Source organism: Myxocyprinus asiaticus, chromosome 28 (assembly GCF_019703515.2).
Source record: "Myxocyprinus asiaticus isolate MX2 ecotype Aquarium Trade chromosome 28, UBuf_Myxa_2, whole genome shotgun sequence".
In the NCBI taxonomy this organism is placed as follows: domain Eukaryota; kingdom Metazoa; phylum Chordata; class Actinopteri; order Cypriniformes; family Catostomidae; genus Myxocyprinus; species Myxocyprinus asiaticus.
Window position 1 is genome coordinate 11,832,944 of NC_059371.1, and position 144,179 is coordinate 11,977,122.

A 144,179-nucleotide genomic window follows, 5' to 3' on the forward strand; every position below is an offset into this window, starting at 1 on the left:
AAGATAAGAAATAAATAGAGATTGTAATATTTAAACAGAAAATATAATATATAATGATCTAGAGTTATATTTATTGCCTTACAGGGGACAAGATGGAGAAAAACATCCTGCAAACCAGGGAAGAAACCTGGAAGGAAAGCAAGAAGACGGCGGAGAATGAAAATGATGGAACTGCTAATAAACTGCTGGCAGAGGTTGCTGAGTGTGTCCACTTATTAAATTACAGCATACATAAGTCTCTGTTCAGTTCAACCCATTATTTAAAACTGTGTGCACATGATTTTTCTCTCATCACTATTTATTCACTTTCACTTTTGAATGAAAAAACACGAAGTGTTTTTTTAGTACTCCATCAGTGAAATGGTACATTGAGGTTGTAGACACCTTGTGGTTATACATTTCTAATTCTGGCTGTATATCTGTTCTTTGATAGCACTGTATATGATTTAAACATAGCCGGTTTGAAAACTGTTCATTACATAATATACACACATAATCTAGATGAATATGGACACTTACATCTGGTGCTATTGAGCCAAAAGTACAATAGTAATGTATAGAAGCTAAAATATTCCAAGAATATGTTCAGTGATGTATGTCCTTATGGTTATAACACTACTACTTGCACACTCATAGTATACAATTACACAAGATAAGCTGTTTCAATAAATGGATGGTTGCACTTTGTCGCTTTTCAGTTGATTAATCTTTTAAAGCATTTGTTGGGTAGGAGAAGGGGAAATCAGAAACTCATTATGGAAATCAGTTACTGTCCCTTTAAAATGTATTTTCTGCTTTCTTTGCTGATCATTTATGTCTGTCTTGTTTTTGTTGATTTCTTCTGTAAGTACACTTTTTCTGTAAGTTAGATTTAGTTTTGTTTACCTTTTTGTAGTATAGGTAGTCTACTTTATTGTTTATCACATCACATTGTATTGTAGTCCAATTTTTGTATGAATTAGATTTTTTTATTAAAAATAAATACAATCTTAAACAGGCTGGTGTTTCATGCCTTGTTTTTATTTTATTCTTTTATTTTATTATTAAATAAAATATTTTAAATCAAAGCACAATACTAAATCTAGTCTCATGTGTCATGCATTCTATTCTATTCTATTCTATTTTACCCACACCTTTTGTGGAGGTAATTTACTTTCTCCCAATCGCTTTACAACTCTTGTGACTTTTATTTTGAAATAAACAGCGCGTTCAACCTGCACGTCAGCATTCGCTCACACGCATGCGCAGTGCGCGCGCTTCCTCTTGTCACTATTTGTAGTATCCTGCATATCAATGTAGCTCGTTATTATTGTATTATTTGTATCTGCTCACATCTCGTTACTTCATGCTTACTTTCCTGTTCTCCGCCGTTTTTTGCGCCACATACCTGTCTCCGATCATCAGTCATGTTAAAGGCAGAGACTTCACTGAGCAGGAAATGTCTCATTACAGGTGAGATTTATTTACACTACATTAAATATCGACATGTAATAACTGTTTAAGATGGTCATGATGTAGTTTGTACCATGTCACGAATAAGGGACTGGATCTATTCCCTCTGTGTTAAAGAAGAGCTATTTACTGTCAGTCTATCAGCTTTGCCATATGGTCCTTATATAAATACACAACAGTCAGCAGGATATTCATTGTCTACTACACTACTGACTTAAAGGACAAGTTTGCTTGTCACTTGTATAAGTGTAATACTTTGTAACTAGTGGCTTATATAGACTGCTCTGGAGAACATTGAAAGTTAGCCCTTGTTAAACAGTTTAACATTTGTTGTTTGTTTGTGTTTGTCTCAACAGGGACAGAATAAAGTCCATGTTTTATCATGCCTACAACAGCTACTTGGAAAATGCCTATCCTTATGATGAGTTGAGACCACTGACATGTGATGGACAGGATACATGGGGCAGGTACGAACTTTTAATAGAAATAATTTCCTTACACCACTCATCCCTGTTTCTTACATATAATGGCTTTTTGGCCCAGAACTTAATATACAATTGGAAAGGTCAGCAAAGTTTATTTTCTCAAGAGTATCTATCCAAAAACTTCTCTCATCTCTTTCTTTCAGTGTAATTGACCAGAAGTCTGTTTGTGATTGTGATTGAGTTTGAGCATCTGTAGGTGAATCTCACGAAACCAATCAAGAACATTTCCGGATTTATTTCTCCCCAAAAATAATAATAAAAAAGAAACATGAAACTACATTTGGCCTAATACTGTTGAAAATAAAGACTATTGTGCATTGTGACATTATTTTCATAACAATTAGGTATATATATATATATATATATATATATATAAGTTGTAGTAGATATACAGTACATTATGGTAGTATTTGTTGTACTGCCCTTATTTTACTTACATTAATAACTTTTAATACTGTAGGACTTTTAGTACTTTAATACATATAAGTATTGATATTTATATGTACACCATTTTAGTAATGATAATTAACAACAATTGAAATTAGAAAAAAAACCTTGGAAAAGGGAATTTTGGGTAAAATAATAATAATAATAATTCCTTACATTTATATGGCGCTTTTCTAGGCACTTAAAGCGCTTTACATAGTAGCGGGAAAATCTCCTCAACCACCACCAAAATGTATTTAAAGCAAAAAAGAGAATGTTAAAAAAGAATATAATGGGAAAAGGGAAAGTAAGAGGTCTGGACGCATTAAGGTAATGAAAATTGGGGTGTAAAATGTGCTTAAGTGTCCTGAAAATAATGTCACAATGCAAAAAATCTTAAAGCAATAGTTCACCTACATGCGATCCCAGATGTGTAAGGCTTTTTTTCTTCAGCAGAACATAAATTAAGATTTTTAGAAAAATATTTCAGCTCTGTTGGTCCATACAATGCAAGTGAATGGTGAAAAGAACTTTGAAGCTCCAAAAAGCACATAAAGGCAGCATAAAAGCAATCCATATGGCTCCAGTGGTTAAATCCGTGTCTTCAGAAGAAACATAATAGGTGTATGTGAGAAAAATATCAATTTTTAAGTACTTTTTTACTAAAAAATCTCCTCCTTTGACCAGCCCCAACCAAAAAACAAAAGAAGAAGAATGTGAAAGTGAAAGTGGAGATTGATAGTTAAAAGGACTTAAATATTGATCTGTTTCTCACCCACACCTATTATATCACTTCTGAAGACATTGATTTAACCACTGGAGTCATATGGAGCTTCAAATTGCTTTTTGGAGCTTCAAATTTCTTTTCACCCTTCACTTGCATTGTATGGACCTACGGAGATGAAATATTTTCTAAAAATCATCATTTGCTTTCTGCAGAAGAAAAAAAGTCATACACATTTGGATGGCGTGAGGGTGAAGAAATTATGAGAGAATTTTCATTTTTAAGTGAACTATCCCTTTAAATTGTCATAATAATAAAAACGTCCTTTATGTCCTAAAATGTCTTAATGATCATAAAACAGGCCCTGAGGTAATATAATATGTATAAATGTTATTTATATTTTATTTCTGGGTGAAATGTTTTCATGAGATTCACCTTATGAGCATACAGTGTTAATTTCTCCTATCGAAGCAATGATCATGATATTGAATGTTTAGAAGTCTTATATTATCAGTGTGTAACCTTTCTATTTCTCTCTCTTTTCTTCAGTTTCTCCCTCACACTCATTGATGCTTTGGACACATTGTTGGTAAGACATTTAATTAAATAAAATTCTTCAGTGACATTTTGTGGATTTCCTGGAGTTCACAGGCAGGTGTTTTCTGTACCTTTCTCCTTCCTGTTCACAGATTTTAGGAAACCACACAGAGTTTCAACGTGTGGCCACTCTGCTTCAGGACACGATTGACTTTGACACTGATGTGAACGCGTCTGTGTTCGAGACAAACATACGAGGTAACACCTTGAGAGTGTGTAGCCTTTTTGGCATGGAAGATTTCAACTCATTAAACCTGCAGTACTGGTTTCTTGTTTGTTTCAAAATAAAAGTCATAGGCATTGTGGTGTCATTGTGTTTGACATTAAAGCAATGCTATCCTGAGTTTCACTCTAGTGTATGTTTTTTTTTTTTCTGGTCATTTGATCAAATGTGCTTCCCTGCAGTGGTTGGGGGGCTTCTGTCGGCCCATCTGCTTTCCAAGCGTGCTGGGATGGAGGTGGAGGAGGGCTGGCCCTGCTCTGGACCCCTCCTGCGCATGGCAGAGGATGCTGCCCGCAAACTGCTGCCTGGTGAGTGAGTTGATAACTATGTCAAAACCATATTATTAAGTAACAGTGCAATTATATTGCTATCTGAAGCGTGTTGTTATACCACTTAAGCTAAGCCAAACGTTTTGTTTACAACAGTGAGCGAATATAATGTTTTTGTTTTGTTTATGTGTATTATATTGTTACACAATTTTCTGTGTAATTTGATTTGGGATATACAGTATTTATCGTAATCTGGCGTGCCTTATAGTGTATATAGGAGAGATAGCATGTGAATTGGTATTCTGCCATACTTCTTTTCTCTCTTGAATTAATATTTAGCCATTCCACCTGATAGGCTAATCATGCTGTCAATCTAATATGTTTTCAGCATTCCAGACACCCACAGGGATGCCATATGGCACGGTAAACCTACTGAGGGGCGTTAATCCCACTGAGACGCCAGTCACCTGCACTGCAGGAGTGGGCACCTTCATCCTGGAGTTCTCCACCCTCAGCCGACTCACTGGGGACCCTGTATTTGAGGATGTGGCTCGCAAAGCTCTCAGGGCATTATGGAGAACACGCTCGGATATTGGCCTGGTAAAATCTTTTTTTTTTAATCTGTGGGTCAAGGAGTTTGCAGCACACTTTACATTTACACACTTTAAGTAGCACATATCATAAATTCTTTGGTTTTAACTCCAACCTTTACTGAAAATCTATCTGTCTGTCTGTATCTATCTATCTATCTATCTATTTGTCTGTCTGTCCGCTATCTGTCTGTCTTTCTGTCTATCCATCTTTCTATCTGTCTGTCTGTATATCTATCTGTCTATGTACATATATATCCGTCTGTCTGTCTTTCCGTCTATCCGTCTGTCTATTAGTCTGTCTTTCCGTCTATCCGTCTGTCTATTAGTCTGTCTTTCCGTCTATCCGTCTGTCTATTAGTCTGTCTTTCCATCTATCCGTCTGTCTGTCTGTCTTTCCGTCTATCCGTCTGTCTATTAGTCTGTCTTTCCATCTATCTGTCTGTCTGTCTTTCTGTCTATCCATCTGTCTGTCTGTCTTTCCGTCTATCCGTCTGTCTATTAGTCTGTCTTTCCATCTATCTGTCTGTCTGTCTGTCTTTCTGTCTATCCATCTGTCTGTCTGTCTTTCTGTGTGTCTATTAGTCTGTCTTTCCGTCTGTCTATTAGTCTGTCTTTCCGTCTGTCTGTCTTTCTGTCTATCCGTCTGTCTGTTAGTCTGTCTTTCTGTGTGTCTATTAGTCTGTCTTTCCATCTGTCTATTAGTCTGTCTTTCCGTCTGTCTGTCTTTCCGTCTATCCGTCTGTCTATTAGTCTGTCTTTCCATCTGTCTGTCTGTCTTTCCGTCTGTCTGTCTTTCCGTCTATCCGTCTGTCTATTAGTCTGTCTTTCCATCTGTCTGTCTGTATATCTGTCTGTCTGTCTTTCTGTCTATCCATCTGTCTGTCTGTCTTTCCGTCTATCCATCTGTCTATTAGTCTGTCTTTCCGTCTATTAATCTGTCTTTCCGTCTGTCTATTAGTCTGTCTTTCCATCTGTCTGTCTTTCTGTCTATCCATCTGTCTGTCTGTCTTTCCGTCTATCCGTCTGTCTATTAGTCTGTCTTTCCGTCTGTCTATTAGTCTGTCTTTCCATCTGTCTGTCTTTCTGTCTATCTATCTGTCTGTCTGTCTTTCCGTCTGTCTATTAGTCTGTCTTTCCGTCTATCGGCCTGTTTGTGTGTCTTTCTGTCTATCCGTCTGTCTGTCTTTCCGTTGATCCTTCTGTCTGTCTGTCTTTTTGTCTGTCTGTTAGTACAATATGTTTCAGTACTACTCTCTGTCTAAAACATACTGTATATATGTTGTATAATCTACAATTAGTTGTACTGAATCCATCCAGAAAGGTCTCTTGTCAGATGTTTATGCTTCGACCCCAACCCTCTAACAAAATATACATTCAAGTTTTAGCTGGTGCTTTCTTACCAAAGTGTTAATTTGTTTAAATGCAATTAATAAGACACGCTGATTATAAAAAAAAAAAAAAATAAATAAAAAAAAAAGTACAATCCAAATGATTACATATAATACAAATGCTCTTGTTTAGAACCAGTTAGCTGGAAAGTCATGGAAAACAGATCAATATTATCTGAATCCTTCCATTCTTTGCCTGGATTATGTATTCCACAAACAGAGCCATAAAGCTTACGAAGCTCCAGATCTGATTTAAATGAACACTGTTTGCATTTTGCTAGTTAACATAACTCTAGCTTTTTGCTAGCTAGTTAACACTGGATCACTGGGTCACTCTTTTGTGACCTGTACCGTCTTTTCAGGTGGGCAACCATATAGATGTCATCACCTCTAAGTGGGTGGCTCAGGACGCAGGGATCGGGGCTGGAGTGGACTCATACTTCGAGTACCTTGTGAAGGGAGCCATCATGCTGCAAGACGAGGAACTGCTAAATATGTTTCACGGTAAAAATGTAGTTGTTATTATACTGTAGCATCCCACTAACTGTGGCTATGTTAGACAAACATTGTATGCAACTGATGCTTGGCTATTTATTTTGATGAAAATAGCAAATTCGAACACCAGTGGCTAATATTGTTCATGGTTACTGACTGCGTTTTGTCCACTAATTGCTGTTTACCTTTTCTTGCTTACATGAAAACATTATCAACTTTCAAATGTGTGTTGCAGAATATGATAAGTCCATAAAGAACTACACTAAGTTTGATGATTGGTATCTGTGGGTGCAGATGCATAAGGGAACAGTTTCAATGCCTGTGTTTCAGTCGTTGGAGGCATTCTGGCCTGGATTGCAGGTGAGATAGCAGACACTCTACCATACATAACACCACAAGGTCTCATTTTTGTATGGTAATAGAAAACATACCTACGTCTGTGTTTGTCTGGTTTTACATGGTGTCATCCATATTTGCACTTGAGAGGAGAATTCCTATGGCATCTTGAAGTAATGTGCTGTATATGTTGTTTTGTATTCTTTTTTAATGTCAGAGCTTGATAGGTGATATTTCCAGTGCAACAAAGACCTTCCATAACTACTACACTGTGTGGCGTCAGTTTGGAGGTCTCCCAGAATTCTACAGCATTCCTCAAGGGTACACGGTGGACAAGCGAGAGGGCTACCCTCTACGCCCAGGTATCAATAATATACCTGGCATGAATTTGCTACCGGATACACAGTAAAACAAATAAACAAAAATGAAGATACAAAAAAAATCCATAATTCCTATAACATTCTATTTAATACTACTCAAACACATGACTCCCATTGACGTTCATTAGGAAAACAGCAAACATTTGTCAGATGAAAATGGTGGACAGCAACAGTTGCTAAGATAGGATTGGTCTGTATCACTTAAGGTGGGGTTTAGCAAAGGGTCAGTCAAGCGCAACAGTGTCTGGTTCCGGATATAAAAATTCCATTAATTTTCTCCATAAGTGAACTGATCTTTAACGATAAATTACAAACCTTTAATGACAAACCAGATGTAAGCTCCAAGGTTATTAATCGATGGAATATATTTCTGATAAAGCCATCAATCCGTTTTATTTAAACTTTATTTAAAAAGTAAAGTTTAACAGCGGATTTTCTTGGTGATCCTGAAGAGAAACGCTCCACCAGTCAGAGAGCTGTGGCAAACAATCCATGGCAAAAACACTTAAGCGGCCACCCACTTTCATGAAGCACTGTGAATGATGCAACCAGTCTTCCTATTCTCAAACTGCTTGTATTTTTGTATATATCTCAACATTTTAAATATATTTAAAACATATTGTTTATGTAAGGGATATAAAAATGGACATAAAATATTGATTTGTGTTGAAATTTTGTAATAAGAAATAAATAGCTGAACAGCGGAAATCCACTTCGGGTTTGCGTCAAGAGTTCTGTTGGTGTTTACTTTGTAATTAATGAACATCTGACTGCTCATTATGAATCTTATTACAAGACTACTTGCCAAATAAATCAATAGTTGCACATGAAACACTGATTTGAGTTCTTTTATTAGCTTGCTTGTAGAGATTGCACAGTGATCCAAGGAGCAGGAAAGAAGGCGCAGATACCCGGATGAGCGGTCTGATATGTAGTTGTGCGGTTGTTACTTACAGATATCAGACCGCTAGATGGCGCCATTGACCAATAAGAATCGAGTATTCCAGAGAGCCATGTAATGACTGAAGTTAACATATGCAACTTTTGATTTAAAAAAAATGTGTTAGTATATGTTGAAATTAACATGCTTTTCATTGTTAGTTCATGTTAATGTCATTAACTAATGTTAATGACTACAACTTTTTGTAAAGTTTTACCAAAGTATTTGAAAATCTGACAAAAAGCTATACATACAAGACTGTGTACATAATGTCTTTAATGGGGGGAATGAACTACAATCCCATGAAGCATTGCAAATTATGTAATTGACTATAAGTATTTAATGCACTATGAACTAACATGAACTAACAATGAACAATTTTATTTTCATTAATTAACATTAACAAAGAATAATAAAGGATGTTTAAAAAAATAATTTAGTTCATGATGACTAATGCATTTACTAATTTTAGCAAAGACTGTACAACCTTATTGTAACTGTTGCCAATTCATTTTGCTTCAAATCAAAGTTTGTAATGTTGTAATTTACTTTGGAGCTGGTTCGTTTGGTTTATGACTTAGAATGGTTTTATGAAGAACTTTATGACATCCATATGGAAAACAATGTATCAGAAAAATACTTCCGTAACCAAGACAGCTGAAAAAGTGAGCAGGCACTGATGCACTCTATTGTCTCTAATGGAAGAATTTAGGAATATAGTATTGAAAAGCTTTGTGTCCTCGTTTACATAAATGAAATTGAATTAATCACTATGTGTGTGTTTGTTATTTTTACAGAGTTGATAGAGAGTGCCATGTATCTGTACAAGGCCACGGGTGATCCAACATTCATGCAGCTTGGCCGGGATGCCGTTGAGTCAATAGACAAAATCAGCCGTGTGAACTGTGGTTTTGCCACTGTGAGTATTCCAGAGTGTCTCGACTTTTCACAGTTTGTTAGGTTTTAAATTATGAAACAATAGATGTACTGTTCAAAATTAAGATTATTTGGACTCTTTCAGGTTGTCAGACATTAGAACATGTCCATAGTTAATGTGAAAAGCTACACTTGTGATTACTGTGCCAGGACACCTGTGTGAACTTAACAGGAACTGACTTCATACATCCACTTAAAATCACTTTGAGACCAGTTAGTTGAACATAACTGTAAAAGTGGGTCAGAAACGCAACGTTAATCTCAGATCATTTGTTTGTACATTTCTGAGTGTGGCTTAAGTGTCCAAATGCTGTCTGGGTCCACTATATTTGAACTTGAAAATGAATGAATAATGAATATCTTTTTGCTTCGGACAAAGGTGAAGGACGTAAGGGACCACAAATTGGACAACCGTATGGAGTCCTTCTTCCTGGCTGAGACCATTAAATACCTCTACCTCCTCTTTGATCCTGAGAACTTCCTTCATAACACTGGCACAGAGTTTGAGCTCGGTGGTGTGCAGGGAGACTGCATACTAAGTGCGGGGGGATACATCTTTAACACGGAGGCCCACCCGCTGGACCCCGCGGCGCTCCACTGCTGTAGCCGAGACCAAGCCGAACGCAGGGAACTCCAGGACATACTCAGTTTCTCAGAACCACTCAGGCCTCCCATGGACCAGTCAGATGAGATGGCAGGGGACAGGGACCCAAGCAATGGTGGCTCCCGAGAGAGCATAGCACTAAAGCCAGGAGAGAGAAGGAAACCTGTGCTCTCCTGTCCCACTCAGCCTTTCAGTGCCAAATTGGCTGTTATGGGTCAAGTGTTTTCGGACAACTCATGAACAGACTTTATTCTCAACAATGTGGAATGATGTTGATTATGTTTGTAATTTAACTTTGGAGAGATTAAATGTTTTTCTAAATATGTGTGGATTTTTTTCCACCACCTTTTATTAAAAAAAAGTTTTAGAAGACAAAGTTGCATTTAATACTGTCATTTTAATAATTACACTTTCAGAAAGTTTTCATCAAAACATTTCAGTTTTGGATTAAAAGAATCACTAAAATATAGCTGCAAGCAGCAATTATAGGGTCCAGCAAGACAGTGGCAGACATGGGCAGGGTATGGTCAAAGTGACACTTTCAATACAACATAGCGTTTGTAAGAAATTGCATTTTATGTAAGAATTCTATGGAAAAACTGGTATGATTGTACTTTGTATGACCTAAGAAACCTAAAGAGTGATGATTCAAAAGTTATGAGCAAAAAAACTATTTTTGACAATTGCCAAGTTTCATTCCAATGTGCCAAAATATTATGAAGATATAGTCTCACATCCAGCTTGATGTCTTAATTCATTACTGTTTTAAATGCAAAATTTTGGTAAATCAAAAGTCTACTAACCCGAGTAACTTTTTATCGGCACAGTGTCAAGATTATTTGAGAGAAATTGAAGTGTTTAGAAATAAAAAGAAAAATGAATATAATGTTTATAGACCACAGACCTCAAAAGTTTGAAGTAAAAACATGCACAAAAGAGCAGGGGAGGGAAGATTTTTGTTTTAGGCCTCGTGAATTCAGGCAACATCCCTGCCTAATTAATTGTGAAAGTTGTGCCAAATATTTTACAAATATTGTACATATCCTCTTACTCATTCAATCATACAATAAGGGAATAAAGGAAGTAAATTATCCGCTTAATAGGCCACACAAGACCAAACACTGCTGCTTAACTGAGATTTGAATGCTAATGCTACTGTTTCATGCTAATCAGTTCAATAGAATTCTGGCATTCAGTCTTAAAAGAGTAGTTAATCTTCACGTGCGAAAGAAAACCAGAGAGCAAAGGTTTTTTATGAACATGCACACGTTGAGTATTGCCCATTTTTGCTAACCGATTTGCTAGCATAAACTGAGAATGGCACAACTGTAGCTCTTTACAAAGCCTCTATTCTTGTGTATGTGATTAGCTGCTTATACTTAATTTGAGGCCAATAAATTGATCTGGGAGATTAGCAATTTCAGATAGCACACATTATCTTAGCAGCCCTACAACTTCAGGTAAAGGCTATTTCCACTGAATTATTTTATTGTTTGACTGTTAGCGTGTTAGCATAGCATGTTACGTTTGTGACTCCTTAATTCGTGTTAGCATGGAAACATTCTGGAACAAAACATCCCTCTCACATGATGAGGTACCATGAATGAACTCCAGACAAACTGGTTCTTGTGAAAACAGTGGGCAGTAAATAGTACAGTTCTGCATTTGAAAATGAAAGGAATTTTTCAATGGGTTATTGCTAATGATCTAATCAAGTCATTACAGATTTGGATGGCCAAATACAGGTAAAATAATTCAGCTTTCTCTTAACTGTCCAAAGATTTTGATGCACATATTTGCAGTTGTTAACCCTGGATTATCTTGTTTCACATAGGCAGGGTTTTGCACTGCATGCTCTGGGGCAGGGTTTCATTTCCCAGGGTGAAAGTGATGCCAACTCCCCTTCAGTTGTACAAGTATGAAACATTGCTTAACCCAGGGTTAAGCGCAGTGTGAAAAGCCATATAGATTTCATTCAAATTACAATTATTTCAATATACATGTATGACTAATGCATTGAGTGCAGTCACTGACCAACCCAGCAGAAGAACAGCAGAGAATCATGCACAAGAGAGATGATCTAGCTATGTCAGGTCAGCTAAATAACAAATCATTACAAATGTAGGTAAGTTGAGCTAAAAAAAAAAATTGTTTTGAGACACACAAAACCACAAATCATTACAAAAGCACTTCCTTAAACAAAAAGCTCTTGAACTTCTCTAGGGTTTCCTGCTAAAGAATTTACTTCTAGATTCTGAATTCTGTGAAAAATTACAACACATATAATTCTTTGTTCAATTAAATTCAGTGCAATTACAGTCAATATGCTTGATCAAAGTAGCTTGAGCTGCTTCTTAAACTCAAGGGTTTTCCACAAGGAGATCTTTATCTCAAACTCTGTCTCATGCTGATCATCTCCATCACACTCTTGCCCCATGCTGGTTTTGCTGTTAAAACTGTGTGGCCATGTAGGAGCCGCTGCAATCACAGGAACACCAGATAACTTTCCCGTACATTTTAGAATGCCCTTCCGCTTACTCTCATTAATTATCCCTATTCTTTCCACGTCTTCAACAGTCATTGCTTTGCCGTTTCCAAACTTCTCTGAGAAAGATGTATACTTAACCTGATTAAAGAGTTTCTTCAGAATGGTCTTCTTGGCAGTTTCATGGGCTGGGTATGGGATTGAAGAGGTGACAGAGGAACAGAGTTGTTGGTAGAAGAAGGGTTGTTCTGGGTGAATGTTCTTTCCTTGTGATCCTTTCTGGACTTGGTGAAGACCCACGGTTGAGTGTCAATTACCCCTGAAAGAGAGCTGAGGCAAATTGCAGTGTCGGGAGGGTTGGGACCATTGGATTTTCCATCACACATGGTTGTTGGACAGTTTCGGTTTAACCACCAGTGGTTTGCTATGTCTTCCACAGTTGCTCTGTTCTCTACTCTCACAGTAAGCATCCATCTGATCAGTGAACTTGCCACTGTAACAAGAAATTAATTCAAAGAATCAAGAAATATGGTAAATAATCACTCACAACATGACTTCTGTGGGCAGATGAATATTGTTGTATGTATATAGTTATACGACACTTAGTTCTGGTTGTCCAATTTGATTGGCCAACCAAGAATGCTGATATTTAGTACAGCTCTGGGAAGCTTCATTGTTTGTATCACTCTGCTAGTGTGTTTGCTGCATTCCGAATAATGCTGTGGATTTGAGTTTTTGATTCATTTTGATCTTGTTCAGTGAACATTTCTGCAGAAAGATCCATCTTTACACCAGTAGATGGCGACAAATGAGTGTCTTTTATGTTACGAGTGAGTCACTGAATAATTAACTCAACTGATTTGTAAGAAAACACAAGTCATTCACAACTGAAACAATGGAAGTGAATGAGAATGATTGGTTTCCTAAAAATATTAATTCAAAACACTGATTAATTCACAAACAAAACACATTAGAGTATGAGAGCAGTGCAGAGACTGGAGTTGTGCTTAATGCTTTGGCTTGTTTTGGAACTATTTTCACTGGCAGAAAGGAAATGTACAAACTAACAGGCCAATTTTTTTGCCTGAAACGTAAGTTTTTTTCATGTAATTTACTTATGTGTTAAAGTGTTGTATAAAAGCAATATAACTCGCAGTTGTGCTGTTGGGCTGAATATCAGCACGGATGTAATTTCCTGCAGCAAGTGGCATGAGGCCCCTGATATTCAGAACAACAGCACCCTTGCTCATGTGATATTGCTTAATTGTATCTCACCTGATTGGATATCTGGTGTCTTATATCGTCCTTGGCGGATCTGCTCTTTAAGGATGGTGTAACTTGTGCCATCAAAAGGCATTGAGCCATAAACCAAAGCATAAAGCAGCACGCCAAGGGACCAGCAATCCACCTAGAAAAAAAGAGCATATGTCATACAAAAGCAATGTTTATAATGTGTTTACTGTACTTTGTTGTCAAATACCACAGAATAATTATGAGTCATCCATCAGATTGTACCACACTGTTGTGATACAATTGCTTACCGAGCAGCACATGGCCAACTAAAAGAGTAAACGTAAAGCACTATTTTCACCCACAGGAATTACCTTGGTAACGAATGCCTCAAAGGAAGAGCAAATAGCACCTGCCAAACAGCGTGGCTATTTGCACTCAAATAGTCCAGTGGAAACACTGAAATTAAAGACAAACTACACCCCCAAGTGTTGCTTTAATGGCGTAGTGTGTAAAGACGCTGTGAATGTTTTTCTCATCCGGACAACCCGGGTTCAAAATCTCTTTTAATATTTCATTTAATGAACATAAAGGTTGATTTCCTCACAGTGGTTTGGTCATGGTGAAGGTCGGGGTGTTTAGAGAAAGGTTTGATCCAGGTAAAATTAACCATAGTTTTACTATAGTAATATTGTAGTAACCATGTTTTTTTTTTGGCAGAAGCCATAGTTTTAATGCAATTAACTATGGTGTTACTACAATAATATGGTGTTAATATAGTAACCATAAAACTGACTGTTGATAGCTCACACCTCTGGTCCTTGGTATGGAAGTCCATTAATTATCTCTGGTGATGCATAAAGAGGGCTCCCACAGAACGTGTCCAGAAAATGGTCTCTCGTGTAGTGGTTGGACAATCCAAAATCAGCTAACTATGACAAATAGAACATTTATGGTTTATTCTGTATTAACATTGGGTGGCCTAATTCCATTTATTTAATCGAATCTATTTCTGATGTTCAGAGGGTGGACAAAAATAGCAGAAAATCGAATGAAAAAGGAGTTCAACTTTTAAGTAAATACATCACAATTATAAATGCAGCTGCAGTGATTGATCATATTAGATTGATTACTAATTTGCAATGTATTGTAGGCCTATGTATAATATAGGTAAATGATCAAGTTCCAAAGAGGCCAGATATTCTGAGGCATTGCAGAGTCACAAAAATATTAGACGGAATTATGGGAACCTTGTCAAATATTGATAGCATTCATTAAAAAAATTCATAAATTGGCAACCTGCAATTGTTACCTTAAGGAGCTATTTGTACTTGATCTACAGCTTTCAATTGAACTTAACCTTATGTAGTCAGGTTGATTCAGACATATATAAAATATTTGACTTGAATCAAACCAGTTAATTTAGATGTTACCACATGATGCAAGTTTTTTAGGTTACATTTTTTTCACTGTCTGCCAAGCATGAACAAACTGCATGAAAACTGGTTACCTTGACACTTTAATGTGAAAGTAATGCCTCAAAAAACACAAGAATTGACTAAGCACCTCTGTTACCCACAAAAACTGTACATTTATTAACAGAGATAATCTGGTTCTAAAAACATAAAACCTGGACCCCAAGCAATGGATAATAGTCATCTTTCACCATATCTCCTACATTTGCTTTATGCTTGCAGAAAGACAAAGGAGGCTTTCGACCCTGTCTGTTAGCAACTATGGAGCAAGGTGGGGTACAGGCAGCCATTTTGCTTGAGTCACCTAATCTGATGATTGCTCCATAAGGTCTTGTAACAACAAATGAATGAGGCTGTTCTATGTGCAAAATAATGCTAACATTGTTCCCTTATAAGGTTCCCATATTCCAGGTTGATAATGCCCCTATACACAAAGCTAAACAATTTGAAGAGTGATTTCATAAACACCACGATGAAGTCAGATGCCTTGAATGGTCAGCAGATTTTCTGCTGGGGAAGTTCTGGACAGGGTTAAAAGTAGATTTACACTGCTTTAAAAAAAAATAAAAAATTATCCTGGGAAGAAATTAGTGTGACACTACACAGAGTACAGGCCATGTTTGACAGATTTCCAAAAGCAAGCTGTCCTGATAAGTGATCCCTATGGTTAAAGTGATCTAATTGAGTCTTTTATTAAATGTTAATTATTTCCGTTATTTTGTCCACCTTCTGTACTTATGAATTTAAAAAATAATCTGGTATGTTGTGGTAAATTTGAATTGTTGCTGTTCATTTAAAAGTAAACCATCAGCCTCTGAGAATACAATGTGTAAAAAAGCATGAAAACAATATCAAATGCTTCAGTATATTAAACACAAATGTACTGATTTTTACCTTCACATTTAAGTCTTTATCCAGAAGAATGTTCTCTAGTTTGATGTCCCTATGAACTACACCATTCTGAGGAAAGAGGAGAGATTTCTTTATTTTTAGTTAAAATTTTGAGTTTGGGCAACAGTTTTTGTTAACACTTTACAATAGGTATGTATCCATCCAAGTTGCGAATTTAATTTATACATATTGCAAAAACAGTGAGTGAATAAACTGCGTTTCCATCCCATGTGTTAAAAAGAACAAAATCGTCACTTCCGGGGAAATTGTAGCCACTGTGACTCTTATTAATAAAATACTTGCGATTTAGAACATGCAGACAAAACACGCTAAAGAACTTGTCTCATGTCTGGGAGCGACAGTACTTCACACGGTTCTGGGAGTGCTATGTGTGTGCGTTCCTCCATCCCAATGACTCTACCCTGCAGATATTTTTCAAGTGTCAGTAAACCTGCTCTTCGGCACAGATCAAGTTTGTGTTCGGTTTATTTGCTCTGTAAACTCTGTGCAGGCTTTGGATTTTCTAGACACTATTATTTCGGTTTGACCACAGCAACATTTCAGATGCGATGACAGGCCCACTGGTTAGTCCAGTAATGAAGGAGTTATTCTTTTTTGATGTGCATCTTGTATTCCTATTAAATTAAATAGGTATTTATTCGGTAAATGTGTTTCCCTCATAGTTTATGCGCATTTGTTCTTATCGAATAAAAAATGTATCCACCTCAAGTGGTTTATGCTCATTTTGGAGATTTTATTTGCATCTTGGTGTTTCCATCCAGCAGTTTTTATGCGGTTTATAAGTTGTATAGTTTGCAGCATGATCACACAGGAAATCGACATGCTGCTCTGAAATTTCACGTTCCCTGAAATCGACCCCATTGTCCTGAATTACTGACAAGTGCATCCCCCTATCAGACGTTTTTGCATCAATTCAAACGTATTCAGCTTTCCCTATGGCGCTACTGATAGATGTTGAGTGACCAATCTCTGAGATGTGGGTTCTGGTTCCACGGAAACCAGTAAGTAATGGCGTTCCTCCTGAAAGAAATAATCCCGTTGACATAAACAATGGTGAGTGTGATGCAGAGGTTGCATTTTCGCTCTAAAATGACATTTTTACTGCACTGACGGTTAGGTGTAGGGTTTGGGTTTGGGATAAGGAGCACACTGTAAATAATGTTTTGTCAGGTAAACAAACAAAATGTGCTTCATGCGGTAACATCTAAATTAAATGTTTTTTTGTTTCCTTCATTTCAAAAATGTTATTTAATGTGACTAAATCAACCTGAAAATTTTGATTACACCAACAAAAGTACATTTTATGGGTTGAATCAAGTTAGTGCCGGCCCTACCTAATAAGCGACATAAGTAGCTGCATAGGGCTTATCAGTGCAGGCGATCCGAGTTTGAGACCATCTTTTGCCAATTTCACTCTTCTCCACATATCCATCCCATGTTAGCGAATACAGACAGTGGTTGTGCACCATCGGAGTGAGAGTCGTTTATTTTAAATAAAAATTAACAAAAAAGGTGTAAATAACATTTCTAAGGGGAGTGTGTTATGTGTGTTATAACTGAAAGTAAACACGATGTCCCCGCAGTGATCAGGGGACTCACTAAAGGTTGGGCAGTGCAGAGAAGGGTTTTGTTTAGGTGGGGAAAGGGGTGGTCAGCTGCATGTGCCTTTTCTGGTCCCGCGGATACCACTATAATACACTGCTGTGCAAATCGTATCTGCCACAATTTACACCAGGGTGCAAATGGCATGTGTCACTATATTTACAAAAACTGTAAATAGCGTCTACCTTACCTTAATGCAAATTCAATTCTTTCTTATTTATTTACAAAGTCTTGGAATTTCATTAAAGATATTTAATAATTGTGCACGATAAGAGTGTTTGGTTAGTTTGACAAATTATATTCTTTCATTTTTGTACTTCTGAAGCAGTTATACCTGCATATTCTTATAAACTACAGTTGATGTTTTAGCATTTTTAAGCTTTGCACTTTTTCTCCCCAATTTAGAATCCCCAATTCCCACTACTTAGTAGGTCCTCGTGGTGGCGCGGTTACTCACCTCAATCCTGGTGGCGGAGGACAAGTCTCAGTTGCCTCCGCTTCTGAGGAAGTCAATCCGCGCATCTTTTCATGTGACTCGCTGTGCATGACACCGCGGAGACTCACAGCATGTGGAGGCTCATGCTACTCTCCGTGATCCACGCACAACTTACCTAAGCTTTACACTTTTGAATAAGTTGACTTGTTATTTGCACAGTTTACACTTACTTAGTTATTGATGTTGGGTGTGTTTGGTTAAGTGTACCTGTGGTAGAGGGGCTTCATTTTGAAAAACTGCTTAGAGCCCCCAAAATGCTAGGCTAGTCCCTGCCATGAACTAACAATTGCTGGTTGCCACTTTTTTCAGTGTAGTGTTAAAAAATGTGCATTCCTGTTGAATGTTGTACATCATTAACTAAAAACACAACTCGCTTTTAGTGCCACCCCATGGACATTTTACCTTATTTCCAGCATCGGCCACTGGGGGTAGTGATTTGAATTTCGGTAAGCATGGACCGATTTCAGCAGCAGAACTACTGTCACCGAATTCACAGTGAGATCAGTCTGATACTTTAACATTAGTTAATATTAGGTAGGTCTATTACTTTAATGAACAATGCTTCTTTAACAGCATTTATTAACCATGATTAATGTGAATTTATAAATATCCAATTGTTTATTATATGTTAATGTTAGTTCACAATGAGAAACTGTAGAAATTGACATTGACAAAGAATAATTAATGCTGTAAAAGTATTGTTCATTGTTAGCTCATGTTAACTACTGTGCTCATTGTCTTAGCTGCTGTCGACATTGCTGAATACAATGAAAAACACAGGCCATTTTTTTGTGTTGAGGGTATATGTGAGGGACAGTAAAATGGAAATAATGTATTCACAATAACATATTTATAAACTGGCAAAGATCTCCACATACACTGAGAATCTAATGTCCTGTTTAAACCCACTCAGTGGGGCCCATCAATGGTTTTGATCATTCAAGTCATGTTACTAGAGTTAATTTGGCTACATTTTAAAACCTACCTAAAAGTACCTCAATACATTTATTATCATGTAAAGAAGAGTTTACTTTCATGTAATGCAAGTCAATTTAATGAAAAATTAATAACCCATTAAAAAGACTTAAGAATTAAGTTTACACTATTTGAATGCTGTCCATTCAAATATTGGACAACTTGTGATCATGTACTGTATTTCAGTCATACACAGAATAAAGTACATGGGATTTTAGGAATCAGTGGTATCTGTGTTTGTGAGTGTGTGTGTTGTTTACTTTATGACAGTAGTGTACAGCAGAGGTGATCTGTCTGAAGAAATGTCTGGCCTCCTCCTCTGATAGTTTCTGTTTCTCCTGAATGTATTCATATAGTTCTCCTCCACTCGCATATTCCATCACCATCACAATCCTCTCTCTGCTCTCAAACACTGCAGAAACACACAAACAGAATCAGACCTTTCATTAATACAGTACTTATGTGGTTAAGAGGAATGATACAAATAGCAAACACAACGACAGAGCACTTTAATCTCTCTGGATTTGGCTTGTGGCATTAAAGGTGCACTCAGTCATTTTTTTCATTATTAAAAAGTTTTACTCCTAAAGAAATGGTGTATTTTTGAAACATATCTATAAAATCATGAGCAATCAGATGAGATGAAGATTCCAGTCATATCAGTGACCATATAAAAGCTGTTTTATTGTACATGAAAGGGGTCCCCTCATGGAGGCTGCTATGTTAAAATCACATGACCAGCTGAATACTATTTGCTTAATCTCAGTGACTGCCTTGTTATTGGACACTATCACTCATGGATTAAATGAATCATGGCTGACTGTGAATAGTACATTTTTTCAATGACATCGGTAAATGAAAACTGTTGTGTTTGAATTATGCTGCATCCACACCACTAGGTGTCACTGTAAGTCCAAGATTACATAAATTACAATTACTGAGTGTACCTTTAAGGTGTGCTTATGTGTGTGAGTGGGTGTACAATATAAACACACACATCTATGATATGAGACCATTTGTTTTTACCCTCATATAGATGGATGATATTTGGGTGCAAAAGAGAGGCAGTGATTTCAATTTCTCTCTGGATATGAGCTCGATCCAGATCGTCCCTTAATATGTCCTTTCTAATGGATTTAATAGCCACCTGAAAAAGACAAACAAACAGACATTTTATTAACAAACACATGTTGTATAATACACACCTGTGCTTTCAGCATTAAAACACCAACTGTTCTAGAAGGAGGAGATTTTGGGGCAAAGTTGAATTCTCAAATGAATTCCATGAATTCTGTAAGTATATTACAGAAGTTATCTTTTATCCAGAAATGTCATACCTGGAAATTACAGTATGTCCAAGTATATAGTTATACTCCCAGTATATTGTTAAATACTCCAAAATCTGATTCAAATTCTAATTTACACCTGGAAATAAACAGAAAGTTGTAGTTTTTTTATTATTATTATTTACTGTAATGGCCTGTGACATAATTCAGACTACAAATCCAATCTTTTATCCATGTTTTTCTGACCTAAATAACTTTCCCAGCAGTGAAATTGTCTGTGTAAATGTGCCTGGCATTTTTCCCTTCCCTAAGTCATTTCTTAGCTAATCTCAGAGGTATTGTTCCACTTGTGGAACATGCTGAGGTCTGTAAGTGTTTCACAGCCCACAGTGAGTTTTGGCCCAGCTAACACAAAGCTCCATTGTAATCCAATAGATTCTTACATGTCCAAAATTCCTTTAAAATATTTAAGTGAAATCATGCTGTGGCTTAATCGCTGCACGATTTGAGGTATCATTCATGTCTGCAGCACATATAGTACGAAAAACCCTAAACCTAATTATGAGCAATAACAATAGTGATGCATGCTTTAGCAAACACCACTAATAAACTCTAAGGAAATTCTTCACATCCTGCTCTCTGTATGGTGATACTGCCAGTGCCATCTGGGAAGTTGCCAAGCAACTCTGACCCCAATCTGGAGAGATGTCTTACTCCCCTGTCACACATGCACACAAGCGCCTGACTCTCTCAGAATGCTTGTAGTGTTCATCTGCAGGAATGCCAGATATCCTCAGGCTCATGGAATCCGGAATACTTCACCTCTGAGTCCAGATGAGTGACAGAGAATGAGAGAGGGTCAGCTGCTGCTCTAATATTATTGGACGGAGATTAATGTGATATGTTTTAGACTGTGAAAGAGGAACGGACAGCAGGATGGGGAAATATCGCTTTTGTTTTTGTTACATGACAGATTGTAGGATGAATGAGAAGCTAAGTATTTAATTAAGTTTGCTAACGTGCAGACAAGACACACACACTCCACACACAAAGAGCACCTATTGGACAGCCCCAAAAAATGCACCAAGAGTAATTAACTGAAGTGAATCACTAGCTAAAGACGTGTTGAATGATTGACATAGAGATGTCAAAAACACTAAATACACTGTCAGAGCTGAGGTCAGAGAGGAATGCTGATAAACTAATATATATATATATATATATATATATATATATATATATATATATATATATATATATATATATGATATATGGCAATATATGCAAAACACATATGTGAAATGTTCTTATATGGTTTTCACTGATATAAAAAGTCACATATACTTACATACTGTATATGCAACATGTATTTCAAAATGCAATGAAAATTAGTTTTCATAGCCTACATGTAACATATTTTCCCAAATACTAGTGGAATTTGAATATGTACATATATTCTCAAATATATGAACTATAATTTTCTATATATGGCCATGTATCAGGTATGGGAATAATAGGTTTTTCCTATTTGTTAACTTATTGGGCTAACATAGCAGATTATTATCATTGTTCAGATTCATGTTTTGAATGCATTTATGTGCACACACATTTTCACAGAAATAGCCCTTGAAAAATGGTTAAGGTTACTAAAATAGATATTTACAGTATATGATCAATTTTTGATCAAAGAAATGGGCAAATGAACTGATTCAGTCAACTGCATTCACAACAAAAACTTATTTCTAAAACATAATTAACGAAACATCTTTGCAAAATCTGTGAGGTTCTTGTCAATGACGATAATGTTATTGATATGCACTTGAGTTTCAAGACAGTCACTCACCGTCTTTCCACACTCTCTCTCCACCGCGCGCTTGACTTTTCCGTACGTGCCCTTGCCCAGCGTCTCAAGCACTTCAAAGCGGCGTTTAAGATTGTGTTTATGCTGATGTTTCTTCACTCCGGTTGAAGTTTGGACCTTTACTCTCTCTTCCTGTGTGATCGCAAGAGGGGAGAGGCGGCGGAGCGTGCTGTGCGGTAGATTCTCGCGCACTGAAGCATTTGCGCTCGCGCTGCGCTCAGTGACCTGCTGTCGCTCCATGTCGCAATTCTCATTCACAGCAGCTCACCTGTAAAGTATAAGGACATGTTTAAGTCAAAGGGAACGCCATCTGCTCACTGTTTTGATGCAACTGCAATTACTATATATATATATATATATTTACTTTTGGGTTGTTGAGGTATAGGTGGTAATGCTGAATGTCACAAGCATCCTTTGCCTCGTGGGTGGGTCTCCTTCCTCCTGAGACCGGCCGACATCGCTCACGGGATGCGATGTTTTCATTATAAACATATGGTGAAGCGGGTGGGAGGGGTGAAATCATGCTGTCAATCACCAGCTGTAAAGCGCATTGGTGCCAAACTCTGACATAAAAAATAAATAAATAAATAAATAAAATTATGCCAGTTGCTTAATTTAGGGTATAGCCTTCTTCAGGGTCCGCTAAAGTCACACTTAAAAATGCTTATATGCTGTCTTATATCAAACCAAACATGTAAGAAAAATAGTAGCCTGCAATACATCATTGCTTGCTTATTAGTCTTGTCTGCATTACTTTTCAACTCAAATCTTGATTTTGTAAGATGTCATTTATGTTCAAATACATTCAAAAATTAACTAAACTTGTTCAGTATTACTTGGTCAAGTTTTTTTTTTTTTTTTTTTTTTGTCTATTTACCTTTTTATTTTATTTTTTATTAAAATGTTGAACTGAATCTATGAAGTACATGATTGTTATAAGAATGGCCTAACCAGAACTCAAGCTCCTCCAAGATGATGTGAGGCTATACTGATTTATTGCATCTAAAGAAACGGTCAAATGCACTGTACTCCGTTGGATTTTAATAAAAAAAATTAAATTAAATTTAAAAAAAATAAAAATAAAATAAAATAAAAAAATCCGTTCCAGAGGAAGTTTTCTAAAGAGGAATTTGTCAAAGAAATGTAAGCTTATTAACCAACTCTTTTGATTAGAATCCATGATCCCTAAAATATTTTCGGTTATGAGGAAGGACAAGGTTTTTTTTACATTGCTCTCCTATAGCTGCAGTTTCTGAAAAAACTTTATCATCTCCAGCATGCATTCAGTTTCTCTGAATGGGCATAATGACATTATAAATGTGTTAGTAAACTGCTCCAAACATATTCTGACATGTTACACTGAACTCAGATAATCTTTCCATATATACTGTTTCTGTGTGCTCATTTCACCTGTGATTTACTGAACAGTGTTGAAATGTATAAACACTTGAATTGTCTGTTAAAATCTGATGAACACAAATTTGAAAACACTCCACCATGCGGAGACCCAGAGCAGTATAAGTTTGAAAAGCAGCACATAAGGGAGTAGAGAGGTTCTTAAACAAAAGGTATATATTTACATCCATCGCATCTTTAAATATTTGGGTAGGCCTATCATTTCAGGAAATCTTTCGAAAATTCATTCACAATGGACAGAACACCACAATTCAAATGTGAGTTTTTTTTTTGTTTGTTTGTTTTTGTTTTTTGTTTTTTGCATTTATCCAGAAGTTCTCACTAAATCATATAGTCAGCAAAAGCTCATTAAACTCATATTAATCTTTATACATTAAATATTTTCCCAAACCTGTCTAATGATCATAAAGTTTATAACAGGCTATTATCTGTCTGTGTAGTTATTGGTGTTCCAGAGGGGCAGTAAAAAGGAAACTGTGAAACAATTAAACATGTGAATCTGAAATTTGTTGTATATCTTGTCTGTTTTGGTACACAATGACCTAAATTACCTAGAACCGGGTTTTTTCCAAACTGGGGTCTGGGGACCCCCAAGCGGGCACAAGTGGGTGTTAGGGGGTCCACAAAACATTCCTGAGAAAAGTGAAAAAAAAAAAAATGAAATTGATATTATTACTGTTTCATTCTGATTTCTAAAGACTGGTCAGAGATTAATTGTGATAATTATATCCTATTAACAGCCTTTAACAGAAGGAAATTAAAACAAAAATATAATTTTGTGAAATTTAAATAAAATTGAAAAAGATTTAATTCATGCTTTATACATGTATAAGATGGGCTGTTGAGGTGGGCTTCTGAAAACTTGAACCCCCTAACCTTGAACCCATACCTGCACATGAATAAGGCAGGTATGGGTGTCTCTTAGCACGCTGGAGAAAAGTTCTGTGTGGAGAGGATCATCCTGGATGAAGTAAGATTGGGGGAATTAACGCAACGGCAGAATGAGATGAAAGTGCCCTCCTTGAAGGAGAAGATCCGTGACTCTATGAGTTAAGATGCAAAAACACATGCAAGAATACACATGGTGGCGTTATGTCTAAGGAAAATGAACAATCAAACTTTGATGACATTTCTGGTAGATCTGCATTTAACTTGCAACTCAGTTACTTGCACTGAAAATAAATTGTTGCATTGCATTGTTTTCTAATTATTAATGCATAAAACTCTTTTCAGTCAATATATATTTTTAAGTGTATGCATTTTATGAGCAGTGCATGCTATGCACAAGCAATTGTAATATGAAAATGAAAAGTGCTTAAAACAATGCAGGAAATCTGGATAATAAACCATCACATACATAATTTCTACCTTTGTTGAATAAGTGGGACAAATGTATCTTACCTGTGCATAAGTGTGTGTGGGGAAGGATTTGTCTTTTATGAAAACAATGTTTTACGTACTGATAATAATTCTATTAAAAAAAAAATCCCAAATCATAAAAAACATAAATATTAATAATAATAACATTTATAGTATATGTCTAACACAATATGTACAATATATATAATCAATATGTATAATAATATTTCTTTTCTTTTTTTTGACTTACGTCATTTAGTATGTGAGCTTGCATAACCACAAAGAAAGCAAGCTGAAAATAACAGTTTACACATTTTGTTGCATGAAAACCCGAGAACATGAGAACACTCTAATTTCATTACCATGACCTGGCTGCCATGCATTTCTTCCATGAGCTTCATAGAGACAGATAACCGAAGTAGCTGGAGTATCTCATTGGTTGAAATGGAGTATCTCTTCGCTGTTCTATTCTCGTGGATATTGTTGCAAAACATTGTCCAATAATCCCAGGGATGCTTTAAAAATGACTTCTTTTCCTTTTGTCTGTGATTATTTTCTGTAAATACAGTACATATTTTCATGTGTGTGTGTTAGTGTAAGTTTCATATTACATTTTGAGTGACAAATTTAGTTATTCTTAAAATTTTGGACACAATAAGAACACAATGAGAATGCTGTATATCAGAACCCTTAGTACAAACATGTTGAAAGAACAGGATTGGAATGAGTTTAGTCTTATGTTTTTCTCTCATGCAACAAAGTGAAGTTTATTTTTCAAAACAAGATAATCATTGAATGCAACAACACTGACTTCATACGTCAGGTTAGAACGTTTTTTTGGTTGGCCCAGTCTTGATTTCTGTCGACTAAAAGGAATAGTTCAACCAAAAATGATAATTCTCTCATGATTTACTCACCCTCATTCCATCCCAGATGTGTATGACTTTCTTTCTTCTGCAGAACACAAACAAAGATTTTTAGAAGAATATTTCAGCTCTGTAGGTCCATACAATGCAAGTGAATGATGACCAAAACTTTGTAGCTCCAAAAATCACATAAAGGAAACAGAAGTAATCCATATGACTCCAGTGTTTAAATCCATATCTTCAGAAGTGATATGATAGGTGTGGGTGTGAAACAGATCAATATTTAAGTCCTTTTTTACTCTAAATCTCCATTTTAACTTTTACTTTCAGATGTAAAAGTGAAAGTGGAGATTTAGAGAAAAAAAGGACTTACATTTTGATCTGTTTCCTAACATTAGTTAATGCACTATGAACTAACATGAACTAACAATGAACAAGTGTGTTTTATCATTAATAAAGATTAATAATTGCTGTAAAAAACATATTGTTAATTGTTTGTTCATGATACCTAATGCATTAACTAATGTTAACGAATGGAAACTTATTGTAAAGTGTTACCAATGATTTTTTTTTCTGTCATGTTGGATCCTTTTTTCCTGCTGTTGGAACAATTAACTCAACACGGAGTCCCAAAGGTCAAGTGATTAATGACCTCCTGCTGGCAGACGCTAATGTGCACTGTCTCTCATTGGCCGGCGATTATGATAATGAAGCTCAAACTTAAAATATCACTTGAAAAATCGGCTAGTGTGGTGCCAACTTTAGGCTATCATATTCAAATTAGAAATTTGAATTTTCTATCAATTTAAGATAAAAAAATGCACATTCGAATGCTAAAACTTTTAATGGGTTTCACGAACGGTGATTTCAGACCAATCACATTCTTAAGCTATAAAAGGCTAAATGCAGGGCAACAAATAGTTTAACAGAATGCAGGTGTCTTGAGACACGTTTTTAAAGGTTGAAGTTCTTTTTAACTTGACATGGCTTCAAAAACACAGCGCTCCTGCATGAGACAATAACCTATGTAGAAATACAGAGAAAAACAAATGGTAAACTGGATGGTTGCAAAAGTATTTGGTGTGAACAGCCCCTTAGGTGGAGGTCTTTGGCCATTGCATCTTGCTCTTATCAGCGTTTCTCAGATTAAGCAATGGGTTTTAAAATCCATCAAAGTTCGATTTGGAAATGTGTGTCTCGAGATCGAGTTATGTTCCATTCTGTTGTGCTCCGTCTGTTTAAATAGCCCCTGGGCTCATAGTCTGAGTTGCTTCACAGCTGAGTTCAGATGAATGCCACTGCTATCTGGCAATATTGCTACAGTAAAAACAACTGTAATTAATAAAAAACACTGTGGTATCGCTGTTATTATCAAGCTGGAGTCTGGGGTAGTATACTGCAGCACTAGTACAACACTATTTTAACATACAACTGTCTATTTAATAGACAAAGCTCTAATTGAATTTTTACTAATAAAACAATCACATTAAAGATTTGTTTTATTGCAGAGCTCTGTAATTATAATTCTTACTAGTAAAACTGTAGATTGTAGATCTCTTTAATTCAAGTTTTTACTTGTAAAAATGCAATTGCAGAGCTCTATAATTCAATTGTAGATCTCAGCAACTGCTATCTTACTAATATAAAATGCAAAAAGAGAGCTCTGTAACTGGAATTTTTACTAGAAGAAAATATATTGTAGAGGTCTCAATATTTATATTTCCAATACAAATGCAATTACCACGAGTAATTCTATGAGCATTAAAAGCTAAAACGGCTTGCCATATTATGTGTCTTAAATGAGTAATTTTGTGCATATTTTGTATAAATTTTTTCCTGTTGGTGACTTTCCATTGTGGTCAATATTAATCAGGTTTGTAGTTTGATTTGTAAGCAGTATGTTGTTTTTTGTGTGTGATTGTCATCAGGCTGTGCTGTCTACAATAGTGTTTGTTAATCTAAAGGGAATGTTCATTCAGTGTTAGTATATTCCTGCTCTATGGAAGAGCAACAAAGTGGAATCCAAACTAAAATGTATGTGTAGTGTATTACACTGACCTGACTTTCTTTCTTTCTCTCTATCTCTTTCGGCCTATATACTAGCTGGTGTGGCTGGTGACATTTCTCTGCAGGGGCATAGATTCCAGGGGGGATGGCGGGAGGTAACCCCCCAATAATCAAAACAAGCAAGTACAACCCTCCAGTATTTATACCATGATCAATGGAAACATGGGTAATAAGGGGGCAAAAAATGAAAACATTTTCTCACAAGTTAGCTAAAAATAAAAAAGCCCCCTTTTTAAATGCAAATAAATAACAAAATTGTAGGGATAGAGTTAGGCTTTGAGGGTTAGCTTGTAGTCATTATAAGCTTGTGTGTGTGTGTGTGTGTGCTTGTCTGTATGCTGTGGTTGGTAATTGGATTGAAACTCTCTCTGGTCACTCTCAGAATACTCTAAAATGTATGTATATGTGTACATATACATACATTTTGGAATATTAATTATCATGCATTTTACTGTATTAATTTTAAATAAAAAATCTAATAGTTCCTAATAGTAGACAACTTTTTTATCATGTGAAATATGAATTATTGTTCTTTTTTTGGGGGGGATTAAATGTGACCTGGATATTGCTTGACAGGCTTCATGAAATCCACCCAATTACTGTAATGATTTCTGATTGTAGAGTCAACATGATCACATATGAAATGCAAAACTGTACCCTCCATTCTGCCGAATTACTGACAAGTGACATCCCGCATCAGACATTTTTGCTTTAATTCAGATGTGTTCACATTTCCTTCTGGCACTACTGATAGTGTGTTGCGTGAGAAATCTCTGAGACATGGGTTCTGGCCCCATGGGATCTAGGAAGTGATCACGTTCATGTAAACAACTTTGAGCGAGGTTCAGAGATTTCATTTTTGCTCTGTGATTACTTTTTACTTCACTGACGGTTAGGTTTAGAGTTTGGGTCTGGGTAAGTGAGTAAAGTTAATAAAATATGCATTTCTGTCAACATTTACAACAAAAAATACAACTTGCTTTTCGCGCCACCCTGTGGACAGTTCACCTCAACAACAATTCCAGCTTCAGCCACTGAGGGCAGTGGTTTGAATTTCGGGAAGCACACACTGATTTCAGCAGCAGAATTTTCAACCTGCTGTCCCCAAATTCACATTGTGATAGAATGGTACATTTTAGTTCATAGAAATATTTTGTAATGTTTCCTCTAAGCAGAAAAGTCTCTAGTGTCTCTGGCTGGACATATAGAAGTTATGTTTTTTTGGGGGGGGTTTTGGGGGGGGGGTTTGCAGACAAGCTGAATTTTTGTTGTGTTTTCTCACCTTGCTTCTAGATATTTAGAGATTTCGTAGAAGTGGATGTCACCGTTTACATCGCTGGATGTCAAGGTGGGTCAAATTTGAAAAACATGCCCCTAATTTTAAAACACAAACGTTCACTTGCTCAGTCAGATACTTGAAAAATACTAAATAGTGCAATTATCAGATTGTATGATCAGAAAAATTATGCTTGTAGTGATTGTGTGATGTGTGTGTCTGCAGTGTGTGTAGTGCAGCAGTTGGAGCGAGGGGGCTTCTTCTCAGAGTCCGTCACCAAAGGTTGACTTTTCCCATCTATCCATGATGCCGTGCTGCACTGCCTGTCACAGTCTGGAAGAGAACTACCTAGCTCTAAGTTTGCACAGGAAATGCCTTGCGTTACGAGGTTGTGACCAGCAGATGTCAGCCTGTCCTCCATGGCTTTGCTGTCTCTCTTTACTCAATTCACAATGGAGGACCCTGTGTTTCCATGACGACCTATGCTACTGTTGGCCTGTGAAGATACAAGTCATTTGATATTATCAGATCCTACAGAAAACATCTACAGACATTTTAGAAACTGTTGTGACAAGAGAGAACTCAGCTGTGCAAAACAGATTGCTTTTGATTTGTATCTTAAACGACTTGGTTAATGCATACCCAAATTATTCAAATGAATTACTAATAATAGTAACAAAAAGGGCTGTTTTAAAACTTGAATCGAATGATTATATATATATATATATATATATATAAACTTGTGTATATTCCATACATTTTAGTTATATTATACATATCTCTGTGTGTGTTTGTATTATAAAACTTGTATTGCATGTTTCATATTACATTTTGTGTGATACATCTGTGCTTTCCTAAGGCTTTTGATACAACAGGAACAAAGTGAAATCACTTTAGCCTGACATTGTTCACTCATGCAGCAAAGTTAAGCTGGTTTTACTGTTAAACTGTTTCTTTTTCTAAACCAGTAAATGCAACAACACTGACCTTACACAGAAGGTTAGAAGGTTTTCTTGGCGACTTTGGTAAACCCTTGAAACACATCTACAGCAAAGCACTAATCCCATTTTAGACCTCATGAAATTCCAGCACAAAGACCTCACACATTTCAGAGACCTGAATTAAGTTTAACACAGTGAGGGAAGGCAGCCTGGCCAAAATGAATGTTGCTCCATTTCTTTGCACTACCAAAACAAATCAAATCACAGATTGTGTTTCAAAACCTAGTGATCTGTCTACCTAGACAATATTTTGGACATCATATAGAGGCACTAAGAGTCAGCTCAGCTATCACAGACAATCAAAGTTGACTTGTTATGTATGCGCATTTTGTGAGGTATTATGATGCTTTGTGTCACCAACAACCATTAGATTAGATTCATCTTTACTGTCATTGTGCAGAGTACGAGTACATGAAACTAACTAGAAGTGCAAATAGCAATATATTATTAAATATTATTATGGTGAAAGCACAAATATAAAGAAGTACAGATTGTCAGAGAAAGTCAGTGCAATGACAAATAATATAAATAGAGATGATGCATTGTACAATGGATGTGGAAATGGCAGGTGACCATTTGTCACGACCTCGGTCTGACAGCCCTCTCCTTCTTGTTATCTGTTAATGTGTTGATTTCTGTTTTGAGTTTAAGCACATGGCTCTGTTGTGTTTTTTGTCTGCCATGCTCTTCTGATGCAGCCCACTTGTTTCCTCTTGCCACGCCTCCTTGTTTGGTCCTTGTCATGTTGATTGTCTGCACCTGTCCCTCATGTGTCTTCATCTATATATTGTGCCTTCCTCTTGTGTTTGTTGAAATGTTTTGTCAGTACCTGTTCCTTGTTGTTCCTTGTTGTTCCTTGTTGTTCCTTGTTGTTCCTGATTCGGTCGGTTGCTCTCACCCGTCTGTCCGTCTGTTATTGTTTTTATTCTGGTTTATGTTTAAGTTGTTTTCTCTCCTTTGTTTGAGTTTTGTGTTTGTCTGTTTGTTTTCTGTTTAATAAGATATATTTATTTTCACTCATTCCTGCGTTTGGGTCCTCCTTTCTGCTAGCACTCCTGACAAAACGATTTGACCACTAATGGACCAAGCAGGAATGAGTTTTTTTTTTTCGGATTCTCCGGTTCGCCAAAGACCTGCCAAAACTGAAAAGCTCTTTGGTCTCTGTCAGGGGAACCCGTCAGTGAGGGAGTGTTCGTTGGCATTTCTAGCATTGGCCTTGGGTTTGGGCTTCAACCAGGAATGCCTGACTGATCTCTTTGTGGCAGGCCTGGTTGAGCACATCAAGTCTTGTATTCCTGTTGGGGGTGAAGAGGGGAGTCATACCAAGACCATAAAATTGTCTTTAAAGTGGGATTATTTTATCTCAGCCTGTGTCTCGGAAGGCTCTCTTTCTTCATCCCAGCTCCAGGACAGCGATGCCCCCTCATCGACGGTGGGTGCTGCAGCCCCTCTTCCCACCACTTGGTGGTGGAGAAGGAAGAGACTGAGCTCCACACCCGAGTCCGTGGCTGCCCGCCAGGAGGTGGCGGCCATTCCAACTGCAGTGCTTCCAATCGTCTGGAGGAGAAGGAAGCCAAGTAAGGCACCTGAGCCCCAGTCGCTGCCAGCGCTCCGGACCATGGAGGCCGTTCCCCAGTCGCTGCCAGCGCTCCGGGCCACGGAGGCCGTTCCCCAGTCACTGCCAGCGCTCCGGGCCACGGAGGCCGTTCCCCAGTCGCTGCCAGCGCTCCGGGCCACGGAGGTCATTCCCCAGTCGCTGCCAGCGCTCCGGACCACGGGGGCCGTTCCCCAGTCGCTGCCAGCGCTCCCGGCCACGGCGGTCGCCGCACAGCCTGTCCAGTTCCCCGTGGTCATCGAGCCTGTCCAGTCCCCAGTGACCGTCAACAATCCTGTCCAGCCCCCGGTGACCTTCGAGCTTGTTCAGTCCCCTGTGAACATCGACTATCCTGTCCAGTCCCTAGCAGCCATCTACCAGCCCTTTGCTCAGTCCAGTGTCTAACACCCATCAGACACCAGCTACCAGTCTGTCACGACCTTGGTCAGACAGCCCTCTCCTTGTTATCTGTTAATGTGTTGATTTGTGTTTGAGCGCATGGCTCTTTTTATCTGCCATGCGCTCTTCTGACCAAGCCCGCTTGTTTTCTCTTGCCACGCCGCCTCGTTTAGTCCTTGATTGTCTGCACCTGTCTCTCGTGTGTCTTCATCTGTATTGTGCCTTCCTCTTGTGTTTGTCAAATTGTTTTGTCTGTTCTTGTTCCTGTTCCTTATTTTTATTCTGGTTTATGTTTAGGTTGTTTTTTCTCCCCTGTGAGTTTTGTGTTTGCCTGTTTGATTTCTGTTGTTTAATAAATATATTTATTTTCACTCATCCCTGTGTTTGGGTCCTCTTTCCTGCTAGCACTCCTGACACCATTACAGTGCAAATGACATAAATGTATTCAATAAAGAGTGCATAGAAAATACAGTCAGGATGGATATAGTAAATATAACAGTAGGGTATAATAAATGGCACATTACCATTGCTGTGAAAAAGACATGCGTAAAGAGACAGTTGCATTTCATTCAAATATAACAGGAAATATGGCATGAATATGTTAAATCAGTCTCATTTGTTGTCTTTGCAGGAAATATTGATTTTCTCTGTTAGATAATTGCCCATATACTGTATCATAGCTAATAGATCTGTATTATTGTGCTGTATATTTATAAGCATTCATCTTTCTTGTACTGTATGTGGTTGTGTTGGCCTACCTATGTGTAATATTTGTGGCAAATTGTGTGCACATTCACAGCATTACAGCATGAGGAATTTAACATGGTTAACTGTTTAACATGCTCTGTGGTGTTAACAGTCACATGTTGTGCTTCAGTAGGCTTGTAGAAGAGTCCCATTACACTTCTCTGAGACAGTTCAATCACAAAAATGTTACATCAGTTACATTGATGCAATGACCGATTGTTAAACTATTACCCCCAATTTTTTTATTTGTAATTACATACGTCTTGCAAAGACACTACAACATTCTGAGAGAACATGTGACATCACATTGAGCAAATAAATAAAAAGAATGAAGGTGGTGAAGCGGCAGCTGTGCAAGAAGGAGGGGGGAGTAGAGATGATGACCCTGAAGAGGCTTCAGTGATAACAACACACTGATTTGTTACAACACATGCTGAGACATTGTTATCAGGTCCTTCAGTTTTAGTAAACTGTATCATGCTCAATAAGACAAATACAGAAACACATTCTGAACACACTATTCCAAAGTTCATGTTTTTAACATTTCAAAATAATTTAAAGGGATAGTTCACCTAAAAATAAAAATTCTCACATTATTTACTCACCCTCATATCACCCCAGATGTGTATGACTTTCTTTCATTTGCTGAACTCTGTTTCAGCTCTGTTGGTCCATACAATGCCAGTGAATGTGGCCAGAACTTTGAATCTCCAAAAAGTAGGCTATATAAAGGCAGCGTGAAAGTAATCAATACAACTCCAGTGGTTAAATCCGTATCTTTAGAAGCGATATAATAGGTGTGGGTGAGAAACAGATCATGTCCTTATTTACTATAAAACTCCACTTTCACCAGCCCTCCTATGCGCATTCACGAGAGGACCAAGTTGTTCTTCTGCTTTTGCCGATTCACATTCTTCTTACATATCACCACCTACTGGGAAGGGAGGAGAAAAAAAGGAGGTAGAAAGCAAAGGAAACAAATAAATAAATCATATTTGCACAACAGTCCAGTAGGTGTCGATATGCACGAAGAATGAGAATCGGCATAAAACAGACGAAGAACTTGCATAGGAACGTCCATAGGAGGGCTGCTTGAAAGTAGATTTTTTTTGTAAAAAAAAAAAAAACTTAAATATTTATTTATTTCTCACCCACAGCAATCATATCACTACAGAAGACATGGATTTAATCACTGGAGTCGTATGGATTACTTTTATGCTGCTTTTATGTGGTTTTTGGAGCTTCAAAGTTCTCATCACCATTTGCTTGCATTGTATGGACCTACAGAGCTGAAATATTCTTTTAAATATTTTAATTTGTGTTTTGCAGAAGACAGAAGGTCACACATCTGGGATGGCATGAGGGTGAGTATATTATGAGAGAATTTTCATTTTTGAGTGAAGTATACCTTTCATGCTAATCATAATTGTGTAAATGTAGGTGAGTCTATAATACCTGCTCAATTAATGCAGATTGGCCTAACACTGCGAATCGATCTGAAGAAAATGTTTATAAATGGGTTTAGTTATTTTTTGTAAAATGTCTAGTTTAAGTGTCTTTGAAAGCACATATGAGAGAATAAAAGACAGAATGTTAAGTTACCACCTTGCTTCTAGATGTTTTGAAATTTTGCAGAGGTCGATGACACCCAAAAGATTTCTGGATGTCAGGTGGGTTAAATTTGAGACTTACAGTACAACTGATATAATCAACAGAACAGTCACATTATTTAATAGACTCAGCTATGTTTAGTGTGTAATGCAAAATAACCTTTAAAATAAAAACATTCATTTTATTTTAAATGTTTGTTGTTCATCAGATTATCAGCCAATGTGCATGTTCCTATTAATCACTTTTTTTATATTTCTATATTTTGTATTGGGGAGGGAGCTTAAATATTTTAGATATTAGAAAATGTGCATGCATAATATCATTTTTATTAATTGGTCCAATCTCTGCTCCACAACACTGTTGTAAAATCCAGTGCTTATGCTGTGCACAACAAACACAAACACATAATACTGAACAACATCGGCACACTTGGTGCATGAGTATCGTGTGCGCCTTAGGCCATCTTCGGAAATATAATTACATTGAAAGAGAGCTGGGACAAAATCAGCATTATTACTTCATGATAGCTGATATGCACAGGCTCTGGTGGGTCAGACAGATTGAGGTTAAGTGCTTTAGTGGTATTACACTGTGTATAGCATACAGGCTATAGTGCTCTGGGGTGTAGTATGGATTTGAGTTAAATGATTCTCTTGCACGTAATAGAGTTATTTTCTCTGTTAGGAACACAATTCTGCTCTGTGTGTGATTTTTCACTTTAAAGGAAAAGTTCACCCAAAAGAAAATAATTTCTGTCATCATTTACATGTCGTTCCAAATGTCTATGCCTTTCTTTCTTATGCGGAACACAAAAATATATATTTTTTAATGCAAATTCTGGTCTGTCTTTTCAGTACTATAGCAGTTCATAGGTACACACTTTAAAGTTTAAAAACAGGACCCATGAAAGTAGTCCATGTGTCTCATGCGTCATATTCCAAGTCTTCTGAACTTATAAAATGTTGGTTTTGGTGAGAAACAACCTGAAATTAAAGTAAGTTTTCAGTAATTTAATTTTTTAGCTTCGTTCATGCACATGTGAACATCAAAACTTTGGGGTTGTGTCTCACAAAAACCTATTGTATGAGAATGAGTAAATGGTGAAAGAATTTTCATTTCTGGGTAAACTATCCCTTTAAAGTGCAGGGCAGTGCTGTTTGAAAAGGCAGAGTTCATGCTCTGTTTCACATTGGACAGTGATCTGTTTGCAGGGGTATTAAATGACACTTTCATATAACAGTGTGCTTTTATTCTCTTCTGGCTTTGATAGAAGTCTGGCTTCATTCTCCTGTGGGAGGAACTCCAGGTGATGTCGCCCCCAGATGGGTGTGGTCAAATGCTGCCAACGCTGAACAGAAAGAAACAGATAGTCACTAATACTGTATGTTAATACAAGCACACTCACACACACACTATACCGAACAACAGAGCCGAAGTTCATACTAGTGGTGGGGAGAAACAAGAAACAGCATTGTCACTAACTATATTTTGTAGTAGCATGATGGCAGCTCAGCTATTTTTTTTTTTTTTTTTACAACAAACAGTGACACAAAGCTACATCACAGTTTTTGTTTGTCACACTTGATGCAATAATCAAGCATGCTGTCCTAGAATAAGTTTTGGACAGTAAAAATTGGATCATTTAGACAGTTCATTTCAATGCATTACAGTGGTCCCATTAGTTCTCAATTTCATGCCTTCTTTTTTGAACCAAAATAAATATTTGGTTAAACACTGTTATTCAGTTTGATATTAATTAGGGTGCTTTATTATGTATTTAGTATAAATGTATCTGTAAGCATGATGCTGTCACCCTAACTGAGATGCTCTTTGTTTCTGTGCCAGATAAGTATGGCACTTGAAATAAAGTAGTTAAATAGCTTTAGTGAAGTTAAACTACTTTAAATTACGAGTGGCTTGTACTGTAGCTTGGCAAGCACTTTCAAAACAGCTTCAACCAATACTGATTCACACAGCCATGTAGTGAAAACTCCTTCTCAGAGACACAGTTGCAATCATACCTCAATGAGAGAGCCTTTGCAGTGCAGCAGTTTGTAGAGGACGGTGAGAGGAATGCAAAGCATGGATGAGAGAGCAAGAAACCAGCCCAGCACCTCACCCCACCACGGGTACACATATACACCATTATACACTAAGCGCTTGTAGTTGATCACATGAAACAAGAAAACACCCTGTGAGAAAACACAAATCCCAAGTCAATACATTAACTCGTAAAACTGAAACACCTCACTAGCAAAAAAAGTGCCAAAAGTATCATGGTACTGCCATGGATTTTAGTTGTTTTGCACTATGGAAAGTATCTTAGAATACCATAGATACCATGGAACATGATTTTAGTCATCATTGAGTATCATGGCATACATCAAAGTACCATAGTAGAAGATCTGATACCATCACTGTTACATGGTATTGCCACAGTACTTTTATGTAAATGCGTTTAAAGGAATATTCCGTTCGTCATTTTCCCAGTAATTTTTGGGTTTTAAGGTTTATGGTGTTACGTCGTCATGGCAATGAGTTGTAAAATTGGATACAACTGTACACAGAAAAGGTTAGTAATCACACTAAAGTCATGTTAACACACTTATTGTTTACATTTTGTGGCTATTTTGTTGAAACAGTGAATATTTTAACGTTTACGGATTGGCCCCATTCACTTCCATGTAAGTGCCTCACTGGAACCCAGATTTTTGCTTTTGCTTTTTTAAGAAAAGGAGGGACAAGTCAAAAAAAAAAAAATCTGTGGTAATCACAGCCTGGTCTCATGAACATCGCCTGACCATGGCAAAATATTTGCTAAAGGAAATGATGTGCCTTATTACACATTTGGCTGCAGTTTCCCAGTGAAATGTCCAGTAGGGGGGCGGCAAAAGCGAGTGAAATGGTGGACGTAATCAGACAAGGATTTAAAGGTGAATATTAGATCGCGTTTTAATGAGTAAAATGTACGTTTTAGCAAAATTCAAATGAAAGGTAGACACAAAACAGACATCCTTACCCTAAACCAACACCCAAACGTAAATTGATATTGTCTAAAAACAAAATGACACTCTCGTCTCACGTCAGCTTGTGTGCTTGACTGGTCTCCAACTTCCCTCCCGCGTACTTCAGAGTCCAAAGTCCTATGCTTTATGAGGTGAGCTACCGTGAAAGCTAATCACATTGGTATAATTGTGTAAATGTAGGTGAGTCTATAATACAAGCATTAAAATTTACCGTTTTTCAAATGATGCGTTACAGTAAAAGTGTTTCGATATCATAACATAGCGGTGTGTATGTAATAGTGTGAAAAAAAGTGTTATAGAGTCCTAATCAGCCGTTGCACTCGTGATTTGTGTGAAAGTGAATAAAACACACAGTTTTTGTAGCGCCTCTGTTGTTCATTTCGCCAGGAAACTTCGACGAAACACAGAATTCAGCACGTAAAAGTCAGTTTGCAAAAATGAGGTTATAGTAACGTTCATTCTATGAGACTAGATTGGGTAATCAACATTATGCCAAAAATGCCTGAGCTTAACTCTTATTGAATGCTGAATATTCCTTTAATAGATTATCTCATGAACAACTCACCAAACACACTACTGGTGTGATGTAAGACCAGCACCACTTCATATAAGGCAGTGGACGATAGCCAATCATACAGGCCACATCATCCATGAAACGATCAGCACCTGAAAGAAAGAAAGTGAGAGAATAAGAGTGAGGAGTTGTTGAGAAAACAGAAAGTCTTTATCTGTGTGAATGCATGCTTACAGTGATTTACCCAAGAACATGTTCTTTGATCAACATTCTTGTCGGTCCTGGAGTAACATTGTTATTAAGCAAGCGGATCTGATGCATATTGTACACAAAACTTCAATGCACTTTCTCGATTTAGTTAGCTCTAATCTAATAGGCTGGCTTTATGCTACCTCAGAGAGTAAGGGCACATAGGTTTTTTTAAAACGTCCACCTGAAAACAAAGTCGTGTTTACAAGGTACTGAGTTGATACAAGTAGAGGTCTGCATTCCCATGGAACTCCCACAGGACCCGCGGTGAGTTGAAGGCAGGAGCGGACAGTACTTCCATGAGATGTGGATGGGAGCAGGTGGTCAGAAAATAGCCTAAAAAATCCGACATGAATCTAATTTTTATTTGATCAATTAATGAATGCAAAAAACAAATAAACAAAAAAACGTAATATTTTACATAAAATAAATGTGCACACAGCACATATGATATTTGTGCAGATCATAATCATTAGAAACGGTACAGAAACTGATTTGATGATGTTCAAGATTGTGAACGCTGACACACATCTGTATGTAGAATGAAACACTGTCAGATATATGCATAGGCAGGTTCAGTGACACTTCACATAATCTGGGACATTCTATAATGCTTAATGCAAAAACACTTAACGTGGCTCAAAGTACTAAAACAGTGATATTTGAATACCAAATTCAGTATGCACCTTATTGATGATGCATACGATATACAGGCAGGCAGATGAGCCCAGAATCTGAACGCAATGCGCAAAGTTGCACTTTAAGCATTTTCCCAGCGTAGAAAACTGTTATAAAGAAAACGCTTATCGTGGCTTAATGTACTGAGATTTCGTTCAGATTCTGGGCTTGTGGGTTTTGGGTTGTGCATATAAGCTGACATCATTTCTGTAACAGCTTTGATATTTTTTTTTTGGGAGTCTGTAGTTTTGGCTGCACCCAGCAGCTAAACAATTTGCATAAATACATTTGAGTGAATAAGATGCAATAAAATGTGCTCACCTAAAAGTTGCTCGTTCATGTTTTGGAGAAGAGTGTAATTGAACTATGCCCAGACCAGCTTTAACACACTTGCTCCGGAACTGGACCACGAATCGCTTGACGAACACTAGGCTATTGCACATGCTGCACAGTGTTGTTAAACTCACCGCTGAGTTTTAAGAGTTCGGATATTTGGAAGGTCAGATAAAAGTGATTGGCGAGTCTCATCAAATCGCTGACTTACATTAAATAAAGACATTACATCGTACCTGGAGTCTCTGAGAAGTGGTGGTATGCAAAAAAAAAAAAAAACTGCCGGTACTCTGTAGACTAAATTAGAGAAGTGCAGGAACTGCGTACCGGTGAATACCCACCCACTTCAAGCACTGGTGGAAAACAAATGCAGGGTTGCGGGAATGGGAACGGTCAGGAAGAAAATCACTGTGGGCAATGAGCAGGTGAACATGGAGTAAAATTCAGCGGGAGTGTTCGGGTGCGGGATATAAACACCAGTTCCATGCAGACCTCTAGATAAAAGCTTTTGGGTCAAACACTTTTAAGGATGAAATCAGGGGCACAGCAACCATTATAACTCGGGGGCCATGTCACCCTCACTTTTAGAAATAACTAAATTCTACACCATTAAATTGAACCTTTTCATTCCTACATGGTTGCTACATTTTAGTTCTAATTATCAAAGTTCTATCATAAAAAATTCTAATGTTTCTTAAAAGGTCAGTTGATATGCTTTTCTTTTAATTTATATCACATATTCTTAAAAACATAAAACATATTCTAAAAAATAACCACATATTCTTATCAAATATTCTCAACAATTCTTTAAAACTATCATATTGTGAAGAGAGGCTGAAGAGATTTAGAATGTGTCCCCTCCAGTTTGCAGATCGTTTCTACGCCCCTGTATGACATTATCACTAGATTTGCCAAAGTTTGCCTGAAGTTTTGCTTGAGGCAGTTCGAAGCAAGTAAACTACATATCCATGAGCAAAACTTTCCACAGTAATTTTTTACTCATGCTAATCTATTATTGTGATATAATATATATCAGATAACCCGGCTCCTAAACTGCACGTAGGAACAATATGGACTGTGATAGATCGCTTTACATGACAGTCAGACGTCTCTTTCTGTCTAAGTGGGCAAAAAAAATACTTTTTGCCAGTTAGTTTAAGGTCTGACTACACGAGACTAGGGTTGGGTCACCACCACTTTAAGGCCAAAGAAATATCTGAGTCCTGAACCAAAACCAGTTGAGAAACACTGGGTTTTGAATATGTTTAGGACTACATTTGCTTGACAGGAATGTTGATCCAGGAACACATCCTACTTGGCATAATGACAGTCCCTGTGTATGCATGACTACAAATTTTTACCATACACCCAGGCCACTACCACACACTCCCAGAAGGCTTGCCAAAGGAGAGTAATCCCACTGGCCGAGTAATAATCAAACAACTGAAAAACATACATCCCTCCCTACAGAGAGAGGAAGAGGGAGAGAGAGTTATCCAAAAATATCCAATGAGACAGAGACAACCAGGAAACAGAATATGATGAGATGAACTGTATTAAACCATATGATTTAACTGATATCTCTTTAGCATGTACAGTTCTCTTCTAGCATACCTCTGTTACCATGGAAAGATCAACAGTGAAACAGGTGAAACAGCATATTGCAACAACAACTTCACGACGCAGAGAGCCAAGGAATGATTTTGGGGGCAGCATGTCCATGATTCCTGTGATAAAGCCTTCAACACCCACAAACTGAGAGAGAGAGAGGCAGAGAGACATCAGAAAAACAAATCTTCTCCCAGTCTTTCTTTTCCTTCCTACATGAACATAATGCATGTTCTAAGTAATATCCCAAAAGCAACTTATTGTGCTTAAAAAGAAGCAAATATGCTAACCAAGACATTGGTGGGGGACACATGCTTATCACTGTCAGGCTTCTTGTTATCAAAGAACTACATTAACTCAGAGGCTCTGTTGTAGATGTGATCCAGATAAGATTTGAGTTTGAAAGATTAAATAACTCTTATAGAACATTGTGTATAAAATTTTAATATACTGTCAAAAAAATGTAACAGTTTAGCCACTGTCTTTTTGAAAGTTGTAGTGAAATTTTTAAAACTAGATGGGTGGGGCCTCACCTGACTGTCCAATCCCAGCACCAGAAGCATTAAGAAGAAAAGTTCCGCCCACAGCGGGGCTAACGGCATTAGTGACACTGCTTTTGGATAGGCAATAAATGCTAAACCAGGACCTGAGAGAGGACAAGAGACAACACAACTAAATATACTTTTCTGTCAACCTGGTCTCATAGAATCATGTAACTTTACCTACATTTTTGCAAAATGATTGTTACGTGGGTCAGATTATGTACTGCGGCAGTTTCATGGTGCAATGAACACAGGAAGCACTAAAACAATGATGCTTTTTTCCCCTTTCACACAAATCACGAGTAAAAGGGCAGATTATCAATTCATAATCTATTTTTTGAAATCTGAACACTTTTACTATAGTGCATTACTTGTAAGTTGATACATTTGTAATGTTTGCGTTACATAACCAACTACAGGTGCATCTTAATAAATTAGAATGTCGTGGAAAAGTTCATTTATTTCAGTAATTAAACTCAAATTGTGAAACTTGTGTATTAAATAAATTCAATGCACACAGACTGAAGTAGTGAAGTCTTTGGTTCTTTTAATTGTGATGATTTTGGCTCACATTTAACAAAAACCCACCAATTCACTATTTCAAAAAATTAGAATATGGTGACATGCCAATCAGCTATCAACTCAAAACACCTGCAAAGCTTTCCTGAGCCTTCAAAATGGTCTCTCAGTTTGGTTCACTAGGCTACACAATCATGGGGAAGACTGCTGATCTGACAGTTGTCCAGAAGACAATCATTGACACCCTTCACAAGGAGGGTAAGCCACAAACATTCATTGCCAAAGAAGCTGGCTGTTCACAGAGTGCTGTATCCAAGCATGTTAACAGGAAGTTGAGTGGAAGGAAAAAGTGTGGAAGAAAAAGATGCACAACCAACCAAGAGAACCGCAGCCTTATGAGGACTGTCAAGCAAAATCGATTCAAGAATTTGGGTGAACTTCACAAGGAATGGACTGAGGCTGGGGTCAAGGCATCAAGAGCCACCACACACAGACATGTCAAGGAATTTGGCTACAGTTGTCGTATTCCTCTTGTTAAGCCACTCCTGAACCACAGACAACGTCAGAGGCGTCTTACCTGGGCTAAGGAGAAGAAGAACTGGACTGTTGCCCAGTGGTCCAAAGTCCTCTTTTCAGATGAGAGCAAGTTTTGTATTTCATTTGGAAACCAAGGTCCTAGAGTCTGGAGGAAGGGTGGAGAAGCTCATAGCCCAAGTTGCTTGAAGTCCAGTGTTAAGTTTCCACAGTCTGTGATGATTTGGGGTGCAATGTCATCTGCTGGTGTTGGTCCATTGTGTTTTTTGAAAACCAAAGTCACTGCACCCGTTTACCAAGACATTTTGGAGCACTTCATGCTTCCTTCTGCTGACCAGCTTTTTAAAGATGCTGATTTCATTTTCCAGCAGGATTTGGCACCTGCCCACACTGCCAAAAGCACCAAAAGTTGGTTAAATGACACCAATGGTGTTGGTGTGCTTGACTGGCCAGCAAACTCACCAGACCTGAACCCCATAGAGAATCTATGGGGTATTGTCAAGAGGAAAATGAGAAACGAGAGACCAAAAAATGCAGATGAGCTGAAGTCCACTGTCAAAGAAACCTGGGCTTCCATACCACCTCGGCAGTGCCACAAACTGATCATCTCCATGCCACGCCGAATTGAGGCAGTAATTAAAGCAAAAGGAGCCCCTACCAAGTATTGAGTACATATACAGTAAATGAACATACTTTCCAGAAGGCCAACAATTCACTAAAAATGTTTTTTTTTTATTGGACTTATGATGTATTCTAATTTGTTGAGATAGTGAATTGGTGGGTTTTTGTTAAATGTGAGCCAAAATCATCACAATTAAAAGAACCAAAGACTTAAACTACTTCAGTCTGTGTGCATTGAATTTATTTAATACACGAGTTTCACAATTTGAGTTGAATTACTGAAATAAATGAACTTTTCCACGACATTCTAATTTATTGAGATGCACCTGTACATTCATGAGCTTGTTCAAATACAATCACATTGCAAATTGCAGTAGCTCAACAGATGGTGCACTTGCGATGCAAAGGACCGAGTCCTGAGGAGCACACAAGTCGGCATGTAAGCCAAAAGTGTCATAAAAGCACCACAAATGATGTGGTTGCTTCAACAATTGCATTTTTCATTTCATATTTGCTTTTTATGACACTATCGGTAATTTTTAAGTACACGGTTAAGTGTAGGGAGGTGTAGGGGTTTTTTACTTACACTATAAAAACCTCATTTGTTTGGGAGAACATTTAACTCACTTTTAGCAACAAACAGTGGACATTTCACCTTGGAACAGTCATGATATGTGTGATAAACAACATAATATGTAGGAGAGATGTAGTATAGTGAGAGATAAAAAATATATATATTTTTTTTTACAAAAAAGCACATCAGATGATAATAGTACTTAATAGATACCATACTGAATGGCTATTCATGTACCATGATATTTACATGGTCATCCAAGGTACTTTAAAATATTTCATTGGACTATAATACTCTACTATAATATCATGGTAATAACATGGCATTGCCATATACTATGTTCAAAAAACCATGGTAGTACGTTTTAGTGCTATTGTGCTACTATATTAGTGCAATTTAGGAGAATATGAAGGAGCAGAGAGCGTGTTGAGGAGAAAAAAGGTGTCTCACCACTTTCTGCCACATTATTGATGTCAACACCCTGTTCAGCCGCCATGAAACCCAGAACTGAGAAAACAACAAACCCTGCAAAAAAGCTTGTGCCGCTGTTTATAAGAGCCAGAATAAATGCATCCCTGCAGTGAGAGAGAGAGAAATCATTGTGGGATTAGTGTGTAAGAAAACACTCAATGCACAGGGTTTAACTGGATGGGTACTGAACTCATTCAACCCCTATCTCTGATGTGAGCACATGCATGCAAACATACACGCACTAACGTACCACAGGGATGCAGCAGGGTTATAAAGCTATAGAGAGAAGAAAAAAACACTAAAACATTTTTTGGCAAGAAGGCCATTGTTTCAGTACTGTATTTATATATAGTCAGAGGCACAATAAACTATACTTTATACAAAACTATTCTACATATACAGTAGGGTCCAAAAGTCTAAGACCACATTTAAAATCTAGGATTCTAAATATGAAAATTGAAACCTGGAAATAAACAAAGGTTTTCGGGATTTTAAGTTGAATTTTAAATGTATAATGAATAAGAAATGTTTAAAATTCTGCCCTATTTTTAAGTCCCTTATTAAATAAGAAAATGTGTCACATTCTACATACTGTATGTAGAACATAACGTCTTTGTGTAGAAGGTAATATTTCCTTGCTTCCATTAAAGCACACAAGATGCTCTTCTTTTTACATTCTCAAATCATGCTGAATAACATATATCATCAGGTTTTGCACAAACTTGGAAATCTTCTCTAATTCACAAATTTGAAATTGTGTGGGTGACATTCTACTTACTGGTAACAGTTGTTATTGAAGCGGTTGTAGCTCCCAAGGGCCGTCAAGGCCCCCAGACCAATAGCGTAAGAAAAGAAGATCTGTGTGGCAGCGTCGATCCAAACCTGCCATCATCGTTGCCATGACAACAATAATCATATAATCATGTCACACGTCTCTGTTATTGCTTTCGACACATAAATAAAAACTGAACACACATAGACACACTCTGACCTGTGCCTCTGAGAGTTTGCTCCAGTCTGGTTTCAGATAGTAAATAATGCCGTTTTTAGCTCCAGGCAATGAGACACCATGAACAAACAAGACCACCAGGACCAGGTATGGGAACAGAGCTGTGAAATATACAACCTAGACACACAGACACCTTACATTACACATTATCTCTCACACTGTACCTAAATTACTTATTATTCCTAAAAAGAGTAATCCTGTTTGAAATACCTCAGATCTATCATTCAGATGTGTCAATATCTGCAATAAAACATTTGATTGTTCTTATAGTCTTTTAACCTACATCATAGTACTAATCTTTTTTTCTCTAAGATTTTAGCAAAATAAATGTTTTCCTTTAAAGCTAAAGTGTGTAATTTCACTAAATGGAATGCAAAAATAATTATCTGTTTTCAAACAGGTTTCCATGACAAACAGATAGCCCCACCCCAAACTCAGCCCATTGGTTAAGCTGATGTTGCTGTATGTGGCTGGTCGATATACTTAAACAGAGCCACAGTGTTACACTTTTCAGGGAAATTATCCTTCTAATTGCATACTTATAGCTGTCTCATTGTAGATAACGGGGTAATTCATCAAAAATGATGCACTTTAGCTTTAAACAAGAGAAACACACACTTACAACAACACTTACACACTCACACACACACACACACACACACACACACACATACACACACATACACACACAGAGAGAGAGCTAATAATCATCTTACGGGCAGCTTTGGCCCTTGATCTATTTTCTAATTTTCATAACACTCTGGGACAACAAACCAACATTCAAAATGGTTCTGCATATGTGGGAGAGTGTACAATACATAAGAGTAAGGAAGGGTGGGATGTGATGTTACTTTAATCCTAAAAAGACTGATGTTACAGGTAATTATAATGGTGGATTTTATGGGATAAACACAAACACACACATATTCATACCTTGCCAGCGGACTTAACACCCTTCCAGATGCAGAAGTAGACGATCACCCACGTAGCAAGAAGGCACAAGACCATGTGACCACTGATGTCACCCAGTTCATCCAAACCACTAGACAGACGTAGCACTTTACGCCTTATAAGGAAAGTTTCACCATAGCATGATTATAAAAGGGGTCAGGACATACCTTTTTAATTATTTTAATATGTTCTTTGAGGTTCATTTATAATATTCATAAAGTTTTTTGAACAAAAAACAGTCATATATTTGTAAAACATGATCATTTTCCACCTGCATTCTGACCCTCTCTCAGAAATGCTTGGTTTTGTAGCTGCTTCTCCTTTAAGGCTTGACAGTAAATGCCCACTGTTATGATTGGCTCTCTGCTATGGCCGCTTGGATTCAACAAATGCTCTTTTTGCAGTGATAAGGAAGTTTTGAGGTCTGAAACTTACAGTATGCTTTTATAGTACAATTAAAAGATCAAGGAAAATGTAATTCCTTATTTCATGGCCCCTTTAGTGTTGTTAAAGGGACAAATTCTCTCATCATTTACTCACCTTCATGCCATCCAAGATGTGTATGACTTTCTTTCTTCACCAGAACACAAAAAAAGATTTTTAGAAAAATATCTCAGCTCTGTAGGTCCATACAATGCAAGTGAATTGTGATCAGACCTTTGTAGCTCCAAAATTTACATAAAGGAAACATAGAAGTAATTCATATTACTCCAACGTTCAAATCCATATCTTCAGAAGCGATATAATAGGTGTGGGTGAGAAGCAGATCAATATTTAAGTCCTTTTTTTTATTATAGATCTCAACTTTAACCTTCACTTTCAGATGTGAAAGTGAAACAAAAACAGGCACCACAGGTGATGTTCAGATGTAAAAGTGAAAGTGAAGATTTAGAGTAAAAAAAGGATAAAAAAAATGTTATCTGTTTCTCATCCACACATATATTGCTTCTGAAGATGTGGATTTAACCACTGGAGTCTTATGGACTACTTCTATGTTTCCTTTATGTGATTTTTGGAGCTACAAAGTCTGATCCCCATTCAATTGCATTGTATGGGCCTACAGAGCTGAAATATTCTTCTAAAAATCTTAATTTGTGTTCAGCAGAAGAAAGAAAGTCATACACATCTGGGATGGCATGAGGGTGAGTAAATGATGAGAGAATTCTCATTTTTTGGGTGAACTATCCCTTTAAAAGGACTTGTTTAAGAAAGATACAGCAATGTTAAATGTCATAGTTTCTTAAAAAGATAATCCCATTCTACCATATCAAATGCCTTTTCGGCGTCAAGTGAGATGGCAGCTACCGGAGTCTGATCATTCGCAACTGACCACATGATACTGATGAAACGCCTAATATTATCAGAAGAGCTACGGCCCCAAATAAACCCCGCCTGATCTATATGTATAAGAGATGTCAAAATCTTTACTTAATCGGTTAGCCAGAAACATAATTTTTTTTATCCCCTTTCTCCCCAATTTGGAATGCCCAATTCCCACTACTTAGTAGGTCCTTGTGGTGGCGCGGTTACTCACCTCATTCTGGGTGGCCGAGGACAAGTCTCAGTTGCCTCCGTTTCTGAGACAGTCAATCCGCGCATTTTTTCACGTGGCTCGCTGTGCATGACACTGCGGAGACTCACAGCATGTGGAGGCTCATGCTATTATCAATGCACAACTTACCACATGCCCCATTGAGAGCGAGAACCACTAATCGCGACCATGAGGAGATTACCCCATGTGACTCTACCCTCCCAAGCAACCGGGCCAATTTGGTTGCTTAGGAGACCTGGCTGGAGTCACTCAGCATGCCCTGGATTCGAACTCGTGACTCCAGGGGTGGTAGTCAGCGTCAATACTCATTGAGATACCCAGGCCCCACTGCGAAGAAGATCTTAAATGAAGATCAGACCACATTCATCCAGAAATCATCCTATATAGCATAATTAGATTTAAAGACACTTACTCCCAGAATTCCATGACAGATGACTGCAAACCAAAGGGCTCCAGGCAGCTGGCATTCAGAAAGGAGACGTTTAGAAGGGAAGTGGACAGAGAATGATTGAAGCACACCCGGCTGAAGTTGGTGGTACAGTTGACCGTGTTCCATTCATGCCCACAAGTGGCCCAAGGTAGAGGGGAAGTGAAAGAGTGAACTAGAAAGTACAGGCCCCAGACCAGAACCATGATGTAGTACGTGTTGCAGAAGAACACGATCACCATTGATGCCAGGCCAAGCCCTGGATGAAAGAAAAATGATGAAGAATTATGATGAGACACAAAGGCCAGAGAGCCTCATATTGGACAGTATTAAAAGCCAGACAGATCAAAGCTATGTGCCATTAATAATTTAACATAACTGCTGTCAGGACAAGGGATTTGTTTGTTTTATCTGTGGCTGTTAGAGAGGGTTAAGCTATGTTAGGACAAATCTGGATGTTAGTAATACTCCACCTTTAAAAAGAGGGGCAATGTTCCATGTTGCGACCCCACCTTGTTTCATGAACTGACCCAGTGCAATCTCAAGGAAAAAAACTGGAACACCCCCGAAAAACACCATTAGAACATAGGGGATCAGAAACACACCTGAAAGACACAAATGCGGAATGATAAAACATACAATACGTAACAGGAAACTACTCTCTCTTCTACTTTCACTGATACACATTCACATGTAGGCAAACATATACATTACATTGTCTTCCCCATTGTGGCTACTTCTTTGTAATCTCTAAAAAGTAATTTTGTTTATGTTTTGCTGGCAGATACAACAGTAGTCTTAAAATTTTATACTGACACTTGCTGGCGTGGAGATAGTATCACATAAAGCAAAATTGTTAGGTTACCAGATGCCATTGTATTTGCAGATGTATTTGTTTCCCATGGCTATTTAATTGCTCAACTAAAAGTGTCCAATAATAGGGGGTTACCGAGATAAAGTCACTCCAAACTCTATATGATTTTCTTTCTTATGTGGAACACAAAGAAAGCAACTGACGTGCAGCCGACGTGAGGAAAAAACTACCTAGGATTAACCCATGCAAGGCTGCGGGTCCTGACAACATACCTGGCCATGTACTGAGAGATTGTGCTGAACAGCTGACTGATGTCCTAACAGACATCTTTAACACCTCACTGATCCAGGCAGTCGTCCCCACGTGTCTCAAGTCCACCACCATCATACCGGTTCCGAAGAAGTCATCTGTGACCTGCCTAAATGACTACCGCCCCATTGCACTGACACCAATCATGATGAAGTGCTTTGAGAGGTTAGTCATGCATGACATTAGGTCCAGTCTCCCTAACACTCTCGACCCATTCCAGTTTGCAAACCATCCAAACCGCTCTACGGATGATGCAATATTCTCCTCCTTCCACCTGGCCCTGAATCACCTAGAACACAAAGACTCATATGTAAGAATGCTGTTTATTGACTTCAGCTCGTCATTCAATACAATAATCCCACAACAGCTCATCAATAAGCTGAACTTGCTGGGCCTCAACACCTCCCTCTGTAATTGGATCCTGGATTTTTTAACAAAAAGACCTCAGTCAGTCTGGGTCGGCCGCAACACCTTCAGCACTACCACACTGAGCACAGGTGTCCCCCAAGACTGTGTGCTCAGTCCACTGCTCTTCACACTGTTGACACATGACTGCACTGCCAAGTTCAGCTCAAATCACATCATCAAGTTTGTGGATGACACAACTGTGGTAGGCCTTATCAGCAACAATGATGAAACACTCAACAGAGAGGAAGTGGCACAACTATTTGAATGGTGTGGTGCTAACAACCTGTCCCTCCATGTGGGGAAGACAAAGGAGGTTGTGATGGACTTCAGGAGAAACTCTGTTGACCACCTCCCACTGCGACCATGAAGAGAGTCAGCAGCACTAAATTCCTGGGGGTGCACATCACACAGGATCTCACCTGGACCACTAACACAATATCAGTATCCAAGAGGGCCCAGCAGCTCCTCCACTTCCTGCGCCGGCTGAAAAGAACGAGTCTCCCTCCACCCATCCTCACCACATTCTACAGGGGCACCACTGAGAGTGTGTTGACCAACTGCATCACTGTCTGGTACGGGAACTGCAGCACCGCAGACCACAAAACACTACAGCAAACAGTAAATACAGCCGAAAAGATCATCAGTGTCCCTCTCCCCTCTATCATGGACATTTTCCTTGCACGGTGCTCTAGCAAAGCCACCAGTATTGTGAAGGACACCACCCATCCCTCCCACAGTCTCTTCCAGCTCCTACCATCAGGAAGACGGTACCGGAGCATCCGAGCCCACTCTACCAGACTGCACAATAGCTTCTTCCCCCAGGCAGTGAGAGCCCTAAACACCAATCGCCCCTTGCCCCTCTGACCCCCCTGCCACCTCCTGAATCAGAAACATCTCAACACCCATCCCCCTCACCTAAATAGACACGTAACCTCTTGCTGCTATTCTACAAGGTCTGTTCCTTTAAGAACTGTTTACAATTCTTATTTGCAATACTGTGAGGGTGTTCTCTTCTCTCTCTCTCAGTTTTATACACACTGGTCACTTTAACATCTTCGCTGCTACCCAGGCTCACCAGGGAAACACTTATGTTTACACCTATATACATTTCCTGTGTATACTAAGTATTAACGTCCTCATGCCCTTAATGTCCTCTACTGTTTGCCCTGAATGTTTTCTTTGCACTGTTTTCTGTACTGTTGCACTATGTGTGTTAATTGTCTGTAAAGTATATGTTGAAAGTATATGTAAAGTTTATGTATAGTATATAAGCTAGATAGGTCTATGTGTAATGTCTATATATGTAGCACCGTGTTCCTGCGAGGCACGACATTTCATTCCCTTGTATGTCTCTACATATAGAGGAATGACAATAAAGCTCACTTGAATTGACTTGAAAAGGAGAAGATTTGCAGAATCTGAGAGCTGCTCTTTTTCATACATACTCCAAAAATGACAAAACAATCACCATTAAAGTATCATAAAAATTGACATTTAAGTCTTTTTTTCCCCTCAACGCACTGTTTTTTTTCCAACAAGATTTGAATTAACAACTTTTACGGTAATTGTATGGTGATTTTTGTCATTTTTTGGAGCTTAACAGATTTACCCCATTCATTTTTATTGCATGAAAAGAGACCCCATTTACACCCGGTATTAAGATGTGTTTCGGGTGATCCAATCACAAGTGGTCAGTGCTAAATACAGGTCTAAGAGGGTTCCAAAATGTTTTGTGATTAGATCTGTAAAACCACATATGGAGGTAGTCAAAAACACGTGACCACATCGCGTTTGAGGTATGAAATACAATCCTTCCTGAATGCATCCCAGACAACGGTGAAGCCCCACCCCACACCTGTCAATTAACTGCTGTGCTAAAAACAAGTTTCAACTTTGCTGGTTATGTGCGGCTTTAAAATGAAATAACCGTCCGATCAGAACATTTTAAAAAGCTGATATCAGCATGCAGTGACAGAGGAAAAACACACACATTTGAAGCTCAGGTTAATACAGGAAATCCAATAAAATAATGGCCTATTCTCCTTGAAATGTTGTGTTTGTGCTTAAATTGAATTTCAGCTACATCTGGGAGAAACAGCATGCCGTTTTGTTTTTGCACTTTTTTGTCTTTAATGACTTTTCATTATGGTTTATTATCATGCAGTGACACACTGACATAGTGAGTGATGTATGTAGTCATGAAATCAGACACCCTCACCTTGAAATCACATCTTAACACCAGGAAACAGGGTCTAAGATTCCGCTAAACTTTTAATTTTTTGTTCCACAGAAAATGAAAGTCATACAGGTTTTCAACAACATGACAGTGAGTAAATTATGACATATTTATTTATTTATTTATTTTTTGGGTGAACTATTCCTTTAAATACTTTGATCCTGACATGCAAATAAATAAATCTCATAAAATTGAAGGCTATTTTTTGTGTATGTCCCACCACAAAAGCACTATTCAGGTTCAAGAGAGTGCAAATAAATGAGTGGGACAGATCAGGCCTCCCTTATCATGTTATTCACAGACAGATAAAAACCCCAATGGTTTAGTGTCATCCAGACACAACCGACATTGTTCTGGAGACTTACTGACCTGCATCATCAGGCAAGAAAAACAGAAAGTGGAGGAGAAGCACACAAAAAAGGAGATAACTTTAAGTAGCGTACATCACCTCCTACATGCATCAGAAGAGCTGTGCACATGATTAATACAATAGAGGGATAGGATGAAGAATACAGAGAACAAAGAACAGAATGTCACTTCTTCAACCTTTGATAAACTCAGACCATGAACATTGGCCAGCCATTGTCCTACCTCTTTCTTTCTGCCTGTCTGGCCCACGCTTATTTTTTCAGCACTCTGACCTTGTAACTTAACTTTATCGGCAGATACTTTATTCCATACAAGATGTTTTGGTCTTTTAGTTTAGGAGTGCGTATGATAGAACAATGCTTCCAAATCTTTTTGTCTTATTAATCCCCCAAAATGCCATCAGAAAGTATCCTTTCATCAAGACCAGACCAGAAATTGTTTCCTTATAACTCATTATACTGTATACTATAATTGTGTTTTATATTAAATAATATTATATAAAATGGCCATTATTACAATGGTTGATTTTTAAACAACGAAAATTATCCATACTGGGGGTGAGAAAAGACTCACAAAGTAGCTTCCTCTCAAACTAAAGTGATTGAGAAATACAGAACTGTATTTAGTCTGATATTGTTTTTTCTTGGCTCAGTAAAAATGGGACGAAAACAGGAAAGAGCATTGTATTGCTGTGGAGAAGTGTGAATGAGACGAATAAAGAAGAGTTTCATTCAAACAAAATTAAAAGACCTACACATAATTTGTTTTCTTACCCTAAAAAGTAACTGAATGTGTTTAGCCATAAATTACAAATATCACAAGATTAATTGTTTAGAATCCTTTTAACCTTTAAATACATTAGGTCATAACTTATGTTTTATAGGTCTACCAAAGGAAAAATTCAATCTTTCCCAGTAGCTGGTAGCATCATGCTGTGGGGGTGTTTTTCAGCGGCAGGGACTCGGGGACTGGTCAGGTTTGAAGGAAAGCTGAACGCAGCAAAATACAGAGATATCCTTAATGAAAACCTGGTCCAGAGCAATCTGGACCTCAGACAGGGCTGAAGGTTCACCTTCCAACAGGACAATGACCCTAAGCACCCAGTACTCCCTGGTACTTGTTTAAATAGCCCCTGGGTACACATACCCCTGGTTTAGATAATCAGTTATTGCCACTAATTAACCAATAATGGAGTATAGAGAGGATTTGGTGACACTTTACAATAAGGTTCTATTTTCAAACATTAGTTAACTACATTTGTTAACATGAACTAACAATCAACAAAACTTTCACAGTATTTATTAATCTTGGTTGATGTTAATTTGAACACTAAAACATTGTTAAAATCAAAAGTTGTATTTTTTTTTCATTAGATAATGCATTTTGAACTAACATGAACTAACAATGAACAACTGTATTTTTATAAACTAACATTAATAAAGATTCATAAATGTTGTAAAACATACAGTATATTGTTTATTGTTGATTCATTATACCTAATGCATTAACTAATGTTAACGAATGGAACCTTATTGTACAGTGTTACCAAGGATTTGTGTGGATATATATGAATCTATATGGATAGATATGATTGAGAGTGTGTTTCTGTATACTGTATACCTCACCTCCTCCATTCTTATAACAGAGGTAAGGAAATCTCCAGACATTTCCAAGGCCAACAGCAAATCCCACACAGGACATGATAAAATCCATCTGTCTGCTCCATGTCTGTCTATCTGAATGGCCCAGTTCTGCAGTATGGTCGCCTGCATCCACCAGACCTGTGCAAACACTCAGCTCACCCACGTCTGTGTCTGACACCAGAGGTTGGGCGACTTCTGCTTTCTCCCGAGATTCATCCTGACATGTGCCTCCATCATCTGAGACAGAGATAGGAAATTTTATTACAGATCTGAAGTGTAAATTTCAGTAATTTTATCTCTTATGATGATAAACTTTTCAGATCTGACACTATACACTGCTACACTATTCCCCTGTTCAGTCTGTTTTCATTTCAGACTGCAGACAGAGACCACACTGAAAAATCTGTGTGTGTGTGTGTGTATATGTATATATATATATATATATATACAGTGCATTCATTAAGTATCCAGACCCGTTCATTTTTTTCACATTTTGTTATGTTGCAGCTTTATGCTAAAATGCTTTAAATTATTTTATTTTTTTCACATCAATCTACACTCCATACCCCATAATGACAAAGCAAAAACCAGATTTTTATTAACTTTGCAAATGTATAAAAAGAAAAAACTTAAACACATTGACATAAGTATTCAGACCCTTTGCTATGGCACTTGAAATTTAGCTCAGGTGCATCCAATTTCTCTGATTCGTCTTTGAGATGTTTCTACACTTTGATTGGAGTACACCTGTGGCAAATTAAATTGATTTGACATGATTTGGAAAGGCACTCACCTGTCTATATAAGGTCTCACAGCTGAAAATGCATATCAGAGCAAAAACCAAGCCATGAGTTCAAAGGAACTGCCTGCAGATCTCAGAGACAGGATTGTGTCGAGGCACAGATCTGGGAAGGCTACAAACAAATTTCGGCTGCATTGAAGGTTCCCAACAGCACTGTGGCCTCCACAATTCTTAAATGGAAGAAGTTTGGAACAACCTGGACTCTTCCTAAAGCTGACCACCCAGCCAAATATGGGGAGAAGGGCTTTGGTAAGAGAGGTGACCAAGAACTCGATGGTCACTCTAGTTGAGTTCCAGAGATCATGTGTGGAGATGGGAGAAACTTGCAGAAGGACAACCATCACTGCAACACTCCACCGATCTGGGCTTTATGGCAGATTGGCCAGAAGGAAGCCTCTCCTCAGTGCAAGACACATGAAAGCAACTAAAGGACTCTCAGACTGTGAGAAATAAGATTCTCTGGTCTGATGAAACGAAGATTGAACTGTTTGGCCTCAATTCAAAGCGTCATGTCTGGAGGAAACCAGGCACCGCTCATCACCTGCGCAATACCATCCCAACGGTGAAGCATGGCGGTGGTAGCATCATGCTGTGGGGGTGTTTTTCAGCGGCAGGGACTCGGGGACTGGTCAGGGTTGAAGGAAAGCTGAACGCAGCAAAATACAGAGATATCCTTAATGAAAACCTGGGCCAGAGCACTCTGGACCTCAGACAGGGCTGAAGGTTCACCTTCCAAAAGGACAATGACCCTAAGCACACAACCAAGACAACGCAAGAGTGGCTTGAACCCAATCGAACATCTCTTGAGAGACATGAAAATGACTGTCAACTGACGGTCCCTATAAACCTGACAGAGCTTGAGAGGATCTTCCAAGAAGAACAGCATAAAATCCCCAAATCCAGGTGTGCAAAGCTTGTTGCATCATACCCAAAAAGACTTGGGGTATGGAGTGTAGAATGATGTGAGAAAAACAATAATTTAAAGCATTTTAGCATAAGGTTTTGTGTGTGTGTATGTATATATAGTATATATACAGTATATAAAGTATATATATATATATATATATATATATATATATATATATATATATATATATATATATATACACACACACACACTAAATTCTTCTACAAATCAAACAAATGTAAGCACATTTGTTACACACACACACAGACTCAACTGAATGGAAATCCACAGGTTTGATTGATTGTTGTGTTCCTATGACATCAGTGGCACTCTTTATTCTTTATGCATGTCACAGATGCAGTTGGATCCAGATTGGAGCGGATTGAAGGAGAGTTTATGTGAGAGTGTGTGTAAGAAGGAGAGAGAAGGACAGTGACTTGGAACAGGTAAATAGATGAAGATGCGGTTTGGTACCCTAATACGACCAGATCTAGATCAGACTCCTGAACTTATGGGGTTTTCATGCAGAAATTAACTATTCAAATTTATTTTAATATCAACGTATAAGTTAATTACATGCCAACGTCTGTAAAGATGCATTCACATGTCATTATTCTTATCATTTAAATATGTAAACAAACACACAGACATATAAATCAAGTCATTCTTACTGGGGAGATGCTCTTCTGCTGACATGCCGCGCGCCCGTGAATTCACAAACAACGTTTATTGGTGTGTTTTTTTTTTTTGTTTGTTTTTTTTGTTTTGTTTTTTTGTTGTTGTTGTTTGTTTGTTTGTTTTTTCTCGTGTTGTTCAGTATTTTTCCGTGTGGTTGCTCTCTGTTTAATTATATAAAACTGATCTTCAGCAAAAGGTCGACTGGGTTGAGCTCCGAATTATAATGACTGAAGTGCGCCGCAAACAGCCGGAGAAATAAAAGCGTCTCAAAAGCAGTCGACAAAGCACTTAAAGGTAAGCCTGAAGAATCGCATGGATGTAGGCTAAACGAAAATGATAGTAAGTCTTAAGAAATCCGCCAGATTGGAAGAGAAATCTATGAGAAGAGCAGGTGGAATGTTGCGCCTTACTCGATGGATGTTAAAGCGTCAAAAACGTCAAAGCGTCAGCGCGAGATTGCAGCGCCCCAGTTATCGCGCTCGACGCGGCTCTCTGATTGGCTGAAGAATGTGCGCTCATCTGTGATTGGTTTACGAATGAGCGTTCTTTTGTCACAATGCAACACGACGACAGACGCGGAGATACTGCTGTACAGCGCAATTGACACGACTCGCTTAGAAACAATGCGATACATTATTCACATATTAACATGTCTTGATTAAATGAGGGTGTTTAACTCGGGGTTTGGACTTTGTAAATTGCATTGGTCAGCTGTTAGTCTGATAGCAATATATAGCAATGCATTAAGAGTGAACTTTACAGCAAACAGGATCACTTCAGATTGAGGACAGTATATAGGCTGATTAGGTTACAGCGTGAAAGACGAAGAATAAATGTGTTTTTAATGTGGATTTGTGATGTGTGTCTACAGGGATAGAAGGGTAGTTAAAAATGGAAATATGGTAGAGGATGAGAAAGTGTTTTGCCCTGGCCAGGAAGGCAGAAAAAGAAACGATATATATACAACATATAATAAAAACAAGCATAGTTAAACACTTGTTGTAAACCCTCAGTAGGGACCCAAAACTTCCATAGACTTTGTATTAAGCCTCAAGATCCAGGGGGTATTATAGGATGTTTTGCAATAAGAACAGAAAGGGCTTATTTTCAGCCGCAGCAGCACAAGAGAAACATGTAGAATAACTACAGTCAGTCGGTTTAAACCACCTTTTCTCATTTTTCTTCTCTCTGGCAAAGTTAAAATTAGCACTCATACAACAGACAGTTTCATTAATGATGTCAAATTATGCAAAAGTTTTTGCATCCGTACAAATTCATGAGTTTCAAAATGTGCACCATAATCACTCCAACTGCTAAAACCTGTCAAGAAAACATGCAGGTCCTATTTTACTCCAAAATCAAAAGAAACAAATAAGAAATTATATTTTGCATACATAAAATTAAGCTGATTTTTAGGGCCATTAAGATTTTTTTACATTGTGACAATTTTCATGACAGTTACACACATTTTACCCCCCGATTCTCACTGCAATGTGAAAAAAGATATATTATTTACATTGTATAGTACTTGTACATCATAGTAGTACTCCAAAAATGCTTGACAGTCCACAATATTTATTTTCTTAAATTTATATATATATATAAAATTGGGGTTAAATAGGACCAGGAAATGTTCTTGAAAGATTTCGTGAGAATCAACCCAAAAGTATCATCTTACTGTTTTTTTATTTTTTTTTTATTATTTATTTATTTATTTATTTATTTATTTATTTTGTTTGTTTGTTTTTTTCTGTGAAATCCATCCATGAACATTTGGCAACATGTTGAAACTATATGCAACTATGAAATATAAGTGACTTGCCCTTTCATCTGCAGTTATAATAAGAGCTTTTATGACATATAGACATATGCACAGATATAAATCAAGAAGTTTTTGTTATATAAATTACATCATTAATTGCATCAAAGCATACTGCAAAACTCTTAAAGAGACAGTTCACCCCAAAAGGAAAATGTTCTCACCATTTATTCTCATGCCATGCCAAACATGCAGGGTGGGGAGGGTTACTTTTTAAATGTATTCCACTACAGATTACAGAATGCATGCTATAAAAGTTAATTTGTAGCGTATTCCGTTAGATTACTCAAGGTCAGTAACGTATTCTAAATACTTTGGATTACTTCTTCAACACTGGTAGATTTTTCACTTGTTTTGACTATAAAAACTCTGTCAGTACAGTAAGACAAAATACACATGTTAAAAATACATTCTCTGAAAAACCTAAATATCTTATGCAGTGTTGTTTCTAAAACAAGATGAATCAAATTGATCTTATTTTAAGGATTTTTAGATATTTTTTACAGGAAAACAATACAAAAAATATTATCAAGAATATGATTTTTGCCCTAATATCAAAGGTCTTCCTAGAAAAAAAAGAAATTATGATCTAACGTGAATATTCTTGATAAATAATATGATCGTGTCTGGTAACATGTGCATGTAAAATGGCTAGAAATAGCATTTTAGCTTAGCGTAAAGCTGACAATTTACACAAGGTTTATTTCTATTTCTTGTGCTCCAAACTTACTTCAAACTTACTTCTCTGTCTGCTCGTATGAATGTAACACATCATAAGAAAGTGTTTCACCGCTGTTCAAAAGCACTTTGGATTGCATCATTTATATGTATAAATGTTTTCCATCTGAAAGGACTAAATATTAAATGAAACTAATGACAATAAAATGCAAAGTTATCTCATCAGTAATCAAAATACTTTTTGAATGTAACTGTATTCTAATTACCAATGATTTAAACTGTAACTGTAGTGGAATACAGTTACTTATATTTTGTATTTTAAATATGTAATCCCATTACATGTATTCCGTTACTCCCCAACCCCGCAAACGTGTATGACATTCTTTCTTCTGCTGAACACAAATGAAGATTTTAGAAGTCCATACAATATAAGTGAATGATGGACAGAACTTTGAAGCTCCAAAAAGGACATAAACACAGCATAAAAGTAATCCATACGACTCCAGTGGTTTAATACATGTCTTCTGAAGTGATATAATAGGTGTGGGTGAGAAACAGAACAATATTTAAGTCCTTTTTTACTATAAATCTCCAGTTTCACATTCTTCTTCTTTTGTTTTTGGCGATTCGCATTCTTCATGCATATCCCCACCTACTGTGCAGGGAGGACAATTTATAGTACAAAAGGACTTAAACAATAATCTGTTTGTCACACACACCTATCATATCGCTTATGAAGACATGAATTTAACCACTGGAGTCATATGGATTATGTTTATGCTGACTTTATTTGCTTTTTGGAGCTTCAAAGTTCTGGTCACCATTCACTTGCATTGTATGGACCAACAGAGCTGAGATATTCTTCTGAAAATCTTTGTTTGTGTTCTGTAGAAGAAAGAAAGTCATACACATCTGGGATGGCATGAGGGTGAGTAAATGATGAATTTTCATTTTTGGGTGAACTGTCCCTTAAGTCAAGCAAGCAACAACAGTAATTCTTGTTTCAGTTCAAGCTATATATTCGTTGAAGGCCTTTGAACACAGGCTAAAGTTTCTTTGTCAGTAACAATCTAGTATGTTACAACTAACTAACTAGCCATTTAATAATGGCTGCAAAGGAATTAATGCAACATATGGCAATAGACCTCTGATGCTAGTATGCATTTCAACTAGTGTAGCGCCCTCTTGTGCAGAATACGTGCACATGTAGATAGATGAAATCTCTCACTGTACGTGAATATTGAGGTTTAACTATTGCACAAAGTTACTGAACACACAGTATGTACACTGTTCTATAGGAATGAATTTATTTCTCAGTATGAATAATTTAACTTACATATTTGACAATTTCTTTGTTTGAAATAGTGAATTAAAATGGAAAAAGACAATCTGTGCATTACCAATCCTGAGATAAATAGACACATATTATGTGACTATATATATATATACACATGTACCACATATTTGATGTATATTAATAAATAATTCAATAAACAACATGACGAATAAATAATGACTTTCAATAAATATGTCACACTGAATAAATAAGCTCCTTCATAAATTGTAAATAACTTGATAAACTTGTGTGGCACCAGCAAATAAAATAATTGAATGTTTAGCTGTTATTGAAAGAGCAGTTTCCCTGTTCAAGTCATAAATAATACGTGATATGTTATATGAGCTGGGGGGTGACCTCTATGTAAAGGTAGAGCTCGTGGAAGTGACCCAGCTTTGGCTTTTGAACTGGTCTAAATAATGTTTGACGTGAGGATTTGCCTAATGAAACTGATTCTAGATGAGCATACATGCTTCACTTTTAACTTGAGGCCTGGTTCAGAGGTCTTGGTGAAGGTCCCCATGCTCTGGTCTTTTGCTTTGCTCCTCTGGATGCCATGAGACCAGACGCTGGTAATGTTCCTTTCGTTGCTGGTCGGGGTCGATGTTCACCCACACACTTCCTGTCCATTTGAACCCTGAGTGACCAAGTAGTCTCCGTGGAGAGAGAATTCATCCAGCTCCCCAACCCAACCTCATGGAAATAAACAGAGGACTATGTGTAATTAGTTTATTTATATAAAATATATGAAATGAATATATATTAATTATGTGGAATTAATTAATATTTAATATACTAATTACTAATTAATTTGTATTCATTGCATGACCACTAACATATCAAGTCTAGAACAAAGGTATACACATTTTTACTGTTAAAAGGATATTCCATCTTCAAAACAAGTTAAAGGTGCTATAAGCGATTTTTTTCATGGAAAAGTATGCAAAAACATGTCCTACACCCTTAAAGATATTAATGAAATAAGTGTCCTGAGATATCTCACCGGTCTCTGTGACAGCTTTAGACTTTGTAATCAGCAAACAAAAATGTGTCTGCGAACCATGGACATTGACGCTTTTCATCTGTCAATCATTTTGCTTGTGCTCATTTGAAGCAGCTCATTGATGCTATGATTCATAATCTTTGTCAGTTGAGGGTGCTATTGTTCCACTGTTGAATTTGACAGCCACAGGCGCAAACAGTGCTGCTCTTTTGCTTGGCTTTGGTCTCAAAATGATTTTTGGAGGGTGGATTTTAGAATGAGGGGGTGTGGCTAATTCAACAGCTCAGTCACATGTAAGCTTCAGAATGCTAAAATTGCTTACAGCACCTTTAAGCTCAACTGATAGCATTTGTTGAAAATTTTGGAGTTGAAAACCACCGTTGCCATCTGAGAGGTGGTTGTACAACAGAAGAGCAGTGCCAGCTGCAGGTTTGACCTTCAGCTTGCCTTTATCACAGTACTGCTGAGAGAGATCACCTAAGACCTGAAACACACACACACACACACACACACACACACACACACACACACACACACACACACACATACACACAAGCTTATAATGACTACAAGCTAAACCTCAAAGCCTAACTCTATCCCTACAATTTTCATGAAAAGCTGCAAAACTCTGACAATGTCAAGTGCTCATGAAAGCCATCACAATTAAAGACTTCCTACATGTTACTGCCTGGTTGCTATGGAAATAGAGCTCACCTCCATCTGTTGCCATAGAAACAAGACATGGCTCACCTCCTCCTCATACGTCCTGTTGTCAGCCACAGGGAAGCTGGTCTCTCCACCTCCATCCCCTGAGTTCAGATATAACAACACCGTCAAATACCTGAAGAACCACAGCCACAATGAGAAAACAATAACTTTTTTTAAATTTCTTAGATTTACCATAACATAATTGTCAAACACAGATCTCTGGTTTGGGGTCCATTGTTACTATCACTTAAACACAAAAATGTACCTGCATGCAACCTGTTTGGAGGCGGAGTTATTTGTTGCCAAGTGTGTATGGGCGCAGCTGCTGTTTGGGTTGGTTGGGCTGCTGTCGTGGTGGGCATGGCTGTACCCGCCCTGCTCATAACGGACCACCTCCATTGGCTCGCTGAGATCAACCAATGAGGATGGCAGTCTTGTTAAACGGGTTACTCTGGAAAATAAAATAAACGGACCACTGACCACTAATGCAAGGCATTCTGGAAGGTTTAAAAACAGATATGTGAAGCTCTTGTTTTGTTTAAGCACTTATATTAAAGGAATATTCTGGGTTCAACACAAGTTAAGATCAATCAACAGCATTTGTGGCATAATGTTGATTACCAAAAACATTCATTTCAACTCGTCCCTCCTTTTCTTTAAAAACAAAAATCGAGGTTACAATTTTTGGAGGGTTTAAAGGCAGAAATGTGAAGTTAACGATTTTATAAAAGCACTTACATTAATTCTTCTTTTAAAACTCATGTATTATTTGAGCTGTAAAGTTGTTTAAATAGTCATTTTTACAGTCATTTTAGGGTTTGTTGATATTAAATCATTATGGCAACAAAATTGTAAAACTGGCTATAACTTTACACATAAAAAGTTAGTAAGTGATTTTATCACAATAAAATCATGTTTGCACGCATATTATTTGAAAAAGTATTTTAATGTTCAAAAATTGGCCCCATTCACTTCCATTGTAAGTGCCTCAATATCACCTCAATTTTTGCGTTTTTTTAAAGAAATGGAGGGATTAGTCAAAATGCTGTCGATTGAGCTTAACTTGTATTGAACATGGAATACTCCTTTAATTCTTCCGTACAAAACTGTTATATGAGCTGTAAAGTTGTTCAAGGCAAATCAACCTCTAGTTATACGTTACCAGCATAATTTCTGTGGATGAATTTTCCTCTATGTAAACAGTCCCTTTCTGGTCACATTGCATGTATCATGCAATAGTTAGAGTTTACTGGCTTTAAATGGATGTTTCTCACTAAAAGGGTCTATTTTGCAGGGGGGAAAACATGGTGTAATTTAGGACCTTTTATAGGGTGTTCACCCAAAAATGAAAATTCTCTCATCATTTACTCACCCTCATGCCATCCCAGATGTGTATGACTTTCATTCTTCTGCAGAACACAAATGAAGATTTTTTGAAAATATTTCCCGCTCTGTAGGTCCTCATAATGGAAGTGAGTGTCAAAATTTTCAAGCTCCAAAATCCACATAAAGGCAGCATAAACGTAATCCATATGACTCCAGTGGTTAAATCCATGTGTTCAGACACGATATGATATGTGTGGGTGAGAAACAGATCAATATTTAAGCAATTTTTATCATAAATTCTCCTCCTTGCACAGTAGGGGGCAATATGCATTAAGACTGTGAATAATCAAAAACAGAAGAAGAAGAATGTGAAAATGAAACTGAAGTGGAGAGTGACTGAGCAGGGAAGATAATTCATAGTAAAAAAAATGACTTAAATATTGATCTGTTTCTCACCCACACCTATCATATAGTTTCAGAAGACATGTATTAAACCACTGGAGTCGTATGGATTACTTTTATGCTGCCTTTATGTGGATTTTGGATATTCAACATTTTGGTCACCATTCACATGCATTGTAAGGACCAACAGAGCTGAAATATTCTTCTAAAAATCTTTGTGTTCAGCAGAAGAAAGTCATACACATCTTAGATGGCATGAGGGTGAGTAAATGATGAGAGAATTTTCATTTTTGGGTGAACTATTACTTTAAGATTTTTTGCATCGTGACATTATTTTCAGGACACTTAAGCACAATTTACACCCCAATTTTCATTACCTTAACGCGTCCAGACCTTTTACTTTCCCTTTTCCCATTATTTTCTTTTTTAACGTTCTCTTTTTTGCTTTTTAAGATTTGGTACAAAGCATAATTTGTAAAGGTACATAATATATATCAATTACACACCTTTTCCAATTTGTAATTAACAATATTTGTCTTTTTAATATGTTAAACAAATAAAGATAGATATTACAAAATAAATTACATCATAAAGAAAAATGTATAATAATAAATAAAAAAGCAATTTTCAGTGATGATTCTCATTACTGTAACACAATAATTTTTACTGTATTACAGTTATTAAGATGCTGCTGTACAATTATTTTTTATTTTTTTAATGAAAAAAAAAGGCAATATCAAGGGAGTACTACTATGATGTATAAATACTTAACAATTTAAATGATAGAATTCAACCATCTTTTTATGCCTTGCAGTAATAAAATTTGGGGGTGGGGCAAGGCTAAACAGTGTGTCAAGTACAGTGTGTACTTTGGTATGCATGCTTATTGTTAATGCATTACAAATTTTTGATAGAGCTTTATTTGAATTGAACCCAGACCATTCTTTTAAGTATCTAAGTAGCAGACACTATTATCCAAACTGACCTTTAGTAGACCTATTACAGTGAAAGCCCTCCAGGAACTACCTGGGGTTAGGTGCACAATAGTGATGGTTCATGGTTCACTCTGGGTAGGTACCAGTCCTGAGCTTTAACCACTACACCACCCATCAGAATGCATTGCCTGTTCTTGATGCTCTTGAGCAGGTGGTGTGTGCCCTCTCCAAAGTAAAGCCATATATGTGTGCTCCTCTGTCTGACCCTGGCATGGCCATCCACACCTTGCCCTTCTCTGTCAAATTGCAAAACTCCACCACTGACACGCTTGAACTCCTGCAGAGACAAAATTCCTACAAACACACACCAGACAAGAAGGAATGTCAAATCAGCAATGACCTTGTCTACACCTGGTATTTAATATGTCTAAAATGAATCTTGTGATCTGGTTTTGTGAACACATACATCACTATATGCCAGTGTGTTACAGCATGTTGTTCAAGTTTACATCACAGCTGAGCACCATGATTTGCTACCATCAGTGGCAAGGGACATTCTCATTCCAGAGAACTTTTTATTGGACAAAAATATAAATACGATCATAAATACAACATGCCGCATCACTATTTTCTGCCATGAGACAGATTGTATATTTTTAATATATATATCTGCTAATAGATACACTTTCATATTGCAGATGGCCTCAAAGCTATAAGACATGGACTAAAAGCCACAAAACTCCAATTCTGATTTCATGGGTGCCTTAATATTAATAGAATATTAATATTAACTGATGATGGCAGCATTACAATGAACAAGGCCAGAAAAACAATAGAATTTCTCTCTTTTTTCTCCATTATTCACAGGTCAGTGAGTCTTCACTCTTTCCCCTCTGGAATCAAACCACAGCGGGATGCTATTCCGACGACAGGGCCAGGGCACTGGAAGAGGGGGAGCTACCTCTGTTTGGTGGATGTGTGTGTTAATGTGTGTATTGGTGTGCCTGAGGTTCCAGGATAACTCTCATATTAATGAGAATTTAATGAGTGACGATAGGATCCATCCGGAGGCTTCTAAAACATTGCATGTTGTGACATTGTATCAGATGCAAATGCACATCACTTACCAGAAGGGTTGGTAAGCCCCGTGTGGATTTTCCATAAACTGTATGAGCTCAGCCAAGATCCATCAGTTGAGTGAGAAAGACTCAAAATCTGTGGCAGAACACAAACGCTTTTAACTCTGGAAATGTTCATTTTATTGTTCTTTTTTTACTCTCTCTCTCGTCCAGTTCTCTCCAAACTCATTCTCTCCATTTTCAACATGTCTAATTAAACAATTTGGCACACAAGTAATTATTTTGAGATACTATGTCATTATTTTCAGTTAGTATCTCATTATTTTGAGATACTGTCACTATTTTAAGATACCATGTCTTTATTTTCAGTTAGTATCTTATGTTTTGTGTATGTCATTCTTTTGAGTTAGTAAATCATTATTTTCTGGTATCTAATTCTTTTGAGTTAGATATTATCTTATTTTCTAAAATGGCATCTCAAAATAATTAAATAGCATCACAAAAGAATGAGTCTCTCGAAATAATGACTTGTGAGCTAGATTTTTTATTTATTGTACGTGGCAGAAACAGGCTTAAATATCCATACCCTTCAAAGCAATCCTGTAATTTTTTACTCACCCTCATGTTGTTCCACCAATAAAAAATGTATTCTTCCATGGAACATACAGTTGAAGTCAGAAGTTTACATACACCATAGCCAAATACATTTAAACTCAGTTTTTCACAATTCCTGAAATTTAATCATAGAAAACCTTCCGTCTTAGGTCAGTTAAGATCACTACTTTATTTTTAAAATGTGAAATGTCAGGGGGCCTGGGTAGTTCAGCGAGTATTGACACTGACTACCACACCTGGAGTCGCGAGTTCGAATCCAGGGCATGCTGAGTGACTCCAGCCAGGTCTCCTAAGCAACCAAAATGGCCCAGTTGCTAGGGTGGGTAGAGTCACATGGGGTAACCTCCTCGTGGTCACTATAATGTGGTTCTCGCTCTCAGTGGGACGCGTGAATAGCGTGAAGCCTCTACACATGCTATGTTTCCGCGGTAACGCGCTCAACAAGCCACGTGATAAGATGCGTGGATTGACGGTCTCAGATGCAGAGGCAATCGAGATTCGTCCTCCACCACCCGGATTGAGGTGAGTCACTACGCCACCACGAGGATTTAGAGTCCATTGGGAATTCCAAATTGGGGAGAAAAGAGGAGAAAATCCACAAAAAAAAAAAGTGAAGTGTCAGAATAATAGTAGAGAGAATGATTAATTTCAGCTTTTCTTTCTTTCATCACATTCTCAGTGGGTCAGAAGTTTACACACACTTTAAATTGGGTCAAACATTTTGGCTAGCCTTCCACAAGCTTCTCACAATAAGTTGCTGGAATTTTGGCCCATTCCTCCAGACAGAACAGGTGTAGTCAGGTTTGTAGGCCTCCTTGCTCACACACATTTTTTATCAGATTGAGGTCAGGGCTTTGTGATGGCCACTCCAATACCTTGACTTTGTTGTCCTTCAGCCATTTGCCACAGCTTTGGAGGTATGCTTGGGGTCATTGTCCATTTGGAAGACCCATTTGCAACAGAGCTTTAACTTCATGGCTGATGTCTTGAGATGTTGCTTCAATATATCCACATAATTTTCCTTCCTCATGATGCAATCTATTTTGTAAAGTGCACCAGTCCCTCCTGCAGCAAAGCACCCCACAACATGATGCTGCCACCCCCATGCTTCACGGTTGGGATGGTGTTCTTTGGCTTGCAAGCCTCACCCTTTTTCCTCCAAACATAACGATGGTCATTATGGCCACACAGTTCAATTTTTGTTTCATCAGACCAGAAGACATTTCTCCAAAAAGTAAGATCTTTGTCCCCATGTGCTCTTGCAAACTGTAGTCTGGCTATTTTAAGGCGGTTTTGGAGCAGTGGCTTCTGGTGTTTATACTTGCGTACTATTGTTTGTACAGATGAATGTGGTACCTTTGGGCATTTGGAAATTGCTCCCAAGGATGAACCAGACTTGTGGAGGTCCACAATTTGTTTTCTGAGGTCTTGGCTGATTTCTTTAGATTTTCCCATAATGTCAAGCAAAGAGTCACTGAGTTTGAAGGTAGGTCTTAAAATTCATCCACAGGTACACCTCCAATTGACTCCAATTAGCCTATCAGAAGCTAATTGGCTAATTGCCTGAAGACTTGACATCATTTTCTGGAATTTTACAAGCTGTTTAAAGGCACAGTTAACTTAGTGTATGTAAACTTTTGACCCACTGGAATTGTGATATAGTCAATTAAAAGTGAAACAATCTGTCTGTAAACAATTGTTGGAAAAATTACTCGTGTCATGCACAAAGTAGATGTCCTAAACGACTTGCCAAAATGATAGATTGCTAATATGAAATCTGTGGAGTGGTTAAAAAATTTGTTTTAATGACTTCAACCTAAGTGTATGTAAACTTCTGACTTCAGCTATAAAATGAGAACTTCTGAAGCTGCTTGTTTTCACACTTACAAAAAAGTACCATTGTATTACCATGCTTTTTGGACATGGTGCACTGTTAATGTCATATTTTTTTACATGTACCATGGTAGTCCCATGGTTTTGTGGACGTGTGCCATGGTAGTACCATGCTATTCTTTGAAGTACCATGTAAATACCATGGTCTATTAATAAGGTAATCATTCAACACCATGGTACAATATATATCAAAGTACCCTGGTGCTACATTCTGACTACATCGATTCACTATACCATAGTATTACCACAGTACTTTTCGGTAAGGGCATACATCAAAACAGCATTAACACAATAGTAAATTGCGAAGTCAAAAAAGAAAAAAGCATTATAAAAGTAGTCCATACGACTTGTCTGCTGTGTGATATGTACACTATACTCAAAATCTTCTTAAGTCAAATGATAGCTTTGTGTAGGGAACAAAGTCAAATGACAGCTTTGCATGGAGAACAAACCGAAATCTAAGTTATGATACACACTGCAAATCTTGCCCTCCGCCGTACCTCGCAAAACAGCCTGGGCATTCAGCTAAACATCTCCTTTTGTGTTCCATGAAATAAAGAAAGTCATACAGGTTTGGAACACATAAGAGTGAGTAAATGATGACAGAATTTTAATTTTTGGAAACAAACTTTAAGTATTAACATTATAAGAGCAATAAGGGAATAATGAATGGATCTCAAATCTCTGTGGATCTGACCTCCTCCCTCTGCAATAGACCATCCTGGTTGAGATCAAGCAGACTGAAGAGCTCGTCTTGAGTTAGTTGCTCCTCTTGGCTCTCAGGGGCCATGAGGAGAGAGCTGTAGGTCAACCCCTTGAGCTGGGCTAGCTGCATTACCACACTGCTCTCCTCCACACTCAGGAATCCTGGGATCTCTAAACCACACATGAAGATGCAAATGTCAACCTGCATACTGTGTTGAGCATAGTTTACTCATACTAGTAGACTATCATTTTACAAATAAAATCAGGTGTACTTAATAACACACAACAAACTACTACAGATTTTTAAAGGGATATTTCACCCAAAGATGAAAATTCTCTCATACTCACCCTCATGCCATCCCAGATGTGTGACTTACTTTCTTCTGCAGAGCAAAAATGAAGATTTTTAGAAGAATATTTCAGCTCCGTAAGTCCGTACAACGCAAGAAAATGGTGGTGAGAACTTTGAAGCTCCAAAAAGCACATAAAGGCAGCATTAAAAAAATCCATACAACTCCAGTGGTTTAATCCATATCTTTTGAAGAAATAGGTGTGGGTGAGAAACAGATCAATATTTAACTTTCTTTCTATAAATCTCCACATTTGACCAGCCCTGACCAGGTAGCGATATGCATGAAGAATATGTGTCGCCAAAAAACAAAAGAGAAAGAATGTAGAAGTGAAAGTGGAGATTTATAGTAAAAAAAAAAAAAAAAAAAAAAAACTTAAATATTGATCTTTTCTCACCCACACCTATCATATCACTTCAGAAGAATGGATTAAACCACTGGAGTCATATGGATTCATTTTATGCTGCCTTTAAGTCCTTTTTGGAGCTTCAAAGTTCTGTCCATCATTCACTTGCAGAGGACCTGCAGATCTGAAATATTCTTCTAAAAATCTTCCTTCGTGTTCTGCATTAGAAAGACAGTCATACACATTTGGGATGACCTGATGGTGAGTAAATTAATTTTAATTTTTGGGTGAACTATTCCTTTAACAGGGCATTGTTATTCGGTGTCTGGGTGGTTGCTTACAGGCCAAAGTCAAAAGTGCTCCATACATATGGCTCGGGTTACTCCTTCAATGTAAGTCCATTTGATTTTTTTTCAATCCTTTTATTGTCTAGCAGCAGAAAATTGCAAGTCTGATTGCTCTGTAGAGTGAAAGCACACTTCTCCTCAACAAGCCACACGATTTGAGGTATCATTCATATGTGTAGCACGAAAGGTGCGTGACGAGTTACATGCCAAAGTTTGATATTTAGGGTTAGGTGTTTGTTCCAATCCCTAACCCTCTGTATGAGCAAGAAATAATAATAATTTTAAACTTTATTATTATTAACAATAAAATGTAAAATAAGGTATACCCCACCACCAATAAACCCTTCTATGCATACTGGTATTGAGATCTGCTTAACAGTTCTGGTGTATCAAGAGAATATCCCAGCACAGCACACTTGTTAAGAGGGTCTTAAAAGCCCACAGGATTTTACAGGATTTCTGTTTGATCTATTGTAGTAGTAAGTGTCTGTGTGAGTTAAACCAAGAGGCAGACATAGAGACCGTCAACGAGTGAGAGGACATTATGAGATTAGACTGAGATTAAAGGATCACAGTCACACTATGCAGGGCTAATCAACAGTCCTGTCCACTGCCAGAGTTTGCTGCAAATGGGTGTTAATGTAATCAATTCTTGTTTGGTGAGAACCATAATTCTCAGGTCAATGTGAAGATGGGGTGAAGTGAGAAGTTGGGAGTAAATATACAGTAGGCTATGGGAATTGTGTAGTGACCAAAAAAGTAAAAAACTTATATTATATTTTAGCTTATATTGTAGCTTCTTCGAAGTATTCAGCCTTTGTCTAGATTACATCTCTGCACACTCTGGGCATTTTCAAAACCAACTTCATGAGGCGCCACCTTGGAATCTTTTAAAAGCAATACCGAGACGTATGGTATTGCCTGGCCCATTGAGAGTGTTTATGAGACTGTGCCATTAATGTGTTCCAGTGGGGGCCATTGTCTCTCTTGGATGGGTGAGAGTGCTGATATGACTTGAATTGCTTTATACAGGTTTCAGCACTATCTATCACTATCATTGTTCTGCGCCATTCAAATGCAGATGACACAAAAATATATACACACGCACTTTATAAAAGGTCTTCCGCATGGTTTGTCTTGCCGTTCTGGGAGTGATGTAGTCTCTCAAACTTAATAGATTGGACGTGGGGAAGAAGGGGTCCTGGGAATGAAGTGGAGAGGAAGTGAGGGCCATTTTTGGTGTAGACATTGTTTAGGCAGCAGGGGGAGAAAAACTCCTCAGCGTCACACATGCACAGACACTGCTCCAACGCACTCACACTTATCCACTTCCTTTCACACACCTCTGTCACTGCCAAACCAACCTAGGGGTTTTCACTTTACACTCTTACACTCATGTAAAGTGGTCTATCTAGAACACCTCTTCTGGCTTTGTGTCTAATCAGCTGTATTTTTATAATCAAACTATCCAAAAGATTCAGGAAAAAAGAACAAAAAGGAAGTGTCTGATGAAGTTGAGCTCACGCATACACACACACTCTCTAACCAATCCTATCTCAAGTCCTGCAAAGACCCGCCCTCACTCTGATAGGCCTCAGGCATTGCAGTATAAATACACCTATTAACTGACCTACTCTGACACTACCTTAGACTGACTCACCCATACTCAGCAACCATTCTGGACTATGAATCTGACAGTACCCGCTCTACTGCTGCTCCTGCTCGGCCCTGGCATGGGTGCTATGCCCGGCAGACATTGGGAGCACCAGGGCTCCTCTCGTTGTGTGCCCATCCCAACCAACATGGCCCTGTGCCAGGGTCTGGGCTACAACAGCATGCGGATGCCCAACTTGCTCGAACATGAATCTCCAGCTGAAGCAGTCCAGCAAAGCACCAGCTGGCTGCCACTCCTCGCCCGAGAGTGTCACCCACATGCCCGCATCTTTCTCTGCTCGCTCTTTGCTCCTGTGTGCCTTGAGAGGTAAGCGACCCATCTAATTGACTCAATTTCTCTGTGGTTGGATTGTAAGAACAATGACCATCAACAATTGGTAACGGTACACATACCATCCATGGAAAACTAGCGATGCACTGATGTATCAGCCAAACATTGGTATCGACCGATAAAAGTGATTATCTGCACTTTTGTTTAAATCAGCGATGATCAAGACTGATTATTTCCTGTCAAATGGGGGCGAAAAACATGTTGGATAATAAGCCTACAACTTGTGCTTTGTGTGAAAGAAAATATCTCTTGTGTGGAATTAGTTTGAAGTGTACGACAATGCAGAGTTGTAGGTTTTGAACTGCTAGAGTTTCATGAGGTGGAACAACTGTTAAAACTTTAACACAACTTGATTACTCACTTTAAAGCTCGACACAGCAAGCAATATGTGTTTGTTAAAGTGAAAGTGGAGGCTGCTTCAGCTAAAAAGTGACAAGCTTTATTAAGTTAAGAAATCTTTCCAATTTAATATGAGCCTGACAAGAGGCTATTAAGAATTCAGTTAATGTGAGTTAATAATGTTCTTTTTGTTTCAGTGTTTTGTTTATAACTGAGACCACTTACTCTGAAACATGGAGGACATGTAGAGACATAAAAAAAGTTATTATTTACATTTATTTGGAAGTTTTGTAATTAATTATCAGTGATTTGAAACAAGGTAGCATGAAAAAAGCAGAACCAAACTATCGGTATCGGTATTGACAGATGTTGTTCTAAACAAGTGGATATCGGTTTCGGCACATACATTTTTCAGTGCATCCCTATTGAAATCGGGCTTGTAGTCAATATTTTTTTTTAACGTTTGTTAAAAATTGTTAAATGGATGCACATATGGTGTGAATAAGTGCAAATGTTCAAAGGAAGTGAAAATTGTCCACAATTAAATTTGTGCCATAGAAGAATTGACAGAAAGATGATCAACATGGCACTTGAATAAAAACTAGAAGGATGAATGTGTCGATTCTAGTCAATTACATCCATTTCTATTTGAGCAAGTCAGTTAGATGGAGCTACGTCATCCAAATTATTGATGGACCTCTTCTGTAAAAGTGACTTTGGAGTGAAATTTGTATAATAGTAAAGGTAAAATGTATAATTTTTGCACCACTAGCATCACTAAACTGAATTTTCAAACAAGTTTCCCGAACACTTCACTCGTCTGTCATTGGTCGAAAACAGTTATTTCCCCCACCCCAAACTCACAGCACTGGCTCAGCCAATGGTGCTATGTCAAGCTGCACGATCACAGGAAGTATTTTAACACTGAAAATTACACACCTCAATCATTTTGTAACTTGAACTAGTGTCTGTGCTCAAAATCTTTGCAATGGCACTCTGACAAACTGAAGGAGAATGCTAAAAAGTCTGAGGTCCCCCAGTTAGTTATTGATAAAGACCTCAAAAACAAGCCGCCTGCACTTTTTATTATGGAAAATTAGTGAATGTATCTTTCATCATCCCTTTGCAACTGGCTTCCCCCATTTTTTCAGGATCATTTCACCATGTAGGAGTTTGTGTGTGTCTGTACGGGACAGCTGCGCCCCCATCATGAGCTGCTATGGTTACCCCTGGCCCAGAATCCTCCAATGCGACCAGTTTCCAAAGGATCATCTGATGTGCATTTCCTCAGTTGTGCATATGCAAAATGGCACAAGCAATGAAGGCAGGGGTGAGCAAATTTCTTTCTTTTTTTTCTCAACATATGCAATACAGTTTTCTTCAGATCACTTTAGACATACACAATGCTGGATTTCAAGGTTATTTTCTCTGTCCGACTGACGTTTTGGTTTGTTTTAGTGGTGCCACGTGCTAGCTGCAAAGATTGTGAGCTTGAGGAAGCTACTTCATCCAAAGAACTGCTGGAACTCTTTTGTAAAAGTGACTTTGGTAAGAATGGCTGGTTTCCCCTTGGTAACATCAGTTGGAATCTGTTTAATCCTAAAGACGAAGACTTTAAAAACTGACATATCTATTTTAGTATTACAGTAATCCTGATTTCATCACTGATCAATCTCTTGCTTCTAAAAATGGTCTAACTGTTTCTATTTATTGTCTTTTTCTCTCTACTAGTGGTTAAAGTGCGCCTATCCAAATTGAACTCCAGCAGCTCCATCCTGACCTTGTTCTCCCTGGGTTCTCGGTTTGAAGTTCTAAAGCACGGTCCGCTGCTGGGAGGGGAAATGAGAAGTCGCCTGACACTCTGGCTAGAGCGAGATGTCACCTGTGTGGGCAACCTGACCCGCCACCATCCCCATGGGGGCACCTTCCTGTTGACAGGCACTGTGACAGGCAAGAGACTGCTAGTCACCAAAGCTTTTAGCTGGGGAAAACGCCAGCGCCACCTCAACCAGGCTGCACGCAAGTGGAAAAGCCACCGGTGTAGAGGATAGAGTTTCACATGGGAAGAAATGTGTGCATGGGGGGAGGCGTTAAAAAAGTATGTGAGAGTGTTCATAACTTTGTAAATAATAGATAATCCATGATCTATATTTTTAAAGCTTAAGATATTAAATGTTTTTTCTTAACTGAGTCCATGTGTCTTTTCCTTGGATATTTCAATATTATTCAGGCATGCACTGTTAATGGGCCAAAACAAAAACAATATTTAAAAAAAATAAATAAAAAAAAATAAATAAAAAAAGACCCAACCAAGAATTTACTTTCCCAAAGCCATTTTACAACAACCCAGTGTTAATACATCATAACAAACCTCTACAACTGCAACAGGAAACTCACCAAACAGCAGTGGTTTTAAGCTGAGGGTGTGCATGTTATGGGTCCTGTCAGGAACAAGAAAAACTTTTGTACATGCCCAACCTGAGCAGAAATGACATAACATGCAATCCAAAGAATGCAAAAATGAGACTTACATACACATAAATAAGGCACAACAGAGTTATTCTTTGCATCCCTTGTTAAAGGTGCACTCAGTATTTGTTTCCTCATTACAAAAAGTTTTGTTCCTAAAGAAATAAATTACATGATGTCAAGACCACTCACATGAGATGAAGACTCCAGTCATATTAGTAACCTTATAAAAGCTGCTTTATTTTACTTGGAGAGGGTCCCCTCATGGGGGCTGCCATGTTATGGCTTAATTTTCGCTTAATTTTAGTTTCACTGTTATGTTTTATTTTCACACATTAATTAAATGAATCATGTCTAATGGTAACAGTAACTGAAAACTATTGTGTTTGAATGATGCGGCATCCATGCCTTAAGTGACAGTTTCAGTCCAAGATGACATATTAATTACAATTCTGAGTACACCTTTAACATATGTGTAAATAATGATTTAAACCAAGGGTTTTCAAACTGGGTTGATAGGGGTTGTGCAGAAAAATTTAGAGAAAATGAAAAGATGTATAACAGTAAACAAAACAAAAAACAAAAAAACAAACAAACAAAAAAAAATCTTCAGAAAATAGATATTTTTTATTTTTTACTGTTCATTTCTCCATATTGCAACATGTATATGTTCATAAATTAGTATAAACATATACATACATATTGTTCATATTATATCAATAATCTTTCTGGGGAATTTTTCATCGCCACTGTTGTACTTAGCTTGGTCAGCGTTTGAAATGCACTGTTTCCTGTAAAATTGCTTTGGAACAACAACAATTGCAGAAAAGAAACACTACAAAAATATTAAAATATAAATATAATATAAATATTTTTTTTAATATCTAATATTGGGTAGAAAACAAACTAATATATATATATATATTTGCTACATGACATTTCAATAATCTGTTTTGGCTTCAGTACAATAAAAAAAAGATAATTATTTAATTTAGTAAACAACATTCTTACATCACAATTTTTCATCAGAGTATAAATGGGTTAGTTTATATAAAAATGTACACAAAAGCTGCCTTTATATTTTAAGAAGGGGTTCCCTTAGGAGGCCTGGGTAGCTCAGCGAGTAATGACGCTGACTACCACCCCTGGAGTCATGAGTTCGGGTGTGGGGTAACCTCCTCGTGGTCACGATTAGTGATTCTTGCTCTCGATGGGGTGCATGGTAATTTGTGTGTGGATCGCAAAGAGTAGCATGAGCCTCCACATGTTGTGAGTCTCCGCAGTGTCATGCACAACGAGCCACGTGATAAGATGCACGGATTGACGGTCTCAGAAGCGGAGGCAACTGAGACTTGTCCTCCGCCACCCAGATTGAGGTGAGTAACTGCGCCACCACGAGGACCTACTAAGTAGTGGGAATTGGGCATTCCAAAATTGGGGAGAAAAGGGGATAAAAAGAAAGGGTTCCCTTGCCAGGAAAAACATCATATTTGGGGGTCCTTGGCATTAAAAAGTTTTAAAACCCAAGATTTAAACAATAGACCGTTGACACCACACCAGCCCAACCAAAAATACAATAATAATAATAATAATTAATTTTTTCCTCCTCTTCCTTTTATTTTTACCTGTAATAAAGCCCTGGGTTTTTTTTAATTCTCCATGCAATATTACTGAATATGCACATATTTTGATTGAAAATAAATATATATGGACATAAAAGTTAGTATTTTGTCTTCATTCTCTCTTTGTCTTGATATATTCAGCTATATCTAGACCAATATATGAATAGACCTGAGACACTAGCGCCACCAAATGGACTTGAAAAAATAGATTTTTGTATTCAGCTTCCTAAATACGCACCCCTGGCCAGGAATAAGCAGCTAGCTAGAGAAGTTTAAACTTTGTTTAAGTGAACTAAAGTGGATAGGCTTTCATGGGGGTTCCTCGCCATAGTAACATACGCTAATCACCTAACCTGCTCTGGGACAGGTAATGTTCCCCATCAAATTTCTCATCCAGATTTTGGACCAATCAGCTGTGAGCAAAGTGACAGTCACTCCCCCAGTATCTCTCACTCCAATTTAAAGTGCACTTCAACGAGACAATTTTAGAAATTTACAAAATAAGCTATTTATGATCATTATTTATTGCAAGAAATGTATTTTTGGCAGCCTTGTATTTGTTTAAAAACTCTTAAAATGTTTCCCAAATCATTTTCCCACACTGGCCATAAAATATGTATGAATAAAAAAACCTAAAATAATTATATAATTTCAAGTAAGATATTGATACAATATCAATAATGATCGAATGACTTTAAAATATAAAAACTTAATCACTTCACAATATACTGTAGATATATCAGAAAATGCCACCCAAACACCTTCTTATTAGGATTTGCTGACAGAGATGCCATGAACATACAGTATTTCACTTGAAGTTCAATAAAAGCACACTAGCACACCAAATATGTCTTTATTGTGTCTTATGCTGCTAGAAAGAAAGAACAAATATGTCTTTATTAGTGTATACCATCTACTCATTTTCCATTCGCTCACATTTTTATTATTCGATAGTGTATTCATGTCTAATAGTATTAAAAGCTATTAAACTTTTACAATTACAAGCCTGAATGTTCTTGTTGTGGATCTGTATAAAGTTACTTTCACATGGATATATTGTCTATGTTAATATTTTCATCACATTCAGATTTGTTTCGTGCTCTAGCAGCAGCAGCAGCAATGTTTCTGTGTAAATGCCTTTAAATTCTTTATCATTTACTAGTGATCCTCTGTGAAGTGAGAATGTATTATAATTATTCATGATTTCATAGTGATTATTCGTGTTGTGCAAATGTGTTTTGATTGATCATTTTTTAACGTCCTCTTGTGCTGTTATAACTGTGTTTAAATTCTTATAATTTTCATAAACATCTTCAGCGGAGAAGTAAATCTCGCTGACTCTCTCGCGAGATGTGACTCACGCTGTCTCGCACGCGATTGGCTGTACGCTTCATTCATGCGAACGCGCACGTAAACTAATCATAAACTCGGGATCAAACTTTGGCTGTGTCTCGTTTCGAAGGCTGCGTGCTAGGTAGGACGCGTCCTTTGAAGGCTGCAGTATACCGAGTGTCCTCCTTTAAACACGCCTCGTTTAAACGAGACGGCCTTCGTAGGACAAACGGAAACGGAACGTAACATGGTTGCTATGACAGCACGCCACTCTTTAACAAGCGCGAGCGCTTTGAGTGAGAAGGGAATAAAGTCCCTCTGGAAGGGAATGTATGAGGTACATTTTAGGAGAGTTATAATGATGTAAAGAGAAAAGAAAATAGATTTTACAGTTGTACTTTTAGTCTAATACTTTATTTTAATTATATATTAATATAATAATACATATTATATGCTCTGCACCCAGCTACTGAGGTACTTCAGCTTGGGACTTCAACTAACCCTAACCCTATTTACGGGCAAATTGGCGTTATTTTATTTTTTTTAGACATTTCCGTTGAAGCAAAGAATTGTGGGTTGTGAGTGCCCACTAAGGATACACCTCATGCATCCTCCAAATTCCCGTGAATGAAGATCACATTCGAAGGCTGCATTCAGAGTGTCCTACTCGTTTTATGAAACGAGACAGCCTCGATGCCGTACGCGGCTGACAAATGCGACTTCCGGAGGACGCAGCCTCCCAAACAAGACACAGCCTTTGATTGAGAAAGTTGGTAAGGAGCTTCTTGATACCACTTAACCCTAATGAAGCCTGATTGGATTTGGTGAGTTTTGTCAAACTAAAACCAATCCTGGAATCCAGAATTTGTTCAGCTTTTTTTGTGATACATGGCCATTGGTCAAACAAAGAGATAGTCCCGCCCCCAACTCACACCATTGGTTGAGTAACGTTGTTGGGTCGGGTCTAAGTAGGTCGCTCAAAAGAGCAACCTACTTAGCACTACAGAAACATAGCTTAGAGTTTTCGAGAAAATTAACTTATGAATGGCTTACTTATAGCTGTCTCTGCATATTATGCTAGGATAGGAGAAAGTATTTTAAAAGAAAAAGTGACGTACAGCTTTAAATTGTGTTCCGAAGTTATTCATCCACCCTGTTACCATCATAACTATCCCTTATTATAAACAATATTAAAATATATTACTGGATGAGCTGGTGGAGGGGGTAAGAGATCCGACTCCTCAAGCCCGATCCCATGCAAACTGTCCTGATACTCACCCATCTCAGATGACTGATAGATCACAGCTCTGCTGTTTATATCACTCATCCTCACATTTCTGTACATTACACCAAATCCGTCCAGGATTGCAGCCAACAGGGTTACCTGGGTTGACAGCTCACTGGTGTCATAGAGGACAGTCACAATGACGATGATATCACACCAGAAAAGGTCTACATGGAGATTCAGATGCAGATATTAGTCATGCATTCAAAAATGTTTTGCTTCAAGCTGGTTCGGGCAATGCCAGCTGTTAACATCTCTACTATAATCCAATGAGCGATTAAATTAGACCAAGCGTACACCTAACAGAGGGATTAAAGTATTTATAAATGTATCACATCCACAAGCATGGGAGGTAAAATAACAACAGTGCTTTTAATCATATGTCATTCACCCTACAGACACCGTGAAGCAAACGGACAACACAGCTGATTGGTCTCTTCAGCGTTACTTTCAAAACAAAAGCATGTTAAAACATTTAATTTTTTTACGTGACTTTTGACTTTTTCTTTTGTTTTACAACTTTATTTTCTCTCTTTTTTATTAATTACCAATATAATTACCAATATTACAAATTAACTACACAATGCAATTTTTGTTAAAATACTGTTGACAAGACTTTTATATAGTTGGCAACCTATGGCACGTGGAGGGGTAATCACTGGCACACCTGTAACGGTGAGAGAGAAGTAGACTATTTTATTTATATAAATTCCGCACATGCATCCCAATCTACATCTTGATGTAATCTTTCCTCATGATCAGGCAGCATGTTTTCATCAGCTGAATGGGAGGCTAAACAAAAAGTTAAAATGTGACAAGACTGCAGTATACCCAACAGACTCGTGCAGTGCGTGCAAGCCATTCACGCATCACGAGCAGGTGTTACACAGGGATGGTGTTAACTGTTGATGTTCGCATGCACGTCAATCATTTTACTTGCCTTTTCAGCAGATTCATTCAATGTGAATTGCTAAGGAGCAAAGAAAAGACGTTTTGCACATTATAAAAAATGTTGATATCATTATTAAACCGAGTTTTTTATCTTCCATGTCTGTTTTAATGAATTTGACAGTTTAAGAGCGATTTTAACCGTTTCACAGGGTAACATCTGGGGCACATTCAATCTCAAAACGGTGTGCACCGTTTTGCTACGGTTTCCGGGTTGAAAGACATGTTTCCTCGAAACGGTGTGCAACGGGCTTTGAGGTACGTTTTCACTCGTTTGGTGGGTGTGTCAGAGGTATTACCCAATCAGCAGCCCGCCATACTAAAAAGGCATTGTGCACAATGGATACAACTAAAGTCCTTTACAAATGTGTCCACAACAATGTGTGTATTCAACAATTGAAGACATAGAAGAAATGTTTGCCTATGTTAATGTTTAATACTAAATTGTGTCAACATATTTATAATGTACAGACTATATTATAAACAGCTACTGTCATCATCCACCAAATTTAGCTAACAGCTATTGATAAAGCTGGCTAGCTAGCTAACACCGACATAGGCTATCGTAAAAATGCAGTCAGTGTATCATGCAAAGAAAAGTGATTACTTCAAACTACAGTCTCGCATAGCCAGACCTATATCCACACTTTGTTTTAGCCCTGTTCCAACACTGGAGAGTCAAATATAATATACAGTCTCAAAGTTTGTAGTAAAACAATCATAACTGTGTAATTTTAATTATGCTACCTCATCTGTCAGCATGATGCCTGTGAATCATGTTCAGTCTCTTTGTACATTACGTCATTGTTTTGGCCGATGCTCATATCCCTATGGAGTGTGTACACGAGCACGAGCAACAGGTAGCTGGCTGCAGTTCACTTAACGGCCACAGGTGTCATTAATAACAAGGGTTTCTGAATCTTACATACTGCACCTTTAAATAAACGTTTTGCTTCATTTTGTCGGGGCGTGGGACATTGGTTTTATACTGATGCGTCAATAATATACTTTCAATTGCTTTTATTTTTTTATAATGAATAATGGCTTGATTAAATAATAGGTTGAGTAACTTTCTCCAACCATTAAATATAACAAACTGAAGGAATTATTATAAATGGGACACTGGTCAAGTGGTAAGTCATACTGGTAAACTGCGATCAAGGTTCAAATCCTGATCAATCAGGACAAATTTGAAGCTTTGCTGCAAAGTATGATGTATTTTAACAGGTCTATTGAAAACAATTTTGTAGATCACATACACAGACACAATTTATTGTTGTTTTAAATAGATTCATCAAAATTGAAACTGAATCTAACAGCCAGTATTTACAGTATACTCTACTGAATTTTCTGAGAATGGTTGAATTACTGAGAAAAAAAAACTTGAACTACATTTTCTAAAGTTTACAGTTTTTTTTTTCATTATTTTTTTTTATTTTTTTTTTTTTATTGTCAAACAATTTTAAGATTTAAAATTTTGAAAATCTTAAGATTTTGCCTAACAAACAAAATCATTATATTTCTGAAGAACTTTCTCCTGCTTTCTCAGAATACCATTTATTCTTACCCATTGGTCAGTTTGATGTTTGTACTTGCTCTCCACCAAAAATATTGCACAGTTCTGAAGGATCATCTTTTGGCAGTGTCATGGGTAGTCAAACATACGACATTGTCATGCACAGGACTTTTGAAATGTAAAAGGTGCTATTATAACAATTTAAATAAAAATGCAGGTATCCACAGGGAATTGAATCCAGTTCTGTATGCATAGTAAGCAAACACTACCCCTAAACCAACAGACTTTCTATGTGAACAGCAACAATTGTTTTATCAACTTTATCAAGCTATTGTTTTTTTTATTTATTTATTTATTTATTTATTTTTTTTATGAATAAAAGTAAGAAAATAGGCCAATTATTGACACATATCAGCCTATGATGCTTTAGTGTTGCAAATAAAATAATTCCACTTGTGATTTACTGCTCTGAAAAGTGTAATGCCAGTTCCCATTCAAACCAATGTCCCACGTTAACATTGGAAGCCAGATGTTACTCTGTGAAACCATTCAAATCGCTCTTAAACTGTGTCAAATTCACTGGAACAGACAGCGATCATACAAAGCGGGTTAAAAATTATACCAAAATTTTATGATGTGTAAAACGCATTTTCTTTGCTCCTTGGCAATTCACATTGAACGAATCTGCTGAAAAGGCAAGTCAAATTATTCACGTGCATGCGCACATCCACAGTTGATCCATAACGCCGGCAGCGCTTAACTTTCGGTTAATCGCGCGAGTAAATGCGCCCGCTTTGCTTCGGTCAGGCTGTGCGAATGTCAGCCTACATTCAGTGTTTCATTTGTTTCATGTTGCTTTCAGAACAACACGTGATGTAATAACGAAAACACGATTATTAATCCTTGAGATTTCCAACAAGCATACAGGTACACACTCCTTAAACCATGGTAACATTCAAAATTACAGTAAACGATTAAAAGAGAAAACATAAACCCACATCGTGTGGTTCAAAAATCTGAGTCTATTCAAAATATAAATTAAACCTGGAAATAAAGTTTTAGGATTTTGCAGATGCGATTCACCTAAAAGGGCTAAATAGTTGATCGGCTTGTGACGCACGAATGGCTTGCACGCGCAGTACGAGTCTCGTCACACTTTAATAGTGTTTATCCTCCCATTCAGTTGTAAAACATGGAAAACATGCTGCATGATCACGAGGAAGTATAACATCAAGATTCTACACAATTTCGTGATCAGTAATCAAATAAGCAAATTTGTGACATTAACTCATTTTGTAGAAAAGGGCAGGTTTTCTTTCATTAAAGCACTTTCACAAGATGCTCTGTGAAAATTCACATGCACGATCATGAATATAATCATCGGGTTTTGCACAGATTTTTCACTAAAACTTATGCTGACAATATAATATGTAATGAAAAATAAATGATTAAAATAGAAACATTTTCACAAGTACATGTGCATGTTTTATATTTTGGTGTTTGTGTAGCCATTGACCAGGAAAATAAAAAATGGCACTCCATGTCAAAAAGGTTGCCGACCCCTGGCTATATGGTTTACATATATAATGTAATTCATATATATATATATATATATATATATATATGTGTGTGTGTTCTTATTTTTTTTACAGTATTAATTATAATTTAATATTTTTTTATTTAATTTAATTGACATACTGTTATGGTAAAAAGAGTGTTTTCTTTTAAAATAAAAGCAAGACATTTTTTATTTGTTTATTTTGACTTTCATTCATTTTTAATGTTTGTCATTGATTACCAATATAATATGCACTTACACACGGTTTGTCTTGAACAAGGAGCTCTAAAAGACCTACTGATAACAAGACTTTTATTTTGACTAATTTTGTAAAATAATCTGGTGGATATATCATACGATACACTACATAATTTAAATGATAATTTCATTGTAAACGATATATAAAAAGGCAGTAGTCAAGGTTTATTTTGTATTATTTGTGGAGCGTTGAGACAAGCGGAAGCTCCAGAAGAGGGTGTGGCCTGTGTCTCCGCCCACCTGTGCTCCGGTGACAGTAGAACGGAACACCGGGAGAACATACCAGAAACCCCCTGAGCATCAGACCAGCACACACTCATACACTTCCACCAAAGTCATGTAAGTGTGCGCCTTCTGCGCAAAATATTTATTTTGATTTATGATGAGTAAATTTCGATACTGAAACCAATATGAAACACTGGGTGAGTTGAACGCGAAGCTTTATCGCTAGCCAACATTAGCTAGTTTCTTCCTGTCGCTGTGGTCAAACTATCCAGTAACTATTTTGAATCCCCTGAAGGTTTATTACACAGTAGTTTTAAAGGCGTTGAGTTCGAAAATGTGTAATAATGAACTGTAAAATGGCTCGTTTCAGTTAGCCTGTATCAGCTCACCGACATTAGCATGTTACGCCCGTTTGGCGCTCAAAGATCGTTAATAAACACAACCAATCTCGATAAAACTGTTTTGGGAAGGGTAAACTAGGTCAACGCGACCACTCTCATTGTGAGGATGTTTAAAGGCTCTTTTATGTGTTTGAATGAGTCGCGAGCGTGAGCGCGCCGTCTGCACGTGCGACAGGGCCATAGAAACCGCAATGAATGAATGAATTACAAAAAACACACTCATCTTATGACTCCACAAGGAGAGGGGGTATTTTTTGTGAACCTCTCACCATGAATCTGTCTCTCTGACAGATGTTTTGTCCTCGTGTTTTTACTCGGAGGGCTTGATTTAATTCCAATGGCCACAGCATTTCCAAAAATTGCAATGACTCCGCTTATTATTTTGATTAAAACATCATGTGAAAATATTATTGTACCGATTAAAGCAGCTTTTGTATATCACATCAGCCACGGTCTCATTAAATTAGATCATATTGGCATTTTGGATGTATTTATGAGGATGAAATATGATGTTTAGGCACGTAAAGTTATTCTGTGCAATTCTACCATTGTTAAGGGCTTACTTGTTTCATCCTCAGAATGCAACCAAAGAGGTTGTTTGATTATAGTGCAAGGGAATTTGTTACACCATGTTTTAGAAAAGGACCATTGGGCAGTTGAAGTCTCTTTAGACTTAGGGGGGGCGGGGGTAATTTGGAATGCCCAATTCCCAATGCACTCTAAATCCTCGTGGTGGCGTAGTGACTCGCCTCAATCCAGGTGGTGGAGGATGAATCTCAGTTGCGTCTGAGACCGTCAATCCATGCATCTTATCACGTGGCTTGTTGAGCACATTAACACGAAGACATAGTGCCTGTGGAGGCTTCATGCTATTCGCGGCATCCACGCATATCTCGCCACACGCCCCACCGAGAGCGAGAACCACACTTTATAGCGACCACAAGGAGGTTACCCCATGTGACTCTAGCAACTGGGCCAATTTGGTTGCTTAGGAGACTTGGCTGGATTCACTCAGCACATCCTGGATTCTAACTCGCGACTCCAGACGTGGTAGTCATCGTCTTACTCGCTGAGCTACCCAGGCCCCCCTGTTTAGATCTACTTATTTGTTGGCTTCACATTGAGAGAATTTACTTTCCCTTGCCACACCTGCTACTTGTATTTGTGAGGGGTGGTGTTTTTGTGATTTTAAACTCTTGAATATTTTAATACAAATTGTATATTTCTTTATCAGGCAACCGGCAACTGCTAAATGGTACGACCGACGGGACTTTGTCTTCATTGAGTTCTTGGTGGAGGACAGCAAAGATGTGAAAGTAAATTTTGACAAGTTGAAATTTGGTTTCAGGTATGTTCTTGTCATTTAAACATCTACATCTATCCTTTAATACTAGACTTTTATTTGCAATGTTTTGTGGTCGAGCTAAGGTTGTTTTCTGTCCTGCTCACTTTCAGCTGTCTCAGTGGGATGGATAATATTAAGCACTCAAATGAAATCGATCTCTTTGAAGCCATCGATCAAGATGTGAGTTTAGTACACTGCAAAGAGAAAGTTTCAAATGCTGCCCCTAGTGGGATGCACATATCAGGATGGACATGTTTTGTTTTAAGTTTAATCATTTTCCCAGGGATCCAAACACAGGCGCACAGACCGGTCGGTGTTGTGCTGTTTACGGAAAGCAGAGACGGGGAAATCCTGGCCTAGGTTAACAAAAGAGAAAGCAAAGGCAAGTTTTTTTTCCCACGTGTTTACTATTGCTGCAATTATTTGTTCAACATATATTGGTTTAGAAAAAACTCCATTGAAAGTGTTTTAGTCAGTATCTTAAAAATGCAAGTCCTATTCAAAGCCAACATTGTATTATTTACCCCATTTTTAAAATGAAATGGTAAACAAGGCATCTTGAACTACAAAGGTGTGTGACATTATAAGCTCTTTGTCAACATATCTAGTTAAATAGTTTACTTAGTGTTTCAGGTAACTTTTGTTTGGACTTTTTTCCACCATATTTCTGCATGCCTCAGACTGTTGACCTATCTAAACCTTAATATAATGGTGTTGTCTTGATTGTCTGATGTTGTATACAGCTTAACTGGCTTAGTGTTGACTTCAACAACTGGAAAGACTGGGAAGAGGATTCAGAGGAGGAATTGTCCAATTATGATAACTTTTCAGAGGTTAGTTCTTTTGTGTTCATTAAAATGGAAATTGTGACAAAGAATAAGGCTTTGATTAATATGTTGTACTGATTTGTCTTGCTGGTTTTAGATGATGGGCAACATGGGAGGAGAGGATGATTTACCTGACCTAGACGGAGCAGATGATGTAAGATTTATTTAAGATTTACGAATGGCTCGACGTTAAGCATTGTCCAGTAAATTGGTCATTCACTTGTCTGAGTAAAACAAAAAAATATTTTTTTCCATTTGTGGTTTATATATAATTTATTCAGAAGCAATATTCTCATCAGTGTTCTATCAGCTCATTACACCATAATTAAGTCATCCTCAGAGCTCCAGACTAATGGCACGTTTCCACTGCACGTTACGGTTCGACTCGACTCTGCTCACTTAACTTTTCTGAGCTTGCTTTTCAACTGCAGTTTAGTGCCGCCTCAAAGTGGGTGGGATTATAAGCTGATTGTCATAGTTGCTCCAGCACTACTGCCGTGACATCATCTTAAACGCGACACAAACATTACTGACCATAAACAATAACACGACCGCTAGCTGTTAGCTACTAGCTCATTGTGCTGCATAAAGCAGTTGGTGATTTTACACAAGTGTAACAGTTAAATTGGCCTGGTTGTTTTCGAAGCAAGCTTTCCAGTAGCTGGTAAACTGAATAAAGTGAAGCTTTCAAGCAGAATATAGAGTTAACGTAACAAAACGTACCATCCTCCATCGTGGACTCCGACAACGCCAAGTCCAGGGCATTCTCCCTCCCATTGCTCGCTGGTTCATTGCCATAGATAGCGTCCACTTTCTTCTGTTTGAACCACTCCGGCTGTTGTGGTCCTTGATGGTTCTGTAGTCACTTAAGTTTTTTTAACTTTTCCCTACACTGTTGGTAGGTCCGGTGGTAACCGTGTGCAGCCAACAGTTGAGACACTTCCTGAAAGACTTTCATTTCGTTCGTCGCTAACGAGAGGAACGTCTGCACCTCGTTTATTGACCAAGGCATGGTTTTGCGTACAGCCATTTATTTTTACAATTCAAAAGTCGCGTGAACAAATGATATTGCTGTCACTGTTGCTAACTTTAAATCTAGTGGGTTGATGTCCCGTGTCGCAAATCCAGTGACGCTGGTAGTGAAGATTCTCTCTGACCAATCAGTGTTATGCAGGGTTTTGACATCACATTTAGTATTGGCTCGGCTTGCTTGGAACCTCGACCGAGGTGGTACTAAAAAAAGTATCAGGTACCAGGTACTATCCTGGTACGGGGGCGCCGTATCATGGCTGACCCTGCACTCTGACCCCAGCCTAGCTGGGATATGTGAAAAAGAAGAATTTCACTGTATATGTGCAAATGTATAATGTGTGATAAATAAAGAAAATTATTAATTATCCAGAGTGGAAAACCCCCAAAAAGCGAGCAGAGCAGAGCAGAGTCCCCAAAAAGCGAGCGAGCAGAGCAGAGCAGAGCAGAGTCGAGTCGAGTTGAGCTGTACCGTGCAGTGGAAAAGCCCCATAACATTTGAGAGCGGTGCCACCAAGTTCTACAATTGGTGGCATTCATTTGGTAGCACCGGTGTGGGGGTCAGGGGCCTGTAAAATGAAACAATTTGAAACTTATAATAAAATTGATATTATTACTATTATACTACAAAAGTAAGTGCTGTTACCAATAATATTGCATATTTTGCCACACTGAAGTGCTCATTCAATGGTATGGCATTGATTTTGAGTTGGTATGCAGCTGAGAATTTACTGGTATTAACAACAGTAAGGTATATAACATCTATAAAAAGTTAGCACCTAATTTATACAGGGCTAAATTATTCTGACAGTGCAACTGAATTTGGATTCCTTTCATCAAGCTGAAGTTCAGTCATCTCTTAAATTTGAAAGCAAACAAAACAAGTTATGTTTTTCTATAATCCGAGGGCATTAGAACAGAACAGATTTTACACAAAAGGAAAACTAGCTTTGTCAATAATTCACATTATGCATTTGCCCTTAAGAAAATTTGCCATAGTTTTTTTTTTTTTTTTTTTTTTAAGTGTTACAATACCATGGTAACCTCAGGTAAAACCATGCATGGATCTTCACTACCATGGTTAGATGTAACATGATTTCTATAAAAGAGACTATGGCATTTTTGTGATGAAAAACAGTACCCTAAACACAAATGTTGAAATACAAGATATAAACATCTAGAAACTGCCATAGTTGCAACAAAAATGAAAGGTACACCCTCACACCCTAATATAGCCTATTATAAATTTAATAGAGCTATAGTTGTAGTGTGATATTTATAGTTGTCTAATATACTATTGTTAATACAGTTAGTTTTAAAATAGTAAATTCATGGTCATTTTTTAAGGGAACTGCTGTGTGATAAAACTGCTAATTTATATCCATGCATGTCAGTGTTTTCTCCTGTTCATTTGTCAATGCTGTTCAGAAAGTCGGGCCGTTTAATATGACTTTAAACTGGTTTACTCACCAAGGTTTTCTTATAGGATTTCATAAGAGAATTATGTGCCAAATTTAAATGTTTTTTGTGACTCGCGCTGTACTTCTCACTGCTTCTTGCTACGTGTCCACTGGCGTGGAAGAAATCGGCTCAATAGCGCTCACAACACCTGAGAGCAGCCACTTTGGGGCGTGTGTTTGTAATATGTAAAGTGAGTGTGTATTGTCTATCATTGCTTTCAGTACACGAGCAAAAATATCATCTTAAATATACATATTTACAGTTGGAAATATGCCACTGGACAAGTACTGTTCAAGATTTACGCTGCGCGTTGCAGTTGAAAGCTCAAGACCAGTCCGCAAGTAAACGCACCTGCTCTGCACTCGTGCAACTCTGTCCATTAATCCAGGTAGCACGTAATGCTGTTTTGTTCCACTTTTAATGCATTTGCATCTGATCCTGTGTAACACTATGCAAAGGAAATGGCAGCTAATAAGCGGAGAGCGAGAGAGAGTTGGCTGAAGTTGCACCAGTGCGACCTATAATAACATTTATTCGCACAGATGGAAAAACAGTGGTAAAATGTGATCAGTTGGTCGCAGTCTGGAGCCCTGATCCTACTTAAATCGGTACCGCACAGTGATCTGGTAGCTGGCAACAGCAATGGCTTGGTCAGATCATGGAAAGACAATTGCATGCATATAGTTAAAGAAAACCAAGTTGAGATGCATCTGACAGAGACAAACATCACTCCGTCTTCCTCCTTGTACCACACCCAGTCAAATTAATCTTTACGGGTAGGGATGAATTTCCTCTCCCTTTTAGATTCATAACATGCTGTGTTCGATTCAGTGATTCTCTTGTGTTTTTACCGTTTGGCCAGGCTGTGGAGGCTAGAGAAACATAGCGGCCTATTAATAAATCACTAGCTAATTGGAAAATTAAAAGTACGGAGCATGCTGCCGGTACCTGAGGTAATGTCGAATCGAATTCTGATTGGTCATGCAAGGCATTGTTGTTTCTAAGTGACTGCATGTTTTAACCTGTTCGTTCGAAAGACACCTGGCTTTCATTCAGTGCAGCAGCCTATGCACTCTAGATTATTTTTAACAGCAGAATAAGAATATTAACTTTTTAATAAGTTGACACAGGTTTAGTCTTGCCCCTTTAAAAATCTACTTGTCTTGGACAAGCACTAATGTGGAGCCGTTTTATTAAATTAAGTTTAGTTTTTCATCCTTTGAATACTAACATTAATATTTTTTGTGGTGTTTGTTTTAATCGGAGACACAGACCTCAAATTAAGAGACATAACTTCTTAGAGAGCGTTTTTGTATTATAGCTTGTTGAGCTTAAAAGTAAATAATAGTCAAGTTTTGCCTCGTAAATTTATTTATTTTTTTTATTATTTTTGTGTATTAATTTTTATCCCCTTTTCTCCCTATTTGGAATGCCCAATTCCCATTACTTAGTAGGTCCTCGTGGTGGCGCAGTTACTCACCTCAATCCGGGTGGTGGAGGACATGTCTCAGTTGCCTCCGCTTCTGAGACTGTCAATCCGCGCATTTTATTACATGGCTCGCTGTGTATGACACTCACAACATGTGGAGGCTCATGCTACTATCAACGCACAACTTCGAGAACCACTAATCGCAACCACGAAGAGGTTACCCCATGTGACTCTCCCCTCCCTAGCAACCGGGCCAATTTGGTTGCTTAGGAGACCTGGCTGGAGTCACTCAGCATGCCCTGGATTCGAACTCGCGTCAATACTCGCTGAGCTACCCAAGCCTGCCTCTTAAATGCTTTAAATTGAATCCATTTATGCACCGCTGCTGTTTCAGCCGTCCAAGCTCTGTATCAACAATACATTACAAGACGAACACTGTTGGATGTTAAATCTCTGCTTTATTTGTGAGGTGCTTTCAAAAGATTAAAGTCTTCTGCTGATTCTGTCTGACACTGTTTAAATACAAAGTTGCCATTAAAAAGGTTTAAGCTGCTTGATGTTGTTCACCCGCAATATTATCTTGCAGTTCTGCACTTTTGAATGTGCAGCGAGGATCATTCTGAGAATTCCAAGTGCTCTGTTTACACTGAAGTGCATCATTCTGAGTTCAGGATGAGCATAAGCGGAGCCTTGAGAAACGTGTCTGATCGGGGTCACGCAAACATAATGGAGCCTAATTATACATTACTATCCTTAACACAGACTAGTCATTCAAACAACTGACCGACTAGTCTCTGAAAATTGGTAGTTTTGCACATCCCTACTTTGAATTAAGCAGAGAGATCAGTGTGTGATGTTTCAATCTTCTATTGGTCACATGTTATCTCATCCAGATATGCAGGTCAGAGTCTGCAAACTTGTACTTTTCTCTGCAGTGAATTTTTTTGCATGAGTTTGCTTTTCCAGTCTCCTGCGCTTGGATGCGTTTGAATGGGAGTGAATAGAGCGTTTAGTGTAGTGTGACTGCCCCTTTAGGCTGATTTATGATAATGCCCAATCAGACATGTTTCTTAAGATACGTCACATGGGATGAGTTCTTGTGTTCGAAAACAGATGGATGTAGTGCAGCAGAATTGAACTGAATGCAAGGGTCTCGAGAGGTTATTTTTTATGTTTATACATTAACTTGACACTGCCTCTTAAAAATGCAAGAGTCATAGCACTAATATATCGGTGATAGACCGATATATTGGCCAGGCTGATTAATAACCGTGTTCGCTTGGCCAGTTAACAGAAGTGTAAACTTTTCCTTGGGTCTGTAATAAATAAATAGACTACCAACTGATTTGTCAATGGATAGTAAAAATTTCAGTATTCAAGGGTTTTATTTTCTTTTTTCGAAGTTTAAGCGATTTTAAGTAAACATTTTAATAACTTTAAAAAAAAATGTACACTTGTGTTTCATATCAGAGATTAGATCGGTCATCTATCTTCATGCTCTCTAGATATCGGGATCGCCATTAACCTTTAAAAAAAACCCACATCGGTCAACCTCTAGACTGAGTTCTGACAGATATGATACATATACTAAATGTATAACATTTGTTTCTCAAAACTATCATAATCATCACAAAAATTTTGACTTGTGTATTGTGTAATAATGGGAAAAATTTTCACAGTGGGCGATTTTAAGTCTGGCAGTAATTGTCTTTATTGTTGAATCTGTTAAAACAAACCGTCTCAACAGCATGCTAAAATCCTTTCCAAGATGTTGTGTCTCTAATTTTATCCCCTTTAAGTCACAATATTACAAAATATTACAGCTAAAACAAAAATACTAGCCAACTATCCTGACCCATCCCTAGCTTAAATTCTTTGTGTTCTTCATTCTAATTTGTAAACACCTTCCAGTTAAGTGTTATGTCATAATGACAAATGTTTATTCTCCATTTTCAGGAATCTGCAGATAGTGATGATGAGAGTAAGTTTTCTCTTTTCTGACGTGTATTTTCTGAATCTATGTTTTTCATGACTCAGAAATGCACATTTGAGCCTTACTGATGAGTGTATAACATTAAAAAAGTACATTTCAGTTGCATTCCTTATTCCTTTTTTAGGACTAAAGACACATTTTTATTTTACATTAACATGCCTGTGTGTTTTTCTTCAGAAATGCCAGATCTAGAATAAAGCTACTGGCACGTTTAGGACAGACTGAAGAGGAGGGGGATGATATACAAATGAGAACGGGAAGCTGTCACCTAAACTGTATATGATCTCAAAGAGAGCAAAGCTGAATTCAATGAGACCAGTGGATTCATAAGCATCACCTCTGACCACTCAGTGGCTGCACTCCAGAAGATCGACATAACCCTCCATTGGGAGTTAATATGCATATTGCTGTTCAGAGCTTCTTTGTCGCTCTTCTAATAAGCAGTCCTGGCTTTTTTGTTTTAATCTGTTATACTACAAACATAATGTGTACTTAAACTGTTCTGGAAAACTGCACTGTATTCGTATTTTTCAACCGAAAAGCAATAGATGTGATGGAGTTTCTTTTTTTCCTTTTTTTTTTTTTTTTTTCTCATTCTAAGGCATTGTAATTAAAATGAAAAGTGAAACACAAAATGTGTCTTTTAAACCATGGAGAGGTAAAGGGAGTTGATGTCTTGTGAAATCAGTGTAGTTTATGATCTTGTGATTAAACCATGAGAATAATGAATGATTTTGAAAATTAAGTACCAGTTATTACCATTTCCTGTGGTCTACTTCGATTTATAAGACCCATCTCCCTACTTCTCTTCGTCCTTCTAACACTAGATGAAAGTAGATAAAACACAAAAGTCTCTTGAAATGGTAACATTTGTTAGTTGGTTGTTAATATCTGATGGCTGACTCAGTAATCAGTGTTTCAAAAAGTCTTGTGCTATCCTTATAACAACTATTCTGGCACCTTGGTTGGTATTGAATCATTGTCTTTCATCTCATCACTGCAGAATGATGTTATCGTGTGATGTCTTGAAATGTTAAAGACTGGTAAGTAGAATGGTGTTGTATGTTGGCAATCCAGTATAAAGACAAAAAGACCAAATAAGTTTGCACTATCAAAAATTAGTGGGGCAACAGTGTTAGATGGCTAGTTTTGTGTCAATATGCACATTGCTGGTTGACTCCTATCATGTTTTCAAAAAATGGCTTTCAATTTTGTCTACATATTTCTAATAAACTGCTCAATACTTCCCTTTCATTTAATTTTTTCTTCTGCTAAACAGTTAAGTCAGGTGTTAATGGAAAAGTGATAAATCTTGTAACTTCCAGTTTTTATAATTACAATGAAGTTATAGTCTTAAAGACCCTTTGTCCTCTTAAGGAAACTGTTAAGCTAAAGCAGGTTTACCTCCGTGTGAAGCTTTATCACACCCTTATCACCTACTAAAGAATGTAAAAAAATAAATAAGAACAAAAATGTCAGTTGAAAAAATAGATACTTTATTTTCATAGCAACAAACTACTGTTATGGACAGGGTAGGGACAGATCCTTCAGGTCTACAATGGTGTTAATAAATCAAATTGTAAGGCTACAATTGTGTTTGTACTGGCAAACACTGCACTTTAAGCTCAAACGCACACACTTATTGGGCATCCACAACTCGTGAATGATGGGTTTGGTGATCATTAGACACAGTTGAAATTAAAGAGGGTAACAGATTTCAGTAATCTCTAATATACTGTCAGATTTGGTGACCCTGCTGTTTCTCTAGACTTCATCATATACCATAATAACAAATCTATTAGAGAATAACACTGAAGAGATTAGATATTACCTGAATGAGTTTGGTGATCATACCCCTTAAAAAGGGGTAACAGATTTCGGTCACCTCTAATATCAATATTAATATTCCACTGTCAGCATTGGTGTACCTGCTTTTCATAGACCAGTGTGGATTTATCACCAGAGTAAGTGTGCTGAAAAGATGTAAGACGAAGAACAAAGACAATAACACAACTATTACAAATAAATGTATTTCGTGCACAAATAAACGATAAAAACGGAACAATACAAGTAATTTAGAACACCAATATTAAAAGCAAAACACACAATGGTATATGGATTGCTTGTTGTAGCATGTGTCTTTAAGAAATCTGTTCGCATTTAACGGCCCCGCCCCCTCGACGCGCGTGTTTCTCGTTTGACGCTCACTGAGCTCGAGCACCGGACGCATTCTCACACGAAAATCTACTGAACAGCGGCCTCTAGTCACAGATTACGATAGATCACCGATTTCGGCACAACATATGTACCAGAAGCGCGCGATGATAAATTGAGTCCGCATGGGGGTAACCGTTTGTAATACCTGAGCAAAAACCTATCATGTTACCGTGATAGCAGTTCATTGAAGTCTAAGCTAACTGAAAAACACAAACGACACATCTTTAATTTCACAATCTATAGCATCCGTTATATACAATTATGTGTAACTTATGGTTTTAAAAGTCATTAAATGTCGTATTTGCAAAGTTATATCGACATGCATCATAAAACGATTTTAAAGGATTTCTACTCAGGCAGTGAATATAGTACCCATTAATAGGTCCCAGCCAATGGAATTGCTGTGACGTCAGAGGGAGACCCGATTTTCAGGGAGGCTCGATTTCTCACGACACAGTCACTGACTTCCTCTTTCTTCTCTTATTCTCTCAATGATCATGGCTGAGCTCAGACATTACCAGCCATGTTTGCAAATCTGAAACCCAAAGGTTAGCGATTTACCCGTTTATAATTTACATCAGATACACTCTCTTCATCCATATTGGTCTTCTGCCGCGGAGCCAGAGGCGTCGTCTCCTGTGCAATCGGCAGATATCAAGGTTGGCCTGTTTTATTATCATTTATATGGGGGGAAACTTTTGAGTGTGTGTGTGTGATGCTGCCTCAGTTTCCCCTTAACTCATATCGGGAAAATAACGTGAATCTGCCGACCTTCTGAGATGAGATTAGCAACATCCTCAAGGATGAAAAAACGCATTATTGGAGGCAAGATGTGTTTAAAAAACTTGATAAACCACCCGTGATGTTTTACAGAACACAAACCGACCCTTGAGCTCTTATATTTATCTAATCAGCCTGTTCATTCGTTCTTTTTAATTATTTAAATAACGCACAAACCCGTTGTTATGTAAATAAGACCTGCCGTTTTCATGTTCATCGTGTTTATCAATGATTGATCAGTTAACATGAATATGGCTCAATTTCATTAATACTTCAAAATATTGAATTAACATAAATGTTAATCGCCGAAGATTATTTAATAGATCTTAAATCAGAACGATTTATTGTTGCGTTGCGAGATCGCAGGCCTCAGTTTTTCATGGCATCATCGCTGATCTAAATCAACCACTTTAATCAAACTTCATATCAAAATGGCGTTCATTAGTGTGTCTATAGAGTTTTATTTCCTCATGAACATCGCTTAAATGTTTTCCTTTCACCTTTACTTTTTGACCACATTTCTACTGAACAATATCTCTAAGCAAAGTCCTTTTGTTGTTTTCGTTTTTGTGTCGGTTGTTTGGTCTCTCTTTTTATGGGTAAATAAATGGGGATACAAGATTTAAATATTAAAGAAAATGTGGAAACCGAGACAGCATATATTAGCGACTTACATATTACTCGGAGTCATGTTGTTTTAGCCTTTTAAGAAGTCAAAAAACGTGTGTGTGTGTGTGTGTGTGTGTGTGTATATATATATATACACATACACACACACACACACACACACATATATCTATATATCATACACACACATATATCTATATATCATACACACACATATATCTATATATCACACACACACATATATCTATATATCATACACACACATATATCTATATATCACACACACACATATATCTATATATCACACACACACACATACATACATACACACACATATACATACATACACACACATACATACACACGCATATACATTACATGCACACACATATACATGCACACACACACACACATATATACATGCATACACACACACATACATACATACATACATACATACACACATATACATTACATACACACATATATACATACATACATACACACACACACATATATATATATATATTACACAAGCATATATATCTGTTTGTGGTCGGTGATTGAGAAGCGGCGCATGGTCATGTGCAGCGGGTTAGCCTTCGTGCTAACCGAATGAAATCTCTCCCTCTTTTGTTTATCCAGTTTTCATTTATTATCCAATTAAACATTACACTTTAGCCGTGCGTGTTATCGTTTAATGATGTGTGTCGGCTGTATCGTTATCGCTGAATAAAATCAGCTTTACTGGAAATGTTTACTGTTTAGCTGTGTGGCTAATGATGGGGCACGCATAAAACAATTTGTGATGGATTTGATCTGAATTTGTAAATCTTCATCCGTTCATTTCCATCAACTGTACTAATATGACCCAGACTGACTTGTGTCCACGTTGAACGTGTGTAATAGTTGAGTATTTGTCTGGTTTTCAGCATGAGATCTGTGTATGTGATGTCTGTTGTTTAACGCGATTCCTCGGGCATCTCATCGGCTTTATCTGCGACATTTTATGTAGATGTGAAGAGCAATATTTGTGATGTCGGCCACAGCAGTGCTCACCGGCTCTGTCTCAGTCTAGTAAACCGCTCAGCCGGACAGCATTGGCGCTTTCCGAACGTTCGGTACTGTTGGTGCCGAAAAGTCCATTCAATCGTTCTAAACGCGCCTATAATGCACAAAAGTGCGGTCTAGGGAGGAAAATGAGGAGTTTTAAACAAATTCACTGGCTTTAGCACTGTACCACCATGGTATATATACACTCAAAGCTTTCTCTTAACATTTGATGAGAGTTTAAGGCTGTAACTTTTCAGTAAAGAACGATGAGAAGGAGCTGGCTATTGTTCAAAATTGCCATTGTGCTATTAGTAGGTTGAGGGAATAGGGAGTTATGTGAAGAAATTCAGTCACTTAAATTATCATAATTTTGCATCAGTTCCACTAGATTTGAATGTGTTAACTGTGGGATCTTGATGTACAATTTAGGGTTTATGCCCTCCATATTTAGGGGGGTTTAGATATTCTGTGTCATTTTGGAGCATAGAGAAACCCACTAAGTTGATCTGAAAGTATACAGTGCAAGTGCTTATGAAACATTAAAGATGCACTCAGTCATTTTTGTTTTTCTCATTAAAAAGTATAACTAAAAAAATAGTTATTTTGAAACGTAGGTATAAAATCATAAGCTTTCACATGAGATGAAGACTCCAGTAATATCAGTAACCTTATAAAAACTGTTTTATTTTACATGTAGAGGGTCCCCTCATGGGGGCAGCCATGTAATGATCACACCACCAGTTGAATACTACTTGATTAATCTCAGTAATCGCCCTGTTAATAGACACTTTCACTCATAAATTAAATAAATCATGTCTAAATTGAATAGTGAATTTCTACATGGCATAGTAATCTGTAAACTATTGTGTTTGTATGATGCCACATCCAGGCTCCAAGGTGCCAGTGTAAGTCCAAGATGGCATTTGCAAAAGAAACAAAACGAATACTGAGTGCACTTTTAAGAGCAGTTGAGCTAACATGGGTGCGGGTTTGTGTCCGGCCTGCATCATTTCTCTTCTGTATTTAAGAATAAAGGCAATTTTCTGTATGAGGAACTAGAGGTCGGCCGATAGTGGATTTTACCGATACGATAACTAAATTGGGCAATACCTGCAGATAACAGATTAATCAACCGATAGCTTTTTTTTTTATTGATACTGAATGAAAAAATAACACAAAGTAAAATAGTGCTGAACTTTATTACAAAAATAAACAGTACTGACTGAACCATGAAAATGTATTGTACTTTTTAAAATTAAATAAATATGAATATATATGAACTAATATTCACATTTTAAAGTCAGCTGATTTTTAAATTGATGTTGTTTCCTTAGTCCACAAGAGGGCGCAATAAATACATAAACCATTCTGCACTGTTATATTATTGCATAGAACATTCCTATCCTGGTGCTAGTTCCTATTCAACTAATCTGTTATCGGTTATTAGGCAAAACCGAAATATTGGTCGACCTCTATAAAGAACATCATTCCTTTGTGGATTAATGGGTTGTTATAGATAGGTATTCTTAAATTCTGGATCATGCTTATATTTTTTATCTTAAACACATGGAAGCAAATAACCGTTTTAACTACAGGCCTCATTCTTCTGTGTCCACTACCTCAGGACTGAAGCATTCCTCAGGATATTCTCTCTATAATAACGGGTCCTCCTTGAGCTTCCCCAAGCTAGGGAAAAGTGACCATTTATCTTCTGTGAAGCATTGTTTAAGATGGGCATTTAATCAACACTTCACTTGAATTCTGTTATTAATCTTTTCTATGTTTTTTCTTTGTCCTCTATAATATTGTCTAAAAATCCATAAATGTGATGGCACATACCTAGTAAGGCTCTTTTCCCTTCGGTTTTTAATCATCCCGATTTATCACACAGATCTGAATGGCGAAATGAATGTGAATGGCATCACTACTGCAGGTGGGACGAGCCAGCCTGGTGCCCATCCTCCCTCTGCTTCCTCTTTCCCTCTTATGGGCAACCATCACCACCCAGGCAGCATTGGATATGACTATCTGTGGGCTCAGTCTCAATATAACCCAGCTTTGGGCCCTGGCCCCTCCCAAGGAGTGCACCAGAAACCAGGCTCCCAGGGGGCGATCCAACCACAGCAGCCTCAGCACCACTTTCAGGGGCATGGGCAGTACCAGGTCAACGGTAGTATGGGGCCTTCCCGGCAGCCACCGGGTACTGGGTCACAGTACTGGGGTAGGGGCAATCCTGGGCAGCAGCAAGGAGGATCTTCAATGTCCATGGGATATAACTCTCACAGCATGTATGGGGCATATCCAAATCAGGGGCATCCTGGCATCCCACAGTCCCAGAATCACCAGCAGCCTCCATCCATGCAGCACCAGCCTGCAACAGCGCATCATCATCTCCAACACCATTCACACCAGCAGCCGCCACAACAGCAGCAGCAATATGGTATGATGCCAAATGGAATGCCGTATTACCAACATCCATCACACCAGTCCCAACCGCAGACTCAATCTCAAGCCCAGAATCAGATGATTCCACCCACTGCGCAGAATTTTACACCTCCACGAGGAAGCCCCCAGCACCATCACATGGGTGGTGGAGGCAACAGTAGTCCCCTCAACGTCCAGGTCCCTGTGAGGTCTCCTTCTGCAATGCCTGATGGTGGTTCACCTAAGAGCAGGGAGATGCAAGGTGAGCTACCACCATAAACAGGCTTTAGGGTCTCTTGATAAGACCCTCGTGTTGTCTCAGTAAGCATGTTGCAAATGCTCCACATGAAGAAACTTAGGCTTGGTTTACAGCTGGTATTGACATCTGTCTTGGGTCTCTGATTTCTTTAAGTATATGCAGTTCTTACTACATCAGTGTGTTACTGTATGTTGATAAACTGCAAAGTAAAAAAATTAGCCTAATACATAGAAAAATGTCCTTTTAATCTCACCGCAAATGGCCTTTAAATCAGAATGCGATTCGGATGTTATATTAGATGATATTTTCTGATGTTGTTTTTTATTTATCAAACAAAAAAAAATGTTTTAGTTGAGCTCCTGTATTAACTGTACTTCAGATGTGCATGCTTCACATCATCTTATTTACTGCATGTTGATGCTAGGAAAGACTAAAGAAGTTCTGTGAATTCTTGGGCATGTTTGAGCATGTGTTTTTCCAAATTTTCCAATCAAATGGTTATTTAAAGTCATATCTAACCGGCAAAGTTGAACTGCACTGGATGATTGACAGGTGAGTAGGATTGCTGTCTACAAATGAAATCTGGACAAATGTTTTTCTAACTGCCTCTATGATTGTGACACTAAACATTTTGACCCCTGATTACGTGCTGTCCAATTGTGATGGATGTTAAATACCAGGTGTAAACAGGACCACAGGTCACAGTGTGTTCTTACTCTTTCTGCAGTTCTCTTCCTGTCACACACAGACACTCTCCATCTTGATTCTCAGTTCTGTTAACTTTAAAGAAAGCCCTTTAATGTTATTTGCATAGTCACTGATCTGTGATAATTACAATTTATGAAGGTTTATTCGTAGTTTACATGTGACATTTTCTTTTACCCTCCTGAATCAAGGCCCATCGTTGTGAGTGCTTAGTATGTTTGAATGATAATGAAAGACTTGCATTAATTCAAAGCAATATAGATGCACAAGTCAAAAACGTAATCTAAGTATTATTCAAAAAATGGTAGAGGGTGTTATGTATACTCATATACTTCTTTTCTGTTTCTCCTGAACGGTTTTGACTCAATATCACCAACACTGGTATTCAAGTTCTTTTCTCTTAAGCCAGTAACATTTGTCACACTGTTGTCCACTCCAACTTGTTTTCACCATAGTTAACTTTTCTGCATCACTTCCTTATCTGACTATTAGGCTGCGTTTACACTGCAAGGCTTAATGCACAGATCCGATCTATGACTGTCCGATTTTCTTATTTTTTTATTTTTTGGTCCTGTCTGTTTACATTCACTGAAGACACAACTCGTATCTGATATGTGTTTACATTAATCTCCCGGTCAAAGTCGAATGAGTTCATTACTGAACGCTTTAACTTATGAGTGCCACGGTTCACCCTGGGGTTTTAAATGGCCTTGTGCTATTTCATATTTCCAAAGTAGGCAAAATTACACGCGATTTGCAATTTATTAGTCAAAAAAGGCGGGGAAACGTGGGGCTCAACACAATTTCCTGCACTCACTTTGCTTAAAAAAACATGCATATGTTCCGTCTAATTTTCCTAAACAACAACAAAAAAAGACTGCTCGTTTCTCTTTTACATGGGTAAATAAACACTTGACAGCATAAAAAGCTTGAGAGAAAGATGCATCATTCCAAACGTAACAGTCAGTGTTATCTGAAGTGAAGCACGTCTTAATTTCTGGCATCATTTTTTGACCAACATCCACTTCAGACACGAAGAATATATTTAAAAGGCTCAAGGGCTTTTACCAGGGGTTATTTTTACAGGGCATTTTCTAGTAGGTAAAACATGCTGTAATTTTTTCCGGCATGGGAACGCACAGTCCGGATAAAAAGTCTGAAAAAAATTACTGACATGACCGATTCACAGGAGTTTAAAATGACTGAGAAGCTCTGGTAATTATTACATTATCCAATGTCCCCATATAAACTTATCCCGTCCGAATAGGGCTTGACCTAGAAGTCAGAAGTGGTGGGACCAAGTCCACACGTTCGACGACAGGGAGTGTGTACAGAATTTCCGCCTCAACAAGAGAAGCTTTGAGTCTTTGTGCGAGCGCCTACAGGCACGTCTGCTTCATAAGGACTGGGACATGCCATTAAGACAAGCTATCCCTGATGACATTGCCAAGGGGAATCAGATAAACGTGTTTAGACATAGGTCAGATGTCCAGATGTCGGATATGTATCTGATTTAAAACCACATTTGGAAGTGACTCGGATCGGATGCGAAAAAACACGATCTTGTGTGGATTCTTCTGTTTACATGTGTGCAACAATATACGATCTGTGTCAGATGTGAGTTAAAAAATCAGATTTTTTTGCTACATTGTAAACACAGCCTTAGTTAATTAAGGCAGATGATGTCTTGCCCTAGTTCTGTTTTTCACCTGCATTTATTAAAAAGTAACACATATTTGCCACCTGGGTGAAATGAAACAATCAATAATGCATTTCCCACTTAGTTCAGAAACATACTTAATCTGTTTTTTAAATCTTTTTCCTGGGCTTTGTTCACACTACTCACACAAAGTCCGCTGCAATGCGATTTCAGTGCAAGGGCCTGCGATTGACATTACAATATTGTGTGCCTATTTTACTCAGTTACATTCATTATCTCATAAATGCAACCAAAATATAATTTGAATATTTTGAGCTCTCAGAAAAGTGCATATCCAGTATCCACAATGGGATGTCCACAACAAAATAAGGTACTTCAGTTGTTGAAAAATGATACAGAAAAATAAATATAAAGAAATTAAGTCTCACACACAAGTGATCATCAATTATTTTGATGACAGTTCGTTGCCTTGTGAGGAAAACACTGCACTGACAATTTATCTCTACAACAGCCAAGCAAATCTTTGAATACAAAATACTTGCATACCCATGACTTGTTTCAGATACGGAAGTATTGTATGTGCTATCAGTGTTTTTTCTTGGCTACAACCTCCACAGTTGTATTGAAAACAAATCTGGTTCAGTGTACTGTGATAAATGTTAGTAAGGGTGTTGATGTGTAGATGTGAAAAGTCTTGTAGCTGGTGCAGGGCATAGTGTTTTCTCTTTCCCTTGTCAGTGCTGTTCAGAATGTCGGAGCTGTCTAGCCGTTTGGCAAGGTTGAATTGCTTTGTAGCAGTGGCTGGTATGAGAATTTCAAATAATGGTGCATCTTAAAATATACATCGATCTTTACACATTGAGTCGATTTGACTGATGTGCTGATCCAGATTGATGAATCGTTACACCTATATTGCCTGCACTTTCATTTAGCAAGTTATGAAATCAGATCTGTTTGTTCAGAGTAGTAAATATCTGAGATATTATCATGATTTTAAAAGTGATGACTTCAGAGGTAACGTGATATTAAGACTTTCTTCAATAACTGAAAGTAGTCTTTTATTTTTTTTATTTTTTTTTTTTTTAAACGTTAACATTGTGGAGACATTACTGTATTTAACACATTTATGGATATGCTGTCTGAAACCACTCGCTCGTTCATACATTAACTATTCGCCACATAGCGATTGCCACATAGCTTAGCATATGGACAAAGAGTGAGCAAAAATAAGTGTATTCTGGTACAGCTTTATACTCTCCTGCACATTGTTTATGATGCTACATTTGTCACACCCCAAATAATGAAAAAGCTACTTCAAATGCAGTCTTGGTCATTTCATTTTTCAACTAAACCGATTTGAGTCAGAAATGCAGTCAACATTTGTTCCACTTTTGCTGTCTGAGTGCTCCCTTTGAGTTGATTTGGATAGGCCAAAAAATCAGATTTTTTGCAGTTTGTCTGAACAAAGCTTGTTAGTCCACTTATCTAATTGCTGTTGCTTTTTTTTTTTTTTTTTTTCATTTTTTATTTATTTTTATTTTTTTTTTGGGGTCTCCAGTTCATATGAATGAGTCCTTTAAAGAAAAGGATAAAGGCTACAATGGAGTAGAGAGAACCTCTTTATCCCAACGGTTGCCCAAAACTGAGGGTTTCCCCATCAAGCCCCTTGGTTTTGTCCCTTCTGCCGAATACAGCCAGGGTATACAGCACCCCTTTATGGACCTGGAGCAATGTCAGGAGATGGGAGCTATCCTAAAGGAACTCAGTCCTCCCCTTGTCTCTGGACCTCCTCCACCACTATCTAGTTCTCCTCGAAAAACATCAACCCAGCCTCATCAAACAATCTCTGGACCTGCTTCCGGGCAGCATTCACATTCTCCATCTTCAGACGGTCCTCAACTGTGTGGTTTATCCATGCCGCCTTCTAAGACAGGTGTCGGAGTCAATGCATCTGTGCCAACAGCAGGTGGTTCACCTCCAGGACTTAGTAAAACTTCTTCAATGTCTTCTCCTAAGAGAGCTCCACCTCCTGTTTCTCACAGCCAACCTGTGACATGTTCTAAGACCTTGTCACAACCTCCAGCGGTGCATGTGCCTCCTCAAACAGCTCCTGTACCTCTGGCAGAGACGCAGGGCTCAAAAAGTCCACAGATTTCTCCAACACCTCTATCTTTAGCTGCGTCTCCATCTGTTGTCTCTGCTCCTGCACTGGCACATCTCAAAGGACCCCAAGAGGCATCAACTCTTACAGGCCAGAGTCCTAAACATCCTGCTGCTTCCTCAACAGATAACGTCACCTTTCCTTTCGTTGTCGTCAATCCTTTTAATGCTGCCTCTCGCCTCTCTCAAATGGCTTCATCTACTTTGGCTTCGACTGCTCCTCCGCCTGCTGTTAGGTCTTCTCAGGCATCCACAGCAACTCCCAGTGTTTCCATGGCAAATATGGACACCGCCTCTTCTCGCAGTCCAGCCCAGTTGGGTTCTCATGAAGTAGAACACCAGACCTTTGGAGAAACGCACTCTTCTCAGAAAACTCTCGGTACACATGAGATGAGTGATTCACAGAGCAAAGCTGAAGTTGACAGCACCACCTCCATAAAGGTGTCCAACAGTGAGGCCCAATTTGAAATGCACAAGGTTCAAACTTATGGTAGAGACCTTGAACCGGCTTTCAGTGTTCCAAAGGATGCTGAGACAGACAGTATGTCAGTTGTCAAAAAGGACTCTAATAATATCAGAAATTATACTTTAAATGATACCTTTGGCACTGACACATTGATGAACCACCCATCCTTGGCTGAGTCAACCTACCTTGAAAGCTCAAGAGGATACGAGGATGCGAGTTTTATGATGGACACCTTTGATTCTTATAGCATTTCCCCGACTGAAGACCAATTAAAGTTTACAGAAGGATCAATGATTGATGACTCCAGGGACACTTCTTTCATGGAAGAGAACTTGAACAGCTCCGTGACCTCTAGCAGTTCCACTGAGGAAACCTCCCTCAAAGATAACCCGTTTCTGCTAAACGACTCTATAAATGAAACCTCACAATACAACTCATCCCTGCTGTCTGCATCTGTAAATGCCTCTACTCAATCCATTAAAGGTGAGATTCTCAATCCATCATTCAATTGTATTCTCTGTTTTTATTACTCTCACCTATTTGATAAAAATGTTGCTTAAGCAGTTACACAGAATACATTTTTATCATCAAAAGAAAATCAGTATTAATTCCTCTCTGGGTGTACTTGAGCACTTAAAAATCTGTTATCTGTTAGGTTTTGAGAGTCCAGACCAAATGCCAGTTGCAAAAATGTCCTCTGATGACTTCAGAGAAATGATGGCATATCTGGTAGAGAACATGGTAAACAAAGGTGCTCCCTGTTTTTACGGTGCACTAGAACGGTTTTGTGAATGGGACAGCTCTAGAAATGGCCGACTCCCTGGCTAGTGCACTGACTACTGAACTAGAACTGATTAAGTTTGCACCCTCACTCAGCAAGAGTCAGCTTCATACTGATGCTCCACCGTAACTGTAGTTGACATGAAAGAGAAAACTGAAGAGCCCCTTGCAGCAATGCACCTTTGCGTTGCATTATGAATTGTGTTCTGCCACTTCACGGAACACAACAATGTGGGAAATTGAGGGGGGGTGGGTAGCTAGAAGCATTTGCTGTCACACACTTCTGTAGAGCATGTTCCAGGCCTAAAGTTTATGTGGTTCTTAGGCATTTGGACATAAACTGAGTGCACAACATCAATGCCTATAGTGTAAACACAAGGTATTTTTTCCCCATAGGTGATGAGAATGGACTTGATACCCCAGACATATCTGGAGGTGAGAGAAGATCAGAGTTCTCATCAATGAGAGTTCAGGGCCTACAAGTGGTTGTCAGCGGTTCTATTGATGGGGCAACCACGCATATACCCCCATCTGAAACGCGAATTGCCTTACCAATAAAAAAGCCACGAAAGCCCAGAACTCCAAAGACCACAGTTGCTACTGCTGAAGGTGAAAGCGCTGTCCACTATTTCCTCTGATGTATGCATAGTTGAACATTTTAAAGCTGCAACAACTGAAGTATTAAAGTCTTTAATAATTAAGTCTTTAGTAATCAGTAATGAAATAAATTGACAACAAATGTATTTAGAGTTGAAGCTTAGTCAGTGACATCACTTTACAGTAGTGAAAGTGTGTATGATAAAATGGATGAGATGAGCAGGTTATCCTGTTAATCAAAGAAATAGTCAACAGATTAATTATCAAAATAATCATTATTTGCAGCTCTAAATGGTTTACAATATTCAAAAGGACAAAATATGAGTTTTCAATTAGTGAATCAAATAAGTTATTTCCACAGGATCTCCTGATTCCAAGCCCAAGAAGCGAACATTAACCTCTGATGTTCCAAAAGAGGGAAAAGTTAGGAGGAGAAAGAAAAATGAAGAGAAGCCACCGAATGCAACGAAGAAGAGAAGGCTTTCTAAAGAGGCACAGGAATCAGGAGCTGCCCCTATCGATACGTCAGCTCCTTTCAATGCACCACCTCAACCTTCTAATGAGCCAATGATCTTTGTCTACAACTCAAGCTTGACCAATAACGAAAGCCCTGATGTCAAACCCAAGAAGATTAGGAAGCCTAAGATGAAAGAGGGAGCAAAAGAGGCAAAGCCTCCCAAACCAGTCAAACCTGACATTTCAGAAGCAAAAGCTGAAGATTATGTTGATGGCAATGATGATGAAGGTATCTACACATTAGGGGTTACAATTTGTTAATGTTAAAGGGAACGTTCACCCAAAAATTAAAATTCTAGTAAGTGTTTTTAAGTGCAAGAATGAACTTCTATGCTACATTTTTGCTTTTAAAATATATTAAATTGTTTGTGCCCTAGGTGATACACCAAGGCGAAGGATTGCATCTGAGGAGCAAGTCCAATTTCCTCTGCAGCATGGGTAAGCTTTCCTTTGTTAAGAAGAGTTACATTATTATCTTCATTCATCATTGTCATTAAACACATTCCCCAGAATTATAATATATGATTAGTGGTGCTTACTAAGACAAGCGTCACCAGTACTATTGCTTGCTTTTCTGAACAAAATCCTACGTATTAAACTTCGGCATACAACTCATTCCACACCCTTTGAGCTACGGACATAATACCTGAAATCATATGGCTTATTGAGGAGAGGGGTTTCATTATTTTTCCCAAACATTCAGATTTACTTTCACCTGGTGGATGATAAAACTGGTGAAATCTCATAGATTTACATTGGTGGTGGGACCCAAGACATGTATAGACTAGAATATCATAGAGACTTGGGGTGGACTCTTTTGTCTTGGGTCAGTAAAAATCTAGTTATGTATAAAAGCTCAAAGATGTTTTTTATGTACTTGGATATCTTGTTATCTTAATCACATTACCAGTTGGAAAGTCATGCGGTGTTTGTTCGTTTGTGTTCTGTTGTACTCTTGTTGTTTTGACTTAGTTCTCTATTTCGCATTTACTAGTTGGAAGCGAGAGATTAGAGTGCGGAGGTTTGAGGACCGTCTGAAAGGGGAAACGTGGTACTACAGCCCCTGTGGCCGGAGAATGAAGCAATTCCCAGAGGTCATCAAGGTAGGAACTGTTACATCTGCACACATTTTCAAGCGATTACCCACAACAACACTGGAACTTAATCTGCACGAGAGGTAAAAAGACTCTTGTCTGGTTTACCTATTACATTGTAATTTGTTTAGCTATCATAGCCAGATGTTTAGGTTGATGTTATTTTTTTATATAACCAGGCTGTTGCATTCAATTGATTCAAATGTCTCTATTTTGGAACACGTTCTCCAGTTTCTGCAGAAGCATCAGGACACTCTACAGGGGGTTTCGAGAGAGCACTTCAGCTTCAGTCCACGCATGCCAGTGGGAGATTTCTATGAGGAGCGGGACACCCCTGAGGTGTGTATTCAGAGGTTTACAGGTGCTAGAGACATGACAAACATGGTACAGGATTAGGTTGACCAGACTTCCCGGTTTACCCGGGACAGGCCTGGTTTGGAGAGGTGTGTCCTGACAAGTTCCCAGTTTCAGCTGGTAGGCTCACAGATTTTTACTCTTAAATATCCTCAGTGTCCTTGCTAATGTCTCTGGTATCCTTTGCAGAGAAGAGAAGCAATTTCATTGCGTCACACGTTAATTTGATGGTACTTTCTAATCTTTAAGCAAATCAGCTGAAATGTATCTGGTTACCATGGCAATGATGTCATATGCTTGGCACTCGTGCTCTGTCATCCTGACAGTGAGCTTAAGTTAGAAATAACCAAATAAAAAGTGTTTTCAACAACAAGCTGAAAGAAGCCAATCCATTTCTTTGTGCGACATGTGAAAATGAGAATTCCTCTAATCAAGAAAGCAACATATATTAAGAGCAAAGGGAATATAACAGTATCATTTTGTGTAAATGTAGTTACTTTTTTGGTTTGTGGACTATATGAGAGTATCTTTTGTCAAATAGCTTCTTCAGGGCAGGACTAAATAAAAAAACAAAATGGAATTTTTATGATCCCTCTTTTTTTTTTGATGACTGACAAAGTGCTGCTTGTCGCGGCTGGCTAAGACAAAAACTTGCATGGAAGTGGTAGTGTGAAGCTTATAACGTCGCTTCTGTACTTTTATTTCCATATAACCCAAATAAATCTTGACATAAAATCAGTCCCAGTCTTTCATACCTTATTCTTTTATTTGTTACAGGGTATGAAATGGTTCCTCCTTGCCAATGAGGAAGTGCCCTCCATGATCATGGCAATAACAGGCAGGCGTGGTCGTCCTCCTAATCCAGACAAAGAGCCTCGTTCCCGTTGTTGCCGAGCCAGAGGAGGCCAGGGAAGGCGCCCAGGCAGACCTCCCAAGCCCAAGATGGAGGATCTGCTCAGTAAAGTGGATGCTAGGCTGCTGAAGAGGCTTGAGGCAAAGGGTGAGTCTGTATATTCAGGTGATACATTCAGAACAAATAAAAACCTATATGTGCATCTTGCAAGTTGTGACTTTGCCTCAAGTAATTTTGACTGAATAACTTGCTTATAATTGGACTAACCAGCGGAGCGATATCATGGCATAGCATCACAAATGTTGCTCGGGACATTTTGAAATGCCGAAGCCAAAGCATAGGATCAAAATGATTGGCTATTATTACCTCCCAGAACTGTCTGACACACTGTCGCAAGTTCATTTGAGCATTTTATCATCATGCTCTAAACCATTTTCATTACATTTAAAAAAGAGCCACATTGGCTTTCCCAGTGGCTACAACTTCCATTTCTGTTTTTGTTTTGCGCCAAATTCCACGGAAGTGATTATTTTGTTCTGTTGAACATTTGGGATGGAAATGCTGCTTTATATGCAGTTTGCTTTTGCGATATTGAGATTTTTTGCTTAAATTCGCAACTTGGATGGAACTTCTGTTGATGGTGGCTGATTTAATTGTAATCTTTATTTTCAGAGGAGCTCACAGAGGAGGAGAAAGTAAAACTTTTTAAGATCAAGAAGAAAATGAAGAAAAAGGTGTGCTGGCTGTGAATTTTTCAACCAATTACTAAGTCCATTTTTAAGAGTGTTTGTTTTGAACTTTCAACTGAAATTTCATCTCATAATACTGAGAGTGCTTTTTCTCATGCAGGCAAGAATGAAAAGAAATGAGGATGCAAAGAATAAAAAGATAAGGCAGGAGAGAAGGAAAGCCAAGGTAAGAGAGACAAACCCTATTCAAAAAAACATGCAGAACTTAAGTGATGTAACTTTTGTAAAAAGGCATTCTTCTGTCCCATCTTTAAGGAATAGTTCACCCAAAAATGAAAATTCTCATCATTTACTCACCTTCCTGGCATCCCAGATGTGTATTATTTTCTTTCTTCTGTAGAACACAAATTAAGATTTTTAGAAGAATATTTCAGCTCTGTAGGTCCTCACAATGGAAGTGAATGGGTGGCAAAATTTTGAAGCTCCAAAATCCACAAAGGCAGCAAAAAGTAATCCATACGACTCCAGTGATTAAATCCATGTGTTCCAACACAATATGATAGGTGTGGGTGAGAAACAGATTAATATTTAAGTCCTTTTTTATCATATTCTCCTCCCTGCACAGTAGGGGGTGATATCGATATACACGAAGAATGTGAATCACCAAAAACTGAAGAAAGCAAAAGTGGAGAGTGACTGAACACGGAAGAGAATTTATAGTAAAAAAATGACTTAAATATTGATCTGTTTCTTACCCACACCTATCATATCATTTCTGAAGACATGGATTTAATCTTTATTTGTGTTCAGCAGAAGAAAGTCATGCATCTCTGGGATGGCATGAGGGTGAGTAAATGCATTTTTATTTTTGGGTGAAGTATCACTTTAATATGTTGAGATGACTATAAAGACATTCGTAGGTTGATTTCACTGAAAAGTTTAAACGCAAAATGTTGCTCGGTTTAAGCAGCTCGACCCAGCAACATTTACTCAATCAATGCTGTTAGTTTGGGGGTGGGACTATGTTTTTCTGACCAATTGTAGATGAGTTTGAGAAACCTGTTTTAAATGTTTTTTATTTTTTTATTCCATAGTGTGAAGCTTGTGGCGTAGAAATTATGAAATATTTCAACAGCTAGAAATTGCTCTTTGTGAGTGCAGGGTCTATAACATTTTTTAATTGTTTTTTGTTTGTTTTTTTCAGTAATCGTGAATGTCAATAGAAATAAAAGTCATAGAAATTATTTGCTCAAAAACTGTAGGAAACTTGATTAACATATCGTTCTACATTTGTAAAAGCAAATATGTTAGTGAAATATCCACTCTGCTCTTCACTCGTAACATTTGTGTCATGGTTTGAAATCCAAGTATTTGGAGCTCTAATTGTGTTTTCTGATGTAAATGAACAGCTGGAGAAGGCCAAACAGCAAGAACTGGGGGATGAAGACCAGTCTCAGACCATGAACCAGTCATCAGGTACAGACATCCCTCCACAGGCCGCAGAACAACCCAAGAAGCGTGGGCGCAGGAGGAAGATCGCAGTACCAGCAGCAGAAGCAGTGGACCTGGAGAAGGCCAGCCCCATGAAGAGGGCTGCAGGGGCCCGCAGCAAAGCCAAGGCTCTAGCCAAAGCCCAGGCTCAAGCAGAGGCCGCAGCCCAGGCTGCGCTGGCAGCGAGGAAGCAGGCAGAGAGGAGGGCACAAGCTCAGAGACGCATGGAGAAGAGGAAGAGACAGCAGATTATCCTAGAGGAAATGAAGAAGCCTGCAGAGGACATGTGTCTGGCCGACCATACGGTAAGTGTGCTGGACTGATGGTCATGCTGAGGGGGTTAGATAATAGAAGACATTCCTCACCTGGCACATTAATATAATTAAATCTCCATCCCAACTCCAAATCAATGCTTTTCAATGAGAGAAAATACTATTCTTATGTGTACAGTATATTTATAATATCACTTATTAGTGTCTTTCCTTAATATTTTCTTGTTATACTGTATGCCCCAGAACCCCACTGATTTTGACATGAAAATGCAAAATCAGATGATGGTGTCACCATCTGTTGAACTTGTTGGCAACATTGTCACTGCTCTCATGTGTTAGTCTTGAGATCTGTATCATATAGGCCTAAAAGTGAACGCATGCTCAAAACCATTAATGTTATGCCTGTATCCACACTTGGCATAATTATAGAACCTTATTGAATCAAGTATGGTATAGTTTGTTCCATTACTTAATGGCCACATTTACATGCACTTAAGAAAACCGTATATTCCAGGGTTTTTACAGAAAGCGACATTTTAGAATGTCATGTAAACGAGAATGTTGGTTTCCTCATGCCACTTGAGGGATTAAGAGAAAGCAGTTTAACACAGCCAGGTTTCTCCCGGAGAACACGGCTAGTTGTGGTCACGTTAATGCATAAGCAGTGTTCTGACTGGTTTTTGAGGAGTGCACATGTGCGTGAACAGACCGGATAACAAACGTCATAGGATGGAGCCCAACAACAAGTCAACACAGCAGAAAGAATACAACATTTCTAGGAGTACAGAGGGAAAATCACATACACTGTAAACTACACCCATTTATACACACCAATAAAAAATAACACCTGTCCCTCACATTCTCGTATATGCTCTCGCACACTGAGGGAATCCCGGAGTTTGACAAAAGAGGGAAACCCTACTATTGCAGCGCAGTTCTGCTGCAGGTCACGATGGAAAGTGAAGGAAACAGAAACACATCAACAACTCTGGAATATCTGAAAATAAAGTGGAAAAAAAACCCAGAATAAAATAGCTAAGTGTTTCTCGGATCCATTGTTTATTATTTACACAAGAATCGTGGGAAAATTACGTTGCTGTGGAGAAAGCCGCTTACTGATCAAGCCACATCTATATGGGAGGAAAGAGAAAGCCGCTGACACAGCTTATGTAAACCCATACACTGATTCGAGTCTAAAGGGTTAGCAGCTTTTTATTATTTTTTTTTTTTTTTGCAATAAAAGGCTTTCTGGTGTCCATGTAAACTTAGTCTTTATGTTCTCTCCTGTCTGCCTCTGAAGCACCTCCCAGCATTGTCACGGATACCAGGACTGCTGCTGTCGGGTTTGGCCTTCTCCAACTGTTTGAGGGTGGTTGAGTTCCTGCATGGTTACGGGAAGATTCTGGGGCTCCAGGTGCCCAAGGATATTCCCAGCCTGAGCACCCTGCAGGAGGGGCTTCTCGGCCTGCAGAAAAGCCAGGGGGAGCTACTGGATCTTCTGATGAAACTGGTGGAGGCTGCTCTGCATGATCCTGGGCTGCCCTCTTATTACCAGGTTTGTCTGTCTTTTGAGTATTATATAAGTGGATCAAGTTCAAATTCCTTACAATTTTAGACATTAACTTGTCTTCATGCATTGCTATATTGAAAATGTATAAAACAGGCTTAAAGACAACATAAAACAGAATTGTTTATACAGTTGTGCTCAAAAGTTTGCATACCCTGGCAGAAATTGTGAAATTTTGGCATTGATTTTGAAAATATGACTGATCATGCAAAAAAACTTCCATTTTATTTTTGATAAATTTAAGGATAGTGATCGTATGAAGCCATTTATTATCACATAGTTGTTTGGCTCCTTTTTAAATCGTAATGATAACAGAAATCACCCAAATGGCCCTGATCAAGAGTTTACATACCCATGAATGTTTGGCCTTGTTACAGACACACAAGGTGACACACACAAGTTTAAATGGCAATTAAAGGTTCATTTCCCACACCTGTGGCTTTTTAAATTGCAATTAGTGCTTGTGTATAAATAGTCAATGAGTTTGTTAGCTCTCACGTGGATGCACTGAGCAGGCTAGATACTGAGCCATGGGGAGCAGAAAAGAACTGTCAAAAGACCTGTGTAACAAGGTAATGGAACTTTATAAAGATGGAAAAGGATATAAAAAGATATCCAAAGCCTTGAAAATGCCAGTCAGTACTGTTCAATCACTTATTAAAAAGAGGAAAATTCGGGGATCTCTTGATACCAAGCCAAGGTCAGGTAGACCAAGAAAGATTTCAGCCACAACTGCCAGAAGAATTGTTCGGGATACAAAGAAAAACCCACAGGTAACCTCAGGAGAAATACAGGCTGCTCTGGAAAAAGACAGTATGGTTGTTTCAAGGAGTACAATACGACGATACTTGAACAAAAATGAGCTGCATGGTGGAGTTGCCAGCAAGAAGCTTTTACTGCGCCAATGCCACAAAAAGCCCAGTTACAATATGCTCGACAACACCTTGACACGCCTCACAGCTTCTGGCACACTGTAATTTGGAGTGATGAGACCAAAATAGAGCTTTATGGTCACAACCATAAGCGCTATGTTTGGAGAGGGGTCATCAAGGCCTATAGTGAAAAGAATACCATCCCCACTGTGAAGCATGGTGGTGGCTCATTGATGTTTTGGGGGTGTGTGAGCTCTAAAGGCACGGGGAATCTTGTGAAAATTGATGGCAAGATGAATGCAGCATGTTATCAGAAAATATTGGCAGACAATTTGCATTCTTCTGTACGAAAGCTGTGCATGGGACGCTTTTGGACTTTCCAGCATGACAATGACCCCAAGCAAAAGGCCAGGTTGACCCTCCAGTGGTTACAGCAGAAAAAGGTGAAGGTTCTGGAGTGGCCATAACAGTCTCCTGACCTTAATATCATCGAGCCACTCTGGGGAGATCTCAAACGTGCAGTTCATGCAAGACGATCAATGACTTTGCACGACCTGGAGGCATTTTGCCAAGACGAATGGGCAGCTATACCACCTGCAAGAATTTGGGGCCTCATAGACAACTATTACAAAAGACCGCACGCTGTCATTGATGCTAAAAGGGCCAATACACTTAAGAACTAAGGGTATGCAGACTTTTGAACAGGGGTCATTTCATTTTTTTCATTGTTGCCATGTTTTGTTTTATGATTGTGCCATTCTGTTATAACCTACAGTTGAATATGTATCCCATAAGAAATAAAAGAAATGTGTTTTGCCTGCTCACTCGTTTTCTTCAAAAATGGTACATATATTACCAATTCTCCAAAGGTATGCAAACATTTGAGCACAACTGTACTTGTTAATTTTTATCTTTAGATGAAATTGTCCTTTTAAATGTAGTCAGTATTTCAGTCATATTCATTCATTTTAGTAAAAAAAAATTGACAACATTTTAGTTGAAAATTAAATTAAAGTGCCTGTTCTCAAGGTTACAGAGCTCACTTTCCTCCTTTCTCTTTTGCATGCACACACACACACACACACACACACACACAAATTCAAACAGCAGAAAGAAGTCACCTAAAGATGGTTTTTGTGTCAAAAAGTTGCCAACGCCATCCTACCTGTCTTTTCTGCCGCTATCCAAACGAGACAAGCGATCATACTAAAATTACCTCAGGAATTATTAAACGACTCATTTTAAATGTGCAATAAAGTTGCCATAAGCTATATCTACGTTGTGATGATGTATTACTGTGATAAGCTGACCTACAGATTTCTTCTCCACTGATCCATTAGGTGTGCTCATGGTTTTTATAGGGATATTGTTTGGTTCATTTTTCCATTGAGTCTGATTGCATTCTTACCACAAGCGAACCGCTCCAGAGTTAGTATGCAATCGAAAAGGTGGTCTTGGACCGTTTTGTTTTGGTACGGATCCGAGTGCGATTGCTGTGTTCATTGACCCAATTTGGAATGCCCAATTCCCATTACTTAGTAGGTCCTTGTGGTGGTGCGGTTACTCACCTCAGTCTGGGTGGCGGAGGACAAGTCTCAGTTGCCTCCACTTCTGAGACAGTCAATCCGCGCATCTTATCACATGGCTCGTTGTGCATGACACTGCGGAGACTCGCAGCATGTGGAGGCTCATGCTACGCTCCGCGTCCATGCACAGCTTACCATGCGCCCCATTGAGAGTGAGAACCACTAATCGCGACCACAACCTCAGGAGAAACCCCATGTGACTACCCTCCCTAGCAACCGGGCCAATTTGGTTGCTTAGGAGACCTGGCTGGAGTCACTCATCACACCCTGGATTCAGACTTGTGGCTCCAGGGGTGGTAGTCAGCGCCAATACTTGCGGAGCTACCCAGGCCCCCTACATCCTCCACATTGTGATGTCACACTGTGGTAGACATTTGCATCTGTCTGCCTCCACAACAACACATCAACCAACAACTGCTTTACCTTATTACTTCCGTAGCCCCACCCAGTAGTGGTGAGCAGTGAGATGCCAAATAGAGAGCAGGTCAGTCAAGAGCAGAGAGACAATCATAACAGTGGGTGTTTACTGTCAAGTTTTAAAGAAGCAGTACCAAAACCGAGCGTTTCTGACAGAGGGTCAGAATGAGGGTAAAAAATTATCATATTTTATAAATGTATGACTCTCTTTGTGCAAAAAACTTTACTAATATTAAAAGTGAACCTCATGGAACATATTAAAATAATTTAAACAAAAATGCATGTCATGACCCCTTTAATGTATACTCTGTTTTGTACTCTCACTTGCTCTTAGTCTATGAAGATCCTGGGGGAGAAGCTGGTTGATCTGGAGCTAAACCACGGCACTGTGTCCGAGGTGCTGCGGATTTTTCTGGAAGCTCACGGCTTTGAGTTGGAGGTGTGTAATAGTCTCCGCACAAAGAGCTTCCAGACCCTCAGTCCTGATGTCAAAGCCTCCATACTTGCCTTCCTGGTGGAGGAACTCAATGCCAGCAACATAGTCACCAGGTCAGTAGGAATTAAATTATGACAGTGATAAAGGAACGTGATTTAACAGCATTTGACAGATCTGCAAATGAAGTCGTTTTTCAACCTTTTGTTTCTGCAGAGAGATCGACAACACATTGGAGAATATGGCAACCTACAGGAAAAACAAGTGGATTATAGAAGGCAAACTACGAAAGTAAGTTTAGTAAGAAAGATGACATCTACTGTTCATGCTGAACAGAAATCTTAAAGTGGTAGTAATCAAAACAGTTGCACTAAAACAGTTTTGCACTTTAGTTTTACATGACCATTTTCTACTTTCTCTCCAACCCTAGAAGTATGCAGGCTGTCTTTGCAACTGCACCGTGTTGCCCTAATTATGATGTACGCCTTTATGATTGGCTAACCTCTTTGCTTGTTGTGACAACACAACCATGAACATTTCTAAACAAGCACTTTTGTGGTTTAATTTTCATAAATGGTGCAGGTGCACTGTAAAGTGAGCTTTGAGTTTTTAACCTATTAATGTCAACATCACACATTGAACCCCTCTATTTGAGAAGAGCCAAGTAAATCCTGTAACTGCTAGAGGGCGCCCCACGATCACATATCGTTTACTGAAGCGCTGATGGAGAGTGTTTTATAACATGCAGCATTTTGCTGTTTTGAAATTGAGCAAGGCTACATCATGATTTCATTCTTAATTCAATCAATTGTGCAGCCTTAATGGATACCATATGGTTGTCTCGGAGGTCAAAGTCTACGGGTTTTGAGCATTTTGGATGGTGCTACTTTACAACGTTTTTTTTTAGGAATGAAATACATGTTCTGAGGAGTGCCAACCCTTCTAAATTATGTGGCTGTTATTATTTCTGGATTATTTAAATTCAGTTTTAAAGGGTGGTTGTTCTTCAAAAAAATGTGATATTATCGCACTACTTTATCTCCGTGTCTGATTTAGAACGGGCAGAACTCTAGATCTAATGGCCCGTAGACAAAGTTAACCGTTATTTTTATTCTTCCAGTCAAAATCTGCTCTGTGAAAATCAATGACAGCTGTAACTGACCTATGTATAAGCGGGATAATCCACGGCTAGGTGTGCATTAAACTATTTGAATGCACTTCGCGGAGGCAACTGGTTCTTTGCCTCCACGTCGTGCATTAAAATTGTTTAATGTACACGTAGCCGTGGATTATCCCTTACATGTCCCTTTTAAGACTCTCCAGTGGTCAACTTTATACTCCTCAAAAATGTATTTACTTGTTTGTTTGCACAGACTGAAGGCTGCACTGATGCAGAAGACTGGTCGCCAAGAAGAGGAGTTGTGTTTTGAGGAGCGCAGGCGCAGTGCTCGTGTGGGTGTGGCCGAGGAGGAGAGCATCGAGGAGAGCTGTGTGTTGGAGAGAGGGAGACGCCGCAAACCAAAAGAGGAATCCAAACAAACTGATGTACAGAACCTTACCTAATCTCTGCATACCAAATAAGAACCATTACAGTTATTTTCGTGAGGCCTTCTGGTCAGTTTAGCTCTCCAGTACTTGTCAAAGAGTTGACGGATTCTTTGACCTCAAGCATGTAAATGGAGTCTTAAAATTTTGCTGGGCCACTTCAGTTTCAGAGCTGTTTTTCACATTCTTTTTTTATTCAACTGATCACATTATAGAACTGTTTTCTTACCTGTGTGATTTTAATAGTGTTGTGCTTTCTCCTTAGATTGAGAGCCCGAATAATTGTAGCGTTGCTGAGCTGGAGCGTCAAATTGATAAACTAACCAAGGTAAGATCTCTAAAAAGATTACCAGTGATGTGTTTGGACACATGTACTTTTTATTATTACTGTTTTTCACTTTTTATGTAATAGAAAAGTCATAAAAAGTACGAAATAACACAAATATAAGTATGAGAATTACTGTACAGCAGGGGTGCTCATTACGTCAATCTCGTTAACTGGTCAAACGGTAAAGGGAGTAGAATGAAGAACTACTCAAATAACGAAATTCTTAAAGATCAATTTTATTGAACTTCCAAAATGTAGGATGGTGGGAAAGGACTCATTCATATTTATGAGGAAAGCTCTAGTAAGTTACGGTTACGATTGGGGTTAGGGTTGGGTTATAGTTTCTCCAACCAATCAGGGAACTTTTTCATAATACTGAATCGTCCAATCTCTTTCCTCATAAAAGTAAATGACTCTTCCCTGCCACCCTAAGTTTCGGAAACTCGCCCCCCGTGCGTTGTCTGACATACGGCTTCTTTTGCATGTCTGCTTGTGTATTGTGAGAGGTCAATTACACTCCAAAACGCCTGACTTGGTGAGGTATTGATAGAAACACATTCAGTTATGTCTGAAGTAAGCATAAACAAATCAAAATATCAGATATTTGCATTAGGACTTGCAGTGTAAATGCAGCCTAATAGACCTGCCGCTGTCAATGCCGTTAATATGAATCAAATAATACAAAACAAGAACCATACATTGCTCTTGACTGGATAACTTTAGTAGCTTTAAAATAAAATATGAATGTGTTACAATCATACAGTGAAGACCTGTAATCCAGCAGAATGTAAGAATGTTTACTTGAATAATTGATACTGCTGTTAGAGACTTTAAGCACTGTTTTCTTAATTTGTTTCTTCGTTCTTATTTTATTACCAACTGTTTCCTTGTCTTAAATGATTACTTAAGGTCTTGAAACAATGTTAACCTAATTAACAAATTAGTATTAATTTTGGTATCGAGAATCATCAGATTTCACTGGTATTGGTTCGTTTGTAAGTAGTACTTTGTTTAGCTTCTTAAGAGTAGTCACCCTTTGCCTAGATCAGCTCTGCACTCTCTGAGCATTCTCTCATACATCTTCATGAGGTATCCACTGGAGATCCTGAGTTCCCATATCTGCTGGACACTTATTAGCTGCCTTTCCTTCACTTTCTGGTCCAGCTAATTAATTAAAATAAATTATAATAAAAATAGTTGAAAAGGAAATTCATACATAAGTCCCCTTTCTGCTGGTCAGAGTGGATTGTGAGGGAGGTTAATACGCTCTGTGACCTATATGAGAGTGGTGTGTTGAGATCCTTTGAAAATTTGGTTCAACATTTTGGGATTCCCAGATCTCAGTTTTTCAGGTATTTACAGCTGCGCCATATGCTCTGTACTATTTGTAGGAGTAGCATACACCCCCCACCTAAAGCTGCAGATACTCTGGGAGTGGTGATTACTGCTTTTGGAAAAGGTCATGAGGCATCAGTGTATTACTCCCTGTTAATTCAGAGTCTGGGGGACTGAGCTTTAACTTCTATCGAGAGATTATGGGAGAAAGATTTAAACTTAGTATTGGAGGAGGGAGTGTGGGCTAGGATTCTAAAGAATGTCAAGTCTGTATCTAGAGATGCAAGGGTGTGACTTATGCAATTCAAGATTTTACATAGATTCTATTGGACCCCTTCTAGATTGTATAGGCTTGGTCTTAAAGACACACCCACATGCTGGCGATGCCAATCAGAAGATAGAGACGCAACCCATGTTTTTTGGTGGTAAGATCCAAGAATTTTGATCGAAGGTTCAAAGTTTTATTTGTGACGTATTGGGCACTCAAATGTCATTTTGCCCCAGACTCTGTATTTTAGGCAATGGGGCGGTCATCAATATAGGAGATAAACACCCAAAAAATTGGGTCCTGACCACTGTTATGATAGGCAGGCAGATTAATTTATGGGGATGGAAGTCGGACAGAGCGCCATCATTTCGGGAGTGGTGTGTGGAGATGGGGAGGGTGACAGCTTTCGAGGTGGTGTCATTTAGAAGGCTGGGGATCTGGGATTTGTTTGATGGGAAATGGGGCAGTTATTTGGCGTTTTTGAGGGACTCTCGGGGAGGGGATGTGGAGAGAGAAGTATAGTTTTAAATGTGTATGATTATTATATATATTATTATCATTATTATATATTTGTGTGTGTGTGTGTGTGTGTATACTTGTGTGACCACGGGGTGTTCGTTGGGGGTCAGGGTGGGGTTGGTGATTGGGGAGGGGTAATAGTGGGGCTTAAATGTTGATTCAGTGTGTGTATATATGTTTTGCTTTTCTTTATGTACAAATCAGTAAAAATAAAATGTAATCGGAAATTCATACATCGGCACGGTGCATATTTGTCTACAAAGCTAAAGTCAAGGATTTTAGCATAAGCCCTTAGATGAGCCTAAAGGATTTAAAAGATCATGAGTAGGGCTGCACGGTTAATTGAAATCACAAAATGACCTTGTGCGATTATTTAACAGGGTTCCCATGCATCCTGGAAAACCTGGAATTTTTCAATGCAGTTTTCCAGTCATGTTAAAATTAGAAAAGTACCTAAATGTCTTGGAAATATTTTAATTCAACAGTACTGTTTGATTGTGTTGCTAACAAGGTTTTTGTTACATGTACAAAAACATGGTAACGATCAGGACTCGGAATGGGAATCAAATACACAAATTTGTATTGTTTTGTCAGTGTTGGAGGATGCGCATTGTGAAACAACATCATCGGTTAACTATCATGAACAAATCCCTGTCACATACTTTCTCTACTCATATGCTGTCATTTCTGCTTTGCTGCGACAAAATAGTTTAAGTATTGATATAGTACAAAATAAGATTTTTTTTGTTCCAACATTGCTGTTGTGTTAATCACAAAAATATTTGAATTTTAAACTTTAGATAATGATGACGGTCAGGCCACTTTTTTTTTTTTTTTTTTACAAATTCACACCCTGAGTTGGTTGCATGGTGATTCGGCCGTCACACCTCTGGATATAAATACATTTTCAATAATTCAATGATCGGAGTCTGCTTATACTGTGGTTACCACTTGCAGTATGCATAAAACACGGACTGAATCACAGAATCTAGTCAAAAAAATTTAATTGGCTTTAAAATACAGAATGTCATGGAATATGACATTTGGACGAAAATTTATGTTTGAATGCACAATTAATCAAATTAAAATTGCAATATGTTCTAGTGTAATAAGTAAACTGCAAAAGTCTGTGACTTAGTGATGCATGCATCAAAATGAATGTGTGAAGCCGGCTGCTCATACACTGAAAACACCTCGTGATCATTACGTGCACTTGTGTGTGTGTGTGTGTGAGATGAGAGAGCAGAGCACTCTGAAGTGTACTGCACATACAGACTATGTATTTATTAAATAAAATCACAGCTTTATGCGGATTAATAATCATACTGGGCCATGTAACTGCCTATCTGGAGATGAGAAACTCATCAAAAACACACAAAATAAAAAAATAATGGCGAGTAGTGGGATGCAACCCAATTTTTTTTTTTGGCTGATGTGAAAAAGGTTTGATTTTGGTTCATTTTAAGAGGACTCAAGTGTGAACCCTAAAAGATAAGCCTAAGTCTTTTTATTGATAGTAGGGCATTTGTGAAACATTATCTAATTTTGGTCAAGGAATCACTTAGCTACTAGTTTTTTTGTTTATCATATCATAGTTCAAATCGCAATATTTTTCAAAATAGTCGCAATTTGACTTTTTTTGTCCAAATCGTGCAGCCCTAATTATGAGAAAAATAAATGCAGTCCATTTGTGTTCAAACTTTTGACTTGTGAATGTATAAACTGAATTTATATAGTACAATTTGAAGTAAAATCTGTTGGCTGTTTTTCCCCCTCTATCTCAGCGTCAGGTGTTTTTCCGTAAGAAGCTACTACAGTCGTCACATTCCATGCGGGCTGTGTCTCTCGGGCAGGATCGGTACCGTCGCAGGTACCTGCTGCTACCTTACATGGGATGTGTGCTTGTGGAGGGAGCCGAGGATGTCTTGGGTGAGTATAAACTCGCAGCATGCCGTTCTCAGTCCTTGCAGTGTGCACACTTGATGGAAGACTGTCTTTTGAATTATACAATTGCAACTTTTTCTTTTGAACTTCATCGACTATTTATTTGAAAATATAAAAAAAGTACATGTCTAACTTTTGGATGGCTATCATTGTAGAAACATGCTTTTGTGCCAGTATAATGGTGTAGGTTTGCAATCTATGAGATCACAAGTCAATACCAAGTGTACCATTTTGGACAGAACCAATATGACATGATCACCTTCCGCCTTTGCCAACTGATTGCTGTTTGTTGGGGTTTCAGTGGCTTTTCTTCTTTGCCACACTAACGTACAATTATTTCCTTGTTTGCAGCCTCAGGTGATGTTCTGGTCAGTGATGAATCTGTGACCCCATTGAAATCAGAGATTAAAATGGAACCTCCCCTGTCTCCAGTTCTCAATGCATCCCAGATCCTCCCCTCTTCTCCTTCATCCCAGCTCTCTCCTACAGTTTCGGATCCTCTACCAGGCGAGCCCTCCCTGATGAGCAGCCCCCGCGGACGGGGACGCCCACGGAAGATCAAACCTGAAGTGGAGCTCCACCTGCGAGCTGCCAAGAATCGGCGGCGGCGCCGTAGCAGCAGATCAGGAGGTGAGGATTCAGGTCTTAACTCCCCCGTGCAGGATCTGACTCAAACTGCCATCCAGGCTTTTCTCGACCAGTCACAGGACACGGCGCCCGATAGTGCACCAGTTGCAGCGTCTGGAGCTGGGCTGGGTGGTGAAAACAGCCAACCGGAGGATAGTATGAGGGAGCAGGCAGAGAAAAGAGGCCAGTGGTTCAACCTTTTGCCTAAAGAGCCATGTGATGAGGCTTCTCTCTCCCAGCCATGTTTGAATGCTTTTGAGACTGCTGCATCACCCACTAAAGACACTTCAGTCCCCCTGAATTCTACCCCGCTTATCGCACCTCCACTGCAGCCTCTTCTAATACAGGTTTGTACTGGAGCCTGCTTCCTCTGGAGCATTTTCTTGTTTTGTATTGATGGTTAGATTTGAATTAGGGATGTTAACGATTAATCGATTAATTGTTGTAAAAAAAAGTCATCTGCCACTAGAGGGCGCACATAAAAATAAAATAAAATAAATCCAGTGGACTGAAAGTTTTAATGAACTTATATGTATCTTCAATAAAAATTATTATTAACAGTTAGTGATGTCAAAAGTACCAGGACTTCTTTATGATATCGATACTAAAATATAAAAGTACCAAACACCGACTCGATTCGATACCAACACGCTGTCTGACTGGCACACGACTGCTTCTATATGCTCATAGCGTGTACTCTGTTACTGCTTTTAAACTGAAATGCACAATTAATCAAATTCAAATCGTGACCTGTCCTAGTGTGATTATTAAACTGCGAAGGGCTGCAATCTTAGTCTGCATTAGAGCTGCATGCTTTAAATGAATGTGTGAAGCAGATCGCTCATACCTCTAAACTCCATAGAATCATGCGCAATGTGTCTTTTATAAGAGATGACAAAACAGTCTTCATGCACTGTGAAGCACACGCAGCATATGTAGACTATATATTTTTATAATTAAATCGCATAATTTTCACTTAAACGATCACACTGGGCAAGGTAGCGAACTGTTTATCCGGACAAGTGAAGCTCGCGTCAAAATAAAAGCTCACGTCAAAATAAATGCCAGACACCTGAAATTGAAGAAATTGCAATAGAAATATATTACAACTGTATAGTAAAATCTAATATTCACTGTGGTAATATTAATAATAAATAATGAGTAACAAATAATAAACAATAAATTACAAGCAAGGGTGCTGTTGTACTGAAGAGTTTGTTAAAAAAATCAATGGAATGTAAAAAAAAAAAAAAAAAGGGCAATTGTTCTATTTTCACTTAAGTTAAGAATTAATTTGATTAGACACCATTTTGATGATGGAATTGTTTATTGATAATAAACATTAACAGTAAATAACAATTCACAAATTCGCACTAAACATAGGCTAAATGTACTAAAATACACTGAACAGCGAATATATGAGGAAAATGGCAATACTGCATTTCTTAATTGTATCAATATAAATTATATTTAAACTGTAGTCTGCATGGTCATATTATTTGGAGTCCTCCACGTGCGTTTTCCAGTATTAACGTTAACGATTAATCAATTAATTGATCGATAATTTCCTTGACTATCAATTATGAAAATGTCTGAACATTTTCATCCCTAATTTGAATATTACATATATAAATTGGAAAATATGACCAGGATTTTCCCATCAAATTGAAAGTCACTTATTAGCCCAGAAAACATAAGCAGAAAGCATGTATAATGAAAAGTTTATCTACACATGCTTTTTGGCTTACAAATGTGGCTTTCTTTTGAGGGCCTCATACCTTCGCAAGGAACCAGAAGTAGCATTCATCCAAAGTTTTTACATATTGTTTGAATGTTGGAAACAAAAATGCACCTGGAAAGGCTTTAAAGGGATAGTTCACCTAAAAATTCACATTCTCTCATCATTTACTCACCTTCCAGGTGTAGAGTGTGTATGACTTTCTTTTGCAGAACACAAATGAAGATTTTAGAAGAATATCTCAGAATATCAGGCAGCATAAAAGTAATCAATACGACTCAAGTGGTTAAATCCATATCTGTTTCTCACCCACACTTATATCACTTCTGAAGATAAGTATTTACCATTTTTACTATAAATCACCACCTTTGACCAGCCCCAACCAGTAGGTGGCTGAAAGTAGAAGCAAAAGTGAAAGTTTAGATTCGCAGTAAAAAAGGACTTAAATATTGATCTTTTTCTCCCCCACACCTATCATATCACTTCTGAAGACATGGATTTAACCACTGGAGTCTTATGGATTACTTTTATTTTGCCTTTATGTGCTTTTTGGAGCTTCAAAGTTCTGGCCACCATTCACTTGCATTAAAATGACCCGTAGAGCTGAAATATTCTTCTAAAAATCTTAATTTGTTCATCAGAAGAAAGTAAGTCATACACATCTGGGATGACATGAGGGAGAGTAAATTATGAGGGAATTTTCCTTTTTGGGTTAACTATCACTTTAAAGTTGAGTTTCACAAAGCCTGTCAAAAACATTCCAGGTCATATTTCAACCCAAATGTTTTCCATACAATGTAAGTCAATGGGTTTCAAAACTTTTGAGCTCCAAAAAGGGCATAAAGGCAGGATAAAAGTAATCCATAAGACTTGAGTGGTTTAATCCATGCCTTCTGAAGCTATATGATCACTTTGGATGAGAAACAAACCAAAAATTAACACTTTTCCGTAATGAGCAGTAATTACATTTTTCTCCTTTTACTATAATGGGAATTTGGGGGGGTTAGTTGGCATGAAAATAATTTCAATGCAAAACCTTAATAGTCCAAAAATTGGCACTTCCACTTGCAAAATATAATTAATTGAATTCTTTTGATTTTTATGGTGTAATATGACCCAATCCTTTTTTGTTAGATTCACTCTTGCATAATGTTGTTTATGGCTCAATATACTTTTCTCATCCTAATCGCATCGCTCTGTGCCGCAGTCCTGCCCACAGTTGCAGACTACAGTTCCTCCTCAAGTGTGCTCCACTCCAGTTCCCAGGGTTGGTAGGAGGCGGAGGAGGGGCAGCGGGCCATCTCGTCTGCACTCTAGATCTAGCACAGCAAAGAGGCGGGGCCGACCACCCTCCAATCTCTTCGAAGAGGTTGAGCTGAAGTACTTCACTCAGCTGGTGGTGAAGCCTATTCCACTGGGTGAGTGCCATAATAACACAAATATTGTGCTGGGCCTGACATTCAATCTTCAAAAGATACTAAAGAGTTTTGTTTGGATAAAATATGCCTGATATTTTGCTTTGTTAGTAGAGTTATGTGCAGTTTAATAGTTGGTGACAATGACAGATGGTCATTTATCTGTGCGATTTAGTTGTATACTTTATGAATAAATAGCTGTCAAGTGTACTATGCTTCATGGCCTGCCAAGGAATACCCCTTAATAAGTACAATAAATAAGGCTTCTAATGTCTTGGCATAATGGGCGATAACTATAGATATATAGATTATTAATAAAGAATTCAATTGATGTGCTGAAACGTGTTGTGCTTTTTTTTAAACTGTTTTAAAAATGACTCATTGAATCAGATTTATGGGGCTGAACTAATTCATTTTATAAGTGGTCAAATATAATGGCTTTATAATCTGAATATAAGCCTTAGTAATGTTTTATAGATTAAAGCAGCATGTGTCACAGTCCTTACAAATGGCGAGTTATATCTTACATGATACTCATTTATTCAGCGAAAATAATGACAAGTACTCCCAATAAATTTTAGACTAAGTGAAAGCATGCAAAATAAGATGCTCACTGTTTATTTCTAGATTTTGTACACTGTATATTTAGTTGCCGTTTGCAAAAAAGAGGACATTCTTTTATAGTACTGTATCTATATCTCATATGCAGGCCAACTGAAGTTATTTATTTCCAGTGTAGTGTCAGTCATCATCGGTTAAACAGTTTTCTTTTGTACAGAAATGGTAAAAGGCTGGTGGTGGGTGAAAGAACCAGAGGAGCTGACGGCCATTCTAAGTGCCCTGCACCCGCGAGGCATTCGAGAGAAGGTGCTCCACAAACACCTTACCAAACACATGGAGTATCTAGCTGAGGTCTGCACACGTCCCGTTACCGGTGAGGAGCAGCAAAGAGAATGGCCAACAGTTGTTCTGTTTCTTTGGTTGATGGCAGCATATTTATTGCATTCTCTGTCTTTTTCCTTGTCAGACCCCATTTTCCAGATGACAGTGGAGGAGGGCGGTGCGCTGATGGAGGCATCTAAACAGGCCTGGAATGAGCAGGAGAGAGTCCTGCAGATAGACATGAGTGTTCTTCAGTGGGTGGAAGATTTGGAGCAGAGGGTGGTTGGTGCAGATCTTCAGCTCAAGGTAAGAGATGCATGAAGCACATTTAAGAGGGCCTCTAACAGGTTCTTGCGTACTTTCAATTGAAGCTTCTTTGTGTCATACAGCAACTACTTGGTCATCAGTATTTTTGTTCAGATTGTATCAAAAGTCCCTTTTAATTTAACAAAAGTGGCCTTGCAGTTACATGTTTGTTTTGCCAAAATAATCACAGGTTAGACAGTTGTTAAACAATAACATTGGAGCTAATTTTGTCTTTTTATTTTTTCTTCATTTTAGTCTTGTCTGGGTGCATTAGTAACCACAGAGTGGTGCTGTTTGAGTGCTTGTACTGGATGTAGTCACGTCTGCAGCAGAGAGACACAAGCACACTTAACTACATTTTTCAGTAGTGTGGCAGTAGCGAAGCTTTTTTTGGTACTAAAATATTTTTGGTTTTTGTCACATTTTATTGTGCAAAACGTTTGTCAACTGACTCAGCTGAGGCAATAATCTAATGCACTCTACTGGAATGTCTCTTTCTCTCTAGGAGCATTGGAAAGTCTTTTATACCATTTTAGTAAATCAGTCTGTTTGGACAGTTCATTTCTGATTCAAGACTTTTCAATATGAATGGCTCAAAAAATACAATTTAGGACATAATCACTCAACAGTATTCCCAGCATGGCATTTTCCTTTTCTTTTTGTTGGCTTTTACCATTTTGTTTTTGATGGATTCTATGCACGGTCACTTCCGCGTTTTGCCTCAGGGGCACACTTCCTGCGCAGTGCCTTAAGCTGTTTCTTTCTACGCTGATTAATGCTGTCGAGACGACTCGGGGGGTGGGAATTACTTTTCACGCGTTATTTAAACAAGTTTCTGTGGATGACATTGGACAATATCCATCACACATTGAGACACAGAGCTGTTGCTCCATCCAGTAAAAGGAAGAAGGGGTTTAACAACATGTATTTTAAGTTTTTTTGGGGGGGGATTCCCCCCCCCCCCTTTTTTCACCCAATTTGGAATGCCCAATGCGTTCTAAGTCCCCGTGGTCACGTAGTGATTCGCCTCAATCCGGGTGGCGGAGGACGAATCTCAGTTGCCTCCACGTCTGAGACTGTCAGTCCGCGCATCTTATCACGTGGCTTGTTGAGCGCGTTGCCACAGACATAGCGTGTGAGGAGGCTTCACGCCATCCACCGTGGCATCTGCGCTCAACTCACCACGCACCCCACCGAGAACGAACCACATTATAGCGACAACGAGGAGGTTACCCCATGTGACTCTACCCTCCCTAGCATCCGGGCCAATTTGGTTGCTTAGGAGACCTGGCTGGGGTCACTCAGCACGCCCTGGGATTCGAACTAGTGAACTCCAGGGGGTGGTAGCCAGCGTCTTTTTCCACTGAGCTACCCAGGCCCCTGTATTTTAAGTTATTGACCACAATGAGGGTGAATATTCACAAGCCATAGAACAGCACTAGTTTAGCAAGTTCCCTGTTTCCGACTGTATTATACATGTAATTATTCTATACAATGACACAATAATTTGACACAATAGCCTAAATATAGATTAAATTGTGTTAACACTTTGCAATAAGGTTCCATTCGTTAACATGCATTAATGTATTTGGTATCATGATCAAACAATTAACTATACAGGTGCATCTCAATAAATTAGAATGTCGTGGAAAAGTTCATTTATTTCAGTAATTCAACTCAAATTGTGAAACTCGTGTATTAAATAAATTCAGTGCACACAGACTGAAGTAGTTTAAGTCTTTGGTTCTTTTAATTGTGATGATTTTGGCTCACATTTAACAAAAACCCACCAATTCACTATCTCAAAAAATTAGAATACATCATAAGACCAATAAAAAAAAACATTTTTAGTGAATTGTTGGCCTTCTGGAAAGTATGTTCATTTACTGTATATGTACTCAGTACTTGGTAGGGGTTCCTTTTGCTTTAATTACTGCCTCAATTCGGCGTGGCATGGAGGTGATCAGTTTGTGGCACTGCTGAGGTGGTATGGAAGCCCAGGTTTCTTTGACAGTGGCCTTCAGCTCATCTGCATTTTTTGGTCTCTTGTTTCTCATTTTCCTCTTGACAATACCCCATAGATTCTCTATGGGGTTCAGGTCTGGTGAGATTGCTGGCCAGTCAAGCACACCAACACCATGGTCATTTAACCAACTTTTGGTGCTTTTGGCAGTGTGGGCAGGTGCCAAATCCTGCTGGAAAATGAAATCAGCATCTTTAAAAAGCTGGTCAGCAGAAGGAAGCCTGAAGTGCTCCAAAATTTCTTGGTAAAGGGTGCAGTGACTTTGGTTTTCAAAAAACACAATGGACCAACACCAGCAGATGACATTGCACCCCAAATCATCACAGACTGTGGAAACTTAACACTGGACTTCAAGCAACTTGGGCTATGAGCTTCTCCACCCTTCCTCCAGACTCTAGGACCTTGGTTTCCAAATGAAATACAAAACTTGCTCTCATCTGAAAAGAGGACTTTGGACCACTGGGCAACAGTCCAGTTCTTCTTCTCCTTAGCCCAGGTAAGACGCCTCTGATGTTGTCTGTGGTTCAGGAGTGGCTTGACAAGAGGAATACGACAACTGTAGCCAAATTCCTTGACATGTCTGTGTGTGGTGGCTCTTGATGCCTTGACCCCAGCCTCAGTCCATTCCTTGTGAAGTTCACCCAAATTCTGGAATCGATTTTGCTTGACAATCATAAGGCTGCGGTTCTCTCGGTTGGTTGTGCATCTTTTTCTTCCACACTTTTTCCTTCCACTCAACTTTCTGTTAACATGCTTGGATACAACACTCTGTGAACAGTCAGCTTCTTTGGCAATGAATGTTTGTGGCTTACCCTCCTTGTGAAGGGTGTCAATGATTGTCTTCTGGACAACTGTCAGATCAGCAGTCTTCCCCATGATTGTGTAGCCTAGTGAACCAAACTGAGAGACCATTTTGAAGGCTCAGGAAAACTTTGCAGGTGTTTTGAGTTGATTAGCTGATTGGCATGTCACCATATTCTAATTTTTTGAGATAGTGAATTGGTGGGTTTTTGTTAAATGTGAGCCAAAATCATCACAATTAAAAGAACCAAAGACTTAAACTACTTGAGTCTGTGTGCATTGAATTTATTTAATACACGAGTTTCACAATTTGAGTTGAATTACTGAAATAAATGAACTTTTCCACGACATTCTAATTTATTGAGATGCACCTGTATATATTTTTTTTACAGTATTTATTAATCTTTGTCAATATTAGTTAATAAAAATAGAATTGTTCATTGTTAGTTTGATAGTTCATATTGCATTAACTAATGTTAACATATACAACTTTTGATTTTTAAAATCTATTAGTATGTTGAAATTAACATGAACTAAGATTAATGTATGCTGTAAAAGTATTGTTAGTTTTTAATTCATCTTAACTAATGTTGTTAACTAATGTTAACAAATAACCTTATTGCAAAGTGTTATCAATCCTGTTATTGTATCATTACTTTTATTTATGAATATTGTGGTGTGATATTACAGATAATATGAATCAAAAACGAATTAATCTTCAGATATACGTTTTTAGGTTTTTAGGTTTTTTTTGTTTTCTCCCCTCAGTAGAGCTTTACTCATGTGTAATCTCATGTTTTGACTGGGGGGGAAATATAATTTACAGAAAATTCAGAACTGTATGTAGTGTTCTGAGTGATGTTTTGTCGCCCAGCGAATGGCACTAAAACTTCAGCTGAGCAATGGAGCAATTGTCCCACATTGCCTTCAGGTGATAGTTTGTGCTTCGCTTGTTGCTGTATTTCTCACGTGTAAATCACTGTACAATCACTGGATGTAAATACTTTCCACACAGAGGACGCCTTACATGAAGCAGTGCTCGGCTGTTTTTTGTTTTTATGCTTTTACTGGATAAAATCACATTTGTTGTGATAAATCACTTTATTTTAGAAAGAATAGTAGTTTGCTACAACTCTTGACACTTTAGCAATAGCTGATTACGATACCGGAAGATGGTTAGCCCCCTGAGATTTGACTAGAAATATGTAGGCTATGTTCAATGCATTGAGTCCATTGCTTATATAAAGTGTTTAAATTTTATGTTTTCTTTTAGTTGTATTTTGTGCACATTTAAATTAGATGCTGTCATTAGCTGCGTTTCCATCCTAATGTTTTGCATTTTAAGCGCATTTCTAAAGATTTGACTTATGAAAATGGGAATCATTGCATGTTTCCATCCACTACGTCATATGCATTGTATTGAGGGAGCCTTGTCATGGTGGAGCAACGGAATAACCTCCTTTCTCTGAGAGAGTTGTATTAGCTATACTGGAGCAATTGTACATTGTTTTATTAAATGCTGCCAGAAGACATGGCAAAATGAGTAGAACATCTTACACTCACCAACCACTTATTAGGAACACCTGTACACCTACACCTACTTAATCATGTGATTATCTAATCAACCAATCGTGTGGCAGCAGTGCAATGCGTAATCATGCAGATATGGGTCAGGAGCTTCAGTTAATGTTCACATCAACCATCAGAATGGGGGAAAAAAATTTAATCTCAGTGATTTAGATTGTGGCATAATTGTTGGTGCCAGACGGGCTGGTTTGAGTATTTCTGTAACTGCTGATCTTCTGGGATTTTTGCGTACAAAAGTCTCTAGAATTTACTCGGAATGGTGTGAAAAACAAAAAACAACCCGTGAGCGGCAGTTCTGTGGACGAAAATGAGAAAACAGAGAATGGACGGGTTTGAGCTGACAGAAAGGCTACGGTAACTCGGATAACCCCTCTGTACAATTTTATTGAGCAGAGTAGCATCTCAGAATAAACATGTCAAACCTTGAGGCGGATGGGCTACAACAGCAGAAGACCATGTCAGGTTTCACTTCTGTCAGCCAAGAACAGAAATCTGAGGCTGCAGTGGGTCTACCATCTGTGTACCTTAGGAGAAATTGAGATTTCGTTGTGCCAGTCAAATCAAGCTATCGCTCACCTGACCCATCAACCGAGTGTTGCCATCACAAGCTTTTGGAGAAGCAGAAATGCATGCACAAATGGACAAAATACATCATCGTTTTGCAAAGAAACCTTTTCATCACCTTAATGTGCATTTTGGCAACTGCGAAACAAAACAAAAAAATCCACCTCTGCCTAGCGCATAAACTTTTTAGTGAAATTTGAGAGTTTATGCGCATATCAAGCATTTCCATTCAGGTTTTCTTAAGTGCAAATTAAAAATGTGCATAAATTTTTTTTGGATGGAAACCCAGCAACTGTAACGTTCCATGTCATCTTTTGTGACATGAATACTGCTCTTCTTTAAAAAAAAAAAAAAAAAAAATGTAATCTAATATGTACATAATCAAAAGATATTGTATTGCTCATTTTAGGGTTGTCAGTAGGGCTGAGAGACTAAATTTTCATTTAAATAAGGGATCTCAACACACGCTTTTAAAAATGACGCATATTTAAATGCCTTGCTAATTGTGTGAGACAGAGCAAGATGCAACAGCCGAAGACCTCCACCTCCAAATCATTGTCAGTGCTTGGCATGCATCGAAAATTCGACAGCACAGATTTGCATTTAAATGCATTATCATTAATTCGAAGAACATTCGAATTTCAATTTTTAATTTGACAGCGTGTGCTCACTTTATAGAATCAATGCAGTGAGCCACCTTTTATGAGTGGTTGCCCATGTAGCCAACTACTTTTTCAAACTGGTAGCTGGACTGTAGCTTAACTATTTACTATAAGCTAAATTACGAGTAGTTTGGCATGATACAGTTTCGGTGTGGCTTCACCAACACTACTCGATATATCACAGTGTCCACAATCTTTATTTCCAGGTGGCCACTCCCAACACAGAGAGTGAAACAGTGGCCGATCAGGAATTGCCAAACTCTCAATTTCAGGTACTGAAGAACGGCCTTAAACTCAAGTACTCTTTGAGTCCATCAATACTACTGAATATAGTGAACTGTTTGACATAACTTTATGAATTACGCAAGAGTGCTTCCATAAAATGTGAGGGCTAGAGCCAGATAGAAACAGAGATTCAGTTAAATTAAAAATAAATCGGCAGAACAGTGACGAAGCGGTTGGGATGCATGCGCCGACAGGTTAAGGTGTTTTTTTGGGGGGGGGTTTCTCACTTATTTATTGTATTTATTTGTTTGTTTGTTTTGGAGTCTGGAGATTATATTATTTATTGAAATATCATTAATAAAATAAATAAATGGTAATGAAATAATTATCATTAAATGATTTAAATAAACATTTTAAAGTTTTAAACAGCTGTTAATTTCTCTTTGTTCCTCTTGGGATTTACACTTTTTCTTGTTTCAGATCTTCACGCCTCCTGAGGCAGACTCCACACGGGAGGACCTGCAGTATTACGAGCATGAGGTGGATCCCAGAGACGACTGGATGGTCCGTACTAAGAAGGACTGGTCTGATCTCCTGCGAGTTCCCAACAACCCTCTGGACCTAGCTGTTCTTCGATTGACTAACCTGGAGCGCAACATCGAGCGGCGATATCTGAAGGAGCCGCTGTGGAATCTGGCGGAGGTGGTGCGTCTAGCCCCTCTGACTCCTCCACCTGGTGGAGAGGAAGTCCCGTTAGATGCTGTCAGGTGAGTGGAGTGTAGATGAATTTCAGAGGCGTCAGGGAAATAACAAGTTGTGAAAGTGCTTCAGTTTGTGAGATATTTGGACAATGTTTTTATGTTTTTACAGTTTATCAGTTTAGTTTTACCCACTGTGACATTCTTTTTACACGTGAAAACTACCGCACAACCAAAGAGTGCAATGGCCACTAGATGACACCGTTTTATATAGTCTATTTGCTGGTTGGAGTAATCAGAATTACAACAGTCGCACAGCATATTCTGACCATAAAACATGGAATACATTTGTCTAGCTTTCTTAATCACTGTTCTTTCATACATTCAAAGTATGCTTTAGCATTTAAAAATGCTTACCAGTAAAGAACTGTCTGCAATCATTATATCTAGAAAGTATTACAGTTTATCATGCCTTGTGCCAGTTCATACATGTGTTTGTTTGTGTTTATAGTTTGGAGAGTGAGATCACGCCCAGGTTGAGGACGTGGCGTCAGGCTCTGGACCGCTGCCACAGTGCATCTCAGCTTTCTCTCTGTCTGCTACAGCTGGAGAAAGCCATAGCCTGGGAAAGATCCGTCATCAAAGTGGTGAGAACACCAGTTAGGAAAATCTTTTATGTATTTAGATAATTCATTTTAAACTACAAAATTTAAATCTTGTTTTTGGTGTAATTTTCTAATGCTAAAATTTGGTTTTGATTAAAGCTACACTATGTAACTTTTGGCCCTCTAGTGGTTGAAGCATAAGACTGCAAGTTACTTGCGGAAGGACAACTTATGTCAGTTGTGATTCCAGATACTGCTCTTGTGGAGGATGAATCTTATGGTTTGAGTGAGAACTCGAGATTACCTGCAGAGTGAAGTCATGAGCTATTTTCATGCTGATTATTATGTTATTCGCTTAAACATTTATAACCAATATTACATTGAGGAAGATGAACAACACTCTTAATTATATTTTAATATGTTTATTAAAGTGTTGTATCCACTACACAATGCACCTTAACTCTAGTGAACCGTATTACTACAATAGTAGGTCTATGCATCATGATGAAATACTTTATTGAATATGAAAATAATTAGCAGAAAAATGCAATATCACAATTACGATAAAAAAAATTGCTGATTTGGAAGTATAGTAGTTACACACTAAACAAATTAATATACAGTATATTACGGTGCTATGAAATCGGTACAATATAAACAACTTGAGATGAGCATACATTCTTGGGGATCTGTTTAAAAGAACAAAATGGCAAGTGTCTGTATTACACTGATTTATTGCTCCAAAAATACTTTATTGGCTTGCTTACTTGCAATGTTTAGACCATTAGGTCTTTGTCAGGCTAAATAAATAAATAATCTTTCAACATGTGCATTTTGTGACTGAGGTAAAAAAAAAAAAAAAACGCTAAGAAAACAGTGGCACACACATACTTGGAGACACACACTTTGGGAATCTCGGAACTGCATCAATATTATAAAATACTCAAAAGTCATGAATATTAGTAAACATAACTTCACTGGAAAAAACGAAACGTAGAAACACATCGCGATCAGTTCACATTTGATTCATTAAAAGCAAAAACATGGTTTGGAAGACGGGTTGTTGGTGTACTTGCTCATTAATGAAATCTTGCATAGTGTAGTTTTAAAGGAATAGTTCACCAAAAAAAATTCTCTCATCATTTACTCACTCCCAGGTAGTCCCAGATGTGTATGACTTTCTTCTGCAGAACACAAATGAAGATTTCTAAAAGAATATTTCAGCTTTGCAGGTCCATTTAATGGAAGTGAATGGCGACCAGAACTTTGAAGCTCTAAAAAGCACACAAAGGCAGCACAAAAGTAATCCATATGACTCCAGTGTTTAAATCAATGTCTTCAGAAGTGATATATGTGTGGGTGAGAAACAGATCAATATTTAAGTCCACTTTTGTGCCCAGTAGGTGGTGATATGCATAAAGAATGTGAATCAGCAGAAAAGTGAAAGTAAAAGTGTAGATTTATATATCAAAAAAATTACTTATGCTGATCTGTTGCTCACCCACACCTATTATATCACTTCTGAAGACATTGATTTAAACACTGGAGTCATATGGATTACTTATATGCTGACTTTGTCATTTTAGAACTTCAAAGTTCTGGTCACCTTTCACTCTTGTAATGTATGGACCTACAGAGCCGAAATGTTCTTCTAAAAATCTTAATTTGTGTTGTGCAGAAGAAAGTCCTACACATCTGGGATGGCATGAGGGGGAGTAAATGATGAGAGAATTTTAATTTTTCAACTATTCCTTTAAAGGAAACACTTAACCTATTCTCTTGTAGTACCCTCCATCTTAATTTTGGTGATTCATGTTGAAACCTGGCAAAGTGTTTTCTATAGGTACACATAAACTGATGGTATGTTCATGTATTTCCACAGACGTGTCAGGTGTGCCGTAAGGGTGATGATGATGAGTACCTGCTCTTGTGTGATGGCTGTGATCGTGGTTGTCACATGTTCTGCCTCAGACCAAAGGTCATGCAGGTGCCAGAAGGTGATTGGTTCTGTCCCACCTGCGTTGCCAAGGTAATTCCCTGAGTCCTGACCAAGACTGTTAAACTCCGTTAGGTGTAAAATCTGAAGCATCCACTACCTCAGTGTCCTTGGATTTTCATCATGTTTGAAAATTTGTGTCCATTTTGTAAGTATGGAGTTTTGTGTGAATTGACGGTTCATAATTTTGCAGGAAAACGGTGATGCTCCACGATCACAGCGCTCAGCGCGGCAGAGGTGGAAAAGGCGTCTTGCAGAGGATAGTTCAGACGAGGATGATGGGTACAAACGGGGCATGACCACACGACAAAAAGATTCTGCTGCTTCCTCAAGTGGGACAAACTTCTCCCCTTCCAAGCGTAGACGGATGACAACACGAAACCAGCCTGACCTCACCTACTGCGAGTGAGTCTTTATGTTAGTTCGTAACACTACAATTTGAGCTCCATTCAATTATATTCATACTCATCAGAATGCGGGAGACCGCAAGCACAAACTCATGCGACAAAATTGAACAATCAGCTGCATACAAGCGTTGAAGATTGGTGAACACTGACCTGCAAATTCCTTTGAGAAGGACGTGTGACCAGCAGAAGATCGAAATGTCACATGCTGACCTCTTGACTCAGTACAGTAAAGAATACATATTTCACAGCTGCATTTTTTATTGTTGCAGGAAAGTGAGTAGACCGTATATTTTAACATTTTAAATATAATATTACTTGTTATTTGTGATGCATGAATTACTTCCTGTGTAACATCATATCCTTGTATGTGGCTTTTCTGAAGAAATAAAAAGTGTGTGCTCAAAGTCTAATGTGAATGACCCTTAATGCGTGAACTAATGCTAACGTATACAACTTTGAATTTAAAACATTTTTATGTAGAAATTAACTAAGATAAATAAGTGCTGGAGAAGTATTGTTAATTGTTAGTTCATGTTCATTAATGGTACTAACTAATGTTAACAAATGGAACCTTATTTGTAAAGTGTTATTGTAACTTTTTATAGAATTTAAGTTCATATTTACGGCACAATCTCAGGTTGATAGCCTAAATATTATGAATCATCCAGCTTAATTTACACCGAAATTAAAGATGTGCTTGATCACGAGTAGCATCCACCACAAAAGGAAGAATTAAATTAACCTGTATATCACTGCAACCTAATAAATGACACACAAATAAGCAATATTTAAACTGTAGTATGATTTTAAAATTTACCTCACTGCATCTTTGAGTCTAAATGAATTCAGTATGTGGAATAAATGTAACAAACAATGTGGATGACATGGAATAATTAATGTGTGTTTGATGTGCTGTAGGATCATTCTGATGGAAATGGAGGCTCATTCAGATGCCTGGCCTTTTCTGGAACCGGTCAACCCCCGCCTGGTGCCTGGCTACCGGCGCATCATCAAAAACCCCATGGATTTCCTCACCATGAGGGAGAGAATTCTACAGGGAGGGTAAGTGTTTGCACATATGCTGTTGTGTTGGGCATGTAAATTTTTTCAATCCTTATTTTCAAATGGAATAATGGTAATTCAAAAAAGGTTTTGTCTGTATTTTTGTTTGTCATGATACTAATATTTCAGTAGTCAGTACCAATACCAGTGAAATGACCAATTTCGAGACCATAGCAAAACTAATACTTATTTGTTATAGTAAACATTGTTTCAACTTTGGTATTTGTAGTAAACCCCTAATCAAAATTTACCATGGTTTTACTATATTAACTATAGTTTTACTTTGGTATTTGTTAAACCCATAACAAAATTTACCATGGTTTTTCTATAGTAACCATGTTTTAAACATATTTGTGGTAAAACCATAGTAATAGTTCAGGAAAACATCTCCGGTTACACACGCAACCTCGGTTCCCTGAGATGAAGGGTACGAGACATTGCAGTGAATGCTTTGGGGAATTCCTTTTCCACGACCTAGTTGAAGCCCTTGTATCATATGGCAATCTTATGATTGGCAATGGTGTTTGAGCCCCGCCCTTTTAGGTGCGCATTTGCCCTATATAAACGGGCCCTCACACACCATTTCTTAAGAATTTTCAGACTGAAAGACAATAACGCATCATTCGTGCCTCGAAACTCTGAACTAGTAGTGCGGCCAAGTTTGCAATGTCTCTTTCCTTTCATCTCAGGTAACCGAGGTTACATGTGTAACCGGAGACTTTCCCTATCGATTCAGTTCACGAGACATTGCAGTGAACGCTTTGGGGACGGAGTCCCATCACGCTGCACTATGTAATGTCATACCCTGAAATGCACCCGGGTAGAAACACTTGGAAGAATATATATATTTGAGATCACAGGCCCATCGGGCAGGTAGCCCACCCATAATAAGGAGCTCGGCTTTACCCGCCAGGCGTTGGGATAGTAAGCTGTCTAGACAGAGGGGATTCACGAAGCGATGGATGCCACATCTAGGTTATAAAACCTTGCGAACGTGTTCTGCAAAGACTATCCTGCTGCAAAGCATACATCTTGTTGGGATACACTATTTGTCCACGCCCACGAACAGGCCATGCCTCTATTGAATGCGCCTTCACGCCAATAGGGGATCTCACGCCCTGTGATTCATAAGCGAGGGCGATTGCATCAACGATCCAGTGAGGGCCTTTGTTTAAAGACGGACATGCCCTTTGTGCGTCCTCCATAACAAACAAAGAGCAGATCTGATGGTCTAAATTGGCGAGTTGACAGAGTAAGACCTGCATCCAACCGCTCTTGAAGGAATGTAAGACTCTCCGTTATGGAGCAATTCACTGGGTCTTTGCTGCATGAAAAGCACCAATCCGCGCAAACACGCCATTTTAGTGCATAGAGGCATCTCGTAGACGGCACTCTAGCCTGTAAAATGGTGTTAAATACAGACTGGTCCAATTCAGGCTAGTTCGCTGTGCTCCGTTCATGGGCCATACGTATAGGTTCCACAGCTCTGGCTGGGGATGCCAAATCATGCCCTGCGCTTGAGAGTGCAGATCCTTCCTCAGCGCTATTTCCCATGGAGGGCCGCCTAATATCTCCATTTCCAGAAACCACGGCTGGTTGGGCCATTTTGGTGCAACCAATATAACCGTTTCCTTGTCCTGTCAGACTTTGATGACAGAGAGGAAGTGGCGTACCGGGGGAAACGCAGATTTGCGTTTCGTCTGCCACTTGTGGGCTAAGGCGTCCACTCCCAGCTGTGCTTGGGACATGGAGTACCAAAGAGGGCAGAGGGCCGTCTCTGCATATGAAAATAGATCGACTTCCGCTTCACCGAACATTTCCCAAATCCTCAGAACTGTCTGAGGATGAAGTCTCCATTCACCCGCAATAAGTCCCTGGCGTGACAGCATGTCCACTCCGCAGTTCAGACTGCCCGGAACGTATGTCGCACGCAGGGAGAGGAGATGGTGCGTGCTCCACAAAAGGAGGTGTTGTGCGAGGCTCACTATTGGTAGCGATCTATGTACGCCACCACTGACATATTGTCTGACCGAATCAGAACGTGATGATTCACTATGTCGGAATGGAAAGCTTTCACCGCTAAGAATATGACTAACATTTCCAAGCAGTTGATGTGCCACGCCCGTTTCGTGTACATCTAGGTGTCGAAAGCCGGGGTCCATAGCACAGCGTGCCCCAACCCATGTTGGACACAACTGTGGTCACCACCCAGCATCACACCCTGCTGATGTGAAGGTTTGGAGCTGTCCATGGTGCTAGTGTAGCCAGGCAGCATCGTGTTACAGTGACGCGTGTGCCCACCCCCAAATTAAATTGGCCGAAGCCCACAGTCTCTTTTCGGAATGAGAAAATAAGGGCTGTAAAACTCTTTGCGGGCTTGGCAGTCTGGAACAATCTCTATTGGGTCTTTCGCGAGGAGATTGTGAATTTCTGCACATAACAGCGGCGCATCTCGTGACGGGACCGTGGACGGTATAGTGCACAAATTGGAGTGTATAACCATGCTCGATTGTTATTCGCACCCAGTCTGACACACCCGTGAGAGCTCTCCACGCATCTGCGTGGTGAGATAGCAGGTGCATCAGTTTGCTCTTTATAAGAGACAGAGCACCGCTCGCCATGGGGAAATGGTTGAGCTTAATGTGTGAGAAACATGAAGAGAAATGAAGCCCTTTTTTTGAGAATGTGTGAACTTCTTGTGTGATCGCAACAAGCGTTTTTCTTCATTTTTAATGCATTCTTTATTTGGCAACAAAACGAATAACATTTTGCATAACACTTTGGTCCCGGTGAAACGGAACAGCATACATGTCAGCCGGGTTTTCTTTTAATCTGGGCCAGGAAGAACTGCGGGCTTCAGACTCCTCCTCACGGCATTGCGCTGGTCAGGAACACGCCTGCTGCCCGAGGGGGTTTCCTCCAGCACAGGGTTTGCGCTCAGGTGGGCGTAGCTTCCGTTTGGGCCACGGCGGCGCTGAGGCAGTGGGAATGGGGTGTTTCGTTGGGTGCTGGGTTGAAGCAGAACGTGTGGGGCTGATGAGAGGGAACACTCCTCTTAGGCAAAAAATGCTTCATTGCCTGCGACTGCTTTTGTGCCGTGATGAAGCGCTCAGAAAAGCCTTCCACGGCATTTCCGAAAAGTCCGTCATGGGTGACGGGAGTGTTGAGTAGGGCTGCTTTCTCAGCATTACGCCTCTCCGTGAGCGTCAACCAGACGTGCCGGTCTAAAACCACCAGACCATCCATCACCTTTCTGATGGCCTGCGCGGTTACTTTAGTCGCTCGCAGCACCAGATCTGTAGTGGTACGGAGCTCTTTAATGATGTCAGGATTCAGGCCTTGCTCATCCACATCTTTTAGGAGCTTGGCCTGAAAGACTTGAAGCACTGCCATGCTATGGAGCGCTGAACCAGCCTTGGCACGGCTTGGAAGGGTGGGCAGTGCGGGGTTTCCATCCCGTGGTGGTAGGAAGAGAGAGATGTGCTGCAGCCGCCTCTTTAATAGGGGGAAGCTTAGCATATCCCTTATCTTTGGTGTGGTCCACTTTTTTAAGATTCCTCCGATCTGGTCACACGAATAGGGCACGCGGCAGGTCTTCGTGAGCTCGCCGTGGACTTCTGGGAAGAATGGTGCAGATTTCCAGGCTGCGGCTTGCTGGCGGCAGCTGGTCTGCAGGAACCACTTGCCTAGGCAAGATTTTTCTGACTCCTCTGGAGGGGACCACTCGAGACCGAGCTCCTCAACCTTCATGTGAGGACACGAAGAAGCTCTCTATCAGTGGCCTGTGCGCACTCCTCGCCCTCGCTGGGGGATGGGGCTGCAGCATCCTCCATGGACCATTCTCCCATGTCCGATGCCATGTGGAACACTGCGTCGTTATCATCATCAGACCCGCTAATTACGACAACACCGCGCTCATTAACAGAGGGCCAGATGTAGTCACGTGTGTACTGCACTGGCGAAACGCTGTGAGGGAAGATCGAGGGGCCTGTGGGACTTGCGCCGGCACGAGATCCACCTCGGGCTCTTCCATCAAAAAATCGTAAGTGCAGATATAATATAATTTGAGTAAAAATTTTAATCATTATGTAATAAAAACCAACATGTTAAGTTTTACTATAGTAACACTATGGTTAATTTATGGTTCATGAACCATGACATTTTGTTTTTTGTGCATAATGCTTTTTATTATCATAGTTTTAGTTGGCATGCTTTTGTTACTTTTGTTTCACTGAGTATTCTGGTTTGAATATTGTTACTATAGTAAAACCAGTGTAAATTGAGTTATGCTTTTAAAACAAATATCACAGTTGAACTATAGTTACTATTGTAAAACTGGTAAATTGTGTGGTTACTAGAGTTTTGTAACAGCTGTTTACTGTAGTAAAATCATGGTACATTTTGTCATTTAAGATGGTTTTACTATAAATACAGTAGCTGAATTGATGGATAAAGCTATTATGAGGGGATGCAAAACTTATTGCGAAGGAAAGCAAAACTACTTAAAAAAAAAAAAAAAAAAAAAAATTTAATTCCCTCCTTGTCCTCCAAGTTAGCATCAAGTATTCAAGTAAATTCAGGAATTGAAAATAGTAATGAAATGCAACAAAGTATTTAAATCAAAGGAGCTGATTATTCCAATTTATTTTTCTACTACAGTTTCTTGTTCTTAGTATGGAATACTACATTTTCGTTTATTCTTGTGTGCCGCAGGTACTGCAGCTGTGAGGAGTTTGCTGCTGACGCACAGCTCGTCTTCAACAACTGCGAGCTTTTCAATGAGGACACATCAGATGTGGGCAAGGCGGGCCACTCCATGCGATGCTTCTTCGAGAGCCGCTGGGCGGAGTTTTACGACAACAAGGACAAATAGGGATTCTGTCACCTGTTGCATGGGATGAAGCATTTAAATGCCATGCCCCTCTGATGCTCATTACTACTAAAAACTATTTCTGGAGAGCCCTCCAGTCCTCTGTATGCATACCTGTGTAGATATATGTATAGATTTGTTCTGTCCGTTTTACAAGTATCTGTTTTTGTCTGCCCCACCTTCATCTTAAGGTTAAAAACTTTTCCTTATCACCTTGTATTACACTGTACAAACTTCTCATGTATATTCAAAATTTCACCTGTCACTCCGTTGGGGTTGAAATACACCTTCAGGACTTGATCGGTTCACACTTGATGTCACGTGACCAATCGCAGTGATTGGCACACCTCTATCAGGATGTTTTGACCACACACAATTATTTTTCTTCTTTACTCTAAAGCCTTCTGCTCCATATTGTATAGGTCGTGGAGCATTTGTGTCCCCTTGATTGAAAATGTAACGTAATGTGCTTTCAAGACTAGAAGCAATTTCCTCAGTATATTTTTTATTATATACTATATATACACTAAAAGACAAAACGAATAGTTGGGATTATTTAATAGCAAAAGCCTGTAGTGAATCTGTACAGACCACATTGTAGCGAGATGAATAGGTGACTCAAGAAATGGCCAGTAAAACGTATTATATCACATGCTTTTTTTTGCTTGTTGTTGAATATTGGTCTTATCAACTGGAGGATTGCCATCATTTACTATATGGCTTTTTTATTTGCTTTCTTGTCCTGTCACGTCCCCCAAAAACAGAACTAAGTCAGTGTTTAGTAATGATGGAACCTGAGGAAATGCCAACAAAATTTTTAATCACTATTCAGAAAGGTTATTGGCCACAAGTTTTTAACTTTGCTTTTAATCTCCACTAGCTAGGTAGCAGTTTTGAAAGTTTTCGCTTGTATGATTATTGTCTGGGGAGGGGATCTAGACTGTGTTCATTTTGGGTTTTATGGAAAGGATATGGATGTACGTTTGGCACTATAGATATATTTAGCTCTACTTCTCATTGGAAGAATTCCTTCCCTGTTGTATTCAGTATGACTGGATAAGATTTGCTCTTTGCTGTCATGAAAATGAAGCTTGCTAGACATTGCTTTCTCAAACGCTGAAACCTACAGCTGTTTAGACTGTTTTATGTGTTGGTAATGGTGTATGTGGTATCTTTGAAAAATCTGGACCAACTCAAAAAGGATGTAAATTTTACGCTTGTGTTGTGACATTGTTTTTACAGATGAAAAGGCCTTTCTTTATCATTAGTAAATTGACCAATAAAAGGCTTTAAGAATAAACAAAATGATTAAAGGGGGAAAAAAATGGTATATTTATCCTGTAGCTTTTAACGTTTTAATTTTTCCCCTTAGAACTTCATATTTTTATCGTAGTCATCAAAAAGAGGATAGTGCAGCATATATGAGAAGACCGCAGGAGAACACGCTATTCTTGTTTGTTTACCATGTTTTCATACACTGAACTTGCTCGGTAGGAAATTCATCATTTACATTCTTCACCATACAAAAGGGACATACTTGTTTCTTTTTTTTAAAGACCAGAAACTTGAAAACAGTCCTAGGAAGTTCAAACAAATGTGGTGTTTAGTGAGTTTTTAATAATGTACAGTTTTTGTGACCTTTAAATTTGTTTCTTTCTATATTTTTAGGACCAATATATTGTTTTTAAGAGGCGGCATTAAATGATCATGTTGTTTTATGATAATGTAACACGTGCATCCGTAGAATGTACTGTAATCGGAAATAAAACCACAACTAGTAGACAAACATCTTGTCTCTTTGGCACTTTTATATATGTACGGGACAAAATAGGCTCAAAACTCTTGATACAATAAGTTATATATAAATTTTTTTTTATATAGTTTTCTTTTTATTTTATTTTATTGAAATGGGAAATATGTGTGGGACATGTTGAAGGGCTTGTCCTTATTATTATTATTATTATTTTATTTTTTTTAATTCTCATCAGCCATGAATCATGATTTGCTACTTGCAGGTGTGTTGCAGGGGGAGGGAC

At 38.3% G+C, this 144,179-nt stretch overlaps 5 protein-coding genes and 1 pseudogene across 7 annotated transcripts; 3 read left to right on the forward strand and 3 right to left on the reverse strand.

Annotated features, from left to right (window-relative positions):
• The first annotated feature begins 1,241 nt into the window (after positions 1-1,241).
• On the forward strand, positions 1,242-10,140 carry LOC127419233 (ER degradation-enhancing alpha-mannosidase-like protein 2). Its single transcript, XM_051660477.1, has 11 exons — positions 1,242-1,452; positions 1,809-1,919; positions 3,637-3,676; positions 3,777-3,882; positions 4,090-4,215; positions 4,565-4,776; positions 6,520-6,661; positions 6,888-7,012; positions 7,206-7,350; positions 9,106-9,227; positions 9,624-10,140. The coding sequence occupies exons 1-11, from the start codon at positions 1,346-1,348 to the stop codon at positions 10,086-10,088; spliced, it is 1,701 nt and encodes a 566-aa protein (XP_051516437.1). The 5' UTR covers positions 1,242-1,345; the 3' UTR covers positions 10,089-10,140.
• A 2,343-nt stretch (positions 10,141-12,483) lies between these two features.
• Positions 12,484-22,637, reverse strand: LOC127419242 (NUAK family SNF1-like kinase 1). The gene is made up of 8 exons (XM_051660494.1): positions 22,535-22,637; positions 22,153-22,438; positions 20,050-20,170; positions 19,284-19,435; positions 15,933-15,998; positions 14,376-14,495; positions 13,609-13,741; positions 12,484-12,826 (listed from the first exon to the last, which is right to left on the reverse strand). Exons 2-8 carry the CDS (start codon positions 22,408-22,410, stop codon positions 12,492-12,494), a joined length of 1,185 nt encoding a protein of 394 aa, XP_051516454.1. The 5' UTR covers positions 22,411-22,438; positions 22,535-22,637; the 3' UTR covers positions 12,484-12,491.
• An 11,547-nt stretch (positions 22,638-34,184) lies between these two features.
• LOC127419232 (sodium- and chloride-dependent creatine transporter 1-like) lies at positions 34,185-56,694 on the reverse strand. The gene is made up of 14 exons (XM_051660476.1): positions 56,274-56,694; positions 53,876-54,130; positions 48,588-48,719; positions 48,100-48,373; positions 46,118-46,250; positions 45,167-45,301; positions 44,954-45,057; positions 44,155-44,279; positions 41,448-41,560; positions 40,921-41,061; positions 40,668-40,770; positions 38,098-38,198; positions 36,528-36,698; positions 34,185-35,854 (listed from the first exon to the last, which is right to left on the reverse strand). Exons 1-14 carry the CDS (start codon positions 56,296-56,298, stop codon positions 35,723-35,725), a joined length of 1,944 nt encoding a protein of 647 aa, XP_051516436.1. The 5' UTR covers positions 56,299-56,694; the 3' UTR covers positions 34,185-35,722.
• Positions 56,695-60,530: 3,836 nt separating this feature from the next.
• LOC127419372 (transmembrane prolyl 4-hydroxylase-like) lies at positions 60,531-81,393 on the reverse strand (annotated as a pseudogene).
• Positions 81,394-83,379: 1,986 nt separating this feature from the next.
• Positions 83,380-93,118, forward strand: ptges3b (prostaglandin E synthase 3b (cytosolic)). The gene is made up of 8 exons (XM_051660790.1): positions 83,380-83,493; positions 85,015-85,128; positions 85,236-85,305; positions 85,409-85,507; positions 85,869-85,958; positions 86,050-86,106; positions 91,828-91,852; positions 92,042-93,118. Coding segments are annotated over exons 1-8 (477 nt in total). The 5' UTR covers positions 83,380-83,491; the 3' UTR covers positions 92,062-93,118.
• Positions 93,119-94,100: 982 nt separating this feature from the next.
• LOC127419048 (bromodomain adjacent to zinc finger domain protein 2A-like) lies at positions 94,101-143,931 on the forward strand. 3 transcript variants are annotated; one of them, XM_051660096.1, is made up of 29 exons: positions 94,101-94,740; positions 98,433-99,227; positions 103,148-104,698; positions 105,392-105,604; positions 105,954-106,337; positions 106,486-106,546; positions 107,103-107,211; positions 107,434-107,541; positions 108,334-108,556; positions 109,082-109,143; positions 109,259-109,324; positions 110,508-110,894; positions 112,162-112,416; positions 115,638-115,852; positions 115,953-116,027; positions 117,110-117,281; positions 117,547-117,609; positions 121,516-121,660; positions 122,027-122,649; positions 125,248-125,458; positions 126,234-126,389; positions 126,483-126,643; positions 132,487-132,552; positions 132,986-133,272; positions 133,715-133,850; positions 135,691-135,837; positions 135,998-136,209; positions 137,130-137,273; positions 141,987-143,931. In XM_051660096.1, exons 2-29 carry the CDS (start codon positions 98,447-98,449, stop codon positions 142,144-142,146), a joined length of 7,173 nt encoding a protein of 2,390 aa, XP_051516056.1. In that variant the 5' UTR covers positions 94,101-94,740; positions 98,433-98,446; the 3' UTR covers positions 142,147-143,931. The 3 variants fall into 3 exon arrangements, with proteins under 3 accessions (XP_051516056.1, XP_051516057.1, XP_051516058.1); XM_051660097.1 differs by lacking the exon at positions 132,487-132,552; XM_051660098.1 differs by lacking the exon at positions 103,148-104,698 and having other exon boundaries at positions 94,104-94,740.
• Positions 143,932-144,179: the final 248 nt, after the last annotated feature.

Bases quoted from the DNA above. Each gene is read 5' to 3' on its own strand.
- LOC127419233 (XM_051660477.1), top strand. From the start codon at position 1,346: ATGCTTACTTTCCTGTTCTCCGCCGTTTTTTGCGCCACATACCTGTCT. The intron at 1,920-3,636 runs GTACGAACTTTT...TCTTTTCTTCAG, and splicing joins GGACAGGATACATGGGGCAG to TTTCTCCCTCACACTCATTG. The intron at 7,013-7,205 runs GTGAGATAGCAG...TTTTAATGTCAG, and splicing joins CATTCTGGCCTGGATTGCAG to AGCTTGATAGGTGATATTTC.
- LOC127419242 (XM_051660494.1), bottom strand. From the start codon at position 22,410: ATGGAGCGACAGCAGGTCACTGAGCGCAGCGCGAGCGCAAATGCTTCA. The intron at 14,496-15,932 runs GTAAAAATCAGT...TATTTGTCATAG, and splicing joins ATAAAGACTTAAATGTGAAG to TTAGCTGATTTTGGATTGTC. The intron at 13,742-14,375 runs GTGTGAGCTATC...CTTTTTTTCTAG, and splicing joins TTCCATACCAAGGACCAGAG to GTGGATTGCTGGTCCCTTGG.
- LOC127419232 (XM_051660476.1), bottom strand. From the start codon at position 56,298: ATGTCAGCAGAAGAGCATCTCCCCA. The intron at 48,720-53,875 runs GTGAGGTATACA...TGTGTCTTTCAG, and splicing joins CTGTTATAAGAATGGAGGAG to GTGTGTTTCTGATCCCCTAT. The intron at 35,855-36,527 runs GTATGATTGCAA...CTTTCTGTTCAG, and splicing joins GCAAAGGCTCTCTCATTGAG to CGTTGGCAGCATTTGACCAC.
- ptges3b (XM_051660790.1), top strand. The intron at 85,306-85,408 runs GTGAGTTTAGTA...TCATTTTCCCAG, and splicing joins TTGAAGCCATCGATCAAGAT to GGATCCAAACACAGGCGCAC. The intron at 85,959-86,049 runs GTTAGTTCTTTT...TGCTGGTTTTAG, and splicing joins ATTATGATAACTTTTCAGAG to ATGATGGGCAACATGGGAGG.
- LOC127419048 (XM_051660096.1), top strand. From the start codon at position 98,447: ATGAATGTGAATGGCATCACTACTGCAGGTGGGACGAGCCAGCCTGGT. The intron at 109,325-110,507 runs GTAAGAGAGACA...GTAAATGAACAG, and splicing joins AGGAGAGAAGGAAAGCCAAG to CTGGAGAAGGCCAAACAGCA. The intron at 132,553-132,985 runs GTACTGAAGAAC...TTCTTGTTTCAG, and splicing joins TGCCAAACTCTCAATTTCAG to ATCTTCACGCCTCCTGAGGC.